Source organism: Callospermophilus lateralis, chromosome 6 (genome assembly GCF_048772815.1).
Source record: "Callospermophilus lateralis isolate mCalLat2 chromosome 6, mCalLat2.hap1, whole genome shotgun sequence".
In the NCBI taxonomy this organism is placed as follows: Eukaryota; Metazoa; Chordata; class Mammalia; order Rodentia; family Sciuridae; genus Callospermophilus; species Callospermophilus lateralis.
This window is the reverse complement of record NC_135310.1, coordinates 96,069,470-96,213,648: the sequence shown is the minus strand read 5'-3', so window position 1 is coordinate 96,213,648 and position 144,179 is coordinate 96,069,470. Positions and strand designations below refer to the sequence as shown.

Here is a 144,179-nt window from a genome sequence, read left to right as displayed (position 1 = left end):
TCCTGGATTTTGCTAATTGTGTTCACATTTAATGTGATCCTGTCTTTCATATTTTCTGTGCAATGGTAGCAACAGAGACTTATTCAGATTAAGATTGTTGTCTTTCGTTTTGTAAGATTATATCATATATAGGCCTTTTATTAGGAAACTCAAGTCTCAGTAGCTCTCTTCTTGTGACATTAACAGCAATGGATGATTATTTCCTAGATATTTTATTAGGAATTGAAAGTGGTGATATTCTGGGCTGGGGATGTGGCTCAAGCGGTAGCACGCTCGCCTACCATGTGTGCGGCCCGGGTTCCCGGGTTCGATTCTCAGCACCACATACAAAAATGTTGAGTTCCCGAAAACTGAAAAATAAATATTAAAAAAAAATTCTCTCTCTCTCTCCCTCTCTTTAAAAAAAAATAAATAAAAGAAGAAAGTGGTAATAGTCTAACTCTGTCATACCTTCTTTATTTATTAGCTCAATCAACTTTCTTTTTTTTTTTTTTTTTTTGTATCAGAGATTGAACTCAGGGGAACTCAACCACTGAGCCACATCCCCAGCCCTATTTTGTACTTTATTTAGAGACATGGTCTCATGGAGTTGTTTAGTGCCTCGCTGTTGCTGAGACTGGCTTTGAACTCATGATCCTCCTGCCTCAGCCTCCTGAACAGCTGGGATTATAGGTGTGTGCCACCATGCCTGGCTCAATTTTTTTTAAATATTTTTTTTAGATGTTGATGAACCTTTATTTTATTCATTTATTTATTTGTGGTGCTGAAAATCAAACCCAGTGCCTCACACACGCCAGGCAAGCGTTCTACCACTGAACCATAACCCCAGCCCTGAATCAAGTTTTTAAAGAGAAACTTCCTGGGCCTTATGGTGTAGCTCAGCCAATTTTTAATTAACAAATAATAACTGTATATGTTTATGTGACACAATATTCTACTTTGATATATCTATATATTATGGAATGATTAAATAGAATTAATTAACATACCCATCACCTTATATTATATATATATTATATATTATATTATTATATCATATATCTATATCCCTTTTATTCTGGTGCAGACATTTAAAATCTGTTTTCATAGCCATTTTGAAGTGTACATTAACTATAGTCATTATACTGTGCAACAGATCTCAAAAACATTTCAACTGAAACTTTATGCCTTTGGCCAACATCTTCATATCCCACCTTCATAATTAATTACACTACTTATGTAAATGGTCACATAATTAATTAAAACAAGGTAATTATTATGAGCTTCACAAGGAAACAGTTATTTCTTGAGCCTTGCACCATATAATTTGGTAGTTCATTCAGAAAGACTTAGGACAAAATGGATGGAACAGGAGACTATCAGGAATTAAGTGAAAGTTCATGAAATAAGTTAATCCAAAAACTTTTGCTCTTTCTGATATATGGATGCTAACACACAATAAGGGAGGGGAGAGAGAAGAACAGAAGTTTTTTAGATTAGATAAAGGGGAATGAAGGAAAGGGAGGGAAGATAAGAATAAAAAAGACAGTAGAATGAATTGGACATAATTTTCCTATGTTTATATATGAATACACCACCAGTGATACTCTACATCATGTACAACCACAATAGGATCCTAAGTTATACTCCATGTATGAATAATATGTCAAAATACACTCTACAGTCATATATATCTAAACAGAACAAATAAAATAAACAAAAAAAAAAAGAAAGGCTTATTCAAATAACTTGTATAGACTCCAATAGTCCTTGGAGATGCTACATGATACAAACTAGGTGGGAATTTTAGTCATTTCTATCTATTCTATTGATCATTCTTAGATGAGGTAATCTGGATGAATAAAACTTGTCTTTCTCTCAGCCATTCATCTTCTTCCTTGTACAGAACCCAGATTTTATCAGGCAATGTGTGCAATTCCTTCAGAGAATGAATCCTGTTTGATCAAATCAGTGATTCTCAATCCTGACTATACATTATAATCCCTGTGAGAGAACTGTACAAACACTAATGCAAAGGCACTTCCCCAGAACAATTAAATTAGGATTTCTTCAAGTGGGATGCAGGTAAAAATATGTTTTTAAAGCTTCCCAGGTTGTCTTGACGTGCAGACAGGAGGAAGATCCCAGGTCTAAACCAATTAATAGCAAATAACCTCATGACTCTAATCTGAATGATAAGACATAAGGGGGATTCTTTTAGAGGCTTCTGGTAAAAATTTTCCTCCCTGTAGTAAGAGAAGAATGTAAGGAGAAATGCTTTTTTTATGCCAGTGCCCTGGCTTCCTGCCAGGAGCAGTGTCAAGTGAGTAGGCAAAGTCTGGTTGTGGTATAGCTAGGAAAAAATTGCGAATGCAATAAAGAGGGTACAACACAAAGACTGAAGGTTCCCAAATATATCAGGAAAAAAACAAATTCACTGTAAATATATTGAAAATAAAGTATTTACTACAGGAATTAGGCCTTCTACAATGTAAGCAAAAGTGAATGTCTACAAGGAAGACACAATGGATTAGAAAAACAGGCATTTATCAGTCAACCTAAAGTGCTGGTGTAGATAGAATTACATCTGGCAGGGAAATCTAAGAAAATCTAAGTATGACCAGGTGCCAAAGTGGACTGCAAAGGGTGTACTCATGAAGGGGTCTCTTGAAATCTTCACCTCTGGGGAAATGGTTGTCTTCTGGTAACCATAATTCCTGTAGTCTGCTGCTGAGTCAGGGACTGCTATTGATGAGTGGACCAGCAGGTGGCAAGAGAGGCAAAACACAGAATGGAGAGGGAAAGAGCAAATGGAGACTCCTGAATGGATGCCTTTATTGGTTACTCGGTTACTGGGTCTCATAACATCGTCCTCCTGAATGTAATGGCTTCAGTCTCATTTGCTTTTCAAATCCTATGCAAATTCCTCTTTAGTCCAAGTCTAACCTGGAAACATATAGGAAAGAGGATTCTGAGAAACATAGTTTCCTTTACTGTACCTTTTCTTGTGCTGTTAAATCAAACTATATGTTCACAAAATCATGTGTGGAATATATTATTTCAATTGAAGAGATTGAACAATGAATGTTGCTTTATAAATGAAACATTCATTTAAAATATTCTGAAGCCTCTTTGTACTGTTAATGATATAAATTACAGAATACCAGAAGAATGATAACAACAAAAAGGACCTACTCATAATCTCAATAATCAAAATTTGTAGGCCAGTAAGAATGATAAGTTCCTTATGGAAGAAACATAGGGAATAATGGAAAAGTGCCTTAAGAAAAGGACAGATGAAGTAAGCAAAGTAAAGAGAAGGAAATATTTATTCTAAAATTAAAAATCAGGAATGACTTAATAAGACAAGCAATTTTTTTTTTTTTTTTTTTTGTAATGGGAGTCATTAGAAGAGACTCCTTTATCCTCTGGGACCGGCATGAGCCAATAGCTACTAACAGTTATATTTTAACCTTGATAAAAGCAATTATGTGAATGTATAGGGACCAACAAGTATAGTAGGAGGAAACAAACCAAGGATTAGTGACAGAACAATAAGAGGAATAAAAGTCTACTCTTTCTTTTTGTGGTCCTGGGGATTGAACCCAGGGCCTTGTGCATGCATGGCAGGCACTCTTCCAACTGAGCTATATCCCCAGCTCCAAGGCCTATTTTTTATTTTGTTTATTTATTTTTTTATGTGGTGCTGAGGATCAAACCCAGTGTTTCACTCATTCTAGGTGAGCACTTTACCACTGAACCACAGCCCCAGTTCCCCCAACTTCTACTCTTTATCATATGATCATAAAGATATTTGGGTCCCTGGTTCCAGACACCTCTGATGCTAACTGCATTGCTGATTTTAATAGGGTTTGTTTGCATGAATCAACATTTTCATTTTCTATTTCAACCAGATCCCTAAATTGGTTTTTAAAATTTTAATTCACAAACAAGTTATAATTAATCTTATTAGACAAAAACTCTTTTACCGAGTTACTAATTAATCTTGCTTAAACCTATGTTTTAATTTTTTATTTTATTTTTTTAAAGGAGACTCTGGGGTACTTTTTTTTTTTTTAAAACACATTTTTTTTTTTTTTTTTTGAGGTGTAGATGGACACAACACAATGCCTTTATTTGTATGTGGTGCTGAGGATCGAACCAGGGTCTCGCCCGTGCTAGGGGAGAGCTCTACCACTGAGCCACAATCCCAGCCCCAATTTTTTCATTTTTGATTTGGCAACTTTAAAGTTAATTTTTAATCTTTCCTTCGTGGAAAAATCTTGTTTCCTGGGAAGTAATTCAGGATTTGCAGAATGAGGAATAATAACATATAAAAGGATTCCTGACACCGTATGACATTCACTACCACAAAATCAAATACTTTTTTTCAACTATGCAGAGGGTTAAAAAAAAAAAAAAAGACTAGAGAACAAGCAGAGTATTTCAAAGACAGCATATTATAATTTATACCAAATTTTAAAACTCCATGATTCAAAATAAGTTAGTAAAACTTTTAAGTAAATCTCTAAAGGAATAGTTATCTGGACTGCTTTACAGTATTTCTTTGTGTAATGTAAAATATTAATTAATACTTTTATATTAGTTATACATTAAAATAAAAATATTATAGTTATGTTGATTTGAATATATATTAAAATGAATATCTTTGTGGAAGGAACAATGATTAGAACACTTTTTTTTAAATGTTTGTTCTTTCTTTTATTTATTTATTAGTTGTACATGGACACAATACCTTTATTTTATTTTCATATGGTACTGAGGATTGAACCCAGTGTCTTCCACATGCAAGGCAAGCACTCTACCACTGAGCTACAACTCCAGCCCCAATGACTAGAATACTATGCTATGTAACATTGGGTTCTTTCCCCACATCCAGCATTGTTTAAAAAAAATATTTTTTGGTTGTAGATGACCACAATATCCTTATTTATTTTTGTCATGTGGTACTGAGGATCGAACTCAGTGCCTCACACTTTACCATTGAGATATAGCCCCAGCCCCAAATCCAGCATTTTCAAGGTAGGATGAGAATGCTTAGCTATCACAGAGTATTTACCTTCAATAAACATTAATTCTTTTTTTTTTTTTATCCTGGAGATTGAACTCAGGGGTACTTAACCACTGAGCTACATACCCAGTCATTTTTTAAAAAATGTTTATTTAGTTGTTGATGGACTTTTATTTTATTTATTTACATGTGGAGCTGAGAATCAAACTCACTGCCTCATACTTGCTAGGCAAGTGCTCTATCACTGAGCTACAACCCCAGCCCCTAATTGTTCTTTCTTGATAGTCAAAACAAAATGAGGAACTAGATGACTGTGTGATGAAAAGAAGAAAGTGGAACTTTCCATTTGCTACTAATAAAATCTGAGAATCTGGCACTGGCAACTGATCCTATCTTCTTTTTAATGCCATTTATTTATTGTGGTACATATCTCAAACATGTATGTGAAACATAGTTTGGTCATAAGGTTTTACAGCTAACAAACATCATAATATTGCTGAGTATGCTCTTTTGTTGGAAACTTCATTTTCTCAGTGGCTTCTGAATATTGTTACACTTTCAGAAACATAAAAATTTCTAAATAGGGATTATGGGTGACTTGTTTCTTTTATTCTTTTTGTCTCATGTTCTTTATTTTCTTTTTTCTTTCTTTCTTTTTTTTTTTAAAGAGAGAGAATTTTTTTAATATTTATTTTTTAGTATTTGGCGGACACAACATCTTTGTTTGTATGTGGTGCTGAGGACCGAACCCGGGCCGCACGCATGCCAGGCGAGCGCACTACCACTTGAGCCACATCCCCAGCCCTCATGTTCTTTATTTTCTACAATAAAGTTTGTATTACTTTTTAACCATGGAAAAAAAGAAATAATAATACTCTAGTGAAATAATGTAAAAGACAGCCCTTGGGATATTTTTAAACTACCTTCTTCTTTATTTTCTTATTATAAAATACTGCATACGTAACAAAAAGCATTAAAATAAAAAGGCATCTATTAATGAAACAAGACTGAAAGTCAACATTAACCTATTTCAGCTTCTCTCTCTTTTTCTCACAGTAAATAGCAGATAATTTTTTTTAAACCACCCCCTCTTTCAATCTTCTCTCTCTAAGTCTGCCATAGAAGACTGTGCAGATTGTGTAAACATTGTAGTTTACATGAATGGTGCCCTGGAGGATCATGCAATTCAGAACACAGTTATGCATGGCAGCCCCAAAATTGCTATGTATTAGTGGTTTTCATTGTAACTTTCATTTTCATACTGATTATCTATAAACATTCTTCATATACTGATCTTTTAAGATTTTTACATAGATATTGTAATAGTTTTGCAATTTGATTTTTACTTACTTTATTTATATCAATAAACATGTTTAAATCACCAATAATTACTGTTATATAGAAGCCCATGTTATAAACAAAGCACAGTTTATCTATTCCTGTATAAGGGTAGTGAATTTTTCCCTCGTTCCCTCTCTATTACTATCAGTGCTATAATGAACATCCTTATACATGTCTCCCTGTTAATACAACTGTGAGTTTCTTTAGAGAATGTACCTTGGGAAGGGGGAGGGGAACAACTGCTGGCTACTAGGGTCTACAGATACTATACATTGTCAAATTCATCCCTGGGGTAAGGTGAACTACAGCAATGTAACATAATATTTAATGTTGTATAATGTTTTACATGTACATGCATGTATGTGTAAATATAATATAAAATGTGTATTTTAGGAAGAATACATGTTATAATCACATTACAATCAGTAGTGTGGTTCAGATATTTGCTTATTTGTCTTAAGAAACAAACAGAAATCTAATGCATAAACATATTTGCTGGCTCAGCTTTTTGCAAATATTGTTTAAAAGTTTGTTGTTTAAAAGTTTCTACTATTTTTAAATGTGAATTTCTAAAGCCTAAATATTAGTGTTAAGTATCTGAAGCATAAACTACTTTAGCTTAGTAAATGCTATCTTATTACTGTTCTATGGAAGCCCATTTTATAAATAAAGCATAATTTACCTATTCCTGTATGTATATCTACATGGTTCATTGTTTCCTTAAATTTAAGTTTTCTCTGTTTAAATGATAAATAAATTTAAATGCTAGAGTGATAAATGTACAGAGAGTTAAGTAAAATAATGGGAAAATTGGAAAAAGAAAAAGAACTGGAGCTGGTATTGACTGCTATGCTCTATAATAAATTTTATGAATCATCTTACATTAATTTGTAAAAATTTTTATCTTCCAAACTCCTTAAAATTCACTTGGCATCACAGGGAATGAAAACAAAATGTAATGGAACAGAAAATGAAGGCTTGTATTTAATGAAAGGATTCTTCTTATTATATTTCTTGGCATTTGGGGAACATTTTATTACTTTCTCTAGAAAGAAAAGGCCAAAAAAGAGAGAGAGAGAGAGAGAGAGAGAAAGAAAAGAAACTTACATCATTCAAAGTGACATTATTAAAAAAAAAATGAACAAAGATAAGCATCCAACCCTTTTGGAACTCATCCTTTAGTGAGAGAGATGATTAAACAGTCACAATAAAAAATGATGCATGTATTTCCCACTGCTATGGTAACCACAGATTTGAAGCTCAACCTCCAGAGGAAGTTCAAGAGAACACGCTTAACTTCTGATGTCAATATTTTGGAATCTCTGCTCTTAGTGAGCTGGGACGGGGTATTGGGCTGTGTTCTCAATTTCTAAATGTTTATGAACATTTTTAGCTTCCCTTTAATCGTTTCCAACTAAATGCACATTTTCCAAAATCTTTCCACATCCACTAAAACAAATAATAAGCTGTGCACTGTGGCACACACTTGTAATCCCAGGTACTCTGGAGGCTGAGACAGAAGGATCTCAATTTTGAAGCCCCAGCTGGCTAATCAAGATAAAGATAATCAAAACTAAAATATCTCAAAATAAAAATAATTTTAAAAAGGGATGAGAGTGTAGCTCAGTCGTATAGCATTTGCATAGCAAGTTGAAACCCTGAGTTCAATCCCAGTATGAAAAAAAAAGAGAGATAAAAAAAAATAAAGAAAGGAAAAAACAAGGATTAGGTCTGAGTGTACTCAGTGTTTCTGTATGCATTAAGACAGTTGAGTTTTTTTTTTCTCAAAATATTTGGTTACTCTTCGCTCTTTTTGTGTAACTATCACAAACCGATATTGCAAAATAATTTAAAACTTATAAAACCTCACATAGATTTATTGACCATTTAATGTGCAACTTCATTTTCCAAGTTCTCTGGTCTAAATATACAGTATATACATACTAAAAGCATAGATTTTAGAATCATGAAGATTTACATTTGAAACCTGCCTGTACCACTAACAAGCTGTGTGACCTTGAAAGGTTATCGGTCTCTTTTCTCATCTGTGAAATAGGAGTAATGATAAACACTGTGTTTGTTCCAGGAACAGAAACTTAAAGGCATTAAATAAATTATTACATTAAAAAAAATTTGTAGCTGTAGATAGACAGAATGTCTTTATTTTATTTGTTTATTTTTATGTGGTGCTGAGAATCAAACCCAGTGCCTCACGCATGCTAGGCAAGCGCTCTGCCACTGAGCTACAGCCCCAACTCAAATTATTACATTTTTGTTGACTAAATGTGCTATTTTGTTTATTCTTAGAACCCATAGGGCTACTCAACTAATCTATATCAACTCTATGAAATTAATCAATCTTAGGTCTGTGAAGCTTTTTTGCTTCAACCATTATACCGTCTCATCTTCTCCTTCCATACTCAAACTTTCTATTCCATCAGGCAACTGTGTGATTTAATCTCAGAATATTCTCTTGTCAACACCTTATTAACATGTTCTCAGAAATTTCCATTCTGCCTTCCTTTCATGTTCAAAATGTGAAGCATGTGTTCAGAGAGTTTTTGTAAGCCCAAACAGCAGGGTATAAACAGTCCATTCAGCCAATGCAGATGTGACCTTCATTGTTTAAAAGTTCACTTTTAAAATCCTTTGAAATACTAAATTACAGAGGCTGGGCATGTGGCTAAGTGGTAAGGCATTTGCCTGACATGCATGCAGCTCTGGGTTCCAATCCCAGCACCACAAAAACAAAACAAAACAAAAAACTGAAATACTAAATTACAATTGATTATACCATAAAATATGAAAATGTCAACTGTGTTCCCAGTGTTCAGATGGTAAAGAAAGTTTTGCCATTACCAGAGAGAGATGATTAAACACCAATACAGGGTTGAATGTTTACCAATCAGTCATCCCATCCGTAGCACCTGAGCAGCGGAGCTTCCTTTTCTTGGTATCCTTTTTTTGCTCTCCTTCCCTTAGGATCCCTACAAACTTCTTCATCCCCTCTTGACTCTCCCCTCTCCATCCCCACCATACTACTTCTGTTATTTCACTCTCTAATTCAAATTCTTTATTTTTCTAATAACTGAAGCTAAAGAAAGTTGAGAATGTGGGGCACTGTAGTAGCTTCTCCAACCCACCCATAGTGCAGAAGAGGAAAGATTGGCCATCTGGTTCAGTCCCAAGGTCAAAATCATCAAGACAAACAAAATTTTTTTTTTACTTGAAGATGTATGGGACTAGAAATATAGTTCAGTGGTAAAGCACTTGCAAGGCCCTAAGTTCAATCCCAAATACCACAAAATAAATGAAAGAACAGATACTTTAATATTGAATATGTGCTTTTACTGAAGAGTATTACATTTTTTTCCCCTCATGTTCTCCTTGCATCATCCTGGCTTGGGGTGGGCCAAGTCCCAGAAAACAATTGGGAAGAGGTAGGGTCTTTTATCAAAACCACATGGTTACTATCACATTTGATTGATTCACTGGCAGCATCACATAATGTTTCCTTATCGCCCAACACAATTTTGTCAACTCCAGTGATGGGTTTATATTTTTGTTTACATCCTTATTGTCATGAAGCACACAATTGCCAAATTGCTCTATCTTTATAATCTCCTTAGAGCTTGCTTGCTTTATTTATTTATTTATTTACTTGTTTGTTTGTTTATTTATATTTGCAGTACTGGGGATTGAACCCTGGGACTCATGCATACTAGGTAGGCACACTATTACTGAGCTACATCCACAGTCTTTTTAAAAAATTTTTAGTCTCATTAAACTGCCCATGCTGGCCTTGAACTTTTAATCCTCCTGCCTAAATCAAGTAGCTGAAATTACAAGTATGCACCAACACACCCAGCTAACATTTAAATAGCTGTAAGTGTGGGTAAGAAGCTTAGGGGGGGACAGTTAAAAGTTTTAAGACATATTATATATGTATTGAGTAAATTTCTATATATAATGGCTTAAGATGGAAAGCAAAATAGTTGTGGTGGGGCACACCTGTAATTCCAGTAACTTTGGACGCTAAGGCAGAAGGACCACAAGTTTGAGGCCACTCTGGGCAAATTAACGAAACCTTGTCTCAAAATAAAAAATAAGGACATACCTTGGTGGTAAAGTGACCCTGGGTTTAATGTCCAATAATGCAAAAATAAATAAATAAAGTTTAAAAAGCAAAATAGAAAATACAGTCATTCACCACAAAATGAGGCTTAAGTCAACAACAAACTGCATATATGATGATGGTCCCAAGAAGTTTATAATGGAGTAGAAAAACTTCTAATGTCTAGTGCCATCATAATCATCCTAACATTGTAGTACAATATATTTATTATATGTTTGTGGTGGTGCTGTTGGAAACAAACCTATTGCACTGCCAGTCATATGAAAGTATAGCACATACAATTATGTATAGTACATAAAATTTGGAAATGATAACAAACATTACTGGTTTATGTTTTATAAAACTTATGTTTTATAAACTTATGTTATAAAACTTCTTATACTTTCTACATTATTTTATAATGTGCTGTAAAGGTAAAATTTCTAAGCTGATTCTAAGCCACAGAGCCAGAGTTAAAAGGTAAAAGACCAGACACTGTGAAGTTTCTAAACTGCAAGGCTTGGGTTGTAAAGTAAGAGACCATTGTTCTGTTTATTAATGTTAAATTCCTCGGCTACCCGGAGCCTGAGATCTCTGTAGCTGTTAGGACAATACCCGAACTGCCCAGTAAACATTCTCCCGGGCTCCTCTGGTGGTCTGATAAATTGGGACTCTGTGTAAAATGGCACGTAGACATTACAAGTCCCAGAACCAATCAGTTTAAACGTTCACCCCACTTAAAAGTGACCAATCACCCCCGTCCAATCTGTTCCCGCCAATGAATGACTCAGAGTTGTTGTTCAATTTTCCCGCGCCTCCTGACGATTTGTTCTGATGTATGCAAAGCCCCCCGCCCTCTCCAAAAGGTGTACTTAAGCTCAGCTTAACCTCTGCTCAGGGCTCTGGGCTGCGCTATCTTCCTGAGTGAGCCTGGAGCCTCAGCATGCTGAATCAATAAAACCCCTTCTGCCAATTGCATGGAGCCGGTCTTTTGTGGTCTCTCCCTCCGTCGCTTCGCCGGACCCTTACAGTGCTCTTTCTACTTGCTAAAAAAGAATTAGTATAAGACAGTAAGTATGTGGCTGGGTGTGGTGGTGCACACCTGTAATCCCAGTGACTTGGGAAACTGAGACAGGAGCATTGCAGGTTTGATGCCAGTCTTAGCAACTTAATGAGGCCCTCAGGACTTAGGGAGACTTTGTCTCAAAATAAAAAATAAAAAGGGCTGGGGATGTAGCTCAGTGATTAAGCAATTCTGGGTTTGATACCTCACACCACCCCCCCCACCAAAAAAAAAAAAGAAAAAAGGAAAAACAGTATGCAGTGTTGTGTCATCAGCAACCCCCTACAGTTTGTGTTTACTGTGTCCCTTGAGACCATCATTGTCTCTTGTGCTTGATTTAATCTTGTGTTATTTTGTTCAAAATGGCCTCTAGATATACAGAATCCATTCTAATTTTGACAGTAAAATACTTCTTTCATTTATATGGAAACAAAATTAAAAGCGATGAAGGAGGACAAAAATGGAAAATCAGGGGTGGTTATTGTTTGCCAGTCAGGCATATTCCAATCTGCCATAGCTATAATCTTGACGAGCAAGAAGTGACAGAATATGCTAAAGGATCTGCTTCATGGAAGGCAATGAAATTAATAAAAAATACTATAAAGGTCTAAACTGGACTGGAGAAATTTCAAATGGACTGGATTGAAGATTGACTAGACCCTGTGATGTTCACGCAAGGATTCAATCCCTGACCACGCATTTCTTAGAACACATACCGGCTGTTCAGCAATGTATGACTGTGCTCTGCTGCCCTACCCCTCGTTCTTCTACTAATGGCCCTGGAACCTACATAGCTCTAAATAGCTTATTATTTCTGGATTTATCAATCTGAGGTAACATACATTATACATTGATTTCTAATACAAATTGTTTTTCATCCTTTCCAATTTTCCCATCCATGTCTCCTAATTAAGTAGTTATTTGATTTTGACTTGTCAGCCACCATTCCTAGGTAAGTTATTTAACCCTCTGTGGAGCAGTTTTACTCTCTCTCAAATGGAGAAAATCTGAGTACTTCAAAGGATTGTTGGGAGGATTATGTGAGTAATTAACATATTCCTCAACATTAATATCTCGTTCAATCAGGTGACATACTATGTACTGATTTCTTACTGTATAAGTTACTCTTGGTTTTTCTTCCTTCCTTTCTCCCAACTTTGCACCACTAAACTTTTATGAATTAAATAATGCAATCAAATGAGTTTATTTATTTCAATCATTCTGCAACCAAAATGAAGATTTCTGTGTTACACATAGAATGATTTTGAAAATTGAAACCCCAAGAGTATTTGGACAATGTTAATACTATTTACTTCAGAGTGAAGCAAAGTAAGATTATATTTTGTTCTAACATTAATACCCTGCATCAAGATAAAAATATTCTTACATTTAATTAACTATTCAAATCATTCCCTTATTTAGTTTGCTTGTTATTTAAACCATCATTCTTATAAATCTTTTATTGCTTACAGATAATTCTGATTGCTTTTCTATTGCTTTGCTGATAAAATAATCATAATTCTTTACTACATGTTGGTTTTCCAGCCTGGGGAAAAAAAAATTTTCCAGCTTGTGTAATTGCTCTCTGTTGCAGTAGTGTTCCAGGACCTCTTTTATTTTTTGCTTACTTCTGGACAAACTTTGTCCTAATTTTTCCCTGTCTTAGCTTAATTGTTTCCATGTTTTCTCCTTATTTTCAGTTTGATTACATGTTTTGCTAAACTATGTATTTAAATAACATTTTCAAAAAAGATGATTGAGAGGTCAGTTTTCTGAATTCTTGCAAGTATAAAAATTTCTTCGTCTTCACATTTGTTTGATAATTTGGTCATAAAATTATAAGTACTTTTTTTTTTTAAAGAGAGAGTGAGAGAGAGAAAGAGAAAGAATTTCAATATTTATTTTTCAGTTCTCGGCAGACACAACATCTTTGTTTGTATGTGGTGCTGAGGATCGAACCCGGGCTGCACGCATGCCAGGCGAGTGCGCTACCGCTTGAGCCACATCCCCAGCCCCTTAAGTACTTTTTTTTTGACAGTAGGAGTCAGTTTTATTTTTATTGTTATACTTTTCTTGTTACAAACATCGGACAACCCTGATTTTGTAAGTTCTCAGGCTCTTTGATCCATATCAAATGGAGAAAGTATGTAGGAACACTTTGTGAACTGTAAAATCATAGAAAAATATAAGCTCATTGTACTATTAAAAGCTTGGAAATGACATAGTCTTTAATTTATCCTTGTGATATAATAGAGATCAAAGAAATCCAGTTTTCTTTCTACCCAGACCCCTTCTACCCAAGAGAATTTCTTTGTTCATTTTATTTATTTATTTATTTATTTATTTATTTTTTATTGGTTGTTCAAAACATTACAAAGCTCTTGACATATCATATTTCATACATTTGATTCAAGTGGGTTATGAACTCCCATTGTTACTCCATATACAGATTGCAGAATCACATCGGTTACACATCTACGTTTTTACATATTGCCATACTAGTGACTGTTGTATTCTGCTATCTTTCCTATCCTCTACTATCCCACCTCCCCTCCCCTCCCATCTTCTCTCTCTACCCCATCTACTGTGATTCATTTCTCTCCCTTGGTTTTTTTTTCTCTTTCCCCTCACATCCTCTTATATGTAATTTTGTATAACAATGAGGGTCTCCTTCCATTTCCATGCAATTTCCCTTCTCTCTCCCTTTCTCTCCCACCTCTCATCCCTGTTTAATGTTAATCTTTTCCTCCTGCTCTTCCTCCCTGCTCTGTTTTTAGTTGCTCTCCCTATACCAAAGAAGACATTTGGCATTTGTTTTTTAGGAATTGGCTAGCTTTACTTAGCATAATCTGCTCTAATGCCATCCATTTCCCTGCAAATTCCATGATTTTGTCATTTTTTAGTGCTGAGTAATACTCCATTGTGTATAAATGCCACATTTTTTTTAATCCATTCATCTATTGAAGGGCATCTGGGTTGGTTCCACAGTATAGCTATTGTGAATTGTGCTGCTATGAACATTGATGTGGCAGTATCCCTGTAGTACGCTCTTTTAAGGTCTTCAGGGAATAGTCTGAGAAGGGCAATAACTGGGTCAAATGGTGGTTCCATTCGCAGCTTTCCCAGGAATCTCCATACTGCTTTCCAAATTGGCCGCACCAATTTGCAGTCCCACCAGCAATGTACAAGAGTACCCTTTTCCCCACATCCTCGCCAGCACTTGTTGTTGTTTGACTTCCTAATGGCTGCCAATCTTACTGGAGTGAGATGGTATCTTAGGATGGTTTTGATTTGCATTTCTCTGACTGCTAGAGATGGTGAGCATTTTTTCATGTACTTGTTGATTGATTGTATATCCTCCTCTGAGAAGTGTCTGTTCAGGTCCTTAGCCCATTTGTTGATTGGGTTATTTGTTTTCTTATTGCTTAATTTTTTGAGCTCTTTGTATACTCTGGATATTAGGGCTCTATCTGAAGTGTGAGGAGTAAAGATTTGTTCCCAGGATGTAGGCTCCCTTTTTGCCTCCTTATTGATTCTCTTGCTGAGAAAAAACTTTTTAGTTTGAGTAAGTCCCATTTGTTGATTCTAGTTATTAACACTTGTGCTATGGGTGTCCTATTAAGGAATTTGGAGCCCGACCCCACAATATGTAGATCGGAGCCAACTTTTTCTTCTATCAGATGCAAAGTCTCTGATTTGATATCAAGGTCCTTGATCCATTTTGAGTTAACTTTTGTGCATGGCGAGAGAAAGGGATTCAGTTTCATTTTGTTGCATATGGATTTCCAGTTTTCCCACCACCATTTGTTGAAGATGCTATCCTTCCTCCATTGCATGCTTTTAGCCCCTTTATCAAATATAAGAAAGTTGTAATTTTGTGGATTGGTTTCTGTGTCCTCTATTCTGTACCATTGGTCCACACGCCTGTTTTGCTACCAGTACCATGCTGTTTTTGTTACTATTGCTCTGTAGTACAGTTTGAAATCTGGTATCGCTATACCCCCAGATTCACACTTCTGCTTAGAATTGCTTTTGCTATTCTGGGTCTTTTATTTTTCCATATGAATTTCATGATTGCTTTATCAATTTCTACAAGAAATGCCTTTGGGATTTTGATTGGCATTGCATTGAACCTATAGAGAACTTTTGGTAATATCACCATTTTGATGATGTTAGTTCTGCCTATCCATGAACAGGGTATATTTTTCCATCTTCTAAGGTCTTCTTCTATTTCTGTCTTTAGGGTTCTGTAGTTTTCATTGTATAAATCTTTCACCTCTTTTGTTAGGTTGATTCCCAAGTATTTTATTTTATTTTTTTGAGGATATTGTGAATGGGGTAGTTGTCCTCATTTCCATTTCAGAAGATTTGTTGCTGATATACAAGAATGCCTTTGATTTATGCGTGTTGATTTTATATCCTGCCACTTTGCTGAATTCATTTATTAGCTCTAGTAGTTTCTTTGTACACCCTTTTGTATCTTCTAGGTATAGGATCATATCATCCAGAAATAGTGATAATTTAAGTTCTTCTTTTCCTATCTTAATGCCTTTAATTTCTTTTGTCTGTCTAATTGCTCTGGTCAATATTTCAAGAACTATATTGAATAGAAGTGGTGAGAGAGGGCATCCCTGTCTTGTTCCAGATTTTAGAGGGAATGCCTTCAGTTTTTCTCTATTTAGAATGATGCTAGCCTGAGGCTTAGCATATATAGCTTTTACAATGTTGAGGTAAGTTCGTGTTATCCCTAGTTTTTCTAGTGTTTTGAACATAAAGGGATGCTGTACTTTGTCAAATGCTTTTTCTGCGTCTATCGAGATGATCATATGGTTCTTATCTTCAAGTCTATTGATGTGGTGAATAATGTTTATTGATTTCCGTATATTGAACCAGCCTTGCATCCCAGGGATGAATCCTACTTGATCATGGTGCAGAATCTTTTTGATATGTTTTTGTATCCGATTTGCCAGAATTTTATTGAGGATTTTTGCATCTAAATTCATTAGGGATATTGGTCTGTAGTTTTCTTTCTTTGAGGTGTCTTTATCTGGTTTGGGAATCAGGGTAATATTGGCCTCATAGAATGAATTTGGAAGTTCTCCCTCTTTTTCTATCTCCTGAAATAGATTGTAGAGTATTGGTATTAGTTCTTCTTTAAAGTTCTTGTAAAACTCTGCTGTATATCCATCCGGTCCTGGGCTTTTCTTGGTTGGTAGTCTTTTGATGGCTTCTTCTATTCCCTCACTTGATATTGGTCTGTTTAGGTTGTTTATATCATCCTGACTCAATCTGGGTATTTCATATGTCTTAAGGAATTTATCGATGCCTTCACTATCTTCTATTTTATTAGAGTATAGGGTTTCAAAATAATTTCTAATTATCTTCTGTATTTCTGAATTGTCTGTTGTGATGTTGCCTTTTTCATCCCGTAAGCTAGTAATTTGGGTTCTCTCTCTTCTTCTCTTTGTTAGCGTGGCTAGTGGTCTATCAATCTTATTTATTTTTTCAAAGAACCAACTTTTAGTTTTGTCAATTTTTCCCATTGTTTCTTTTGTTTCAATTTCATTGATTTCAGCTCTAATTTTAATTATTTCTTACCTTCTACTGTATTTGCTGCTGATTTGTTCTTCTTTTTCTAAGGCTTCAAGGTGTAGTGTGAGGTCATTTGTTTGTTGGCTTTTCCTTCTTTTAAGGAATGAACTCCATGAAATGAATTTTCCTCTTAGTACTGCTTTCATAGTGTCCCAGAGATTTCGATATGTTGTGTCTGAGTTTTCATTTACCTCTAGGAATTTTTTAATTTCCTCTTTGATGTCTTCTGTAACCCTTTGTTCATTCAGTAGCATATTGTTTAATCTCCATGTGATGTAGTATTTTTCCTTTCTCATTTTATTATTGATTTCCAATTTCATTCCATTATGATCAGATAAAATGCATGGTAGTATCTCTACTCCTTTGTAATTGCTAAGATTTGTTCTGTGACATAATATATGGTCTATTTTTGAGAAGGATCCATGTGCTGCTGAGAAGAAAGTGTATCCACTTGATGTTGGGTGGTGTATTCTGTATATATCAATTAAGTCTAAGTTATTAATTGTATTATTGAGCTCTATGATTTCTTTATTCAACTTTTGTTTGGAAGATCTGTCCAGTGGTGAGAGAGGTATGTTAAAATCTCCCATGATTATTGTGTTGTGGTCTATTTGACTCTTGAATTTGAGAAGAGTTTGTTTGATGAACGTAGCTGCACCATTGTTTGGGGCATATATATTAATGATAGTCAAGTCTTCTTGGTGTATGGTTCCCTTGAGCAGTATGTAGTGTCCTTGTTTATTCCTTTTGATTAACTTTGGCTTGAAGTCTATAAAATTATTTTATTTTATTTTATTTTTTTATTGGTTATTCAAAACATTACAAAGATTGAAGTCTATAAAATTATAAGTTCAAAATGATTTCCCTCAGAAGTTTGTAAACATTTTTCTTCAATATCTGCTCATATCCATTATTACTACTTAGAAGACAGATGACAGCTGGGTTATCACTATTCTGTAAGTGAACCTGAATTTTCTTTTTGGAAACTTCCCTACTTTTGTCTTTATCCCTGGTAATCTGAAATATGATGAGGACATGTGTGTATGAAATATTTTATTTGTCACAAGGTAGAAGGATCAGGGATGGGAAAGAGAAAATACTGGGGAATGATATTGGCCAAATCACATTGTTGCATTGTGTGCAAGTATAGATATGTACTAGCAAATCCCACCATTATGTTCAACAATAATGCACAAGTGAAAATATGGAAAAAAACCAATCTGTTTTACTTGTTATATACCTACTTGATACCCCACATATATTTTAAGTTTAAAATTCTTTTTTTTTTTTTTTTGGAGGGGGGTACCTGGAATTAAACCTAGGGGCACTTTACCACTGAGCCATATCCCCAACCCTTTTTATTTTTTATTTTGAAACAGGGTCTTAATAAGTTGCTTAGGGCCTCACTAAGTTGCTGAGGCTGGCCTTGAACTTGAAGTTGTGATCCTCCTGCCTCAGCCTCTTGAGTCATTCGAATTACACGCATGTGCCATCCTGCCCAGCCAGTTTTAAAAACTTATATGTTTTCAGTCCTAAGAAATTTCATCTCTTTGAGGTGAAAGATCTCTTTAAAAACTACAGAACTCTAAAGAAAAAAATTGAAGAAGAACTTAGAAAATTAAAAGATCTCCCATGTTCATAGATAGGCAGAATTAATATTGTCAAAATGGCCATACTTACCAAAAACACTATAGAGATTTAATGCAATTCCCATTAAAATTCCAATGATGTTATTCACAGAAATAGAAAAGCAGTCATGAAATTCATTTGGGAAAATATTTTTATTTGGCCCAGAATAGCCAAAGCAGTCTTCAGTGAGAAAAGTGAAGCAGGAGGCATCATAATATCAAATCTTAAATTATAATTCAGAGCTATAGTAACAAAATTGGCATGGTATTGACACCAAAATAGACATGTAGATCAGTGGTAGAGAATAGAAGACACAGTGACAAACCACATAAAAACGGTTATCTCATACTAGACAAAGGCACCATAAGGATACATTGGAAAAAAACATAGCCTCTTCAACAAATGGTGGTGGGAAAACTGGAAATCCATAGCAAAATGAAATCAGACCCCTATCTCTCACCCTGCACAAACCTCAACTTACAGTGGATCAAAGACTTAGGCACTTAAACAGACAACTGCACCTACTTGGTAGGCCAAAATGTAGGCCAAATCTCCAACATGTCAACTTAGGAACCAACTTCTTCAACAAGACTCCTAAAGCCCAAGAAGTAAAATCAAAAACCAGTAAATGGAATGGTATCAAACTTAAAAGCTTCTTGTCGTGAGCCACACATGGGCTGTGTGTGTGAGCTATGCTCATTTGAGCCATATGAGGGGACTGGTCTGGCTTTGTGTGTTGATTGGGCTATGAAACCTAAGTATGCCTTTTCTCTCACTTTGCCTGTGATCCCACACAGCACTGAGATGCATGTGACTCGCCAAGATGTCAGTCAATCTACTGACAACAAGACGTCACAAAGCAAGGCTCCACCTTTTTTTTTTAGAGACAGAATTTTAATATTTATTTAGTTAGTTAGTTTTTGGCGGACACAACATCTTTGTTTGTATGTGGTGCTGAGGATCGAACCCCGGCCACACATATGCCAGGCGAGCGCACTACCACTTGAGCCACATCCCCAGCCCCAAGGATCCACCTTTTGAAACCCTATCTCTTGCCTTATTTAGATGGAATATTCTAGCAAATGTCTTTTCTTTAATGAATAGAAGGGTTGTGGGTGCTCTTGCTCTTTTTCCAGTGCTGTCCATCATGGAGCTGACCCTTAAGATTGCAGAGCCATACTACCCTCAACCTTAGAAACTCATGTTTGCTTACTGCATGGTTTCTTCGCCATTTTCTTAGTTATTGCTGCAGCCAGCTCCTTTAAACCCAGCTCATCTCCTCAGCCAGGCCAGCTGGTGGGAGCTTCTTCACAGTAAAAGAAACAATCAAGAAGGTGAACAGAGAGCCTACAGCATGAGAGAAAATCTTTGCCACCTGCACCTCAGTAGAGCATTAATCTTCAGGATATATAAAGAACTCAAGCTGGTGTGCTGGCACATGCCTGTAATCCCAGCAGCTCAGGAGGCTGAGACAGCAGGCTCACAAGTTCAAAGTCAGCCTTAGCAACAGCGAGGCACTAAGCAACTCAGTAAGACTCTGTCTCTAAATAAAATACAAAATAGGGCTGGGGATATGACTCAGTGGCAAAGTGCCCTTGAGTTCAATCCCTGATACCCCCCCCAACCTTAAAAAAAAAAAAGAACTCAAAAAACTTAATGCCAAAAAAATAGATAACCCAATCAATAAATGGGCAAAGGAACTGAACAGACACTTCTCAAAAGAAGAAAGACAATAGGCCAATAAATATATGAAACAATGTTCAACGTCTCCAGCAATTAGAGAAATGTAAATTAAAACTACATTGAGATTTCATCTACTCCAATCAGAATGGCAATTTTCAAGAATATAAGTAACAATAAATGTTGGCAAGGATTTTGGGGAAAAGGTACATTCCACATTGTTGGTGGAACTGCAAATTGATGCAACCACTCTGGAAAGCAGTATGGAGATACCTCAGGAAACTTGGAATGGAACCACCATTTGACCCAGTTATCCCACTCCTTGGTACATACCCAAAAGACTTAAAAACAGCATACCATAGTGATGTGGTCACCTCAATGTTTACAGCAACTCAATTCACAGTAGCTAAACTATGAGACCAACCTAGTTGCCTTCAAAAGATGAATGAATAAAGAAAATGTACACATATATACACAATGGAATGTTACTCAGCTATAAAGAAGAATGAAATGGGGCATTTGCCTGTAAATGGATGAAATTGGAGATTATCATGCTAAGTGAAATATGCCAATCCCAAAGAACCATAGGCCAAGTGTTCTCTCTGATATGCAAATGCTAACTCATAATAAGTGGGGGCATGGGGAGGAGAGAAGAATAGAAGTTCACTGGATTAGACAAAGGGGAATGAAGGGAAATGGGGGGGTGGGAATAGAAAAGACAGTAGAATGAATGGGACATTACTTTTGTATGTTTGCATATGAATATGAGACCAGTGTAACTCCACATCATGTACAACCATAAAAATGGTTGTACATGATATGTCAAAATACATTCTACACTCATGTATAACTAAAAAGAAAAAATAAATTTTTTAAAAAACACAAAGAAACTCCTAAACACACACACACACACACACACAAAACCCAAAAAACTATACAGTATCTGTAGGCTTAACTTACACTTACTGAATAAAATTTTAAGCCATGTGTGATAGTGTGCACCTGTAGAAAAAGAAAAGTAAAAAGAAAAAGAAATAAATTTCACCTCTTTGATAATTTCTTTTCCTCTGTTTATTCAAGTCATTCTTTCTGTAGTACATATTAATTGGGTCAAATTTTGACATTTCCAATTGAACCTCCATTGACTTTTTTTTTCACACTCTCATTCTCTATATCTTTGTTCATTCTGGGAAATATTCATTGTTTTTTTTGTTTTAATAATTGTTTTTCTTTCCAAAAATTTTTTGTGTCTTGTGATGATTCAATTTTCATAGTTCCCACCCTATTTTTTCTGACACAGTTTAATGGAATATCATTTTGAATTTTTCAGAAGATACTGATTTATCAGCATAACAGGTTCTCTTTCTCGAAATGGCTTCATTTACTCCTGTTTTTTGTTTTGTTTATTTTGGCATTTATGTTCAGATTGTGAATATTCTTCATACTTCTGGTGATGTGTTCTTGTTAATTATACTTAAAAAATAAGATAGGTTAGTAGGTGTGGATGGTGGCATGGATTTCTCCTGCAGTGTGTTGCTTCTTTTGTTAATTTCTCCTTTAACCAGCACCCATGTGTGTGTAGATGAGTGAGGGTAATTGGTTAGTCAACTTTATTCAGATTTTTTTCTGGTAGAGAGCAAGAGGACAGTTTGGAAAACCACCAAAGACTTGGTTTTAGGACATAATTCTTACAGTAGATACCTTACAGTAGAATTCTTACAGAAGTCTACCTAGAAGCTCTTTAAATTTCTTTAGGAAACAGTTGTCACTCTTAGCCCTGCTGGTAATGCCATTTTTCTTCATATGCATAAGATATGAGGGTCCTGGAGCCCAACCTCAAATCACAGTTGTATTGAAGCAAAATGAGATGGACCTGACTGACCACCAAAGCAGCCCAAAAATTCCCTCTCTCTCCTATGCCTCCCTTAGTCTCTTTCACCTTTCTCTCATCTATTTCCTTACCAATTTGGTTTACTACATACTTCAGAAGCATGTAACAAATGACAAGACATTAAGGAATTATTGTGCCACACTTGGATGTATCAGCACCACATAAAAATAAATAAATAAATAAAGGTATTGTGTCCAACTACAACTAAAAAAAATTTTAAAAAAGGACCTAGAGAGTTACTATTTTGGCCAATATTTCCCAAGGTAGCTATAGAATTTCACATGTTTATGAATAAAGGGAGATAAATCAACCTAGGTCTTAAACAAGGGCTGGGAATCCTCCCTGTAGTAAACCAGGGCTATTCTCTCAAATTAAAGTTGACTTGGAAATAGGATAGCCCATGTAGAATTATAGCTCTGTTGAGCAGGGTTTGGTGATGTATGTCTATAATCTCAGCTACTCAGGAGGCTGAGACAGGAGAATCACAAGTTTAAGTTCTGTCTGGACAATTAATTGAGACTCTGTCTCAACACAAAAATTTAAAAAAGAGCTGGGGATAAGCCGGGCATGGTGGCGCACACCTGTAATCCCAGTAGTTTAGGAGGCTGAGACAGGAGTAACACAAGTTCAAAGCCAGCCTCAGCAAAAGCGAGGAGCTAAGCAACTCAGTGAGACCCTGTCTCTAAATAAAATACAAAAAAGGCCTGGGGATATGGCTCAGTGGTCAAGTGCCCCTGAGTTCAATCCCTGATACCAAAAAAAAAAAAATAGAAAGAAAGAAAAAAGAATTGGGGACATGGCTCAGTGGTAGAAAATACCCAGTACTGCCAAAAGAATAAAGGAAAGAAAGAAATTAATTATAGCTCACTTGAATCTTATGGATTATCCACAGAAGCTCATGACTTTAAACTTGGTCATGATTCAGGAGTTTGAAAAAACTTCAACATAAATGTAAATCCTTTCTGGAGGTAAGAACAGATGATTCCCAACTTCTGATTGTTAAATTTACAATTTTGGGGGGCTTTATTATGGTACTAAAGCAACATAAATTTAGTAGAAACTATACTTTGAATTTTGATCTTTTCCTGGGTTAGTGATATGCAGCATGGTATTCATTCAGCTAGTCAACTATAGCTACCAGTCAGCCATTTGATCATGAGGTAAACAATTGATATTCTTTAGTGTATTGTACTGCTAAGTTACGATATTTGATAGGTTAGGTGTATTGAGATATTTTCAAATTACAATGCGTGGATTAGGACACAACTCCATTATAAGGTGAGGAACATCTATATCTTAAAAGCATTTTGTTTTCAAACTCTGTGCTCAGCAAACATAAATAATCAGGTACTACCCCAAATTTGTTTCTGTTATGGTTGGAGTCTAGAATGTTCCCCAAAGGCTCTCGGGTTGAAGGTGTGACCCCCAATGCAGCAGTGTTCAGAGGTGGGGTACAGATTAATCCACTGATGGATTCATAATTTAAATGGACTATTGGGAGGTGGTGGAAACTGCAGAAGGTGAGACTTATTTAAAGTGAATGTGTTTTTGGGTATTATAATTTTTCCCCTGCCCCTTTCTCTTGCTCTCTGCTTCCTGGCTCCTATGAGGTGAGCAGCTTTGCTCCACTGCACTCTTCTACCATGACATTCAGCCTTACCTCAGGCCCAAAGCAATGGGGCCAGCTGACCGTGGACTGAAAACTCTGAAACCATGAGTCAAAATAAATATTTCCTCTTTGAAGATGTTTTTCTTAGATATTTTGTCACAGCAACAAAAAAGTTAACAGGCTCCAAAAAGCTATCAGAAAAATTTGATATTTGAATTACCAAGAGCAGATTCTAAAAACACCATACTGACCATTTAAAGAAATAAAAGTCAAGACTGAAAATATCTTCAGATAATAGGAAATGATGAACTATAATGCCCAGAAGTAGTTAAGTATAGAGGATGGATCAGTCTTTTAATTCTGAGAATCTAACAGGTGGTAGCCTCTCAAGGGCTTGGAAAATGACAGATAATAACAAGAACTGACATACTTTAAATATTTACTGAATACCATATGTACTCATCTGCTAATGATGATGTAACAAAATGCCACAGATTGAATGGTTCAAAAACCCAACTACTTTTTCTATTTTTCACATACTCAACACAATATAGAAAACTTCTAATACCAGATATATGGGGAATTTCCTCACACACCAAGCAAGGAAATCAATTGGGTGTTCTACAATTCAATTCTAATATTATCTACATAGAGTCATATTTGAACCCCACAGTTTAAGAGCTCAGTTCCAAAAGACTGCTTCACTTTGCTGGGCATGATGGCTCAGGCCTGTAACACCTCTGCTTGGGAGGTTGAGACAGGAGGGTAACAAGTGCAAGGCTAGCCTCAGCAACTTAGAGAGAATTTCAGCAACTCAATAAGGACCATCTCAAAAATAACATAAAATAAGATAAAATAGAAAGAACTGGGGATGGCAGTGGTAAAATACCCTCTGGGTTAAATCTTCAGTACCAAAACGAACAAAAAAAAAACCCAATTTCTTTCACTTCAGGTACCAATCAAAAGTCTCAGTTTGTGCTTTTGGCTAACTGGCTATAAATTGGAATTCCTATGACTCTGGCCCCCACCACAGGTTTCATAATTTTCTAGGATGACACAGAGAACTAAGGGAAACACTTTTCTTTTATTTATCCAATTATTAGATTAGCTATGACGAAGGATAGAGATGAAGAGCCAAATGTAAGATGTGCATCTCTCTGGGCATGATACCCTCCAAGCACTTCCACATGTTTAGCAACCTAGAAGCTCTCTGAACTCTGCCCTCTTCAGTTTTTATGGAGGGTTCATTACACAGGCAAGATTGATTTCAACATTGGCCTTTAGTATCAATGTTGAAAGTTCAAGTCTTCTGATCCCACAGTTGGCTCCCTTAGCAACCAGTCCCTATCAAGAGGTTATTCAAGAGTCTGACAAAGTCAGCTTATTAGAGTAGGAGCTATCACCTAGGAAATTCCAAGGGTTTTAAGAGCTGTATATCAGTAATCAAGAACAGTGACCAATGTGTGTATTCCTTATTATTTCCTATGCAAACACATTTATTTTTCTCATAGTTTTGAAGGTCAGAAGTCCAAGATCAACGTGCTGACAGTGTTGGTTTTTCCTGAGACTCCTGTCCTTGATATGTGGATGCCTGCCTTCTTCTTGTATACTCACATGGCCTTTCCTCTCTGTGTGTGCATCCCTAGTGTTCCTTCTCCTCCTCCTCCTCCTCCTCCTCCTCCTCCTCCTCCTCCTCCTCCTCCTCCTCCTCCTCCTCATTCGAATACCATCCATGGATGGATGAGGGTCCCAACTTTATAACCTCACAAAATCTTAATTATCTCCTAATTAAGCTCTATCACCAAATAATATTTTTACTGAACTAGACCCATTTTTGCCTGCCACACAGTATGCCAAAAAAAGAAACAAGTTTTGCAAAAGATAAGGAGTTTATTTATGAGGTGATGAAGGGTGGGGATAAGAGAGCAAGTCTTAAATTTACCTCCCCAAGGAGAGGGTATAGGGATATATATATATATAGGAAAAAGAAGCAAAATCACTTAAGGAATGGGGAAAAGTGATTGGAAGTAAAGAAATCAGTAGTCTAGGCATGTGTAATCACTCTTCATAGTTCTTCACAATAAACATGTTCAGAAATTTATGGCATTAGCATGATCTAAGGGCAGTTTTAAACCCCCTGATGTCAAAAAAGTCAACCACTGAATACCTGCACAGGCCTAAGTGAAGTCAGTGGTTTCAACAAAAGTGGCCTTCAAGCCCCTGATAAGTAACCAAGTCAAGAGGTTTATTATCATGATCCTCAAGTCAGAGAAATAATCCACAGTAATTCTAGTAGGAGACTAGTAATATATTGTTTAGTTACATGACCCCCAAAGTTAGTGACGGTTTTTTCAGATTTTCCCTTGGTTTTACAAGTATACTGGGATGGTATTGCTCTGAACTACAAACCACCTCCCTCTCTGGAGTCAGTTTCCTACTTGCACATTTGCCTTTCCAGTGACTGAGTTTCTTGCTTGGTATCTCAATCCCTTCTGTGGCTGGATTATCTGACATTTCCCCCTGATCATACTTCCTAATACCTGCTGCTAGAACTTCAAAATTCTGCCCATGTAGCCGTTACCTAATTAGACCAAAGAATTCGTGACCATGTTCCCAAGTCCAGACACCTAGCTTTCATCCAACTGGGTGGGTCTATCTGAGCCTATTGTGTACTGAGGTCACAGATACTTTAGAATACAGCTGGGACTACTGATGCCCCTGACATTGGAATTTGGTAGGCTCTAGCCACACTAATTAAGAAAATAAGTATTTCACAGTGAAAAGAGGTTTTCTTAACTATCCTATTGTAAATTTATATCTTCTCTCAATAAGACCCCTTGAGAAAATATAAGTCCCACAAACTATACTTTCCCTCCATTGTAGTCAGCCTCTGCTTTGATTATTATTTCATACCTTCAATTCCACATTAGTTTTGGTTTCTTTGATGGCTATTCAGCAGAATGCTTTGGTCAGCATCATTGTGGGTATCCCTGAACTTGTATATGACCAGTGATTGTGTGAACACACAAGTTACTATTATAGCTTTAATCTTAAATGTCCCTTTATGGACAGAGGAAGGACAAGAGTCCAGTGAGACCATTAAAGAATATCAATAGCTAAGATATTGGGTAGACACATTAATTAATCTGAAAATGAGTGTGTTTCATATGAGCTCAGATTTCCTTACTTATACTAATTGCCTATTAAATCACTACTCTTATGTGTATGTGTATAAAGGAGAAGACACTGTGACAGTGATGATGTCTAAACTGAAGATGGTGTCTCCCAGTGCTATGAAAACTGCCAACTTTTTTTTTTATTTGTAGTTGGACACAACACCTTTATTTCACCTATTTATTTTTATGTGGTGCTGAGGATGGAACCGAGGGTCTCATACATACGAGGCGAGCGCTCTACCACTGAGCCACAAGCCCAGCCCCTAAACTGTCAACTTTTGAGGTACCAACAAAACACCACATTCCCTGAAATCTGGTAGGTGCCAAAACTATTTATCTTTTGCTCTAGAAATGAGGGAAACAGCTTCTCCTCCTTCCATACCACAATTGGTCTTCTGGAACACAAGAAGTGCTTTGTATCTTCATATTTCATGAAATCCTTTAATAAACACATCTTGGCTTCTGCCTGCAGTAACATTGGGAAAAAAATTACACTGAAACAACATAGATGATTTTCCGTCTTCATTCTTTGACCCTTGGTGCCTGGAGTACTAGGCTGGGGTGATTGGCACAAGGTTGGTGAGCACAGGGTGAAAGATGATGACACAACAAAAATCCTTTTCTAGAGGTTAAAGTCCTCAAGCAATCCATTCTTGGCAGATGTAGGTCATCAAGCCAAGGAATGTTTATTGAATTTCTACTGAGCCATGTGTCATGCTGGGTTCTAGAGCTGACAACCCTTATTTGAGCAATACATAGTTTCCACTCTTTTGAAGTTTACAATGGATAAGAAAAAAAGATAATTAAACAATTAATTTGGACATGTTTAATTAATTTCAAGTAGACAGAGTTAAAAAAAAAAAAAAAGGTCAAAGTGTGCTCAAGAGAATACACCCATTAAGGCTGAGCACTGAGACAGATCTCTTGCTTGATCCCTGTTTTAACTTCATGTGACCCTAGCCTTTCACAATTGTCAGGTGAAACTTATTACCACAAGTTTGGTGAGTTTGGATTTCATCCCAAAATAAATAAGAGGAAATTGGTTAGATATACATTTTAAAAAGCTATTTCTGGCCTCAACAAGAATAAATCTAAGAGGGAAAGTGTTTTAAAATCTGGGCTCAGTGGCACAAGCTGGGTGCAGTGGTGAACACCTGTACTCCCAGGAGCTTGGAAGGCTGAGGCAGGAGGACCTAAAGAGCTCAAAGTTGGCCTCAGCAACAGCAAGGCACTAAGCATTTCAGTGAGACCCTGTCTCTAAACTAAATACAAAATAGGGCTGGGGATGTAGCTCAGTGGTCAAGTGCCCCCTGAGTTCAATCCCCAGTACCAAAAAAAAAAAAAAAAAAAAAGTCGGGAAAGGAATGAGCCTGGATTTGGACAGTGATCATGGGAATGGGAAAAAGAGAGTTTGTTTCCAGATTTTGAAGAGGTATAAATATCAAAACTTGGTGAATGTTTACAAATGGGGCTTAAGGGAGAGAGAAAAATCTAGGTTGTCTGGTAGACAGGACAATGGAGGAAAAGTAAGTTTAGAAAGGAAAGTCATGAGGTGCCGCAGTTCGGCTGCAGCAAAATAACCAGGGGGTGACGAATAACTTGTGTAAGTTGATGCAGCAGGAATGGGAGCCGTTTATTGTAGGATCTGAGCGATATTTATACATTTTACACAGCTTATCTAATAAGCATAAAATAGATACAGCAGTCAACCAATAAGGAATCTCCACACTTAATGGCTTGCTTTTGTTACTTCACAAACCACTCCCTCTGGCAATTGGCCAGGCGCCATCCAGACTTGTTTACAGACTCTAACATTTCTCTGGCAAAATAACAGGTGCCAATCTGACTTGTTTACAGACCTTAACAATGAGGTTAGTTTGGATATATTTAATTTGAGTGTTCTATAGATACTTGTATAATAATTCCGAACAGTTCCTTAGTTTTAGGGATCTAGAAGTTTGTTGAGAGTTTTGAAGGCAAATTAGAGACAAGTTTAGGTATTTTTTTTAAAAAAATTGTTGTTGATGATGAACCTTTATTTTATTCACTTATCTATATGCAGTGCTGGATATTTTTTTATTTGTTTTAATTAGTTACACATGACAGTGCAATGATCTTGACATATCATACATTTGAATCAGATGGGATATAATTTCTCATTTTTCTGAGTGTACAGGTTGCAGAATCACATTGGTCATACAGTCATGTACATATACACACAGCAATAATAATGTCTATTTTATTCTGATGTCCTTCCTTTACCCGCTTCTCCTCCCTTCCCTTCCCATTACTTCTCTCTACCCAATCTAATGTGACCCACTTCTTTTTTTTTCCCCTCACATCGTCATACATGTATTCTGTATAACGGTGAAGGTCTCCTTCCATCTTCCATGCAATTCCCCTTCTCCCTCCCTTTCCCTCCCACCTCTCTTCCCTATCTAGAGGTAATTTTCTTCTCATGCTCTTCCTCCCTACCCCATTTTGAGTCATCCCCCTTATATCAGAGAAGACATTCGGCATTTGTTTTTTAGGGATTGGCTAACTTCACTTAGCATAATCTACTCTAATACCATCTATTTCCCTGCAAATGCCATGATCTTGTTATTTTTTAGTGCTGATGAAAAACCAGCCTCTACCTCAGAGCAAAGCCTGTCCAAGGAAGGAACATAACCTTTGTCCTTAGAAAGACCCACAGAGCACTCCTAGGCACATTCCCACCCTGCTAAGTTGTTTATCTACAAACAACAGGAGAGATCTGCTCTGCCAGGTGTCCCTGACTCAGTCAGGCTAGGGGGGGATCCATAGCAACCCCCTAGCAGCCACCAATCAGCATGAGACAGGGAAATACCTGGGATGCCATATGACCCCCCAGTAGTTTATGGTGGTTGATAACATGTTGGGAAACCATGTAATCCAGCATGAACACCCCTCTTGACTTAAACCAATCAGTTCAAATGAATACCCCCTGTACTGACCAATCACCCCTACCCAACTTGTTCCCACCAGTGAATGTGCTAATCATGTTTTAGAGTTGTTATTTGATTTTCCCGCAGTGTGTGATGATTTGCTAAGAGATGCTATGATGTATGTGGGGGTCCCTGCCTTCTCCAGAGAATGTATAAAACTGCTGCAAACCCTGGGCTCGGGGCCTCTCAGCGTCACCAGTTGCTGTGTGTGCGCGGAGGACCGAGCTAGCTCGCAAGAAACACCTCTTTGCTGTTTACATTGATCTTGGTCTCTGGTGGTCTTTTGGGGGTCCCGAATTCGAGCATAACACTGAGTAATATTCCATTGTGTATAAATGCCACATTTTTTTATCCATTCATCCATTGAAGGGCATCTAGGTTGGCTCCACAATCTAGCTATTGTTAATTGTGCTGCTATAAACATTGCTGTGGCTGTGTCTCGGTAGTATGCTGTTTTTAGGTCTTTTGGGTATAGTCCAAGAAGAGGAATAGCTAGGTCAAACGGTGGTTCCATTCCCAGTTTTCCAAGGAATCTCCATACTGCTTTCCCACCAGCAATGTATGAGTGTACCCCCCACCCCCCGCATCCTCGCCATCTGTCTGGCTAATGCTTAAAGAGAGTATAGACAGTACCAAGAGATAAAAAGAACAACTTCTTTCAAAATAAAATCATAAGACCTATGTGAATTCTATATACCTAACATCTAAGTTAATTGCAAGTTCTTAGAAAATACTCACAACTGAATAAATGAAGCCCACCTCACTGCTCATCCTTCTCTAAACTAATATCCCAGATGCTGATGAATAGACACTTATTCTTCAATCTCCCAAACTATACCATATTTCAGGAAACAGGATCAGAAAGGAAAGTGACCATGACACTTGGAGCCACCAAGAGATCCTTATTGCGGTGGTGTCTGATTAACAGGAAAGGGAGAGAGAGAGAGAAGAGAGAAGAAAGAGAGAGCAAGAGGGGAGAGGGGAGAGTTTTTATAGCCCAAATCTAATGGGGTCTTTGAGTCTGCAAGCTGTCTTTTTGGCGTACAGTAATTGGATCGTACAGTAGTTGCTAAGGGTATCATCTTCTGCCTTCAGACAGATGGGGCAGGGGTCAGATGTGGGTTTCCATTGTACCAGACAGGTGGGGGTCCATTGTTCAGCCTTGAGTAGGGTTGAGTGTTCAGCCTTGAGTGGGTTGAATATTCAGACTTGAGACAAACAAGTGATAAGGAACCAGTTGGTGAGGGTCAAGTATTCAGCCCACCCTACAGCCAACATTTGTTCAGCCTGCTCTGCAACTAACAGGATCCTCCTCTTCAGCATATAATCAGGATGCACTACCTTGCCTGGCCTCACTTGCCTTTTTTTTTTTTTTTTTAGTGAATGGGTACCAGATATTGAACTCAAGGGCACTCAGCCACTGAGCCACATCCCCAGCCCTTTTTTGTATTTTAGTTAGAGACAGGGTCCCACTGAAATTGCTTAGTGCCAGCCCATTGCTGAGCCTGGCTTTGAACTTGAGATCCTCCTGTCTTAGCCTTGCAAGCTGCTGGAATTACAGGCATGGGTTACCAAACCCATATCACTTTCCTTTTTATGTCTGGTACCTGACACCATATGAGGCAAGCCCAGAGGCAATCTGTATGCTCCATTCTTCTCTGTCCTCAAATTCTTAATGATTTAATTTAGGTCGGGTCTCACTGAATTGCTTAGTGCCTTTCTGTTGCTGAGGCTGGCTTTGAACACTTTCTGGAACCCCAGAAAGCCATCTCTACTCCCGTTTTGTTCCTCTACTTACATTTACTTTTCAGGTAATGCAATCCAGGTCCATGGCTTTAAAAATTACCTTTCATATGCTGATTGCTTGAAAAATCCATAACTCTAGCTCTATCATTACCCCTGAATTTTAAGCTTTTATAGCCAACTATTTTGAAATCCTCTTTTGAATATCTCACAGATATTTCTGTTATCAAACCCAGGTTCAGAGGCTTATTGTGTAACAGTTGTTCACTTCATGCTTTGAATATAACCCTGGCTACTCTGCCACTGTAATTTATTTTGAGAATGGACATATTTCTTTCTCTTCCTCTCTCCTTGCTCCTCCCTAAGCTCTCCCTCTCCCTCATCTCAGGGGAAACAGAATTACCTTTCTATTTTTTTAAAAAAATATTTTTATTAGTTATTGATGGACCTTTATTTATATATGTGGTGCTGAGAATCAAACCCAGTGCCTCATATATGCTAGGCAAGTGCTCTACCACTGAGCCACAACCCCAGCCCAGGATTACCTTTCTTTCCCAGCCTAGACGGAGTTCTCTGTCCTTGAGTGGCCATCACCATAGGAAAGAAGTAATCTAGACTTGGGGGATGGTACAAGAAAATGTCAGAAATGACTAAGTCCCAAATTAACAAGTGAATTACAACTTCAACAGAGAATGAGTGGAATGTAGCCTTTGAATCACCTCTTTAAAAGCTCCCTGTTCCCCTGATCACAGAATCTTAGCCTGTGGGACAGGAATCTCAATAAACTTTCTTTTTCCTTTTTCTCAAAACCATGTCCTTGTTATTGGATTAGCATCACGGACAAGAACCAAGCTTTTGGCAACAATCTCATGGAAAAACCAATGTTCAAGAGACTGTTATGCTCGAATTCGGGACCCCCAAAAGACCACCAGAGACCAAGATCGATGTAAACACCAAAGAGGTGTTTCTTGCGAGCTAGCTCAGTCCTCCGCGCACACACAGCAACTGGTGACACTGAGAGGCCCCGAGCCCAGGGTTTGCAGCAGTTTTATACATTCTCTGGAGAAGGTAGGGACCCCCACATACATCATAGCATCTCTTAGCAAATCATCACACACCGTGGGAAAATCAAATAACAACTCTAGAACATGATTAGCACATTCACTGGCGGGAACAACTTGGGTAGGGGTGATTGGTCAGTACAAAAGGGGTATTCATTTGAATTGATTGGTTTAAGCCAAGAGGGGTGTTTGTGCTGAACTACATGGTTTCTTTTTCTTCTTTTTTTTCTCTCTTTTTTTTATTATTAGTTGTTCAAAACATTACAAAGCTCTTGACATATCATATTTCAAACAGATTATGAACTCCCGTTTTTACCCCGTATACATATTGCAGATTCACATCGGTTCCACATCCACTTTTTACATACTGCCATACTAGTGTCTGTTGTATTCTGCTGCCCTTCCTATTCTCTACTATCCCCCATCACCTCCCCTCCCCTCTCCTCCCATCTTCTCTCTCTACCCCATCTACTGTAATTCATTTCTCTCTTGTTTTTTTCCCCTTTTCCCTCACTTCCTCTTATATGTAATTTTGTATAACAATGAGGGTCTCCTTCCTTTACCATGCAATTTCCCTTCTTTCTCTCTTTCCCTCCCCCGTCTCGACCCTGTTTAATGGTGATCTTCTTCTCATGCTCTTCCTCCCTATTCTGTTCTTAGTTGCTCTCCTTATATCAAAGATGACATTTGGCATTTGTTTTTTAGGGATTGGCTAGCTTCACTTTGCATAATCTGCTCTAGTGCCATCCATTTCCCTGCAAATTCCATGATTTTGTCATTTTTTAGTGCAGAGTAATACTCCATTGTGTATAAATGCCACATTTTTTTTTTCATGTTTTCAAACTTTTTTTTTTCATCTTTCATACATTTGATTCAAGTGAGTTATGCACTTCCATTTTTACCCCAAATACAAATTGGAGAATCACATCAGTTACACATTCACAATGTTTACATAATGCCATATTAGTGACTGTTGTATTCTGCTGCCTTTCCTATCCCCTACTATCCCCCCTCCCCTCCCCTCCCATCTTCCCTCTCTACCTCATCTGTTGTTGTTCAGTTCTTTCCCTCCCCCTCTTTCCCCTCACAACCTCATATATGTGATTTCATATAACGATGAGGGTTTCCTTCCGTTTTCATGCAATTTCCCTTCTCTCTCCCTTTCCCTCCCATCACTCATCTCAGTTTACTGTTAATCTTTTCCTCATGCTCTTTCCCCCTGCTCAGTTCTTAGTTGCTCTCCTTAAATCAAAGAAGACATTTGGCATTTGTTTTTCAAGGATTGGCTAGCTTCACTTAGCATAATCTGCTCTAATGCCATCCATTTCCCTGCAAATTCCATGATTTTGTCATTTTTTAGTGCTGCATAATACTCCATTGTGTATAGATGCCACATTTTTTTTTTTATCCATTCATCTATTTAAGGGCATCTAGATTGGTTCCACAGTCTAGCTATTGTGAATTGTGCTGCTATGAACATCGATGTGGCAGTATCCCTATAGTACGCTCTTTTAAGGTCTTCAGGGAATAGTCGGAGAAGGGCAATAGCTGGGTCAAATGGTGGTTCCATTCCCAGCTTTCCCAGGAATCTCCATACAGCTTTCCAAATTGGCCGCACCAATTTGTAGTCCCACCAGGAATGTACAAGTGTACCCTTTTCCCCACATCCTCACCAGCACTTGTTGTTGTTTGACTTCCTAATGGCTGCCAATCTTACTGGAGTGAGATGGTATCTTAGGGTGGTTTTGATTTGCATTTCTCTGACTGCTAGAGATGGTGAGCATTTTTTCATGTACTTGTTGATTGATTGTATATCCTCCTCTGAGAAGTGTCTGTTTAGGTCCTTTGCCCATTTGTTGATTGGGTTATTTGTTTTCTTATTGTTTAATTTTTTGAGCTCTTTGTATACTCTGGATATTAGGGCTCTATCTGAAGTGTGAGGAGTAAAGATTTGTTCCCAGGATGTAGGCTCCCTATTTACCTCTCTTATTGTTTCTTTTGCTGAGAAAAAAAACTTTTTATTTGAGTAAGTCCCATTTGTTGATTCTAGTTATTAACTCTTGTGCTATGGGTGTCCTATTGAGGAATTTGGAGCCCGACCCCACAGTATGTAGATCGTAGCCAACTTTTTCTTCTATCAGACACAGTGTCTCTGATTTGATATCAAGCTCCTTGATCCATTTTGAGTTAACTTTTGTGCATGGCGAGAGAAAGGGATTCAGTTTCATTTTGTTGCATATGGATTTCCAATTTTCCCAGCACCATTTGTTGAAGATACTATCCTTCCTCCATTGCATGCTTTTAGCCCCTTTATCAAATATAAGAAAGTTGTAATTTTGTGGCTTGGTTTCTGTGTCCTCTATTCTGTACCATTGGTCCACCTGCCTATTTTGGTACCAGTACCACGCTGTTTTTGTTACTATTGCTTTGTAGTACAGTTTGAACTCTAGTATCGCTATACCTCCAGATTCACACTTCTGCTTAGAATTGCTTTTGCTATTCTGGGTCTTTAGTTTTTCCATATGAATTTCATGATTGCTTTATCTATTTCTACAAGAAATGCCGTTGGGATTTTAATTGGCATCGCATTAAACCTGTAGAGAACTTTGGGTAACATCGCCATTTTGATGATGTTAGTTCTGCCTATCCATGAACAGGGTACATTTTCCCATCTTCTAAGATCTTCTTCTATTTCTCTCTTTAGGGTTCTGTAGTTTTCATTGTATAAATCTTTCACCTCTTTTGTTAGGTTGATTCCCAAGTACTTTATTTTCTTTGAGGATATTGTGAATGGAGTGGTTTTCCTCATTTCCATTTCAGAAGTTTTGTTGCTGATATACAGGAATGCCTTTGATTTATGCGTGTTGATTTTATATCCTGCCATTTTGCTGAATTCATTTATTAACTCTAGCAGTTTCTTTGAAGACCCTTTTGGGTCTGTTAAATATATTATCATGTCATCCACAAATAGCGATAATTTAAGATCTTCTTTTTCTATTTTTATGCCTTTAATTTCTTTTGTCTGTCTAATTGCTCTGGCTAGTATTTCAAGAACTAAATTGAGTAGAAGTTTTGATAGAGGGCATCCCTGTCTTGTTCCAGATTTTAGAGGGAATGCCTTCAGTTTTTCTCCATTTAGGATGATGCTAGCCTGAGGTTTAGCATATATAGCTTTTACAATGTTGAGGTAAATTCCTGTTATCCCTAGTTTTTCTAGTGTTTTGAACATAAAGGGATGCTGTACTTTGTCAAATGCTTTTTCTGCATCTATCGAGATGATCATATGGTTCTTGTCTTTAAGTCTATTGATGTGGTGAATAGTATTTATTGATTTCCGTATATTGAACCAGCCTTGCATCCCAGGGATGAATCCTGCTTGATCATGGTGCACAATTTTTTTGATATGCTTTTGTATTTGATTCGCCAGAATTTTATTGAGAATTTTTGCATCCAAGTTCATTAGAGATATTGGTCTATAGTTTTCTTTCTTTGAAGTGTCTTTGTCTTGTTTTGGGATCAGGGTGATGTTGACCTCATAGAATGAATTTGGAAGAGCTCCTTCTTTTTCTATTTCTTGAAATAGCTTGAAAAGTATTGGTATTAATTCTTCTTTGAAGGTTTTGTAAAACTCCGCTGTATACCCATCCGGTCCAGGGCTTTTTTTGGTTGGTAGTCTTTTGATGGCTTCTTCTATTTCCTCAATTGATATTGTTCTGTTTAAATTGTGTGTGTCTTCCTGACTCAATCTGGGCAGATCGTATGACTTAAGAAATTTATCGATATCTTCACTATCTTCTATTTTATTAGAATATAGGGTTTCAAAATACTTTCTAATTATCTTCTGTATTTCTGTAGTGTCTGTTGTGATATTGCCTTTTTCATCCTGTATGTTAGTAATTTGAGTTCTCTCTCTTCTTCTCTTCGTTAGCATGGCTAAGGGCCTGTCGATATTATTTATTTTTTCAAAGAACCAACTTTTAGTTTTTTCAATTTTTTCAATGGTTTTTTTGTTTCAATTTCGTTGATTTCTGCTCTAATTTTAATTATTTCTTGTCTTCTACTACATTTGCTATTGTTTTGCTCTTCCTTTTCTAGGTTTTTGAGGTGTAGTGTGAGTTCATTTATTTGTTGTTTTTTTCTTTTTTTGAGGAAAGAACTCCAAGAAATAAATTTTCCTCTTAAAACTGCTTTCATTGTGTCCCATAGATTCCGGTATGTTGTGTCTGTATTGTCATTTGTCTCTAAGAATTTTTTTATCTCCTCCTTTATGTCTTCTGTAACCCATTGATCATTCAGTAACATATTATTCATTTTCCATGTGATGTAGGATTTTTCCTTCCTTCTTTTATCATTGATTTCCAGTTTCATTCCATTATGATCAGATATGGTGCATGGTATTATCTCCACACCTTTATATTTACTAAGAGTTGCCCTATGGCATAATATATGGTCTATCTTTGAGTAGGATCCATGTGCTGCTGAGAAGAACGTGTATCCACTTGATGATGGTTGATATATTCTATATATGTCGGTTAAGTCTAGGTTATTGATTGTGCTATTGAGTTCTATAGTTTCTTTATTCAGCTTTTGTCTAGAGGATCTGTCTAATGGTGAGAGCGGTGTGTTGAAGTCACCCATAATTATTGTGTTGTAGTCTATTTGACTCTTGAACTTGAGGAGAGTTTGTTTTATGAACGTTGCGGCTCCATTGTTTGGTGCATACAAATTGATAATTGTTATGTCTTGTTGGTGGATGGTTCCTTTTAACAGTATAAAGTGTCCTTCTTTATCCTTTTTAATTAACTTAGGTTTGAAGTTGATTTTATTCGATATGAGTATGGCCACTCCTGCTTGCTTCCGAGGGCCATGTGAGTGGTATGATTTTTCCCAACCTTTCACCTTCAGCCTGTGTATGTCTTTTCCTATCATATGAGTCTCCTGAAGGCAGCATATTGTTGGATTTGTTTTTTTGATCCAGGTTACTAGCCTATGTCTCTTAATTGGTGAGTTTAGGCCATTAACATTTAAAGTTAAAATTGAAATATGATTTGTACTTCCAGTCATGTTTATTTATTTATTTATTTTAGTTTTGCTAGTTTTTACTTTTTGGTTATTTTCCTCCCCCTTTACTGAGATACCTCCTGCTGTTAGTTTTAGGCACTATTTTTCAATTCCTCTTCTTGTAGTATTTTGCTCAAAATGCTTTGCAGTGCTGGTTTTCTGGCTGCAAATTCTTTTAGCTTTTGTTTATTGTGAAAGATTTTAATTTCATTGTCAAATCTGAAGCTTAATTTTGCTGGATACAGTATTCTTGGTTGGAAGCCATTATTTTTCAGCGTTTGAAATACATTGTTCCAGGATCTTCTCGCTTTCAAAGTCTGTGATGAAAAATCACTCGTTAAAAATAATAAAAAATAATAAAAAATACTTAAAAAATTAAAAAATGAAATTAAAAAAACCAAATAATTTTAAAAAATTGAATAAATGCAGTCTTAGACTTTGATTAACTTCTGTTCCAGTAGGTGGAGCTGTGCCCACCGGGTCAAGCTTCTCCTCTCAATACGCGGGAACCAATCACTGTGCAGCAGCTCCTCCTCCCAGACTGGGCGGGCCTCTAATCCTGAGTGCCTAGGGCCTTTTCTTGTGTCTAGTCACTTCCCCACTTTTCCTCATGCCAGGTCCCGCTCACTGGTGACGCTCACCACATTACTGGCTACACGCCAGGTCTGCTGCTCCCGGGAGCCCTGTTTTCATGAACGCCTGGGCACACTTTCCCTGTTTGCCATTCCCTCAGACCCTAAGTTTGTGGAGCTTGGGGCTGAGAACCCTCAGCGTATTTTGCTTGCCCTCTGGTAGCCGCGCTCCCGGTAGCTGGTGCAAGAGACCTCAGTTGTTAGCACTGGTGGGAGCGATAGCCGGGTGTCCCACACCACTCCTGATTCCCTCGGTCTGACTATCGCACTCACGGGAGAGCTGGGAGGGGCCCTTAAGGTTTCCCCGCTGTGTCCGGAGGGAAGGCTAGGGGGTTACACACCTGTCACCGCCGGTTTCAATGAAGTTATCTCCTCTGCCACATTCTGGTGATGTCAGTTCTCTGCCATGGTGGTATCCCATGCAAATGGCGACAGTTCGTTCCCTTTGCTGGGTGACCAATGCAATGGCTGGGTCCTGACTGGCTCTCCCAAGCCCCGTCTCAATCCTGTGGCCACTGCCTATGAAGGCTCAGTTGGTATTAACCTCCGTAGGTTCAGAAGGGCCAACCAGTTGTTTCAGCGGGATTGTTTAGCACTGAGTCACAGCGGTTTGTCTGCGAGATGCAGGTGAATGGGAGCTTGAATTCTGAACTACATGGTTTCTCAACATGTTATCAACCACCATAAACTACTGGGAGGGTCATCTGGTGTCATGTCCCCTCGCCAGCAAGGAAGACACGACACAGGATTCTTCTTTCAGCAGTTTATTCAGGACCCTTGAAGCATGGCGAAAAAACTCTCTCTCTCCCAGTCTGCACTAGCTTAAATCCCTCGCCCAGCCAACGCACTTGTGCCACGTGGGAAAAACTGATTGGTACACGAAAGCGGAAACAAGTCAGAGCTCAGCTCTACAGCCTTACAAGGAGTTGTTTACTTCAACAACTCCAACTGCCAAGAAAGTGGAAGAAGGAGACCGACGCCATTTTTAGGGTGTGGTCGCTGGCTCCCTACAATCTGGCATCCCAGGCATTTCCCTGTCTCATGTTGATTGGTGGCTGCCAGGCATCTGCCATGGATCCCCACCTAGCCTGACTGAGTCAGGGACACCTGGCACAGCAGATCTCTCCGGTTTTAGACAAACAACTCAGCAGGGTGGCTCATGGTTTCAGAGGTTCCAGTCCATGACCAGTTGGACCCATTTCTTTGGGCTTGTGGCAGTACACCATGGAGGAAGCACTTGGCGAAGCAAAGCCACTCACCTCATGGTCCAGAAGCAAAAAATAGAGAAAAAAGAAAGGGTGGGGTTTCCACTACCCTCTTTAAAATCACACACCCAGTAACTAAAACTCCCCACTAGGCCCCACCTCTTAAAATTTCTACCACCTTACAATAGCACCAACCCGGGACTAAGCTTTTAACACATGGGTCATTGGAGGGCATTTAAGATCAAGATTACATTACTCTTTATTCCAACTGAAGAAAAAGCAAGGAACAAGAGATGGGTAAGTGAGAAATGAAAGATGGAGACCAGGCAGAGATGCACAGGAGAGTTTATTTGTCAGAGCTGACAAATAGAGGCCATCTTTATATAGGAGAAAGAGGCAAAACGGGTTTGAGTTCTGGGACTTTTATGGGGGAGGCTCAGGAATCAGAGCCAGGTGGATCCTAATGCAGGTGGTTAAGGGTTGGGTTGGTATGAGGGAGTGGTGAGTCTTTCTCAGAAAGGCTCTTGGGTGGAAAGCGAAACTTTTTCCTTAAAATTATGGCTGTCACTTAAGATGGCCATCCCAATGCTAAGCAAGACCTTATATTCCCTCCCCTGCTTTGTTTTTATTGTACCCCTTAGGGAACAGGGATGTAGGTCAATCTTCTATAACTGCTTCCTGATGGGAAGGGGCAGCATTTGAATTCCTCATTAGGGGCATGGAATGTCATTGGAATGATGACAGAGTTTGAGTGGTGGTGGAATGCTGTACCCAGTGCCCCAGTATTTGGTGAGGGAATGGTATTCCTGTAACAAAAGCTGGTTTATGGTTTGATTAGAGATTTTTTGGATCTGGTCTTGATGCAGGGGGCAAGCATTAACAGAAGGCCTATGAAAAGGACAGGGTCAGGAAAGGAAGTGCCCACTGGAAAAGGGGGTTACCTAGCTTCCATCTTCAGTAGAGAAGAGCTGTTGTTTCTGAGGTTCAAGGTTCTGTTGGAGTTGTTTTATCTTGTCCTTTACTATGCCAGATTGATTGTCATAAAAATAGCATTCCTCCTGTAGGTACAAAGTCCACCTTTTTCAGCTGTAAAAAGATCAAGGCCCCTTTGATTCTGCAGACCAATAGCAGCTAGAGAATCTAACTGGGATTGTATTATGGTTTGAGCAAGTTGCTATAAGTCTCCTAGAAATTGGAATGGTAATTCCAGGTAATGGTACCCCTGGGCGGTGAGTGCAGATTAAAGGAGGAGGATAAAAATGAAAAAAGGAAGGTTGATACTCATGGTTCTGCAGTGTCCTCATGGTCCTCAGAGACCAAAGGAGAACCGTAGCTTGAGAGGGCCTGTGGGTGTCACTGTGTAAAAGGGCAGAGAAAACTATTTTAAATGGGAGTTATGAACTCAATATGGGATGCCCTCAAGGCTGGCCACCAAGGGAGTAGTAAGAATGACCTGATAAAGTCCAGTCCATTTTGTGGAAAGTTGAGAGGAGGGAGGGGACTGTTGGGGGAGTGGTTAAAAACTACCAGGTCACCAGGAGACAGAGTGGGAGAAGGGAAAGAGAAAGAACTAGGCTTTGCCAGAACAGTATTAGTGTATTGCCAAAGAAGGTTCCTAATGTATGCAAGAAGGGGCCAGAAAAGGTGAGGAGCAAGGGTTAGTGAAGAATCAGAGAGTGGTGTACTGAGCAGGGAGATAGGCCGTCCATATGGAAGCTCAAAAGGGGAGATGTTGAGTGGCTTCTTTGGGAGGGCTCGTAACCTAAGAAGAGCCAAGGGAAGGAGTTTAGTCCAATCTAAATGTAATTCAAGTGATAGTTTAGTGAGAATGTTTTTCAAGGTCCAATTGGTACATTCCATCTTGTCAGAGGACTGGGGATGACAGGGGATATGAAAAATGCCAGGAGATGTTGAGTGCCTTAGTTACAGACTGTGAAACATGGGAAGTAAATTCAAGACCATTATCAGACTGGATCGAGGAGGGGAGACCAAATCCGGAAAGAATGTGTTTAACAAGGATGTTGGCCACTGTGGGTGGTAGGAAAATCCTCCAACAACCCATCCCAAGAAAGTGTTCAAGTGCCAAGAGAAATTTGAACCGCTTGACTGGGGGCATATGTGTGAAATCCAGCTGCCAATCAGAGCAAGGAAGATGTCCTCTTGTCTGGTGTAAAGGGAAGGGGTTGTTTTTTTGGCATATTTCACAGGAGGCAGAGAGGATAGAGAGAACTTGTAGGTCCTCTAGAGAGAGTTTAAGGTGGGAAGTGAGATATTGTTTTAAAGATGTGGTGTCAGGGTGAAAGAGGTTGTGAAGGAAGGTAAGATCTGAATGTCAGGTGGGGAAAAGTCTGTTGGGGGACTAGCAAGGCAGAAGACTGCAGGTGGAGTAGGCAGCCCTCGCCTCAGAGTCTGCCTTGTGAATGTCACCAAGGAGATATCTGTCTGACAGGATTTACAATGTGAGATTCCAACGGCAGTGGGAAGCTTTGAGGCCTGAAGGAGATTGGAAATAAAGGGGGCATAAGTAATTGAAGTTCCCTTGGTGGTAAGGAATCTGTGCTCCTTCCAAATAGTACAGTGGAAGAGAAGTATGTGGAAAGGATATTTAGAGTCAGTGTAGACATTGAGGGAGTCTCCCTTTGCCAAAGTGGAGGCTCTGATGAGGGCAACCAGTTCAGTCTGCTGATTAGATGTATTATTGGGGAGGGGAGCCGCTTTCACAACTGAGGTTAGAGAAACTATAGCATACACTACCTGATGAACTCCCTTCTGAAGGAAGGAGGAGCCATCTGTGAACCACGCGTATGTTGCCTGGAGCAAGGGACCCTCCTGTATGTGGGAGGGATGTGGAAGGAGCTCTTCCAGAGCTTCAGTGCTTGAATGGGTAAGAGAAGAAGAGGTGGAAGTGTCCTGAGGAACAGGGAGGAGAGTAGCAAGGTTTAAAGGTGAGCATGTTAGGAAAGTAAGACTGGGATCTTTCACCAAGGAAAACTATAGAGATAAAAGATGACAGGAGTGTAAGGAATGTAAGCCCTTGTAGGTGAGGAGTTCCTTTATGTGATGGGGAGCCAGGATGGTGGGTGGGGCCCCAAAGATGAGTTTCTTTGACTCATTAATGAGTAGAGAGGCTGTGGCCAACATTGGTAGGCAAGGGGACCATCCCTGAACAGTAAGGCCAAGACCCTTCAATAGATAAGCCACAGGGGCAAAAGTTGATCCCAGCATGTGTCTGAGGACCCCTAGAGCAAATCCCTGCTTTTCAGCCACTTAGCCATGTAAAGGTAAAATGGGCATGTGAGATCAGAGAGATGGAGAGTAGGGGCCAGGAGGCGGGCTCCTGGAGCCTGGTGTAGGGCTTTGTAACAGAGTGAAATAGGGGCTCAGAGAGTGGTCCCTGTGCTGCATCATAGAGCAACTTAGTAAATATAGAGTAGTTAGAAATCCAAGCTGTCCTGCCATACCTAGAAAGGAGAGAATGTCTTCCTTATTAGAGGACATTGGTATATAAGTGATATAAGTGATAAGGCCCTTTCTATCAACCATGATGGCTTTGTGTTTAGGGGTCAGGAGGAGGCCTAGGTATTTTACCATTGCCAAGGATACAGAAACGCTATGGCCATGGGCAGAGAGAAAGTTAAGAAGTTTACAGGTGTCCTGATGACTGACCTCAAAGAAGGAGGTCATCAACATACTGTAGCACCATAAACTGAGTGAGATGTATGGATGCTAGGTCCTTAGCCTGTCCGAAGATATGAGGGCTGCCTTGGAACCTTTGGGGGAGAACTGTCCACATCAGCTGAGTGGAGTTATAAGACTCAGGGTCTGTCCATGTAAAGGCAAAAATGTCTTGAGAATCAGAATGGAGGGGAATAGAGAAGAAAGAATCTTTCAGGTCTAGAACTGAGAAGTAGGAAGTCCCGGAAGGAATGGTGGTGAGAAGGGTATAAGGATTGGTTACCACAGGATGGATTGGGATCACCTCAGAGTTGATGGAACAGAGGTCTTAGAACAAGTGGTAGAAACCTTTAGGCTTTTTTACTAACAAGATGGGGGTGTTATAATGGGAATAAGTAGGTCTAGAGAATCCCTTTCACAAGAGATCTTGAATGATAGGCTGTAAGCCTAGGAATTTTGTTGGGAGAGCAGGTATTGTGATTAGGCCAGAAAATGGAGGGAGTCTTTGAGATGGATGTGAAGGGGCTTGTGGCATGAAGCAATAGAAGGACTTAAAATATCCTAGACAGTAGGATCCATCTTGGAAGTGGGTAATGGGAAGACACTGGCAGATAGAATAAGGGATGGTCCTAGGTATGGGTGAGGATCAGGGGAGTGGTAGGTGAGTCTGGATGGAAGCATATATGAGGGGAGAAGGAAAGTGTAGCCACCAATTTTGTGAGGATGTCCCTTCCTGTAAGGGGAAGGGGGCACTGTGGAATGACCAAAAAGGAGTGAGTAATAATTAGAGAGCCAGAAGCTCAAACAAGTCTGAGTGTCTGTAAGGGTTGGTGAGGTTTACTCTCTACCCTGACAATAGAGGTCATAGAACACGTAGTAGGCCCCCAGAACTCCTTGAGGACAGAATATGTAGCCCCAGCATCTAGGAGGAAAGAGACAGGCCTACCTGAAATACACAGAGTTACCCTGGGTTCCTGTGGAGTGATGGTAGTGGTCAGGTGATGGGGACCTGGGCCTTGTCAGTCCTCTGCAGCCAGCCCCTTAGGGGAACTAGAAGGGCCAGGTGGCTTGGGGCCGCTATGGGCTCGGTGACAGTCAGTGGCCCAGTGTTTCTTCTGATGGTATTTAGGACAAGGGTCTGGAGGCTTGCAAAGCTTAGGACATGTACAAGCCCAGTGACCCATCTGACCACATTTAAAACAGAGTCCAGAGGGTCCCTTGGGAAATGTCCAATGGCCAGTCAAGGGAACCAGGGACAGATGTCAAGGCTAGCTGGATGGCTTGAACGACATCTGATATTTCTGCTTTGGGCCTTCTCGTCTCTTTTGTTATACACCTTAAAGGCCACTTCCAGAACCTCAGCTTGGGCAGTTAGGGGATCCATCTCGAGGCATCTTAGTTTGGCCTCAATATCTGGGAAACTCTGACAGAAAAAGGAGGTCATTAGTAGTTGTCTCCCATGTGGAGTGTTGGGGTCCAGATGAGTATATGGTAATAAAGCCTTGGTCAGGTGGTCTAAAATGCTGAAGGGTTTTCATTCTTAATTTGGAAGATTTCCTGGAACCTTTCATAATTGATAGCCTTATGAGCTGCCTTTCAAAGTCCTGCCATGAGGCAAGTAATGAATTGGTTTCTACTAGTTACTTCTCCAGGTGAATTATAATTCCACTTGGGGTCCCAATCAGGGATTGCTTGAGTGCCAATTGGTTGTGCAGGGGAGGTCTGATATACCTCATCAGCATAATTTCTAGCTTTCTAGCTTGCTCCCAAACTTGCCTGAGCTCCAGGGGCAGAAGAGTATTGGACAAGATCATATGGACACTGTGGAAGGTCAAATCATATGATTGGGTCAGTTGATTTTTTTTTTTTTTTTTTTTTTTTGGCAGTTTTGGGGATTAAACCTAGGACCTTGTGCATGCAAGGCAAGTAGTCTACCAACTGAGCTATATCCCCAGCCCATCTCAGATATTGAAACTCTTTGATATATGTGGTGGGGCTTGAAGTGTAGGACCCAAGCTGCTTTTCTATCTGTGAAAGATCTGACAAAGAGAAAGGCACATGAACCCGGATTACACCATCTATTCTAGCCACCTCGAGTAGAGGATATAGATGCAGGTTGGGCAGCAGCAGTCCATGAGTGTGTGTCAGAAGGAGAGAAGGGTAGAGGTGCTGAGGGTCAGTTGCTGCGGAGGCTTCATTAGAAAGAGAATAGTGGTATGGCGGGGGTTCATTTGCTGGGTTGAAGGAGGAGTCCTGGGTAGGATCTCTGTCCTTTTGGAAGCAGGCGTGGAGGAGGTGAGAGCTAAGAGGACTTGTGCGGGAGAGCAAGAGTTGCTTAGAATGTAGAAAGGTGAAGGCCTGAACATATGATATCTCTTTCTATCTTCCCAAATCTATCTTCCTCACAATAGTTGAAAAGATCCCTGATAATATTGGGATCTAGAGTGCGGTTAAATTTCCTATGAGGAAGTTTGCATTTTATTCTTTGGTGGCAACATGGACATTCAGATAATCAATCTTTTATAGTTCCTGAAAAACACCAAATTGTCTGGTATTTCTTCATTCCTGAGAACATTCCCACTTTCAGAAATCCCTCAGGCCAACTCCAGGCCAGATAAACCGTGAACTGTTCATTTTTTTCCCAAACTGATTATATCTACATTGTATGCTGTCTTGCATAGCTTTCATCTAATCTAGGCTCAATTTTCCTGGGTGAGGGTTTTGCAAGATTCAAATTTTGTCAATTTTCCTTCTCATAATTTTTAAGTCAAATACAAACATAAGTCAATTTTAGCCATTTTGTTTCTCTCTTTTTTAACCAATATGATATGATTTTTCAAGTAAGTCCTTTAACTAAAAGAGGGTCCTGTGTGCTGTTATAGCCATTCTTAGTATTATTATGCTGGCTCTTACTTTTAGTAACTTTGCTACGAATTAGGTAAACAGTTTGTTCTTATCTTTGGAAGCAACAAGCAAAGATCATTGGTGGACAAATCTGAATCTGGGCTCTTGACTGACTCAAAATAATAGAATCAAAACATCATGCATCATGCTTTATAGCAAGTTGCTGATTTTCCTAGAATCAGAAATGTTTGGTAAATTAGAGTCTTATGACTCTTTTCTTTTTTACTTTCATTTTGTTTATTTTCCCTAAATTTACTAAGACTTCTCTGTTTACTAGGTTTCTCAGCTCTTCTAAGGGAATGTTCCATTTAATAATTTTCTTTATGAGGTTCTACTCTTGAATTCCTTCAGGGTTGGATTTTGTTTATAGCAACAATTTAATCTTATTCTTTCCTAACATTCTTTTCAAACTTTACATTGAAATTCAGAAGAAGAGTAAGGAAAGCATTAGGTTTGTTTTTGAAATCCATCTCCAATATCGCAAGTAAAAGAAATGTTTTTGATTATTCATTTCTTTTTTCCTCAAAAGAAAAAAAAAAAAAAGATTGGAAAGCAAAGTCTTGAGGGATTGATGAGTCAAGGAAGGGGGTGGAATGCTAGAAATCTGGCAGAATCAGGATAATACAAATCTCCTTTCTAGAAGCCCAGGGTATCAAAAGCACTTAAAATATCAGAAGAGTAGAGAGAGTAAAGAGAAGGTCATTACGTGCCTGTGACTTATTCTACCTCCTATTGATCTGGCAGCATGAGCTGTGGTTGGTGTGAGGTTTATGTCAACAAGCAAAGATTTTTGGAAGAATGCAGGCCACAGCCCCTTACAGTGGTACACGCCTGTAATCCCTGTGGTTCCCTGTGGCTACAGAGGCTGAGGCGGCAGGAAGATCTTGAGTTCAAAGCCAGCCTCAGCAACAGCATGGTGTTAAGCAACTCAGTGAGACCCTATCTCTAAATAAAATACAAAATAGGGCTGGGGATATGGCTAGGTGATTATGTGCCCCTGAGTTTAATCCCTAGTACCCACCCCCACCAAAAAAAAAAAAAAAAAAGTACAGGCCACATGAATAATAATGTGCTCTGCAGTTATTATTGAACATTGAAATAGTCTCTATCAAAGAAGACACAGTTCCTGTCCTTAAGAGGCTCATTTTGGTCAAAGGAAGAGTTACACCACAGCGCTCATTAGAGCTGGTATGGAGTAAGCCCTAGCTATTGTGGAAGTACTCAAACTTGACTGAGGATTCTCAATCTTCTTAGTCTCAGGAGCTCTGTAAACTCTCAAAAATTGAGGATTCCTTACAGCCTTTCTTTATATGATTGTATATCAATATTTACCGAGATTAAACCTAGAAAAAGTTAATCATCTTATATTTAAAAATAACCAGTGGGACACTACCATATTAAGTATGAATTTTTTTCTGATAAATTAATGAACAGTGTAGTTAAGGTTTTTTTTTGCAAACGTCCTTAATGTTTGGCTAGATAGAAAACATCTGGATTCTCCCATCTGTTGTTCCTTTAATTTCTATATGCTGTTTTGCTTGAAAGGTGGGAAGAAATTTGGCCTTGAACATATGCTATTGTCAAAGGAATGGCGGTTTTTGTTAAAGGTCTTGGAGATTCTTCCGGACCTCAGATCACATTTTAAAGACTGCTTTTTGGATACCAGGATACCAAGAATGTTTCTCGGTGCAGGCAGTTTCAGTTTTGAGGTAGATCAGCTATAAGGCGGCAGGGTGAGGGTGGCACTAGTCATTGGTGACTGCAGAACCATCAGAGAATATGTGGGCATCGTTTACCATTCTTGAATTCATATCCAATTAATGAAAAGTACCTTGGGGGTAGGGAGCAGCTTTGCCTATCAATATTACATTAACTGCCAGGTCCTAGTGCTTATTATGGTCGAGAAAAGGCGCCCAACTTGGCTTTATCCTGTCCGCCGCGGGTGAGGTGGAAGCTACAGAAGTGCGCGGGCGGTGCCGCGGCCCTGGAAGACGCAAGCCTAGTGAAGTCGGCAGCTGGGGCCCCACGGAGGCGCGGCGCGAAGGACCCAAGCGCGCAGGCGCGGCTGCTACGCAGGCCGCGGCCCCCGGAACGGTAAACAGTGGCGTCACGTGACGCGCCCGGTTCTTGCTCCCGCGCCGCCGCCGCACGCCGATGGCTGCGGGGTCTCGCGGCGCCGCAGGATCTCCACGAGGCAAGCGATCCTTGGGCCCAAGGCGGTGGCGGCTGCAACGAGGATTAGGAAGGCGACGCGGAAGCCAGGAATAGTGTCGTCAGCAGCAGCCGCTCGGTCCCGGGAGGAAAAAAGGCTGTGGCAACGACGCCGACGTCCTGCGCGTACCCCCCTCTCCGCGGCACCCACCGGGCCCCCTCCTCCTTCTCAGCGGCGGCGGCACGGCCACCATCTTCCTCTTGCTGCCAGTGGTAGCGCTCGTCTGGAGGAGCTGGGTGAGTTGCGGCTGTGGCCGCGGCCAGGGAGACGGGCAACCCTCCCCTCCCCCGTCCCCTTCCACACGCACGGCTCCTCCACGGGCCTCCCCACCCTCCCTCGGCGGACGCTGCCCGCCTTTCTCCCGCGCCGCGGGGAAATCGCCTCCCGGGCCTCTTGCGCAACGTCCACGGCCTACCCGCGCCCCGCCTCGGCCGCCGGGAACCGTTTGGACCGCGGGCTGGGGAGGGAGACGCGAAGGCGCGGTCTCCAGGCGGAAGGTCGGGGCCGCGGCCTCTCCCAGGCCCTTGTCGGCGATTTGCCCAGCCGCCGACGCGCAGGCCGGGAGGCGAGGCACGGCTCGGCAGGCGCTGCAGGGAAGGCCGGGCTCGCAGGCTGCCGGATCCGCAGCTCCCGGCAGCCGCCTTCTTCTGGAGCCCCAGCGTCGAGCTCAGGGCCCCCGGGCCGGGAGGCGGGGACTGGCCTTGGCCGCGAGGCCTATCCTTTGCCATCCCGCTTTTGAAGAGGGTTGTGGGTGCTCCATCCATCCTCCTGTTAACGCGCGCTTTGTGCTCTGGACCCAAACTGTCGGCTCCTTTCGCGTAGTTTGAAATGAGAAGCCTAGAATCATGTCTTCTGATAATACGTGTAATTTAATGAACCACTTGTCGATACGTACGTGTTAATGGTGCTAAATAACTGATCACCTGACACGGCGAGGGGGTGTTGGGAGAAGGGAGAAAGGGAAAGAATGTTGGTACCGCTCACGGTCCAGTGTGTCTTCTGAATGTGTTGCCAGGTCAGATGACCTTTTCCCATCTTTGGGTTTCCAAATGCCATTTCCAGGATTCAAATATGTGACTATTAGTGCTATGCAGTAATCATTAGTAGAACGTGATTGTGGTATAATAGAAGTGGTAACAGTGCTTTAAAATCTGCTTGTTCCTGATTTTCGTTATATGTAGAGATACTTAAAAAGAATCATCGATAATTGAGCCTCCCTAAATTCAAACTTTGCTCACTTATTTTAACCAAAATATGAAAATGATGACAGTAAAGTACTTATGGAGTACTTAAATCGTGGTTACATTTAGTTACTATTTCAGATTGAACTTTTTTGTCTTTTTTCAGCTAGTCGCTTTAAGATCTTCCAAAACTACACCGCATTTATTTATTTACTTTTTAAAAAAATTTTTTTGAATGAGTGTTTGCTATTTTGAAAATGTTTGTAGATGAATATGTGTGTTTGCGATAAGAAAAAAATATGTGAGTCAAAGAACCAGGACATTTACTGTTATGGCATACTTACATTTTTGAATTTATAGCTCCCATTACAGAGAACAGAAGGTGTTGTGTAAAGATTATGGTTATGTTAAGAAATAATTTTAAACTTTGCCATCACATTGACCTTTTCCCCACTTATTCCCATTCTTCTGTTTACTAGTCATATATTACCATAATGATTCTTTCCCCCAACATCATCATCACTGTTATTATTTTAAAATAAATACTCTATTTTCCAAATATAGAAATAGAATTTAAGGGAGGTCTTTTAGGAGTTATTACTACTCTGATCTAAGCCTCGCATTCAGTAACTTCCTTAACAGAAGAAGTACTTATACATAGCTGAAACGGGCCACTTTCATTTAAAAAAGAATTACAACCTTAGATTACAAGGTTTATTTGGTAGTTGTACTAGTGAATATCAAACTGATAACAGATGAGTCAGTGAAAGGACCAAAATTTTCCTTCTTTCTTGAATATTTTATGGGTCCATTTATTGAAGAGCATAAAAAATGCAATTTATTATAGTGCTTTAGCAGACTATTGGGAGAACAGTGAACCTCTGTCTTCCACTGAATTAGTTATGTATTTTGTGTTATTAGAGCTCAGATAACTTTATTATGGTGATCTTATAATATTCTAATGTGTTGCGTATTCCAGTCAAATCTAAGAAAAGTGGTGGAAAAGTGAGTGAAAAATAGGTTTGATCAAATAAAAGTTTCAAGATGGTAAAGTTGAAAGCATAATTGTCTTTATTATTAATCATTTAAAGCTATGTTATTAAAATTTAAATTATTGAGTATTGAAATCATCTAGGAAAGGTTGATAGTCTTTGCCTTTTATAAAGTGGTATTGATAAAAGTTGGAAGGCAGCAAGTGACAATTTTGTTTACTGCAAAATTAAGAGTTCAGATTTTTACATACTGTAGGGCCTACCTGGAAAACTGTTGAATGAAAGTTAGACAGACTATTCTGTTTTCTGGTGCTAAAACAGATAATAATTTTTCCTTGACAAGGTAATATAGTGTTTGCTTTTTTGATACTTTTTGCTTTCTTACATGTGTACTTTAAAAAAATACAAATTAAGTCTGTTACAATTTGTCGTAAAAGCCTTTTTGTGTATTAAAATTTTCTGAAAATAATACTGCTTCAATTTTTAAATGAAATAATGGAGATTTATTGATCAGCATTCAGTTTTTGTATTACCAATAACTGCTTCATACAGTGTCAGGGAGTTCAGGGTTCTTAGAGTGCTGATTTAAATATTTTCATTCATCCGCATTTCAGGAATTCTTTCTGACAAGTGGCTCTAGATTTATTTCTTTTCAGGAATAGAACATCTTAGACTGCGTTTTATTTCTTCCTGGAGCATCCTCTGAGAATCCTGGAATACTTTTTGGAAGCATAGATATTTTTTAAACTACAAAAATGACTTGTAGATTGTTACACATTTACGATACTGTTACGTCTTTGAGAATAGTGAAAAACATTTTCCTTTAATTGTTGCCCTTTGATTACACTTGGATAGATACTGAGATTATTGACTTGATTAAAAATACTTGAGACCCAAGTGCTGTTTTTACTCTTAAGGAATATAGTCTATGCTAAAAAATAAGATTCAAAGACATGAAATGTTAATCAGTGTATTTGAGTCAAAAAAGTGAGATATTTCAAGAATTATAAAGGGTGTATGAAATTTTCAGATGTATAGACTGTACAGTTATTGTTATGAATTAGGGCTTTTTTTTTCTTTTTTTGTACTAGGGATCGAACCCAGGGATGCTTAACCACTGAGCTACATCCCCAGCCCTTTTTATCTTTTATTTTGAGACAGGGTCTCATTAAGTTGCTGAGACTGACCTCTAAAAAAATTGGTGATCCTCCTGCCTTAGCCTCCCAAGTCACTGGGATTACAGGTGTGTGCCACCATGCCTGGCAAATTATGTAATTAATTAATTAGTTAATTAATTTTGGTACCAGGGATTAAATTCAGGGGCACTCGACCACTGATCCACATTCCCAGCCCTATTTTGTATTTTATTTAGGGACAGGGTCCTGCTGAGTTGTTTAATGCCTCCACATTGATGAGGCTGGGTTTCACCCTTCTGTTTCAGCCTCTCAAGCTGCTAGGACTATAGGCGTGCATGACCAAGCCCAGCTAATTTAAAACATTTTTATGGTCAGAAATTTTAAAGTTTTATGACAATTGGTACAACAAAGAGGGGAAATACAGAAAGATTTTAAAGTATTACCCATTGGTATAATCTGTTGGTGTAATCTAATTTCATTGGACAGTTTTGAGTGGCATTGATTATACAGGAAGGCTAAGTTTAATGTATTTAAATTCATAGTTTATGTGAAGTTTATTTTAGACTATAAAATAAATTGCAAAGTTTTTTGTTGATGACTTTGCTTTTCCGTCACACTATATTATTCATACACATTGAGGATACCCATTTTGTTTTTTAATCTGTATAGGGTGGCTAAATGCATATTTCCTGCTTTGTTTTGTAAGAAAAATCAGTCACCAAAAGTATACTACAAAATTTATAGTATTTTTGTAGATTTCATGAATGATATTGTTACCGCTATTGACCGGTGACGAGTCCTTGCTTCCCCAATGTTGAAGAATAACACCAGAGAAGCACGACCGAGGCAAGGTCAGAGTGGAAAATTAGGAGTTTATTAAAGGACAGCAGAAAAGACTTCTCCCAAGGAAGAAGGGGACCCAAGAGGTGGAATCTGTTTAAGGGCGGATTCCCTTTTTATAGTTTTTGGTGATGGAATGTAGGTGGGAAGGGTTGGGACACAGGTGGGCCAAAGAAGTAATCTGGGCACTTCTGAGTCAAGTTTGCTGTTCATTAACATTTCTTTGGGATGGGCTTTCTCCAGATCTGTTGGGGGCTGTTTCCTGGGCTTCATAAACATTCCAAGAGTTGCTTAACTTTTTCGGAAATTCATTCTTAACATGGCCTCCATTTTAGATTTCACTTGATATTAGACCCAATTTACCTATTAGACCCGATTTACCTAACTACACTGACTACCTAATTTTAAATCTGGCTTCAATATTAAAATTTATAAATATTAATATGTATTATGGGTGTAGAGTACAGAAAGTATAAAGGTGCAGGCTCAGGGGCTGCGGCTGTGTCTCAGTGGTGGAGCGCTGCCTAGCCTAGCATGTGCGAGGTCCTGAGTTTTGTCCCGAGCACCACATAAAAGATAAATAAATAAAATAAAGTATTGTGTCTAACTAAAAAAAGTGCAGGCTCAGGAAGTATACTACCTGGGCTAAAATTTGAGAATACTAGGTGTGTGACCTTGGGAATATTGTGTCATTGTTTGTACTTCAATTTACTGTTTTGTATAAGAGAAATAATAAGTGCACCTACTTTACAGAGTCATTGTAAAGAGCTAATGAGACAATGCATACAGTACATTTAGCATAGGACCTGGCATGTAGTAAGTGCTAAGTATCTGTTGGCCTATTACTACCTAGACTGTATAGTTATAATGATGAGCTAGTTTTAGTACTTATGTGGTTAATTCAAATTTCTAATGCTTCTTAAAATATCACTTATAATGCCAAAATAACGATAAACCTTGAAATTAACTCATCTTTCTTCTGTTGGCTAGTAATTCTGCTTTTGTGAGTTTCAACTTCTACCTGTTAGTTCTTTTTCTAAATTCATAAGTCTGCAAGCAGACACCTTGGTATCCTCTGTATTCTTTTTACTAGATACATTTAGAAAAGAAGTTATCCTTGTTTTCTTTTATGAGGTTTGCCAGTATATTGTAACTAATTAATGAAATTGGGTAGAATTTGATGTAGAGCAGATGACTAGATTGCATTGCTTTGTAGAATTGTGTTTTGAGTAGTGTCATACCACATGGGTTGACATTTAGTAATTTTCCTTGACTTTATCCAAGAAGGATAACCTTTGATTCATTTTTAGTATTTTTATGCCATAGTGGTCAAAAACTGATCTTGGTTTCATACAGAGTGGATCTGAGTCCCTGCTCTGTTATTTGTTCTATAATGTTGGGTATAACTTTGATAAACTGTAGCCCCTCTCTTGTAAATTCATAGTAATAATAATAATACCTGCCTAATTGTGCGATTGTGAAGATTAAATGCATAATACATATTTGTTGTTAAGAACAGTGCCCTGAATAATAAATATTTAGTGAATTTAACTTTACAAAAATATAACAGAGTAATGGTAAGGGCAATAACTCCCCGCCCCCATATTTTTGTTTGTGTGTTTTGAACCCAGGCACGTTCAACCATTGAGCTATATCCTCAGCCCTTTTTAATTTTTATTTATCTTTAAGACAGGGTCTTGCTAAGTTGCTTCGGGCTTCACTAAGTTTCTAAGCCTGGGTTTTTTGGAGAGGGTTACCAAGGATTGAACTCAGGGGTAGTCAAACACTGAGTCACATTCCCAGCCCTGTTTTGTATTTGATTTAGAGATGGGGTCTCTTGTTGTTCAGCTTTGAGTTCAAGATCCTCCTGCTTCAGCCCCCTGAGCCTCTGGGATTACAGGCGTGTGTCACCATGCCCAGCCTGAGGCTGGGTTTGAATTTGCAGTTCTTCTGCCTCAGCCTCCTGAGTTGCTGGGATTCAAGGCCCCCCCCCCCATATATGTATTTTTTTATTGTTGATGGTGCATTATAATTATATATAATGGTGGGATTCATTGTTACATGTTTTGTTCATAGGGCAAAATGAGATTTTTCTGGATTCGTGTTTTAGCTCCACCACTTAATTATAGCAAGTAATTTAATCTCTGACTCAAAGTTATTTATTTTTGTATAATTGGGATTATAAAATATGATTGTCAAGATAAATGAGTTAATAATAAATGTAGAGCAGGGTTTCTTGGCCTTGATACTGTTGACATTTTTGGCTGGACAGTTCTTTGTTTTGGGCTATTTGTGTGCCTTAATGTATATTTACTAGATTTCTCTAGTACCATCTTCAATGGCAAAAAATGTCTTTAAATGTGGCCAAATGTCTTCTGGATGGGCATAATTCTCTCTGATTGATAATTACTGATGCAAAGCAGATTGTCGCATTACCTGGCATGAATATAGATCATATTAAATTTTATTCTTTATTGTTATTAACAGTAGTATTTTTATCTGTGATTATCACTGCTTATTAGAAATTTTTTCTTAACTAAGAATGCCTGATGAAATTGACTGTTTAATTTAAACTATGGTGTAAGGACTGGAAGGCATTAAATGTGCTTCATTTCTAGGACCTTTGCACTTCCAGGTCTTTGTCTATGTTCCTCTTACCCAATTTATGAATTGATCATTTTTTCACTTCAGGCTTTGGTTAAAATGTTGCTACATTAGTGAGATCTTCCTTTACCATCATATATAGAATGTTTGCCACTACACTACTATTACCCTGTTCAGTTTTCTTTCAATAGAATTTATAATTGTCCTGATATAGTTTCATCTCGCTATTGTTAGGTTCATTTGTGCTTTTTTTTTTTTTAAGGAGAAATAGTATATAATAAGTTTATTTTAAAGATGTTCTTAAAAGAACAGACTTTTAAAAGTAGGTTTGTAGAAGTGTAATTTTTTTCCATTATTATTTAATTAAGCTTTTTCTATTTTAGTCATGCTTGAAACACTAGAAAATAATGTAACTTGATTTTATTAGTATTAACTAAATTGGCTGCAGTATAATTCTCTTAGCTTTATAGATGAAACAAGTATTTTAAAGCAGGAAATAACTTTGGGCTCAGATTAAACTTTATTTAGAATGTTAGTACAATTTTTTATTGGATTCTGAGTCTCTCCATTAGGACTGAACTCAACCATTCATAATTAGTGTATGCTTTTCTCTTTGCCTATAATATCCTCTGGACCTTCAGGTCCCAGCTTACACATCATCCCCTTAGCTTTTCTTGGCTTCCTGAGTTTCACCTTTCTCTATGATACTATCTGCAGCCTCTAATATGACACTTCTTATTTTGTTGAGATGTTTACATGCTGTTGTATTTGTTTATATGTCTGTATTCTGTTTTGGATTATTAATTTTTTGAATTTGAGACTGAGGTTTGTTTCATTGGAACTTAAAAGATAATGTTTGTAAAAATGTTAAATAAATATGATCTATAAATAATATTAATTAACCAGATTATTCAGTTCTCTTAGTTGCATACGTTATTGTCTATAAACATAAGGTACATCTCTAATTCCAGAAATCATTTATGATTTTAGCAAATCTGTTCCCAAATTGTTGATATTGGTTTCACTAGGTATATACTTACCAGTAGCCATTTAAAATATACTCCATATATGCTCATTGTGTTTCATTTGTTAAATTTATAATACCAAAAGTAAGGAAGTGTTTAAGTAAAATTTCAGTGTAAGAAAAGGAACTTGTTTATATCTAGCAATCTGTATAATTAACAAAGATACTAATCAGGTATTAATTTTTCTCAATTAGATCTGATTATCTTTGTCTATCCACATTAGATATCTGAAAATTAGTGTTTTTTAAAAAGATTTTTAAATTTTGGAATAATTTTAGATTTATAGGAAAATTGCAAAGAAGTTATGAAGTTCTGGTATACCCTTAATTCAGTTTCTCTGATTATTATCATCTGACATAAATACTATTGTCTTTATCAGAACTAAAAATACTAAAAGTATATTAATCTTAACTAAATGACATACTTTTTTCTAATTTTATGAGTTTATTTATTATTGTACTTTTCCTGTTCCATGATATAATCTACATGGCATTGAATATGTTAGTGTGTCCATTGTGAGTTAATATTTCTAGTTAGTTAACATTTGTTTTTCTATGTAGCCTAAGAGCTTTCATTTTTGGTACTAAGCAAGAACTTTTGTTTTTGATACCTGAGATGTTTCTTAAAATGACTTGATGTTAATTTCTGATAAATGTTGCTTTTATGATGGTCTTGTTGGATGGCTGCATTCAGTCATTTTTGGCATTTTTCCTCTGGAATTGCTTGCGGAACCAGTTGGAACTACATAAGAAAAACTAGTCTTACTAATTTGAACAGTTTTCCTCAAAATGTATTCCACAAAATACTGGTCTTATGACATATTCTATGGAAATTGTCTTTTTTGGACCCATAAGTTTGGGAGGCTTTATACTCTATTCTGTTTTAGAAGATTCCCATACTCTTTGGCCTACCAAGGTGTCTCATACAATGGTAGCTGCTTTTTTCTTTCCCCTTTTGCACTGGGGATTGAGTCCAGGGGTACTTTACCACTTTGCTACACCCCCAGTCCTTTTTAATTTTTTATTTTGAGGTAGGGTCTTGTTAAGTTGCAGAGACTTGCCTTGAACCTGATATTCTCCTGCCTCTTCCTCATGCAGGGTAGATTCTTAATAAACATTTGTTGAAAAATAAAAGGTTTTGTTAAAGAAATGTGGCTTTTTTTTACTTGCTCTGTCTCTACTTTGGACCATATAAACCATTTTCCTTGATAATGTCTGTTATTTAAGTCCTGGGAAACTTAATGTGTCATACTAGTTTTGATTAAAAAAGTATACTGGACAGTTGGATTTGTGCATTTTTTTAATAGTATGCTTTATTCTACTTTATTATTATTTTTGTATCAGGGATTGAACCTAGGGGTGCTTAATCACTGAGTCACATCTCCACCTCTTTTTATGTATTGAGACAAGGTCTTACCTCACTGAGTTGCTTTGAGGTTGACTTTTAACTTGGTGATCCTCCTGCCTCAGCCTCTGGAGTTGCTAAGATTACAGGTGTGCTCCATTGGGTCTGGCTGTTTGTTTTTTAAAATTGGTCTTTAAAGACTAAATTTTATCTGCTGTTGAAATTAAAAATATGGCATAAACTCTGTAAGCACTTTCAGTAAAGGAGTTTGAAGAGTAAAGGAGTTTGAGGATTTTTTTGCAAATAGCAGTATATTATGGGAGGGAAAGTTATAAAGATTTAGGATGGACTGGTCTTCCATATGGCTTTGTGATCTTGAACTGCGTGACTACAACTTCTGAATGTTCTGAATGTCCTACTTGAAAGTACTGTGTGTTTGGTGCCACAGAAAGATATCAGGTAAAATTTTTAGAATTTATTAGCCTTGTGTCGCTATGAGAATGAGTGTATTTTCAGTAGAGTCAGAGTACCATTTTTAGAAGAAAAATGAAGTTTGTTTCTAGAACTAAAATTGTCTTTTTTTCTTTTTGATTCATCTGAGAAAAGAAGATTATTAATTGGGATGCAGCCCTCTGAAGACGAAGTAATTTTGATTTGTAGTGTAAAGTTTAGATTCGAGCACATTCAGATAAATTCATTGGCAATTCTCTAATCTGCTTAAATTTGCAAACAGTAAACCTTTTTAATAAATTATTGTTGATTGTTTGATTTATTATACTAGAATTTCTTTGGAACTCAAAAATGTATTATCAGAATATTGGTGATGTATTATTGAGACTTTCTTACGTACTGAGATCATATAGCTGTAGGGATTTCTTTCTTAAAGAAACTTTTTATTAGTTTTTATCAGCATTGCTAACTACAATTTTCTGTTAATTTGGAGAGTAACCAGTGAATAAGTAAAATAGGTAACATTTTCTTTCAGAGCTTTATTAATATTTCTGTGTAAACAAATAGCAGAATTTTAGTAGAGAATACTAAAACTTATTTTGAAGGGGATTAACTCTTTTAAGACCAAGGGAGGGGATGGGGTCATAGCTCACTGGTAGAGCATGTGCCTAGCATGTGTGAGGCTCTGGTTTCTAACGTCAGCACCACATAAAAAATAAATAAATAAAAGGCATTGTGTCCATCTACAACTAAAAACATATTTAAAGGAAAAAAAAGATCAAGGGAATTTTCTTAGCTTTTTTCTTTTTAATTTGAGGTGCAATAAATTATGCCCATTAAAAATGAACCATTTCTGAAACCATTACTAAAAATCAAGATTCAGGCATTTCTATCATCCTTCAAAGTACCATCATTTCTCTAGAGCCTGTCTTTTCCTTTATTTGTGGCCCCAGGCAACCACTGATTTGTTGAAAATGGTGGAAAATTGTTTTAAAAGACTTAATGAGGGTTGGAGGGTGTGGCTCAGTGGTAAAGTACTTGCCTAGCATGTGTGAGGCATTGGGGTTCCATTCTCAGCACTACATGTAAGTAAACAAATAAAATAAAGGTCCATTGACAACTAAAAACATAAAAAAAAAAAAAAAAAAAAAAGACTTTAATGAATCAAATCTTTCCAGTGCCTTAGTGTGAAGGGGTAATGGTTACCACCAGGCTGGAGCTATGGAGACTGAAATCTGGGTTTGAACCTTGTCTATGTTTTTCTGACTTTGGGGAAGATTTTTAAATTTTTAAGTTCATTTTATTTGTAACACAGGGATAATAATGGATCCAATTTATTATCGGGGATTAAATTATATAATGTAGGTAAAATGTTTAATAAAGTATGTTGTATACCAGTAAATGATAATGTGAACCTCTTCCCTCATTTTATAGGGGGAAGAATTGAAGGCCAGTTTGAGAAAATTTTGGTAGATTTGGAGCTAATTTAAAAACCTTGAAATATGGAGCGCAGTGCATTCTGGTTAATCAATAGGATTTTCTGACTAAACAGTTTTTTTTATTGACTCCTCCTACCCCCCAAATATATATTGGTTTGGTTTTATCTACAACCAGTATCAAAATAATTCAACTTGTGATAATTGAGGCCCCTTTAGATATTGAGATGACTTTTGCTGAATATCTAATTCATAGGAACAGTTCAAGTAGGAGACAACTTGGTAATTTGTATAGATTACACATAAAATAAGTTTTAAATTCATGATATGATTGTTTTCCTGTTATTCTCATTTTTTACAAAAAGGGGACCTCAGGGGGAAAAATGTGTTTATGTGCACATCTTCATGTGCTTGTGTAGTTTTTAAAGTTGTGATTCGTTTGGTTTAGTTGATATTTCTATTTTCCTTTTTGCCTCCACAACAAAACTTTTTGTCTATATGTTACTTTTCTTTAGATAATTTAAATGCCTTGTAAATAAAGTGAGGATCCTTTACAGTTTTACTAGGTATGGAACAATAATTTAAATGACTTGATTTTAGTTCATATACTTGGACTTATTGTAAAAGTGTTTGATTCTTAATTTATGGAAACATTATGGTTAAAAACATATGGTTTAAGCCATGTAATTCTTTTAAATGTGTCAAATTATTGAACTGTATACATATTTTTTTCCTAAAAGTAATGAATTGAGTAAACATTTAGGATTTCTGGTAAAATAATATTTTACATGCATGATAAAGAAAGATTATTTAGTAAAGATTCATTCCACATTTCCAAATGTATATTCTAAAAACAGTGAGGATTTTTTTTTGAAACAAAAATTCAGAAGTGTGTTCTTAGATTCAAAACTATTAAAATAATTTGGTATTAGGTGATTTTCAATTGATAGCTTTATTTCTTATGGTATTTTTTTTGTCTTTCTATAGGGCTGAAAGACACACAGAAGTCTTCATGGATATAGTTGATACATTTAATCATTTAATTCCTACTGAACACTTAGATGATGCCCTATTTCTAGGATCCAACCTGGAGAATGAAGTCTGTGAGGATTTTAGTACAAGTCAAAATGTCTTAGAGGACTCGCTGAAGAACATGCTCAGCGATAAGGATCCTATGCTAGGATCTGCAAGTAACCAGTTCTGTTTGCCTGTTTTGGATAGCAATGATCCCAATTTCCAGATGCCTTGTTCAACAGGTAATTCTTACTTTTTTTTTTTTTTTTCTTTTTTTAGTCTGCAATTTAAAATAAGAATTTTCAGCAGCATTTTTTTTTTGTTGTTTTTTTTTGTTTTTTGATGGTGAGGGTAGTGAATTTAGGGTTCTTTCCTTTGAATATAGAGCTTCTTTTCCAGGCATCAGAATTAGAATTTAAACTAAATTTTCTTCCAAGGAGTGTGGAGTTATCTTTAAGGATATTGTAGATACAGTTTGAATGACCATGTAATTTATCAACCAGATTGGGATATTATGAGAATCATAGGATGTGCTGTTAATTATTATGTCATCAAAACAGCTGTGAATTGGGAGTCTTACTAGCAAATAGGGATTGCCTGGCAGATTGGGTCATGTTACCCTAGGCCTGCTGGAGTCAGGGGACGGGGAGGCTGAATTGACCCTTCCTAATGTTCCTCCCAGCCCTTCAAATTTAATGCATTCTTTGCTCCAGTTTCAGATTCTTTAGTATTGTGAATGTGTCTCAAAACCAGGAATAAACCTCTAGACCTGTGCTCTCCTGTATAGTAACAACTAGCCACATATTACTATTGATTTCCTGAAATGCATCCAGTACTAATTGAGATGTACTATAAAATGCATGAGATTTTAAAGTCTGCGTGAAAAAAAGATTATATAAAATGTTATAAAAATAAAAATGAGCATTTTTAAATGTTCATTATGTGTTAAAGTGATATTTTTAGTTAAAAAATTATTAAAATAAATGTTGTGATTTCTTTTTCCTTTTTTTTTTGAGACTGCTCTTGCTATGTTGCCTAGGATGGTTTCAAACTCCTGGTGTCAAGCCTCCTGTCTCAAAAAGCTAAGTAGAAGAACCGTCCTGCCCGGCTTATTTTATGTTTTGTTTTTGAAAGAAGTGGCTACTTGAAAATTTAAAATCACATTATGTGGCTTGCATTATGTTTATATTGGACAGCACTGCTCTAGGATCTACAATTGAACTAGCCAAGAGCGAGATTAATTAAATTTCTTTAAAACTAAACTATATTTAATAAGAAGTCACTTTGGCATTATGTTAATATGTAGAAAAATAAGTAGTTTTTCTTTTATACAGCAAAGGAAATATTACCCTAAACTTTGAGGCAGTTAGTTCTCTGTAAGCTAAAATTAGATAAAGGTTTAAAGCCTCACATGGAAAGGTAAGACTTTCCTTCATCATTCCCTGAAGTAGTGCACAGGTTTATGTGATCTTGGTTTGTGTTTCATGACTCTAGACCTCTCCTCAAGTATAGTTTTCCAGTATATTTTTCATTTTATTTTAATATTTTCTGCCAAATATTTAAAATTTTATATAGCATTACTTAACTTTGGAATGGGTGATCTGCTGTTAACCCATAAATTTGTCACATTTCTCTGCCTGAAGACCTCAACTGTGGATGCTGTGAATCTTGTCATTTGAACCATTCCTTAATACTGAGGTTTTGAATTGTTGGTAATGCTGTATCTCTGAATTATTTTCATTGTGTTGTGTTACCACATAGGTTTACATTGTTCTTGTTGTATTTTAAATGTTTTAAAGCTTTAAAAATTGTTTTATGTATGCATTGTTCAAGTTTTGGTGCCTGTGTCAGTACAGTATTTCTAATTATCTTTATTGTTAATAAGCACTTTGACAGTGTTTGGTTGTATGCACGCTGTTTCTCAATTTAGTCCAAGTTCAGGAAGAACATTTATTTAATATTTGTTTACTTGTTGTTAGAATTATAATTATCTTCAAAGGATGTTGTATTGGGTCTGAAATTGACTCATGTATTATCTTTTTAGACATTTTTACTTAGAAAATTCTACTCTTTAGTAACATCAGTAATCCTACTTGCTATCCCCTTTTAAAAAAATTGGTTCCTGTTGATATGAAGATTTTTTTTCATGTGAATTGTTTTCATTTCTTTCTTTTAGAAGTTTTCTTTAGTGAAGTATTTAAACTTTTTTGAGGTTTGATTTATTTATACTTGTTCATGATTCTTTTATCTTTTGAACTTCAACTTGAATAGAATTACTTTCTGAATCTTCCTACCTTAAAATTTGTTTGCTACAGTTGTTTATTTTAGATTCTGTAGCAGAACTGTTGCAATCATATACCTGTAGTATGTATGTTTTTAAGATGTGTCAGGGAGTATATGGGGAAAAAATAATGATAAAGCTCTTCTGTCCAGGATTGTTTAAATTTCATTGTGCCGTCTGTCAGGGGATTTATCTTACAAACTTCAAAGTTCTTTTTGCATTTTGGGATATTTGGTTCAGTAAAGGCCCAAACATTTTATAACAAGAGCAAAATGGAAAGTATTTTTTAAAATAAAACTTTTGACTTTTTGTTTTGGAATAATATTAGATTTACAAGTGCATTTCAAAGAAGAAATCTTATTGTAACTGTTAATGAAAGCACTATGTGGCCAGTAACTTTTCAGCTGTTTGTAAGTTATTTCAGCCTTTGTTATAAAAATGACATTTCTTAGCTAGATGTTTTTACCTTGACACTATAGGTTTTTACTTTGTTTTGATGAAATTATCCTATTTGTATTCTCAGGAGAGTGACAGCTATAGATTGTGGTTACTTTATAACTTTGTTTTCTTAGTGTTATAAAATTTGCAAACAAAATAGTTTCCATATCTTGTTCTGTAAGGCTGAACCAGGTTGTTTTCTGTATTTAGTAAAGACCAAATTTTCATTGACATAGTTGAGTGGTTTGCGGTATATTTCAGTTGTCTCCAGAAATCATATAGTAGTTTTGAAAAATAACAACAGTAGGAAATAGGGAATATTACATTTAGCAATTGTTTGGGATGCTAATTGCTTGATTTTTTTTTTTTTTTTTTAAGAGAGAGCAACCAATGGACTTCTGATCTTTTTTTGAATGCTTTTGACTCTGTAAAGTATTAGTTTACCTGCAATATTTGCATATGGCTTTTAGATGTGCTGCCCACTAATACATCCATCTATCCATCCATCCATCCATCCATCTATCTATCTATCTATCTATCTATCATCAATCAATCAATCCCACTGAGTGAGGAAAGCCAGGAAATACTAGATACTCAATCTTGATCATTAAATCACTTATTATACTTCTAAAAAATCTTTGTAGTTTTAAATTAAAAACAATATTTTCTTTTTTAGAGAGAGAGAAGTTTTTAATATTTATTTTTTAGTTTTTGGTGGACGCAACATCGGACGCAACATCTTTATTTTATTTTTACGTGGTGCTGAGGATTGAACCCAGCGCCCTGCGCATGCCAGGCGAGCGTTACCGCTTGAGCCACCTCCCCAGCCCTTAAAAACAATATTTTCCAAGTAATAAGTTTTAAGATACTGAATATGTTTTATATATACCACTTAAGACTGTATTCAAAATTATTGAAATGCTGTTTACTGGCATTATCAGTGTCATGAAGAAATGTTAATTTTATTTCTAATTTTATAAACGAATGCATTCCTCTTTTACATTTCCAGTGATGACCCATTCATTGGGAAAAAAAAATCTTGTTTTTATGATTTGTTTCTTTATGTAATGCATTGAAGAGAAATGTTTGATGTTTGTGTTTTATTTGTTTTTACTGTGTTGATCAACATTACCTAAAGACCAGGAAGACAGACACATTGTAGATACATGCTTGGGTATTCAGACTAGTCTTTTATTCATATAGCACTTGTAGTTACTATACTCCTTCCGTTAAACTAAGATGATGTTTCCAGGCTTCATCATGCCTTGCAAAATCATAATTCGCTAAATTAAATTATTTAAAAAATCCTTCCTATAACATGGCTTTTAGAGATGAGGCAAATTTAAAAAATTATTTGACTCCTATAGATAATACTTCATATTTGCTGTGAGTTGGTTCATATTGTGTGCTTATGTGGTTTTTCAACTGTAAAGTGTCTAACATGCACTTGTTAATTGTTTTCTTATCATGAATACCACTGATACTATATGATAATCAAGCACTGTTGTTTAAAAAAAGAATTTTGTCTTGTACTGCTTTCCTTTTGAGCAAAGTATTGTAATACATCTTAACTAAGTTTACAAATTTCTCATCCGTGTTATGATTTAGTGATGTTTTGGCACTTTTGTTTTTAATTGTACATATTTATGGGGGTACAGTGTTATAATTTGATACATTAATCAGGGCAGTTAACGTGTCCTCAGACACATCATTTTTTCCTTTGTGTTGGGAGGCTTCAAATTCCTTCTAATTTTTAAAAAATACATAATAAATTTATTGTGAACTGTAGTCATCCTACTGTGCTATAGAATATTAGAACTTATTCCTCTTTCTTAACTGTATTTTGATATCTGCTATCCTATCTCCCTCCAAACTCCCTTCCCGCTACCTTTCCTAACCTCAAGTGACCACTATCCTGCTCTGTACTTCTGTGAAATCAACTTTTGTAGCTTCTACATGAGTGAGAATCTGTAGTATTTGTGTTTTGTAACTTTTAATCATACCGCTATAATTCATCATTAGAAACAGAATTCATCTGTTCAGAATTGGAAAAAAATTATGTTTTACTTGTCCTGGAAAAATGATTTGTGATTCATTGTGTCACTGAGATTAGTTTGAAAAGTATTTACAGGTTTTATGGCTTCATGCTTTTTTTGAACAACATTTTTTTTTTTTTTTTTTTTTTTGTACCAAGGATTCAACCTAGGGGTCCTTAATCATTGAGCCACATCCACAGCCCTTTTTTATTTTAAGACAGGATCTTGCTAAGTTGCTTAGGACCTCACTAAGCTGCTAGTGAAGTTGGCTTTAAATCGTAATCCTCCTGCCTCAGTCTCCTGGACCACTAGGATTATAGGCATGTGCCATCATGCCTGGCTGCACAACAGTTTTCTATTAGAAAATACATTGAACTAAGTAAGCCTAGTGGTGCTGTAGTCCAATAAAATCCAGTTTTGAGATATTTATTATTGTAGTCTTTATTTGTACGTTTTCTAGGGGTAGGAGGGAGTTATTTGTCCAAATTATACCAATGTACATGCAAATTAATTCTCTACTTGCACTGGAATCTTCACTATTTTTGTTTATTCTGAGTACTAGTATTTTATTTGCTAATTTTGAAAAACAACTGTATTTTAGTGACCCTCTTAGACCATTTTTCATACTTTTTTTTTTTTGGTACCAAGGATTGAACCTCGGAGCACTTAACTACTGAGCCACATCCCCAACCCTTTTTTGTTTTTATTTAAAGATAGGGTAATGCTAAGTTGCTTAGGGTCTCACTGAGTTGCTGAGGCTGGCTTTGGACTCCTGATCCTTTTGCCTCAGCCTCCCAAACTGCTGGGATTACAGGCGTGACCCACCATGCTTGGTTCATGATTCATCAACTTTTGAGAATCACTTTTAAGCAGGAGAAATATAAATCTAATTCAAAGTAATCATGCAAATATGATGAAAAAAATTGATCAAAATACATTGTGTTGGGCATGGTGGGTCATGCCTATAATCCCAGTGACTCGGGAGGCTTAGGCAAGAGGATCACATGTTCAAATCGAGCCTCAGCAATATAGTGAGGCCCTAAGCAACTTAGCAAGACCCTGTCTCTTTATTTAAAGTATAAAAAGAAGGCTGAGGATGTGGCTTAGTGGTTAGGTCCCCTTGCATTTAGTCCCCCATATCAAAAAGAAAAAAAAAAAACCAAAACACTGTACTAAAGATGTATTGGGTTGTGGTTCAGTAGTAGGTTGCTTTCCTGGCAGGTGTGAGGCACTGGGTTTGAGACTCAGCGCCACTTTAAAATAAATAAATAAAATAAATAAAGATACTTAAAACACATACACACCAGAGGAATGAGAAGTTGTGCTCCATTTGGGTACAGTGTGTCAAAATGCATTTTACTGCCATGTACAACTAATTAGAAAAACAACAACAAAACCCCTTTGAGTAACTCCTCATAGAATTAGAGGTGTTACTTTAACATCTGCAAGTGGAGAGAGAGAATGTTAGAATCTGGTGGAAAGAGTAGAAAATAATAGTTGCCATAGGTGTTTGAAAGTTTGTCATATTGATAAGGAATTTGACTTCTTTTTTCATATGTTTTATTTTTTAGTTGTAATTGGACACAATTCCTATATTTTATTTATTTATTTTTGTGTGGTGCTGAGGATCGAACCCAGGGCTCTGCACATGCTAGGCGAGGGCTCTACCGCTGAGCCACAACCCCAGCCCAGGGATTTGACTTCTTTATGTACAAATGGAAAAAAACTAGATTAAGTTGGTAGTAGAGGGAAGCAGAGTTTGAGTGGTTAAAAGGAAGAACTTGAGAATTCCCCAAATGGATTACTAAAAGGGAACCTACAGATATGGGATTTATACTTTTGCTGGATATGATCCCTTAATTGGGATGTTTCACTGGTGATTTAGGCATCAGATAGTTGTTTCTATTAGATGCCCCTTTGCTTGAACCTAAAATATCAGTTTTTTATTTGTTTTTAGCAATACTAATAATTGAACCCAGAGCCTTGCACATGAGAGTCACCCACCTAAAGTGTCTCTGAAACTGTTATTAATTGAAAATTAGTCTGTGTTTATTTTAATTCTAAATGATTTTGTAGGCTTGATGTGTTTCATTGTTTATGTGAAATATAACTTAGAAACACAGTGGTAACTTTTTATTTACATAAACAGCTTTAATTGCTATTTAGTTTGTTTCTGCTGTTTTCTTATACTTTGTATTATACTGTTATTCAATTCAGACATTTCTAATAGTATATGCCTGTTCTCCTCAAATAGGTGTTTTTCATTAGTCATTTTTTAAAAATATTTTTATATGTTGTTGAACTTTTATTTTATTCATTTTATTTACATGCGGCACTGAGAATCGAACCCAGTGCCTCACGCTAGGCAAGCGCTCTACCACTGAACCACAACCCCAGCATCATTAGTCATTTCTACAAGTCATCTTTAATACCAAAAATAAAAATTGCGCTCATAGATAAAACAAACCTTTTAATACAGATATTAAAGTATCATTTTCTAAATTCAGAAAATCCCCAGAGAGGGAATTTCTGGACCAAGACCAGAGTTTTCTAATTCACGTCTTCATTTTGTATATTATTTAGTTTTTCTGTTTCACTTCTATTTGGTTCCATTTACTTTTGCTTTCCTTAGCTTAACATACTATAACACCAAGCATATTTTAATTTTACTTTGCATTGACTGAATATCAAATTTTCTGGCTTTATAATTTAAAATATGAAATAAAATTAACTTTCTATCACTGTGTCTTTCTATCGCTGTATTTTATTGTTGTCATGTACTACTAATTTCATTTTATTGTTATTCTCAAAGGCCATTGCCTTTTTCACTTAAAACAAAAAAACAAACCTCAAACCAAAAAACAAATCTTGGGTCGAAGATAAGTACAAATTTGTTCCTTGAGTCGCTGACTACACTTTTTTTTTTTTTTTTTAAACTTAACATTTCTGTGATATTATAACAGGGTTCTTTTCCCAAAGTCTTGAATGTACTATTGGTTCTGTTGAGTTGTTGTTCCTATCCTCCCAAGCTCTTTGTCATTGTTCTGTCTCTTCTCTTTTTCTTTTATATATATATATAAAAAGTTGCAGTTGGACACAATACCTTTATTTTATGTATTTATTTTTATGTAATGCCGAAGATTGAAGATTGAACCCAGCACATTGTATATATGCTAGGTGAGCACTTTACTGCTGAGCCACGACCCCATTCCTGTTCTGTCTCTTCTTTGTCATTGTATTATTGTCATTTTCTTTGCCTGTTGGACATCTTTTATCCTAGAGCTTTTCTGCTCTCCTTGATTCATGGTATTGCTTTCCAGTACTTCATCTTTTTTCTATACATTTTCTTTGCTTAATATATCCTTAATAACCTTGTAATACCATTATACTTGATTAATGATTTGCTTTTTTAAAAAAATATTTTTAGTTGTAGATGAACACAATACCTTTATTTTGCTTATTTATTTTTATGTGGTGCTGAGGATCGAACCCAGGGCCTCACACATGCTAGGCAAACTCTCTTCCACTGAGCTACACCTCCAGCCCAATGATTTTCTTTTATATAGAAGTTGAATATTTAAAAACTTAAAACATTGTTTTTTGGCCTGCTGACATCTGGTATTACTAATGGGTTGCCTTATATTTATATGAGTATTTGTTGTACTGTTAGGTAGCCTTCCTTCCACACCATCTTTAGGATTTTCTCTTTTTGATATTATGAAATGTAGATGCATCCTGGTTTAGTCTTTTTTTATTTTTCTGGGTACTTCAGGAGCCTTTTCAGTTTGGAAGAGTAATCCTTTGAACTTTGAGGAATTTTTTTGTGTTTTTTCTGCAGATTACTAGTAGACAGATGTTGTCCCATGTTTCTTACCTATTTCTTTTCTTTTTTTTTGCTTTGTGTATTTAGAGAGATTCATTGCCATAGTTTCCATGTTTTTGAATATTTAATTATGAAAATTATTTTTCTAAGAACTCTGTTCTTTTTATTCATGCCATTTTAAAATAGCAATCTACTTACATAGGGACATATAACAATCTCTTTATAGTTTGAATTAATTTTTCCATTTGTTTATTTTGTTCTTTCCCATAGTGTTGTAGGTTTTCCCCAAATGTCTGATTCTTATTGGTTGTTTGTAGATGTTTAAAATGAATCCTATTTCATATTTCTCAGTGGGAAATTCAGTCCAGTTTTACTATGAGATAAGTGCACATTATCTAGATATCCTGCAGTTTTTTGTGGAACCTCTGAATATCAGAATGAGAAGTATCTTTATTAGATAGTAATTCTCCTACTGAGTCTAGTTCATTCAGTTTCAGTTTAGGGTTAGGAAAAGATTTTCTTGCTTGGAATCAGTGCTTAGTTATGGGCCTTGCTAGATAATGAATTTGGAAGAGAGGCATTTGATCTTTTAGGATTTAGGCCTTCAGGTAATTTTTTTTTTCCAGTTAATTCTTTATTTCTGGGCCAGCTCAATATTTATGCCCTCCCTATCATTCCATTGCTAGAGACTAAAAATTTATTGGACACAGTTGTCCTTTTCATACTTTTAACTACCTTTGATTCCGAACTGATTCTTTTTCATGCTATTCCATTAGACTTTTCTATTCAGTTTCTTTTCATCTGTAGAGATGTGTTGAAATCTTATCTGATTTTGGTTGTCATTTTTTTAACCTTTTATTTATTTTCATTGAATGGAATTTAGTGGGGAAGAAGTGGTAAAAGACATAAAGTTTGCAACATAGAATGAGTGACCTAATTAATCTGTAATAAATGTAAAATTATTAATATTTGGTAATAAATAGAAAATTATTAATATCTGGTAATTCTTAAGGATTTTGGAACCCTGTACATTATTATCTTGTCTTTGTCAGTGTTGAATTTTAAGCTGTTATTTATTTTTTCCAGGGTTACGTTGCATTAGTTTCCTTGCTTTCAAGATCCTTTCCTCCTATTAGTTATATCTTATTTGTTAGTTTTGTGTTGGTAATACAGCTATTAAACTTTTCAGAGTTTGTAAGTGTATTAGGGTTCTCCAGATAGAAGAGCCAGTTTGTGGGGTGCATGTGTGTATATTTACAGTAAAAGTGATATTGATTTTTTTAATTTTTATTTTTTTAAAGGAATCAGTTATGTAATTACGGAGGCTGGCAAGCCCCAAATCTGTAGGGTAGGCCGGCAGGCTAGAGATTTATTTTTATTTTATTTATTTTTATGTGCTGCTGAAGATTGAACCTAGTGCCTCACACATCCTAGGCAAGCGCTCTACCATTGAGTCACAATTGCAGTGCCTGGCATGCTGGAGATTTAGGGAAGAGTTGCATGCAACTTGATTCAGAAACAGTCTGGTGGTAAAATTCTAACTCAGGGTGTCTCTTAAACCCTTCAGCTGATTGTATGAGAGTGTAATTTGTTTTACTCAAAGTCTAATTGTTTAAATGTAAACCAATTAAAAAAAACAAATACCTTTACAGCCACCTTTAGTGTTTGAACAAATATCTGTATACTGTAGCATTGCTAAGCTTATATAAGATTAACTATCACAAAAAACACCAAAATCTTTGAATATGTTATGTTGTTATTTGAATGCTAGTTGTAAACTAGCTATATTCTCAGAATTTTTGGGAAAATTATTTCAAGATGAATCTGTAGGCAGGCAGCTTATAAAGAAAGCCTCCAGGTCTTTTCTCACAAAGGATTATATTTAAAGTAAATTTCTAAATTAATAGTTAATATGTGTGGGCATTAATATATGTACTAAGTACAATTCAAAAGTTCTTTGCCTCCATTTTCTCATTAAATATTCAGAGAACTTCAGATCTGTAGATAAATCCCATTTTATAGCCTTGAGGATTTCCAGAATGATTAATTTTCTAAGTTCACTAATAAGTCACAATAGTCAGATTTGAACAGTAAAATTTTCTGCCACTAAGTACATGAGTACTATTAAATCAGGGCTCTAAACTGGCTCCCAAATTTATTTAGCTTTGAAGTTTTAACAAAATAAGGATTAGTGTTTTTTTTTTTTTTTATTATTAAACTCTGTTTTTAAAAGAACAAAAAAGACTAGCTCTCTGTTTTCCTTTCGAAAGAATGTTTGTTTCTGTAGAAGAGATTTATTAGTATGCTTATAATTACTAAAACCCAAGAGGTTTAGAGAAGTAATCATTGGCCAGAGATTGAGTCAATCATGAATACTAAAACGGTGGTCTAAGGGTATACTTTTAATAAAAGTGCCAGCAGGTTGAAGTATACAGTGTATCTGAAACCTTTTTTCAGGTAAAGTCATTGTTTCAGGATGGAATTCAGTTTAGGTACAAGAAAAAAATCTGCCCTCTCCCCTCATTTTGTAATTGAAAAAATTAACTTTGAAGTATTTTTGTTAAAAATGAGTTGTTTTGTATTTATTCATTTTGTGTCAAGTAGAGTGCCAGGCAGCAGTTACATAATGTTGAGTAAAACCTTGTCTCCTTTATCATGTATCTTTAAAGTTTATATAGAAATAATTTTTTTTCTCATTTTTTTAAAAGGGTGTTTAATGAGATTAGTTATGCATAACATACACTTGTGGGGAGAGGTAGTTTGCCATGGGCTGTGAGTTCTTGAACTTACTTTCTGGGTATGTTAATAATGCAGTGTCCTGACCACTTTTTTCCTGAGTTGTGACTGCAATAAGCAACCTTGGGGGATGAGGTAATAAGGTTTGCTCTCTCACCCTGACCTCTTATGTCAAAGAGTCAGCTTGCTTACTCTTTACTGCAAAAGCAATAAATTTCTTGTCCTGTTCCTTTCTTATATTTCAGTCCACTGTGTATGTAGATATTTATTAAGGTACATCTGTGTGTTGTCTCTAGGAAACTGTAGGAGGCAAGGGAAACTGACACAACATAATCTTGCTGTTTTCTGTGCTATGAATGACAGAGTTCTTTATCTCTGTACCAGTAGTCTTGTGTATTTTGTCAGCATCTATGAATAAGGAACAGGCTGGTTTGTCAGTTTGTGAGTAAAATCCAAGACCTTTTACGGTTCTTGACATTATTGTGTTTAATCTCACAACTAATTCATGGGGATTTACTAAATAGTTTAATTAAGATCAAACATTAATTTAAATTAAATGATTTACTGCTATAAAGGCAGGGATTACTTCTAAATAGGTTATTCATTTGGGCACTAGAATAGTAAACATTTAGAACATTTTGACTGAAAAAAGTATAAAAGGAATAAGTGAAAACCAGTAGTGGGATGCCGCAGTCTGGCTGGGCACAAATCACGAGCCACTCACAGCTTTGTAGATTCAAACAGCAATTCTTTATTCCCGATCTCACACCGGCCTTCTACAAACACGTTCTGGGGAAATCCACGTTCTCTGCCCAAATCCACACCTCATGGGCTTCTGTCTCCCAAATATATTCTGAATCCCGTGAGAACTCAAGGGGAACTCAGGCAGCAGGATATGCCCTATTCTAAACGGGAACGCCCTAATCTCGGGATTATGCTAAACCGGGAACACCCTAAACACGGATCCGCCCTGGTCCTTGAGCAAGGTCACCTTACATGCAGTGTCGCTGCAGAATGTCCTATTTCCATGAGTCCTTCCACTAAAGAAACATGGGGGTACGCTGGCAAGGAAATTGTCATACCTACTTGGCTGATGGCTTCCAGCAGTGGGACCAGACGTTCTGATAATGAATAGAACACATGTTGCAGGTGGGCCTCAACTTTGGCTGTCAAATTTCTAGCAATCATTTCTGGAGGAGAAAAACATTTCGAGGAGAAAAATATCATATCCTAAATGTGAAAACAAACCTAGTGATCAGGGGAAGGAAAATTATTTTTATATTACAACTAGAATGAAAATTCATACATAGTTTTATCATGATGTGTGATATATTAAAAGAAAATCCTTAGTGACTTTTCAGTGCACAAGGGCTTTAAAAAATGTCCCTCAATAGGTATCCCCTTATAAGCAGTATTATACATCATACAGACTAATATAGTGGTCTGACCCAGTTGAAACAAACAACCTGCCTTCGATATAATTTGCCACCAGATTTTTAAAATGTATTGATACGAAGATAAATTACATCATACTGAGAACTGTAGTATAATTATTTCTTTTTCTTTTTCCAACAAAGTTCATGGGTATAAGTGTTTTTAATCAATGGGGCCAGTGTGAGATTCTATAAACTTTAAAAGCTCTGTTAGAAGCGTGTGTTTGTCCTTTGTTCCTGGTAAAGTTAATGTTCTGTAACCAAAATTTGAGATTAGGGTGTAACCATTTTATTGGCTGGATTGCACAACTCCAGTAGGTACCTGTCTCAGACTATTGTGTGTGAATGGTGTTCTCTTGTGTTGAGAGAGCAGCCTGAGATAGTTTAAGGGAATGAACCAAGATAGTTTTATTTAAATTTTTTAAAAATAATTATTTGGTTGTAGTTTGATAGTTTTAATAGCTTTAAATTTTCTTTGGGAGAATGACACACCTGAAGAAATAATATTCTAAGATTATTAGTTCGAACAATTAAAACTAGATTTCTATCTGCTTGTTAGGACTACTACCACCTGGTAATTATTTGTTCCAGTTGCCAGGTAAGAGGAAAAAGACAAAATTTCTGTGTTTTGAGTCAGAAAGGTAAAGTATTTTTTTTTTTCCCCAGATCTGTCTGATCTATTTGATCATTAGGTAACTGCTATTGCAGTTTAGGAAGTATTCTTTTTATGCTTGCAAATATAAAATTTATAAAATATGGCACTATATTTTAAGGGAATATAAGTCATATACTAAAGACATCTTAAATTGTATTAAAAGTAATTATAAAGAATGTGATGAAGTGAGTCAATTCTGAAAAGTATGAATTTGAATTTACTTTTCTTCTTAGAGAAGGTTGGAAATGGTTAAATTTCTCTACTTTCAAATGTATTTTTAACCCATGACTCTTTTAATTTATAATAATAGAATGAGTTTGGTTTCTGGGTTCTGGTTTTAGGCAGAAATAAGAAAGAATTTTTTTGACACCTTGTCATGGGACGTTTTGAAAATATATGATGTGCTTCTCAGGTGGCCATATTCTATTTTATTTTCTATATTAGTTCATTTTCACTTTCTCCCTTTTCCTTCCTTTTTAGCTGAATTCCTTTTGGGCCCTTCTTTGATCTTCAAAAAAAAAATAGTCCTTCCCCTCAAATTAATTTACCATATCTATAATCAGAATTTGTTTTTATAACTTCTCTGTGATCTCAGCTTGGAATCTGAATAAGTTCATCACATTAGTACATACTAAACACCATTTATAAGTCTTTACCATTTCTAGGACTATTTGTACTCTTAAAAGAGGATGTGTTCTAATTAAATAATTTTGCAATTAATTATTTGATGTTTATACATTTAACATAGCTTAAAAAGTTTAATGGTACTGTTTGGATAAGCTAGTCTTTTGTGCAGAACAGCCAGTATTTAGTGATTTTTGAAACTTTGAAGACTAGGATTCTTAATTTGGTAATTGGTTAATGTAGTACCAATATGATCAAATATGTCTCTTTTTTATAGTCTTAGCACACTCTTGCATATTAGATTTACAGAACTTACTTACTAAACACAAGATGGCTTACAAACAACTCTGCAGTCCTTAAAGTAGTGGATTAGTCTATTTTGTAATTTAAAAATAATTTTGGAGTTGCTGGGTACCATGGCACCTACCTATAGTCCTAGCCAATTTTGGAGGCTGAGGTAGGATGATCGCTTGAGCCCAGGATTTAGAGGCTATCCTGAGCAACACGGAAAGACCCTGTTTCAAAGAAAAATCTGTTTAAAAGAATATTAAGGACCTGTAGGCACTTTTTTTTTTTTTTTTTGGTACTGGGTATTGAACCGAAGGGTGCTAAACTACCTGGCTACATCTCCAGCCCCTTTTCATTTTTTATTCTAAGACAGGGTCTCACTAAGTCATTTAGGGCCTCACTAAATTGCTGAGGCTGGCTTTGAATTTGTGATCCTCCTGGCTTAGCTTCCCGAGCTGCTGGGATTACACTATGCCGTGCTCCAACTCATGTATTCTTGACCTTGTATTTTTTCTGCTTTTCCTTTGTGTAATTAATACCATAGTTATTCTTACCTTTTTAAAATTTTCTGTCAAGAAGAAAAGTCAGCAATAAAATCTCTACCCCACCTCCTTTTTTTTTTTTTTTTTTTTTTTCTGTCTTTGGGGATGTTGACCAGAAAGGAATTCTGAGAACAGAATTCTTTTTATGAGTTATCCAAGACTATTTGACTGACTTGTAGTGACCCTGGAGAGAGATGATTTGTTTTAGGTACTTGTTCCTGGTTTACCTTCTCTGTCCTAGAGATGAATATACCTGCCAGCCAGAGGACTGACTTTTATTATAATTTCTTGGTGTAGTGTAAGATCCCTGTTTTTAGAGAAGAAGAGAAACCTGGTTGGTTACCTGGATTTCCCTAAATCATAAACCTCAGCTTCCTTCCATTTCTCTTTTCTTCAGCCTCTCAGATAACTCCAGAAACACTTTATGGATTCCAGAACTGTGTTCTTTCCCTAGGTTTTCTGTGATCTTGACTTAGAATTTATTATTCGGGTTTAGTTAGAATTAGTCTCAGCTGAGAGTGATAGGAAACTCCAGATAACAGTAGTATAAAGAAAGCAATTTTGTCATGTAATGGTTCAGGGTGAGAGCTGGTCTGGAGTCCCACAGTGCCAGGGACCTAATTTCCTTCTACTTTGCATTGCTGTATGTGATCACTCTTTCTAGGTATACCTCATTTTCAGATGTCTTCTCTAGCTACCCACTGTGGATCCCAGTCAGTAAAAAAGAAGAAAGGGAAGGTAATATCCTTTCATTTAAGATCATATCCTGAAATGCATGCATAATTTTTACTTAATATCCCTTGGATCAACTTAGATAGTAGTCACATCTAGCAGTAAAGTACATTGCAAAGGGTAGTCTTTATTATGGGTGATCATGTACCCAGTTTAAAAAAAAAAAGAATTCTGGTAAATGAGAAGGAATGACTAAATAGATACTGAGCAACAATTTGTAGTTTCAAGAACATCTTCTGTGATTAACTTGTATGGGGAGGCTAAATCAGTACCTCTTGGGAGCTTAGAGGTCATCCTAGGATTTTTGGAAACTTTTTTCAGAGCTGATCCTGTCTCATTTGTCAAAGATTTTTCTAGGCTGCTTATTCATCCCCACCCTCCCCACCCCCAAGGCTTAGTTCATAAAATCCAGATCTCCGTTCATAGAGGATGATCATTTGTTCATATCAAAAATTTTATAGGGAGATTTAATTCTTGTGGTATTTCATCCTGAAGGATATAGGTATAAAGGTTGCTCTTTGTGTATCTGAAGCTTTATTTCATTAAAATAGCATTATTTAAACTTGACTGTATGTTTATAAGTAAGACATTTTGAAGTACACACCAATATTTTTATGTGTATTTTATGTACGTGTCCTGCTATACCATTAATGTGTTTTTTATGTAATACATATAATAGATATTTTGAAATGATGAGTTATAGATAATATTTATACTTACAGAGTTATTAATTAAAATTAGTGATCGTATAAGAACATTTTTGGAAAGCCAATAAATACATGTTTAATCTTGAAAATTTTACCTGAAATAATAATTTTTATTTTCATTTTTACTTTCTGGCACCAGTATTAAACCCAGGGGCTCTTTACTACTGAGTCACATCTCTGTCTTTTTTATTTTTTAATTTTGAAACAGGGGTCTTAGTCTTAGTAAGTTGCTTAGGTCCTCACTAAGTTGCTGAGACTGACTTTTAACTTGTGATCCTCCCAAACTGCTGAAATAATCTTTTATGTGTACAGTCCTAAATTGAGTTTACTTTGATATCGGATTTGAATCACTATCATAGCTAAAAAAGGTAACTCAATAATGATAACATTTATTCAAATGGAAGAAATTCACTGTAGTCTGCAGTTAATAAGTTCTAATCCTAGGAGTTATTTTTTTGTATATCAAGTTCATGAAGGCTTTTATTTGGGTTAATTGGAATATTTCTGTCATCTTTCAGTGTGTTTCTTGTTTTTTTTCAACTAATAGAAAATTTTTACATATTTTTTTTTTTTTTTTACCATTTGAGCTCAAAACTCTCCCTCTCTCTACACACACACACACACACACACACACACATATTTGTAGTTTGACACATTACCTATTATTTTATTTATTTTTATGTGCTGAGGATCAGACACAGGGCCTCATGAGCTCTACTGCTGAGCTACAACCCCAGCCCTCAAACTCAACCTTTTTATTTGAAAAATTTTTAATGTTCAGTAAGAATTTTTTTATAAGTACTACATTTCATTTCTAGCTAAACTCACATAATGATGGAAACGTACCTCAACATTGATTTTCTTAGCCCATGTTCTTAATTAATTAACTAATTAATTAATTTTATTTTAAGAGAAGCAAATACTTTTTTACTCCTTACTAAAATGTTATCTTGGGCTGCGGTGGTAGCTTAGTGGTAGAGTGCTTGCCTAGTGCATGGAAGGCACTGGCTTCAATCTTCAGCACCACATTAAAAAAATAAAATGTCATCTCATCGAAGGGACAGACTAAGGTTATTTATTTCTAATATGACATTTCACAGCTGTTTATGACAGAAGAGGCCAGAATGTTTATAATACTTGTTTTAATTTTAAACATTTGTAAAATAAAAATGTGTAACTCATCGTTAAATACAACACCTTTTTTAAGACCCTTGCTGTGAATTAATGGAGAAACTTGATATTATATAAATATTTTAATAGTCATTTCCCATTTCACTGAAGTTATTATGAACAGTCTACTACTTATAACTTTTTTTTTTTTTAACATAAAAGAAATGGTATTGCTGGCCATGGTGGTGCATGCCTATAATCCCAGTGGCTCAGGAGGCTGAGGCAGGAGGATTGTGAGTTCAAAGTCAGCCTCAGCAAAAGCAAGGCACTAAGCAACTCAGTGAAACTGTGTCTTTAAATAAAATGGAAAATAGGGCTGGGAATGTGGCTCTGTGGTTGAGTAACCCTGGGTTCAATCCTCAGTTCAAAAAAAAAAGAGATGGTATTAATGACATTCTGTAACAGTGCAAAATATAGACAAATTCATTAATGTTGTCAGTTCCTCCAACTTATGGAATTCTTATTGTCTCAAAATCTCTCTTCAGCTAAATTGTGTCATGAATCTACCAAAGATACTAGTATGAGTCTGATTAAATATTGGTAAGGTTTAATTTTTTTTTATATTTTTTAAAGTTGTTGATAGACCTTTATTTGTTTATTTATTTATATGTGGTGCTGAGAACCGAACTCAGTACGTCACACATGCCAGGCAAGTGCGCTACTGCTGAGCCACAGCCCTAGCCTTTTATTTATTTATTTTTTTAATATTTATTTTTCAGTTCTTGGTGGATACAACATCTTTTGTTTGTATGTGGTGCTGAGGATTGAACCCGGGCCTCACGCATGCCAGGCGAGCGTGCTACCGCTTGAGCCACATCCCAGCCCTTAGTTTATTTTTTGATACCAGGCATGGAACTCAGGGACACTCAACCAATGAGCCACATCCCCAACCCTATTTTTGTATTTTATTTAGAGACAGAGATTCACTGAGTTGCCTAGCGCCTCACTTTTTGCTGAGGCTGGCTTTGTACTATCCATCCTCTTGCCTCAGCCTCCTGAGTTGCTAGGATGGGTTTTAAGTAATAGTTTATATACATAATATTTTATGCCAGGCCACAGATTATTTATGTATCCCCTCTAGTTTATACTTGCCCCCTTTGGAAACTATCTGCTTAGTGTAAACTTAAAAGTCTGATGAAAGCTGGTGTATATAGGTGTCCATTGAAATGGTATTTTATTTTGAGACAGAATCAGTGTGTCTGTCTGTCTGTGTCTCTCTTTCTCTTTCTCTCTCTCTTATGGTACCAGGTATTGAAGCCAGTGGCATTCCACCACTGAGCCACATCCTCAAGCCCTGCTTTCTATTTTATTTAGAGACAAGGTCTCACTGAGTTGCTTAGCGCCTCATTTTTGCTGAGGCTGGCTTTGAACTCACGATCCTCCTGTCTCAGCCGCCTGAGCCTCTGGGGTTACAGGTGTGTCTGGCGAGACACAATCTTTTTAATGTACACTATTTTTCATATTTTTTTTCCCTAAAGTGTTTTGCTGAATACCTGACAAACTTTGAAAATCAGGAAACTTCTGAGAAAATACAAATGTTTGTATCTCTTTCTGGGTATTAACATTATCCTTGACTTCATTCTCGTTTTTTCCTAATTTTTTTTTTTTTTTTTGCTTTGTTTAACTTTTCTCAAACTTTCTTTTTCCATTTTAAAATATTACTTTGTATTGTATATCCTTTTTAAAAAAAATTTTTTTTGTGGTACTGGGGATAGAATGCAGGGCCTTACACATAATAGGCAAGTGTTCTGCTACTGAGCTATATATACCCATCACTTTTTGAAATTTTTATTTTGAGACACAGTCTTGGTTTTTTGCCCAGGTTGGTCTTGACCTTGTGATTCTTCTGCCTCAGCCTCCTGAGTAGTTGGGATTGCAGGCGTGTACCATCTTGCCCAACTTTATATCCCCTTTTGAAAAATTTTTATTTTTTAGTTGTTGATGAACATAATATCTTTATTTATTAATTTTTTTGTGGCGCTGAGGATTGAACCCAGTGCCTCACATATGCTAGACAAGCGCTATTCCACTGAGCCACAATCCCAGCCAGCCCCTATATTCTTTTTTTTTTAACATTTATTTTTTAGTTATAGTTGGACACAATAACTTTATTTTATTTATTTATTTTTATGTGGTGCTGAGGATCGAACCCAGGGCCTTGCACATGCTAGGTAGGCGCTCTACTGCTGAGCCACAACCCCAGCCCCCCCTATATTCTTTTTTAAAAGCCATTTTAAATTTGTTTTGGAATAAAGTGGATTATAAATCATTTGCTATTTAGATATCCTGGTTAAGGATACTTCTATTTTAGTTTTTAATTTTTTTTTTTTTAAATACCAGAGATTGAACACATCCTCAGGTACCCCCCCCCCCACACACACACACCTTTTTTTTTGGCACCAGGGATTGAATTTGAGAGCACTCCACTGAACCACATTCCCAGCCCTATTTAGAGACAGGGTCTCACAGTTGTTTTAAGTGTCTTGCCATTGTTGAGGCTGGCTTTGAACTTGGGATCCTACTGCCTCAGCCTCCCCAGCTGCTGGGATTACAGGCATGTGCCACCCCGCCCAGCTCCCAGCCCTTTTTATTTTATATTTTGAGACAGTCTTGCTAAGTTGCTTAGGGCTTCGACAAGTTGCTGAGGCTAGCTTTGAACTTGTGATTCACCTGCCTTAGCCTCCTGATTCGGTGTTATTACAGGCTTGTGCCATTGTGCTAGCCTTTTTATTTTTAAATTTAACTTTGTATTTTGAAAATTTTAAATATACTGTTAAAAATAGTACAGTATATGCACATATACCCTTTACCAAGATTCAACAACTGTTAATGTTTTGCTGTATTTACTGTTTTAATTTATTACTTTACCAGTTCACCTGTCCAGTTTATCCATTTAGTTGAACTTCACTATGTATCTCAGAGGACATTTACACCATATCATAATTATTAATGAAAAAATAATTTCTGAATATCATCTGATATTCTGTCCAGTATTCAAATTTACTCCTTGTTCCCAAGATATAATTTCATTTAGTTTGTGCAAATCAAGATGCAGAAAATTAGTGTGGCATTTGTTTTTTTCTCTAAAGTCTCATTATATCCTTTTCCCTTAATACTTTTTGGAGGAATGTCCCAAATTCTATATTTTAAAAAATGTGATATCTATTCCTTCCACTTCCTGAAGGTGGAGAGTTAGGTTTAAAAGTTTAGATTAGATCAGATTCAACATACTTGGCAAAAGTCCTTAATAGGTAAAGCTGTACCATTAATATTGTTCATAACAAGTTTTATGTTTGAGTGTTCAACTCCTTTTGATGTGAAATTTAATTACTAGGTTAAGGTGGTGAGAGCTAAATCTCTTCTTCCTTAAATACTTAAGATAACAAGGAATCTATAGGAATAGTTTCTCATCAACTTTTCTCATACTTTTATGTATCCAGTGACAGTACTTGCTAGAATCAGTAGTAACCAATTGATTATTTTCTAATTTCATCTTTTGCATTTACTTGCTGGTGTTCTGGCAAAATTAAGGTTTTTTTAAAAAACATTTTTTTTAATTACCTCCTTGGTGAAGAAGCAGATGAAAGGGGGAAAAAATCCAACACTTAATTACTATTTTCCAGGGTATGAGGTTGGTGAAATGGTCACGTCTAGTTTAGTCAAAGGTGGCAAATGACTTTTGGTTCTTTCCCTTTGTCATAGGAGTTGTACTTGTACATTTTTAGGATCATATTATGTTACACTTCTTTTTTGTTTCTGATGCTGTAATTGTCCTTTTTCATACTTCAGTCATTCCACACACATGTTGTCATTGATCTGTATGTCTAATACTGCTTTTAAATGAATTGTATAAAGTTTGTTGTTGTATTATAAGCACAGTGCTGCTGCTTTTTTTTTTTTTTTTTTAAGGTACCAGGGATTGAACTCAGGGCTACTCAATCACTGATCACATCCCTAGCCCAATTTTGTATTTTTGTTAAGAGATAGATCTCATTGAGTTGCATAGCGCCTCACTTTTGCTGAGGCTGGCTTTGAACTCATGATCCTCCTGTCTCCTGAGCCACTAGGATTACAGGCATGTGCCACTGCTCCCTAATTGGGCCTGAGTCAGTATACTTAAAAAGAAATCATCTTGAATGATATATTTATCTTCTTTTTTATAATTATGACTTAGGATCTCAAATATCTATTCTATTATTCATATGATTGAAAGGCCAGGAAACAGATCATTAGAAAATGAAGTAAAAGTAAGAGAGTGCAGTCTGAATAATGGTGTGTATGTGGTATGTATATAAAACAAATGAGTAGAAATAAATCTTTATTAAAGTAGGGTTTTCTCTGAGGGCTTCTATTTACTTTCTATTGTTCTTAAGGAAAGACTCTAGATTTAGAATCTTACCTGAAATGAACTAGATTAGGAATTACCAAAATATTCATGAGGCCAGAAAGACTTTTTATTAAGGACAAGAGGAAGTATTTACTGACTTTTGAACATTTATTATGGAACAGAACAAGATACATTTTATTATATAGTGCATCAAGGCTGAACCACATGTAATATTTATTTTCTCCTCATAAAGCTATGTTCTTTTCTCAAGTATATTTACGAATATATTTTGGTTATTAGAACTCTTTTATGTTTTCCAAGTTCTAATAATTCTGTTAAGTATTCCAAATTTATTACAGAGTTGATACTTTTTTTCAGTCAAGGTTCATATCTTAAATCTCTTTAATATGCTCATTCAGAATTCCTTTTAGATAGAGATTTTTAGGCCTGTGTTCTGGAAAATGGAAATTATCTTTACAAGTAAGCATTTTTTGTGCTTTTGATTGGTTGTTCAAGGTATTCATGCCTCTTCCAAATCTGTGTTCTTAAACTATTATCATTCTAACTTTTGAGTTTTGCAGGGGTCAGCTGTTATTACTGTGATGGAATAGAGGTGTTTTGTTTTGGTGTTTTGATTACTGAATTTATTGATTTGTGTTGGGTTGAACACAGGTTTTAATCTTTTGAGATAGAAAATTGGATTCTGTTATATTTATATTCATTCATGCATTAGTTAATTCAAGCTATGCTTAAGACAGAACATTGTATGTTCTGACTATTTTTCTGCACACTAAGGATATATCAGATATAACCTCTTCCTCCTGCTCTTCATACTAGAGATTGAAACCAGGGCTGCTTTACTGCTGAGCTATATTCCCAGTTCTTTTATTTTTTGAGACAGGGTTGCACAGTTGCCAAGGCTAGACTTGAACTTGAAATCCTCCTGTCTCAGCCTCCCAAGTTGCTGAGATTATAGGAATGTGCCATTGTGCCCAGCTAGGCCCCATTTCTTAAATGTTTCTACTACCTCCATATAGTGCCTCCCTTTGGATCAGGCCTCTAATACATGGGCCTTAAGAACATCTCAGATATAGACTTATAGCAGAGCTAATGAAATGTCACAGAACCACGTGCTGGTTGAGAGCTGTTTTACTGGAAACTGAAATTCAGTGAATAATGGTATGATCCATATTTTAATAAGAGGGTTGAATTGCCCCCCTCCCCCTTTAAAGAAAACAACTACTCATATTTTATGGTAACATGATTCCTTTTAACCAGCATTGCAGGCATCAGCAATTTATAGCCTGGGTTCCACACTTATATGTAAGATAATATAATTTGCTTTGGCCTAAAAGTAGTTAAGTAGGTACTGTACTGTTTGCTTATTTAACAAAAAATTTACTGCATACCTATCATGTGAAGCACTGTTTTAGTGCTGGAGGATAATAATAATTTTGCAAATACTAATAAGCTTGCAAGTAAACAGTAAAATGATAGAGAATATCTAGTTGTTTCTTTGGTGGTTTATTTGAATTGGGCTTGTCAGGGCAGGTCTCTCTATGGTGGTAACGTTAAGAGTACGGCATCCTTGGGCTGGGGTTGTGGCTCAGTGGTAGAGTGCTCGTCTAGCATTTGTGAGGTCCTGGGTTCAATCCTCAGCACCACATAAAGATAAATAAATAAAGGTATTATGTCCATCTATAACTAAAAAATATTTTTAAAAAACCAGTACAGTATCCTGAGGGGCATGTAATAGTCAGGTTTTTGAAGATCCTGGACACATGAAGTATATTCAAAGCAAAAGCAAATTAAAAATATACTTTAAAGGTGACCAGTTAGTGCTTTTGTTAAAGTAATTTGCTGTTAATAAATAGTTCTGTTATCCCCAAGAATTGTGTTTACATTTGTTTTCATATTTGATAGTTTTTAATTTATAACTAGTAGACTGTTTAAATGAACTATGAAACAGCGATTTTCTCATGTTTTATCTCATCAAAAAGAAAAACTAAGTATTAAAAATTAAGTTTAAATAATCAAGGGATAATCATGCAACTAAGTACTCCTTGCTCCCAACACAGAACTGTATTGACAGTTTATTCCTCATATGTAGGCTTTTCAGAGTTGGCCTGTGGTTAGCCAAGTTTCTGTTGTCTGCCTGTTGTTAGAATCATGGGGCAGATGGAGCAAGTCCAAATAAAAACTTGGAATGTACATTTTGGCATTTTTCTTAATTTTATAATTAATGTCTCCTGGTAGGCTGAAATCTTTTAGTATCTTCTTAGCCTTTGTTATGATGTCCTGTATTTATTTACATAGTCATTTCATGAAATTTCTAAGAAGATAGGGTTTGAAGTTAGGTTTCTACCTATTCTAGTGTGGTTTGTAGTTACATGGTGGGGTACCTGCTTATTTTTTGTTTTGTCTATCCTTGGGGGGATTGAAAAGAAGCATGAAAGTGCATTCTGTTGTCAAACTATTATAATTGAATTAATTGTTATACAGCATCTTTTATATTTATTCATTAATATACTTTATACTTGTATTGCTCTATTCTTTTGCTTTGTTTTCAGCCAAAATCCTGAAAAGAATTTTCTATTCCCTCTAGCCCTGTATCTCTCCTCCATCTCCGGATTTCGCCTTTATCACTCCATAAGAATGTTACCAGTCATGTTATGTAATCCTAAAGGCCATTTTTCTTTTCTTTTGCCTATCAGGGATTTTTAACTCAATTGATATCTGCTTTTTTTTTTTTTTTTTTTGGTACTGGGGTTGAACTCAGGGACTCAGGGGCACTCAACTACTAAGCCACATCCCCAGCCTATTTTGTATTTTATTTAGAGATAGGGTCTCACTGAGTTGCTTAGCACTCACTGTTACTGAGGCTGCCTTTGAACTTGCAATCCTCCTGTCTCAGCCTTCTGAGCTGAGATTACAGGCATGCACCACCGTGCCTGGCTTGATCTCTGCTTTTTGAAATTATTTATTTTCTTGATGTCTAGTTTATGGCTCTCTCAATTATTTTCTTAACCTTTCTGGCTTCTTCCTCTCAATTTTTTTTCTTTTTAAAAATTTAAAAAAAATTGTTCTAATTAGTTATACATGGTAGTAGAATGCATTTTAACATATCATACACAAATGGAGTATAACTTCTCATTCTGGTTGTACATGATGTAGAGTTATACCGGTGGTGTAATCGTATATGCACATAGGCTAATAATGTCTGATTCATTGTACTGTCCTTCCTATTCCCATATCTCCTCTTCTGCTCCCCTTCTGTCTAATCTGAAAGTTTCTCTATTTTTCCCTACCCCCACCCTATTGTGAATTAGCATACACATACCAGAGAAAACATTTGGCCTTTGGTTTTTTGGGATTGTTTTATTTTGTTTAGCATAATATTCTCCTTCTCCATCCATTTACTGGCAAATGCCATAATTTCATTGTTCTTTAAGTCTTGAGTAATATTCCATTGTGTATAATACCACAATTTCTTTATTCATTCATCTATTGAAGGACTCTTAGGTTGGTTCCATAGTTTAGCTGTTGTGAGTTGAGTTGCTATAAACACTAATGTGGCTGCCTCACTGTGTATGTATGTAGTATGTAGTATGGTGATTTAAAATCCTTTGGGTATAAACTGAGGAATGAGATAACTGGGTCAAAACATTCCAAGTTTTCCGAGGAATTTGTATACTACTCTCCAGAGTGGTTGCACCAATTTGCAGTTCCACCAGCAATGTATGAATGTACCTTTTCTTCCACATCCCTGCCAACATTCCACGTCCCTGTTAACTTGTGTTCTTTTTTTTAAAAATATTTTGTTTATTTAATTGTAGTTGGACCCAGTACCTTTATTTTATTTTTATGTGGTGCTGAGGATCAAACCCAGGACCTCGCGTGGGCTAGGCAAGCGCTCTACCACTGAGCCACACCCCCAGCCCACTTGTATTCTTGATAATTGCCATTCTGACTTGAGTGAATGGGATCTCAGTGTAGTTTTGATTTGTATTTCTGTAATTGCTAGAGATGTTGAACTTTTTTTCATATATTTGTTGATCAGTTGTATTTCTTCTGTGAAGTGTCTATTCAGTTCCATAGCCCATTTATTGATTATTTGTTTTTTTCATGTTAAGTTTTTTGAGTTCTTTATATATCCTGGAGATTAAAGCTGTATCTGAGGTGTGTGTGGTAAAGATTTTTTCCCATTCTCTAGGATCTCTTCATGTTATTGTTTCCTTAGTCTTTTTTTAAAAAACTTCACTTTCTGATCTCTAAACATTATAGTGTTGAAGGGTTCAGATTATTAAATGTTCTTTTTCTCTTCCCTGTTGTGTTAATATCATTCCATTTTCTAATTTAAAAAAATTTTAAAAAATGTCTGTAATTCAACTCCCAGTATATCATTATTAACTTCAACTTCTTGCCTAATTACGAGATTCTTATGTTTACTTGGTTTGGATGTCTACTGGGAATCTTAGAGTTTAAAATTGAACTCTTGATAACTCCCCCACCTCCAGGATTGAACCCAGGACTTCATGCATGCAAGACAAGCACTCTACCATTGCGCTATATATTCCCTACCTTTTAAATTTTGATACAGTGTCTCCTAAGTTGCCCACAGTAGCACTGAGCCATGTGATCCTCCTGCCTTAGCCATTACAATAGTTGGGATTACACATGTGTACCACTACACATGATTTACCCTCTCTGTATTCTGCTATCACTAATTCTACAGTCTTTCCTACCCCTAAATGGCGATTTCTTCCTTGTAGTTGTTCAGCAAAAAAACTTCCAGGGCACCTCTTATTTTTCTCCCTTTTCTTCATACTTCATATTCAGTTCATTAGTAAATTCTGTTGGCTTTATATTCAGAATGTGTCTAGAATCTAATTACTTGTACTTTTCGCTTTCTTCACTGTAACTGTGGTCTTAGTGGCATCTTACACTTGATCATTGCAGAGTTCTTTAAGGCTTTCCTGCTTCTGCTCTTTGGGATTCTTTATAACCTGTTTTTAAAAGAACACAAATGATAGAGTGATTGAGTGATCTTTTGAAGAGTTAGATTATGTCACTTTTGGATTTATCATGCTCTGTTAAGACAGTATTTTATACAAACAGACCAAAATTCTTACAGCTTACTAGACTCTACTCACGATACTTTTCTGATCTATTCTGCTGTTCTCCCTCTCTGCTAATCTGGCAACACAGACCTATCCCCATAGTATTCCTTTAACATATGAGGCATATTTCTACGTCAGTGTCTATATAGTATGTACCTTCTAACTAGAAATCTGTTCCTTTGTCTGGTTCAGGATTTTTTTTTTTTTTTTTTCTTTCTGAAGAGTTACCTCAGCAATGTCATCTCTAGGCTCCCTCTGGACCTATTCAGTGCCATTTTAGGAGTTATTAAAGGGCATCTCTTTTTCTTGTGCACAGTTTGGAGCACAGAAGGTGGCCTGGATTTTAGTCTCCACTTTCCCCCTGGCTAGAAGAAGCTCTTATACAATAAATAACCAGAACAATTATCCCTAACTTTCTCTGACCACTCTATTTATAATTACAAACTAACCCTTTTCCCTTTCTGCATTCCCTCCACACTCCCTATTCCTTTTATTCATCTATTTTTATCCTACTATATATTTTGTCTCACCATCATTAAAATGAAGATTCATGGGAACAGTTTTGAAAATTTTCTTTTATGGAAAAAACATCAAACATTTATAGAAGCAGTGAGAATAGCATAATAAATCCCTGTGTAGTTGTTACCAGCTTAAACAATTCATAATTTGTTTTGTTTCGTTGGTGCCCTACTCTTCTTAACACCTCCTTTAGTTCAGGATTATTTTGAAGCACAGATCAGAAATCCTATGATTTTATCTCTAAATAATTTCAGCATGTATCTCTGAAATATAAAATTTTTTTATATTTAGAAAACGATAAACAACATAATATACTGCCAAAATATTTGAAAATTGTTCTTGATATTTTCAAATATTAAGTATGATTTCAGTTTACCCAGTTTCCTTTATATAATTTTTGCAATTTGAGTTAACTGAAATAAGTTCAGTGTATTCAATCAGTTGACATGTCACTTAAGTATATTTCAAGTCTATGTAAGATTCCCTCTACCCCCACCTGTGTTTGCATAAGAAAACAGGTCATTTGCCTTGAGTCTGCCTCCCCTAGGTATCTACAAGAGTCTAAGACAGTATATGACACAGTAGGGGTAGATGCTTAGTGAAAATTTTTAAAGGAATTAATTTAAAGGTAAACAATTTATCATATTTTAGGGCTGAATTAAAATGTTAAATTTTTGGAGAGCAATTACTGTCTTACTTTACATTAGCTTGATAGAATAATTTGGCTACAGGAATAGTGGTTTAGATAGTTGGGTAGTAGTAAAATGACAGTGTACTTCAGGCTATAGAAAAATGTTTTAAAATAATTCCCATGTTATACTAATAGTGTTTATCATTCATTTAAGATCTTATTACTTGCCTTTTAGACACTGTGTTTGAAGCTACATTGGTTTATTTTCACAGCAACCGTTCAATGAAGAGTGATTGTATCAGTATTTTCCCAGTGAAAAAACAAGTTCAGAGAGGGAAGTGGGTACTGGATATTAGTGTTTTTTTTTTTTTTTTTTAAACAAACTTTATGGAACTAGAGATACCTTTAAAACTGTGTTTTTGTATAACTTTGGGAATTAAAAAAAATGTGGCACAAATAGCATTTTCCTTTGCATAGAAAACCTTGCTGGGTATGTTATCTTCCTTCTTTCTCTGGGCATGCACAAATTAATTTAAACTATGTTGGAAAAATGTTTTTTGAAAAAGTTTTTAACAAAATACTTTTAATGCAAAATGAACTAGAAAATGTGAACAAGAAAAAGGGAAAAATCTCTCAAATAACTATTATTAGCATTTTGGTGTATTTTTGTGGGGAGGTATAGGAGGATAAAAAGCTTGGGAAATCATCATACTATGTATCACATATGCTTATTTTCTCATAAATTGCTTACACATTGAGGACTCTGGAATTTTTCAGTGTTGTGCCTTTTTTTTGTACAGGGATTGAACTCCAGGAGTGCTTAACTACTGAACCACTCCCCTGCTCTTTTTATTTTTTATTTTGAGACAGGGTCTTGCAAGGTTGCTGAAGCTGTCCTTGAACTTAGGATCCTCCTGCTTTAGCTTCCCAAGCTTCTGGGTAGTTTCTCTTTTAATTGAATATTTTTTAGACTTGTTTGATAAAAAAGCCTTCTTTCCTTGAAAATACCTGTACATTCCTCCTAAACCATGAAATTGAGATTGGCAAAACTTGAAATATTTGTGAACATGAAATCATAAAGCTTTGTAATATGTTAAAGTAACTATAAATTATAGCAGAAAGGATAGATAATAGTGTTGAAGTGATTGAAGATATAGCATTCTGAAGAAAAATTAACTTTATGCCAAATACTAAAGATAAATAAGAAAACACTTCAAATAAGTAACACAGATATTACCTTAAGAATTTACATAAATTGTTGAGAGCAAAACATTAAGACCTGAATAGAACAGTAGGCAAAATTAAAGACATTCAAAAAGGCAAGCTCAAGTTCTTTGAACTGTAAATTGGAAAAGCAATTTGATCTCTATTTACCTATCACATTAAAATAAATATATTTGCCTTCTTAGACTCAGTAAACCTATGATTTACATTTTATCATAAAGAAGAAATTGAACTGGGTACTGTGGTGCATGCCTGTAATCCCAGCAACTGAGGAGACTAAGGCAGGAAGTTCATAAATTGGGAGATCAGCCTGGGCAATTTAGTGAGAACCAATCTTGAAATTAAAAAGGACTAGGGAGGGCTGGGGATGTGGCTCAAGTAGTAGCGCGCTTGCCTGGCATGCGTGTGGCCCGGGTTCAATCCTCAGCACCACATACAAAGAAAGATGTTGTGTCTGCCAAATACTAAAAAATAAATATTGAAATTCTCCCCCTCTTTCCCCCTCTCTCTCCCCTCTTTTAAAAAAAATAAAAATAAAATAAAAATAAAAAGGACTAGGGAATGTTAGCTCAGTTGAAGTGTCCCTGGGTTCAACCCCCACTACCACCATCCAAAAAAAAAAAAAAAAAAAAAAAAATATATATATATATATATATATATATATATATATGTATATATATTAAATTGAAAGGGGGGAAACTGTGTTCACATATAGTAGCCTTGATTATGTTTCAAATTAGGAACATGATAGCATATAAAAAGTTACATCCATTCCAAAATAGTAAATTGTATTGTACATAACATTTAATTTGATAGAGCATATATCATGCCCACCTGTTTTTTTTTTTTTGGAATGAATATGTGAGTTAGTCATGAAGGAAAGAACTCATTAAAGGGAGGACCTATTGAGGTTGGTTGGTCTTCTGGAATGTTAGAAGAGAAAATGAGATTAAGGTGTCCATATTTTTTCTTACTCTACTTAAAAAAAATGACAAGCCCTGTAAAGTAGATATCTAACTTATTGTGATAACTGTAAAGATATTATCTTTTTTTTCTCATATTTGTTCCTTAATGCCAACTTTTATAATACAGAAATTATTCTTTTAGAAGTGGTTGAACTGAGTTTGGCCTTTCTACTACCATCGAATTAATATCAGATGTGAAGAGTTCCTTAATGTTCCTGACTTATAATTTTATGATCTCCCCTGTGTATGGTGTTAAAGTGATTTAAACAAATCCCAGTTGTTGAGAAATGCAATAAATTTAACTCCAAATGGTTTGATTATATTATTAACGATCATTATTATTTTACAACCTCATTTACCTCAACTTCTTAAAAAGATAGATTGAAATTAATAGTCTGGAGTAAAGTAGTATTAGTGTCAGGAGGACTTAGATTTAGCATATGAGAGCAGCAAGTTTAATTAAGGAAATTTTGGGTTATGGTGGGAAGAATTTTTATTTTTTGGTACCAGGGATTGAACTCAGGACACTTGCCCATGATCCACATCCCTATCCCTATTTTGTATTTTATTTCGAGACAGGGTCTCACTGAGTTGCTTAGCACCTCAGTTTTGATGGGGCTGGCTTTAAACTGGTGATCCTCCTGCCTCAGCCTTCAGAGCTGCTGGGATTATAGGCATGTGCCACCGTGCCTGGCGAGAAGAATTTTTATATGATATTAATTCAGCTTACGAAAATTTCTAAGTGTGGTCAGATTTTTGGCCAACATTTCAAATGAGAATGATAACCTAGATCTGGGAGGAAAAAACAGTGTTTTTGTTTTTTTTTTTCCTGCGTGACATGTTTTGTACTCTTGTTTCCTAAAGAATCAAGACATTATTGTAGTTTTTGTTTTTTCTTCTTTTTTAAAATTTTTTTTTAACTTGTAGTTGGACACAATATCTTTATTTATTTTTATGTGGTGCTGAGGATCGGACCCAGTGCCTCACACATGCAAGGCAGGCACTCTACCACTGAGCTATAGCCCCAGCCCAGTTTTTGTTTTTTCTATTTAATTTTTTTTTTCTGTTTTCAGAATCCAAATTCTTATTTTAGTAGATATATTGCATGGTACTTGCCAATTTTTAAGAAATCAGATATTAAATACTGAATTTTAGTTTGCCTTGTGTTGGTGGAAGGGGGAGATAAGTACCCAAGAATAGGACAGTGTTTCTTTAAAAAAAAAAAAAAAAGAAAAAGAAAAACAACTGATTATTATTATTATTTATTTATTCAATTTCTCAGCAGAAGTAATCAGAACATCAATATCTTTTAAATACATTAGTACCTGATGGGGAGAGTTTTAACCAGTGATTATTAATTTTGTATTTTGAATTACTTTTATCAAATGAACAGATTTAGAAGAAAGAACCTCTCATGTACTTTTTTTTTTTTTTTAATTGGTTGATTTGTTTCAGAAGGAGTTGAAAAAGAAGTCAGGAGGAGTATAATTTTTGAAGGGGTACCCGAGGGAGAAACTGTGAAACAAAATAGTTAATAACAGGACTTTCTAAGTACCATTTAGGATTTTGAGGACTTTGTATGTTAATCTTCACAGCAGCCTTTCTAGAGCAGTAGTTTTATCTCCATTTTTTTTTTTTTTTTTTTTTTTTTTTAATAATTTGAAACACTGAGAGATTAAGTAGGAGCTTCAGTTGTAGAGGGCCTTGTTCAGCATGAGAGTCCTGGAATCTTTGGAGGCATATAGAGCTTAATTTATTGTGGAGGTAGACTGTGGGAGATGAAGGGATTGTGTGCCAGGAGGACAAGGAATAAAAAAAAGAATGGATTCTTTTTATATATATATATATATATATATATATATTTAGTTTTTTAAATGGACACAATCTTTATTTTGTTTTTATGTGGTGCTGAGAATCAAACCCAGTGCCTCACGCATGCCAGGCGAGCACACTACCACTTGAGCCACATCTCCAGCCCCCCAAAAAGAATGGATTCTTGTAACTCTTTGGTAGTCTTAGTTGTTCTAATTGTAGATTTTTGACCAAAAGATTTTCAAAAGATTAGTCCTGGTTTAGTTTGTTTTCCATTGTTATAACTGAATTCCATAGGCTGATAATTTACAAAGAATCAGGTTTATTTAGCTCACAATTTTGAAGGCTGGGATGTCCCAATAGCATGGTGCAGCCATCTAGTAAGAGTTTTCTTGCTGTATCATAATATCACAGGGATAATTACATGGAATACAGAATAAGCATGTTATCTTGGGTCTCTCTTCCCCTTCTTATAAAACCATTGATGCCAGCATGGGGAGCCCCATTTTCTTGGCCTTATCTAGTCCTTATTAGCTTACAAAGACCCCCACCTCCAAATACTATTACCATGTGAATTTGGGGTTAAATTTTTACCGCATGTACTTTAAAAAAACCATAACAGAAGGCATTATTTACCTTCTAAGTTATTTCTTAGTACATACAAACATGGGCAGTTCTTTGTTGATTTTTTTTCCCCCTTCTCTCCTTCCTCCCCTTACCTCTCTCCACTTCCCTCTTCTGCCGCACTCAAATTTCTTTTCTCTTTCATTCATCATTTTTGTAGAGGGTAATGTCCCTATCACACTTCTTTCCCTTCTGCTTTCTTCAACTGTTACTTACATAGAAAACCCATCTTTGCCACTTTAACCTCCTTCAGCTGGTTGTCATTTACTTCTAATTTTGTTCTTACAATGTCTTTCTTTGGACTGATAAAAATGTTTTTCTGTCACTCACCAAAGGAAACTTTTCCCACTAGTCCTTTTGTATGATTCTTTAATTCAGCAAATATTTCTGGAGTACCTACTAGGCACTAAGTTGTTCTAGGTTTTGGTCTTTGAGCCACAAATAAGGAGTGTCTCTGATGTGTGGAACTTACAGTGTAATGGAGAAGACAGTCAAAATAAATAGATATTACATATCAGATGGTGAAACACGTTTTAAAGGTAAAGTGTATTAATGATCAGTAGGCAGTGATGGGAGTATGTATTGTTTTGCATAATGTGATTAGAGAAGATTTCTCAGATTTGAGTTAAACCTAAATACAGTGAGAGAGTGAGCTATGTGGATATTCAGAAGAAGAGCTCTCCATGCAGAAGGCGGGTACTATGCTAACTTGTGTTCTGGAAAGGCCAATGTGAGAATGAAATCAGCTTGGTAGGAGTTGAAGTCAAGGAAGTTGGCAAAGGAAGATCTTGTTAACCTGTGGGCTTGGATCAAAATTTAAATGTGTCAGGAAGGCTTTGGAGGATCTTGAACAGAAGAATCTAATGTTGTCTGATAATATTTTAGAAGGATCACAGGAATAACTGAATAAACTATATGTGGAGGGAGGGGTTTCAGTAGAAGAACCTAGTTGCTAGGAGACTAATTTATTATAGTGTTCTCTTGATGAGAAATGATGGTGATTTGGAGTAGCGTATTAGCTGTGGAGATGGTAAATGGTCAGATATGTGATGTTTGGTTGGATGTAGGGAGCAATATGGGGAGAGGAGCTAAGGATGTTTCTCAAGTTTTAGGCTTGAACAACTGGGTGAGTGGAGGTTCTATTAACTGGAAGTACCCATCGAGGAACAGTTTAGGGGGACTAGGAGAATGTGAGGAATTTGTATTTATTTTCAATATGTTAACTTTTAGATACCTGTTGGACAGTCTAATTGAGGTCAAACACTCTCCTGGAGATTAGATCTCATGTGGGATTGGGAATATACATATTGAAGTCACCCAGGAATTGATGGAACTGGGTAGGATCACTAGGGATGAGTGAGTGTGAATGATGATAAAGAAGAAAAATGGGAGGACTTAACTGTTAAGTTCTTGAGCATGTAGACATCTGCAGAAGAGAAGGTTCTTTGAAAGGATATTGAAAAGAAGTTTCTAGTAAGATAGGAGGACATGATATCCCAGAAACTGAGAAGGAAGAGATTCAAGAAGGGGGAATTATGCCAGATACTACAAGGACATGGAATACTTTAAAACTTGATAATTGACCTTTGGTTTTGACTTGCTAAATTCTGTTGATTCTACTTTGATCAATAGGGCTATAAACTTTATAGCAGTCAAAATAAATAGATATGTAATAGATATCTATTTATAGCAGTGAAAATAAATAGACATGTAATATGCACTCCCTGCCAGCAAGAGTATTAGTCTTTTCACCTCGACTATTTTCCTCTTTTGGATTGTTGTTCTTATTACAATATAAAACATATGGGCATTTTAGAAAATTTGGAGAAAACAAAGTATAAGAAAGATGAAACAACAATATTCCTTATCCACCTTACCTTTAGAGATAATCACTGATAATAACCTCTTCCATTTTTTTCTATGCATTTTTATACATCTTTGAAATGCATATAATGTTTACGCTTTTACATAGAATTGAGGTGAAAAAGTTTGCTTTTGAAAATGAACATAGTGGATCAACTTAGCAAATGTCAAGACATTTTTGAGAATGTGTAGCAGCATAGATGAAAAAGCCTAACTGGAGTTCCTCTTCTGTGTCTACCCCAATTATATCTTAAATGAGTCCTGATTAATTTTCTTAGAGCATGTTCTCCTAAGCTCTTAGTGCATAGAGTGATGGTTAAATTAAAAGCATGAGCTCTATTTTTTTTTTAAGTAATACATGCTTATAGCAGGACATTTGGAAAATAGAAGATGTATTCTTATCTTTTGGAGATAAGAATTGCTGCTTATAATTAATGTTTATGATTTTCATCTATTTCCTGCTCTTTTCCACTTGTCTAAATGTACATACACATGCATTTTATTTATTTATTTATCTCTAATGAGGATCAGACTTATGTTTTCTGGTTAGCATCTTCTTCACAATCCATTCTTCCCTCTGTTCTTTATAAATTATCATGGTCAGAGTGTATAAGCAGTTTTATAATTCTGTTTGTTGTCAAATTGCTCTTCAAAAAGATTGTACCATTTGAAAGCATATTTATAAAGAATTTTGTTTTCTTTAAATTTTAGGGTAGACCACTATCTTGTTGAGCTATTTTAAATGAAGTTCTACTTGGATACAAAGATAAGGACTAGATAACTTCTTGAGGTTCCTTCTAACCCCTAGGATGAAGATAATAACTAACATTTGTGTAGTGCTCTAAAGTTTAAAGAGTGAGTTCCCATACATCATCTCACTTGACCCTCACAACAACCCTGTGAGGTAGGTAGGACAGGTATTATTATCCTCATTTTAGAGATAAAGAAAACTGATAGAGAGGTTAAGTGATTTAATCAAGTTTGAATGTTCTGACAGGGGCTTGAATCCAGGTCTTTTGATTTAATCATATTCTTTGTATAAGATTTCATACAAATGCACATTCAGGATTATTTACACATATTGGCTAGTTAAATGATATTTATTCTCTACAGAGAAAAATTCTAATGACAATAGTGTTAATATATCCAGTGTCCCTTTTCCATTCCTTCCTCCCTCTTATCAATTGAATGGCTTTGTTTCTTTAATTAAGTAATTTAATTATGTCACCATATTAAGCACCTACTGTTTTCCTCACCATTTGAGGGAAGGGGAAGTTAAGTTTTTCATTTTTTCTCTCTTTATCTTTTACTCTTTATCTTCTCTGCCTTCCCCCTTTGCATCACTCAAAAGTATAACTGTATTGCTTACTGTCACATATGTAGCATAAAGTCTGTTAAGTAATAGGGTCTCAGTTAGAATATCTGGTCCTGACATGAATCAAATGTAGAATACTAAGGCTTTTGAAGGTGTTGAGCTCTTTTGTATCTTAAATAAAATTGAGATTATTGAGCCTTCCAGGTGCCTTTGACACTCTTAAAGGGACAGCAAATGATAAATGAAAGTGATAGTTGAGTTGAGAACAAATCTGGAGTGATTGTTCTTCTCTTTTGACTAGTTTACCTTAGGAGGTAGAAGTTTCTCAAAATGAATTTATGTGAGAACTTAGCAAAGATAGTGTCACATATGTTAGGAATAGACCTAAACTTTCATGATTGTAGTTTTTTATGTTAAAACCATCTCACAGGTTTTTGTACTACCTTTAAGTACTTATAACTTCCAATATTTTTTAAAATTAATTTTTTATTATTGTTTTTGTTTTTCTCTAGTTGTTGGTCTTGACGATATTATGGATGAAGGAGTTGTTAAAGAAAGTGGCAATGATACCATTGATGAAGAAGAATTGATTTTACCTAACAGGAATTTGAGGGACAAAGTAGAAGAAAATTCAGTGAGATCACCAAGAAAATCACCTCGTTTAATGGCACAAGGTAATTCTTTCAAAGAGGTCCAGCCAGAAGGTCAGAGCTATAGGAATAGATGTATTGGGTTGTAAACTTGCCAAGCAGAGATCATTTTTTTATATTTGCTTATATTAAATGTTTTAATATTCAAATTATGAGATCATGTCAATTTGTTGTATAAAGTCTCCAGCACCTACTACCCCAATACTCATTTCTATCCATGGTAGAAATCACTATTAACTCGGCTAGCTAGCTATTTTTTTTTTCTTTTTCTTTTTCTTTCTTGGTATTTACCTTCATATCTTTAAGAAGCATGCAGATATTCCTACTTTTTGATTATTCTTATTTAGGTATTTATCACTTGACTTCCCACTCTGGATGATAAAATTTTTCTTTTCTTTTCCCTGTCACATAAAAGCACATTTTGTCATCCTTCCAATATATAATTTTGTTAGAATTAATTATTTGTTACTATGGCTACATGTTGTTGACAATGATACTTTTAGTAAATGATAGCTACGTTTCCTGTACAACTTTTTGTCTTCTGGATTTGATTGTTTTCCCTTTGCATTTGCTTTATTTATTGTGGATGTTCCAGTGATTACTCCCCAACTAGTTTTGTTATTTGTCTGAATTTTTCTTAATGAAATTTTGTATATCAGGTATTCTGTCATTTTCATTTTATTGAAATAGTAACCCTTGGTGCCTTCTGATCATTGCCTTGGGTAGACTATTGTTAACCTTATAAATCTGATAGAAAGCCATTATTCAGGAGTCTTTTTTTTTTTTTTTTTTTTTAACTGTTCTTCTGAGGAGTCTGTACTTGGTACTTTGTTATAGTTCCTGTTTCTTTTTGGTCGTTGAGTGCCTTTATTTTGTGACACACCTTTTCCAGAAGTTTTGTGAGAAAAGGAATTGTGGAGATATACTTCTTAAATTATGTGTGTCTGCAAGTCTATTGAATCTGTTCTCACTTGGAATCATGGTTTGGTTGGAAATGAAATTTGAGATTGGAAATCAGTTTCTTTGGAAATTTAAAGGCGTTTTCCCATTTTCTTCTAATTTAAACGTGTTATTGAGAAGTTTATTTTGATTATTTTTGGAGATATATTACCTGCTTTCTTATGGAAGGTTGTGGAATCTTCCTCTTTAGTGCTAGTGTTTTGATGTTTTGTGATACTCTTGGTGTGAATGATCATGATAATGTACCTTGATATGAGTATATTTTATGTATTGAGCTAGGATTAATTAGAGCTTCAGTCTAAAAACTATTGGTTTTCAGTTCTAGGAAAATGTCTTGAGTTATTTCATTGTTAATTCTCTTGTTTTCTCAGTTCTTGCTTTCTGAAATTCCTATTAATGCAAGTGTTAGAAGGCACGGATTAGCCCTTTCATTTATATTTTGCATACTCCAACCTTTTGCTTTTTTCCTTTACTTGCTGAAATTTTCTATTTCCTCAGACTTTACTGTTTTGTACTTTTAAATTTCCAAATATCCTTTTGTTTAATTTTGAAATTGGCCCTTTTGTTAACATTCTATTCTGGATTTGCGTATATAATATCTTTCTTATTAAGCTACTCATGGTATTTGAAAAATATTTTTTTATCTCCTTTCATAATTTTCTTTCCCTTTTGTATTTTAAAAGTATTGTGGACTTCATGTTTCATGTTAGAGGCTTTCCTAGAATCTTAGACCGTTGACTGTTGCTCATGTTTAAGGATAGAGAACAAAGACAGCGTGGAACCTATAAGCACGAGGACAATTGTGTGGTCATCTGGCTTTGCTGTTTTTTGACGGAATCCCTCATATCAAAGTTTAGGTTATTCCTGTAATAGCATATTCTGGGAGTCTTTGAGGGATAATGTTTGGGGTGTCTCTGTTTTCAGTGTATACAAATTGATTTAAGTCTCACAAATTTCACTGTATTGCCCTCCACTCTCATATATATATGTGATACTCATTAGTATAACACACTTTACTCTCTCAAGAGGATAAACCACCAGTTTTGGGTTAGGTGTTGGATTTTGACAAACCTGCCAGCTTAGTGTCTGTCACATTAGGTCTTCTATATCAGTTTTTTTTCTCTTGTGGTACTGGGGATTGAACCCAGGGACACTTTATTCCTGAAATATATCCTCAACTCTTTTTTATTTTTTATTTTGAGGCAAGGTCCTGCTAAGTTGCCGAGGCTGGCTTCAAATGTGCAATCCTCCTGCTTCAGCTTCCTGAGTAGCTAGGATTATGGGTGTGTACCACTGCACTCAGCATTACATCAGTTACTTTTTAATCACGTCTTGTTTTGCTTCAAGAATTTGTCATTGTTTTCTCCTCTTCGGTTCTTCCTTTTCTTTTGGATTCATGCCTTTTCAAAAAAGATCCCTTTCTGTAGTATAGTGTTGAAGTGAATAAACTTTGTTGCAAGTATTCACCTGAGTTTTTCCTTGATTTGCATTTTTGATCAGATTTAGTTATTTGGCCTGTGCATATTTGAGACTTCGAAAAATGAATAAAATAAATAATGTAGAAAAATAATAGTTTTTATCAATAGAGTCAGGCTCCAAACTAAAACAGTTTCTATTTAGAGACAAATGACTTTTGTCTTTTGCGTAACAAATTACTTTCTATTAGAAACTAATATTTTATCAGTATATCTTCACAGTTACTGTGTTATTTGTTCTTTTATGATTTTTAGCAATCACTTGAGTGTTAAGTCTTCATTTATTTCAAGGGTGGATAAAGTGGGTTTCAAAGCTTTAAAAGTCGTCTAAATTGTGGAATAAAACCTCATTAACATTTATTATTTAAAAAATATATAGGTGAGCTTTGGATAAACTCATAATCCACTTGATAATTTTTAAAAGTTATTAACTGCTTCCTTAATGTTCACATGCATTATCAAGTCCTGGAGGAATTAAGAAAGGGTCCCTGAGGAATGTACAGGAAGAATTAATGAGATCCTCAAACTGCTGACAGGAGGATGCCCAGACTGTGTGTACCATTGTAAAGATCAGAATAAATAAAGAATAAGTAAAGAGAGAATTAAAAAAAAAAAAAAAGAAGAAGAAGAAGAAGAACAAGTGTTCTAAAGAGAAGGAGCAGAGTAGAAAAGATAAAGTCTCATGTGAGATAATCTTACTATTGTAATATGAAGATTGCTTACTAACATTCAAATTACTATACTTGGGCAAGGGTGGCCAAGCAATTGGATGGGATCCACTCAATGATAGCACGCTAAACAAACTGCAGCTGTGATTCATTCTTCATCAAAACCAGCTCTTTAAGCTGGGTGTGGTGTAATCCTGGTGGCCCCGGGAGGCTGAGGCAGGAGGATCTCAATTTTGAGGCCCTAAGCCAACTTAGTAAGTGGCTTAAAATAAAAAATAAAAAGGGCTGGGGAGGGTTGGGGTTGTGGCTCAGTGGTAGAGCACTTGCCTCGAACGTGTGAACTACTGGGTTCGATCTTCAGCACCACATAAAAATAAAGATTAAAAAAAAAAAAAAAGGCTGGGGATGTGGCTCAGTGGTGAAATGCCTCTGGGTTCAATCTCCACTACAAAAAAAAAAACAAAAAAACAACAACAACAAAAACAAGCAAACAAAAAGAAAGATAAGCTTTCCCTCATAGAATCTGGGGGTAGGGGTTAGGATGGGGGGAGATAACAAGAAAGTAGCAGGGAATCTATTAGAGAAGAGGAAGGTGACTGAGTGGAGAGGGGGAGAGAAGAGAATAAGAGAAGGTCATGGGGTAAATAGAATCAAAGTATGTTATTTGCATGTATATGAATAAGCAACAGTGAAACTCATTCCATGTAATAATTTTTTTCTTTTTAAGAAAGGGTCCCTAAGATTAGGATGACTATATAATTTAGTTTTCAAACTGGGTGAAAGTTTTAAGAGTGTACTGTTAAGCTGGGTGTGGTTGTGCACACGCCAGTAATTTGGGAGGCTGGGATCATGAGTTTAAAGCCAGCCTCAGCAATGGGGAGGCACTAAGCAACTCAGTGAGACCCTGCCTCTAAATAAAATACAAAATAGAGCATTGGTAGAGAGCCCCTGAGTTCAATACCCAGTACCTGTACCCCCTACCCCTGCCCACCCCCCCCCCCAAAAAAAATTGTGCTGTTAATTTTATCAGGACTATAAGCATCACCTGGAATAGTTCCAGTAAAAAATAGTTCCAGATAGTTCCTTCTCACAGTTTAATTATAAATGACAAATTAGGGAACTTTAGAAATATTGGGGTATAGTAGAATTTTGTTTTGAAAGAGAGCTTTTAAAAATGGTATTGTTCATCTGGCATTGGTTTAGAAGTATAGGATATGCAGTCTTGGAAATAGCTTTGTATTTTGAATTTTAATTTATGAGTCTTTCTACTTACTGAGTTTATCAGTTCTTTTCACTTTGTTTCTCCTGGAGGATTTATCAGGATAAGAAAAGAGGAAAAACTCAGACTTTTACATTTTCATCTTGATACATTTACTTGGTTTAGGTATTTTAAATTTTAATTTTCTTTTCTGATAATCTATGTATTGTACTCTGGCATATACTCTTACTTAGGAATAGCTTGAATGTTAAATTGTGAGGTAAGGTAAATACATTGAAAAAAGGAATTAGACTTTTTGAGGTTTTATCTCAACTCATGTAGATCCTATTTGTGATAGATAGTTTTAGTTTGGATTTTATTAGTGTTTGAATTTATTCAGTTTTATATGTTTGGAAATGTTTAGTATTTAAAATGTATGATGGTCTTTCTTTGGGCATTAATGTAAAGGAAGGTCATTTATTTTTACTTAATACTTCTTATGGAAGAGAAACCTGATGAAAATGTGTTTTGTATTAGGTTATAGTATTAGTCTGAGTTGTATAGTTGCTTTTTTGTTTTTTTTTTAACCCCAGCAGAATTCAAAGAACTTTGATTGAGTTGATGTATATATTAATGTATATATGAGCATTTTTATTAAAATGTTCATATAAGTTTTAGAGCTCAGAATAAAGAAGTGATATATTATTATATAAATTGTACTGAGATAAAAACACATGGCAAAATAGCTAAGTTATTTTTATTTATTTTTTTCCTTGTGATAGAACAAGTAAGAAGTTTGCGACAAAGCACTATTGCCAAGCGTTCAAATGCAGCACCTTTGAGTAGCACAAAAAAAGCATCTGGGAAGACTGTATCTACCCCTAAAGCAGGGGTGAAACAACCAGATAAATGTCAGATTAAAGAAGAAGTTTCTACATCACTAAAACCTGAGTATCATAAGGAGAATAGAAGGAGCAACAGACACATTGGACAGATTGAAGTGGTACCAGAAATATCATTGTCTTCAGGTCATTCTTCAGTGTCATCTTGTCTTGAAATGAAGGAAGAAGATGGATTAGATTCCAAGCATAAATATAATAATCAGGGAGAAGCAAATGTGCCATCTCATGAATTAAATAGTCCACTTCTTTCAGAGACTTGTGTTAGTATTGAAGAAAAGAAAAATGAAACTCTGATGGAAGGTAAAATTAAGACTGTTAGTAGCCCATTGTTTCAGTTTTCAGGTAAAGAAGATGATGAACAGAATGATTCCATTTCAGGTAAAATGGATGAGACTGTTGAAGAAAGGAGGGCAAAGGGAAAACTTGAACAAGAATCAAAGGTGGTAGCAAAATTATCTCATGAGGATGACCAAATTATTGAGGAACCTGAATCTTCTTCTGGTATGTCTGGTGATACTGCTTGTATAGATCCAAATAAGACAGAGAAGAACCTTGTAGATTTGCCTAGTTCAGCGGATAAAGTGACTGAATGTAATTTGGAATTGAAGAATACCGTGGATATTGTTGATGAAGCTGAGAATTCCCTTCAAAGAACTAAAGTGGAACCGTTAGGTTCTTGTGAAGACACAGAGTCTAATGATATTCAGCTAAAGACCACTGAGTTTAATAAATCAAATTCAGAGGTGGTTGATACTAGTCCTTTTGAACCAGAAACTAATATTTTAGAAAATGCTATTTGTGATGTGCCTGACCAAAATTCAAAGCAGTTGGATATTACTGAAAACATTAAAATGGAGCCTCATGATACAGCAAACCTTCAGAATGATAGGAGCAGCCAGTCAAGTAGTGTATCTTGCTTAGAGACAAAAAACACAAAATCCAAACACACAAAACCTGTAACTCATTCTAAGCAAAACATGAACACAGATACTCCAAGGAAAATTGTTGCAGCAAAGCATGAAGTAGTGCATAACAAGACTAAAGTTAATGTTAAAAGTGTGAAACGAAATGCTGATGAACCAGAATCTCAGCAAAATTTTCATAGACCAGTCAAAGTGAGAAAAAAACAAATTGATAAGGATGCAAAGACTCAGAGTTATAATTCTGGGGCTAAATCTATGAAAAGCCAAGCTCATTCTGTATTGAGAAAGACATCACAGGATCAAAATGTAGTGCAAACTTGCAAATCTTTAACTCATTCTTTGAGTGATAAGCCTCTTCCTGGTCACCCTAGTTGCTCTAAAGAACCTCATCATCCTGCACAAACTGGACACTTACTACATTCCAGCCAGAAACAGTGCCATAAACCTCAGCAGCAGGTATCAGGAGTGAAAATCACTAGTCATGTGAAAGAAGAGCTTGAACACCCAGGCCTTGAGCATTCTAAGGAGGATGATAAACTGAGACTAAAAAAACCTGAGAAAAACCTACAACCTCGCCAGAGAAGAAGCAGCAGAAGTTTTTCTTTGGATGAACCACCATTATTCATTCCAGACAACATAGCTACTGTAAAAAAAGAAGGTTCAGATCATAATTCTTCATTTGAAAGCAAATATGTATGGACTCCCAGCAAGCAGTGTGGGTTTTGCAAAAAACCACATGGCAACAGGTGTGTGTGTGTGTGTATGAGTGATGTATACATTGAAGAGAAATTGGTTTTGTGGCGGGTGGGATTAGTGTGAGAATTTTTTTATATATACAGAAATTATTTAATATACAAAGACTTTTGCAAAAACCAAAAAACCCCTCATCAATCCTGGATAAATGATAGAAAGATGGAGCCACTGAAATTACAAATATATCATCCCAGAACATTTTTAAAAGCATAGTCTGACCAATAGCTGATATATACAGAAATGTTATATTGTAACCAGTGAGAGAGAGTGTAATTTAGTAATTACATCTGAAAAAGATACTAAAAACTTTGGCTTATCGGAAAATTGTTACACTGCCTTGGGACTGTAAGTTATATATCATTCTATTTGGCTTGAGAAGAACTAGTAATAAAGTATGAAGGTCATAATGGAAATTTAATTTTCTTTTGAAGTTTTTTTTTTTTTAAATGCACATTAAAGACTTAATACTATCACCTCAAAACTGTCAAACTTGACTTTGGAATGAAATTTGATAGCTGAAACAACTGTTAAATTACACAGTGAATTTTGTATGTAACATGAAATAGTGAGAACATGTATTTCCTTTTGGAATGTTGTAGTGATTACAGTAATTTTTTGTGAGTTCTAGTCTTTCAAAATTATAGTTTATTTAGCATTACTTTTCATTATTCTTTTTTTGAATTCCATTAATAGTTTTATGACACTGCCTTCCCACTCCAATACATTTTTTTTATTTACTGGATTTTTTAAGAAAAGGGAAACAAGATGAAGTGGAATTTGCAGCTACAAGATTGTCATGATCAAGTGTTCACATTGCTGTTGGAACTTCTGTCAACGCTGATACGATAAAAGGAAATGATAACTTGTACATTATTATGTTATCTTTATTCATGAAAGTTAATATTAGGGTGACTTTTCCTAGCACTGTCAGACTAAATAAAAATGAAACTAAATTTGGAGAGGGACAATTTTAGTGAAGTATGTTGTAATACATTATTTTGATGGGGAGGAGTTGTTAGGAGAGAAGAAGAGGGGAAGAGTTGGGTTTCTCTAGAAAATAAGTTTTATGTCAAAGAGTTTCTTCTTTTATGATTTATGGTCAGTACAAGGCTTATTTTCAGCATCTGGGGTTATTTCATAACAATATATTCCAGTTTTTTCACATTGTGATTTTTTGAATACAGTGCTACATTTGTCCCTACTTTTATGGTCTTTATAGTTTTTTATATAAAACACCTTATTCTGATATTTCAAAATGAGCCTACTATTTTTAGACTTAAGAATTAAGAGTTAGATGGTGCTTTTAAGTAGCCTTTTAATAAAAGCCAGCCCTTTTGTGTCTGCTAAAATCGTCTAAAAATCATCACCTTGACATATGGTCAGAGAAATGGAATAGAAGCATTAAGTGAAACATGGGCATAGAGTTGGAAGCTGTGTTTAAGTACATTATAATGTAGCTTTATTTTTTTTTTAAGCATATCTTTATTTTATTTATTTATTTTTTTATATGCTGCTTTGGATCAAACCTAGTGCCTCACGCATGCCAGGCAAGCGCTCAACCATTGAACTATAACCCCAGGCCTTCTATTGTAGCTTTTTAATAGATAAACTTTTGTTCTAATGACCCAGTCTTCATGAGTTTGTCCAGGCTTTTTAATACTTCATCAACATCAACAATTATTTTCATAAAATGAAGATATGTGTTAGTTCTATTAAAGAAGTTTTTTTTTAAACCTAATGCCACCTTTGAGATCTACTCTATATTGTCTAGAGTATCTTTCCTCCAGTTGGAAAATGACTTTTAGATGTATAGGAATTTTGGGTTCACCCTGTGTAATTGACCTAGATAATATATATATAAACATTGGAAACAATCAGTTTTGGAAGGAGCTTTGCAGAATTCTTCAGTCTTGTGAATAAAGAAGACTAAGTGATTGCTTTTTTCTTTACATATCAACTAGCCTTCTCTGCTTTATTATATTGCATTTACTCAAAATGTACATTTCACATAGTAATTTTCCTATTTTAATCCACATGTAATAATATGAACTTATTTAAGGGAAAATTTTAGAAATAATTTTAGTCCTCTTTGATGTCATGTATTAGCCACACTGAAAGTTATTTGTTAATACACAGATCTGACATTGTTAGCCCTTGTGACAACTTTGCTTCTGTAAAGACTATTTTAACTTCAGCATTTTACACACACTGCATTTGGTATTAATCTCCTGATATGTGCATCCAGCTGGAAATTATATTTTGTAGTAGAGAGATTCATGGCATAGCCAAATGTGATAAGCAACTTCTACATTTATCCTAAAGACAGTAGGTATTAACTCTTTAAGATGCTGTATAAGGTTTTTTTGCTGCTGCTTCCTAATTCAGCTTAAAACCAAAAGAATGTTGTTTTAAAAACTATTTAACGCTTCGTTTTTCAATAAATGCAACTTTTGAATTTTTTAACATCAGCTAGTTAGCATTTTGAAAGAACAAAGTCTTAGATACCTTGTGGTTTCTACTTCCTTAATTCTTCAAAAGATGCTTGTATCTTTAATTTGCATTGTACTTTCATGGCCCTCTTTAATTTGCATTGTACTTTCATGGCCCTCGTTATAGATTAGTATTTTGGATAATGTTTTTAAAATTGAAAAAAAAATCTTCTTAGTAAAATGTATTCATAGATTTACGTTCAAATAAGAAAACTTATTTCTGAGAACTAATGATTCTGATTTTTCTCAGAATTTTGTAGACAAAATATTTATAGATATATTTTCCCCTCCATATTAGATTGTTGTAATAACAAATGATTTAATGTTTATGTGAAATAGAATTCTTTAATCTTAGAATAATGAGTACAAATATACTCTACAGTAACATGGTCTAGGCTGACACTAAAAATTATTCAGAGCTGAAGGCCCATCTTATAACACATAAAAGTGTTAGTGATTTGTGACATAAATTTGTTGAGTAGAAGTTCTCATTATTGCTTCTGTAGTTTACTTTGAAGAAACTTGAAAATTTTCTAAGAATGTGTTTTGGCTAATGCCAAAATGATTCTTAACTAACTTATACTAATTTGGTTCAGTTAAATGATCCAGAGCTAAATCCTACACAGTGATTTTAGATCAGTATTGATTACCATAGCATCTATGGTACAATATTTTCCTTAATTTCTCTTCTGAGTAACCAGAAATGCAAGGACAGGGCAAAAAAAATGGGAGAGTAATTATTAGCTACTTCACCTCTTGCTGTACTGTGCACCCCTACTGTGTCATCCCCCTTCCTCATGTTTTTAAAGTACAGTAACCCGGAAAGGGAAGAAAATAAACTCCTTATGTGTGTATGTATATGAAAAATCATCCATTTTTAAAAGTATAGCTTAAAAAGTTCATGGTACTTCTAAGTTTTAGATTTTAAAATAATCACCATTTACATTTTTGGAGAATTAGTTCCATTTAAAGTGCATTTCATTTTCCCCTGTGGAAATTATTTTTACCAACATCATGTTTTCCCTTGATTAACTGCATGTTTTTAACATAAAACCTAAACTATTAAGATATCATCTGTAGATGGCACTAGATGTTAACTTTTTGGAGCCTCTTAAGTTTGAGACATGTCCAAAATAAATTTGAAGTAAGGCACAGTGAAATAATTACTTGAAAATTTTATGATCATAACTTATTCTTCTCTGGTTAAGTTAAATAAAAATTTGAAAATACTATGTGTTTTATAATTTGACATTTAGAATAGGATTTGGCACAAAAGCATAGTCCAGGTTTTCAAGTTGTGTCTTATTGAAATCATTTCAGACTTCGTTTGAAGAAATCATAAACCAGCTTTGTGGAAGTAAAGAGACATCACCATTAGCTTTCCTTAAGTATTTCAAGTCTGTTCATATTAGTTGCTTTCAGAAATAATGCTTTTAACTTTGCAACTTGAAATGAAGACATTGAAGCACCTGTATTATTAAAACCTTTTTTTCCCCTTTGGCTGGAATATCTTTATCACTGAAACATTATGAAGCCATCAAGGATTTCAAATCTAGACATCACCTCTGTTATCTAGAGATCTTCTATTTCTGTCTCAGAAACAAATATTCCATTGTTGAATTTTTTTCATGCCTTGTAAATCCAAAATGTGTTTTTTAAATTTTTCAAACCAAATGCATCATTGGAAAGACGAGGACTTAACCTGATAAAAGTAGCACAGCCATAACCAATGAAGGTTAAGAATGATAAACATTGAAGAAGTCAAGGCACAGAAGTAGTTGGCAAAGGCACATGAGTCAGGAGAAAAGCAAGTGCTGCTATGGAGGAATGAGGTATTTGGTGTGATTTTAAAACACCTTGTGAGGATGTATAGTTAAGATTTTAATTTTTGTATTTTCAGTGTTAAACAGGATCTCCAACCTGCTCTATTTAGAGTAGATTGACTCTACAATCCAGTGTATTTCCTTTACAATTTCTCCTTCCTGTTGGACTGCAAGTCTGCCCCTATCTGCCTCCCACTACAGGGAATTGAGCACAGAGGCACTCTACCACTGAGCTACATCTCCTTTCAAAAAACTTTAAAAAGACACGTTCTTACAAAGTTGCCTAGGCTGGTACCAAACTTGTGATCGTCCTGTGTCAACTTCTCAAGTTGCTGGGATCACAGGTGTGCCCTAATGTGCCCTACAGACTAAAAGTTTTAAAAGAATTTTGGCACTTGGTGATTGCAGTGGTGTCAAAATCAGTAGACTAGACAAGTCCTTAAATGATTAAAGAAGATAGAAGTCTTTAAAACATACCGTGAATTGCTAGCCTGAAGAAGGACGGAGGAAAATGTTAAAACATGAATATTTGAAGTGAGCTTTGTAGTTTTCCTAACAACAGATTAAAAAGTATGTAAAGGAGATAATGTCTCCCTTACATTGCTGTTTACATATCTGATTTGCCAATTTATTCTAAAGTAATTAAAATTATAATTGAGGGCAAAACATTTTTGGAATGATGAATCTCATGTCTTTAGACTTACTGGTAGTGTGATTAGTGATTTATTGTTTAGTGCATTTGCTACTAAAGTGCAGTACAGGGAAAGACTGACCAGAAGAATGGAATTAAGATTGAATCTGAATGTTATTACCATCATGTCAAGGTTGCATACTAATCCTTTGGAAAACAAGTTTTTTATCTAAAGCACTTGGGCATTAGTAGGAATATCTTTCTCACCCAAAAGTTTATAAAAACATTTTTCAGCTGAATCTTACACAATGAAAGCATATTTTGAGCTTAAGTGATACTGGTTAATAAACAGTTTTAGAGACCCCTTATGTTAGTTTTTACTTAGTTTTTGTTGCTGTTTTTTTCCTTTTCACTTAAAATAATTTGGATAAACAATTCTTCCCCAATTTTATGCATGATTTCTAAGACTGTAGCTGTAACTTGAATGGATTATGATGAAATTATCACAGAAATCACTTTCCTCTGGAGAAATTAATTGATTCTGTAATTTATTCTATGTGGCATTCTTTATGGACAGATCTGTTGTCCTTTGTTTTTATTTGTGATGGTGTGTTGTTTGTGTCCTCCCCACTCTAATACTTTCTCATGCCAGAGGAAATAATTTGAAGTTTTAGAAATTCCATTTTCATCATGTTCTTTGAAATTTGCTCCATGTTGAACTAATGGAATGGGTAAAGATGAAAACATGCAGAATATCAGAAAATCAAATATTGAACATTTAATTTAGTCTCACTTTTGACATTGATTTTTTTAAAAAAATCACAATTTTTGTTGTTTTTTGCTTTTTTTTTTTTTTTCCAGGTTTATGGTTGGCTGTGGGAGATGTGATGACTGGTTTCATGGTGATTGTGTTGGGTTAAGTCTTTCCCAAGCACAACAAATGGGAGAGGAAGACAAAGAATATGTGTGTGTAAAATGTTGTGCTGAAGAAGATAAAAAGACTGAGATATTAGACACAGATATTTTGGAAAACCAAGCTACAGTTGAAGTCCATAGTGAAGATAAATCAATGGAATGTGAAAAGCTTGGGTTATCAAAGCACATGACAACAAATGACAAAACCAAATACATAGATGATACAGTGAAGCACAAGGTCAAAATTTTAAAACGGGTGAGCTTTTTATTGGTACATTTTGTTATTTTAAGAATTTTGTGTGAACCAACCGTGAGAATTTTGAAATTTCAAGGTTTGAGTTTTTCTGATGTACAGTTATTTTTTATGTTTTCTTAAAAATGAAATTTATTTAAGAATATTTGGATAATCATGGTGAAACCAAATGGTGGCATCTTCAGAATATGCAAGTCTTATTTCTCATGGTTCTTTGTGCTATTTCTGTAGAGGCTGTATTTTTTTTTAAAGGCATTTCAGAGCCTTTCAATTTGAATAAAACAGTGAAATATTTACTTGATAAATTTTGAGATGATAAAAACTCTTTGATTAAGTCAAAATTTGAAGACTTTAATATGTACTTTATAATTTGACATTTAGAATTGAATAGAATCGTCTGTTAGGATGCTTGTGTGATCTTGTGGTTTGTAAGTATAAATTGTGCTTGCCAAGTTTTTAAAAAAGCTTTTTAGAACATAAATGTCAATTTTTTAAGTATTTGGCATTATTATTTTCAAGTTGGAAGATTTTTTTTCTATTGTTTTTCCTGTAAGGAAAAAATTACTTTTAAAATAACTTTTAGTTTTCATCCCCGTCCCAGCCCCATATTTGCTTGGAACTCTCACCTCATTATTTTTCTCCTAAAAGGTTGGTCAGTTTTCCCTGATCTTACATTTTTAACTATTTTCTGAAGTGTTTTTTTTCTTCTGTTTTTTTGTTTTTGGTACTGGGGATTAAACCAGGCTGAGGCTCACCTTGAACCATGCCATCCTCTGTCTCAGCCTCCTGAGTGGCTAGACCTTCTGAAATAGTTTTCTAATAGAAATTTCAAGATCTTTGGGGCTGGGGTTGTGGCTCAGCAGTAGAGTGCTGCCTAGCAAATGGAGGCCCTGGGTTCGATCCTCAGCACCACATAAAAATAAATAAGTAAAATAAAGGTATTGTGTACAACTACAATTAAAAAATGAATATTAAAAAAAAGAAATTTCAAGATGCTTAACAGGAGCAATATAAAGGACACAGCATTTTATCTCATTGAATTTTCTTGTCTTTTCATTACCTTTGATTTTTTAAATCCTTAATTTGTTATAGAATACTGCAGAGAAGGAAATAGTAGCAACAAATACCTAAGAATCGACAAGTACGATAATCTAAAAGATAGCATGAATTTTAGAGTTGGAAGGAACCTAGGGACCTTTTAGCCCAACTATTCTGCTTTGTTAATATTTTTTACAATTCTAAGTGAAAGTCCAGTTTCTATATTGAAAAGCATTGCAAGGGACTACATCTTCATTTTAAACAGCTCCACTTGTTAGAAAATACTTCAGTTTGAGCTGAAATTTGCATCCCTGATGACTAATCTTTCTACAGTATAATAGGGAAGATAATAGATTCAAGTACATGATTGTTTCTCCAGAATCTTCCCCTTATTTTCCCCTGATTTATAAACTAAAGTTCTTTCCGACACTACTTATGAAACAAATCTGGATTAAGTACCAGTTTTCAAAACCTTGCAGAATCCAACATTATCTGTTCTACTTTTTGAGAATCAGATTCTGTCCTTCTGATATTTTCTATTTATTAGTTTGGTCAGCATCAAAATAATTTATAATATAGACCTGGGAGCTCCATTAAACAGTTTATAGCATGTCTTTGGAAAGTTTCTTAATTATCACCTCTTGTATATAGCCTCTATTCTAGTATCTGTATCCAAAAAGGAACTGAGGTTAGTCTGATTTTGTAAAAATGTATGTACCATCCAAGTGATTGTTGCTTTCTTCCTTTTTTTTTTTTTAATGTTGATGGTGACTTATTGAATCTTTGAACATGTCTGATGTTAGTTTATGGAATCTGAATTTCAGAGAGAATTTTTTTTTTAATATTTATTTTTTAGTTCTCGGCGGACACAACATCTTTGTATGTGGTGTTGAGGATCGAACCTGGGCCTCACGCATGCCAGGCGAGCATGCTACCGCTTGAGCCACATCCCCAGCCCTGGAATTTGCATTTTAAACATCACTTCCTATCCCTAAATTTTTATGTTGAGCCATTTATTGAGTTTCTGTTGTATGGCATGGTACTATCAGATTTAGGCATATAACATATCAAAATGTATTGTTATTGTCAAGGAAGTGTAGTTGGAGGGGTAAAAAACAAAAACAAAACAAATAAAAAAACCCAAGTAAATAAAAAATTAGAAGATTCCCATTCTAGAGAAAATAATCTTTTTATATGTATACTCTTAGAAACTTACGATCATATGTTTGTCAATGCACAGCATTTTTCTGTCTTTCAAGCACATAGGTTTGGTGTGATTAATTTCTACCAAGGATCTCAGAATTTAGTTTCATTAGTAATTCTTTGTGGGTTATAATTAGAACCAGAGAAGCAAGGATGGTTTATTTTGCCCCTGGGATTTAAAATTGTCAGTAGGCATACTGAGAACTCAGTTTATACACTTACGTAGGCAAGTGTGACTTCATTTGCTTTAGAAATATAGTGAAAAATGAAATGCTTGTTTCTCCACAATTTCTTTTTGCATATCTAAGCTAGCTAAGACCTCTTTTTTACCTTATGCCTAATTTTCTTTCTGTTAACATTATTGGGAACATAATCTCTTGCCCTTTTCTCCCTTCTTTTATAGGCTATTGTGTTTTGCAAAAAATAGGTGTATAACAAATGGATTTTGAATGAAAGCAAATCTTTTTTTACTAATAAGGCTTATTTTTTGTACATCTTTAAATATCTATCTCTATATATGTATCTATACTTATTTATTTATTTTTTTGGATGCTGGAGATTGAACTTAGGGACACTTTACCCTTGAGTTACACACCCTGCCCTCTTTTTGTTTATTTATTTTGAGACCAGACCTCTCTAAGTTGTTGAGGCTGGCCTTATCGTCCTCCTCCTTTTTTTTTTTTTTTTTTTAGAGAGAGAGAATTTTTTAATATTTATTTATTTTTTAGTTTTTCGACAGACACAACATCTTTGTTTTTGTATGTGGTGCTGAGGATCCAACCTGGGCCGCACGCGTGCCAGGCAAGCGCGCTACCGCTTGAGCCATATCCCCAGCCCTCATCCTCCTTCTTTAGCCTTCCATGTTGCTAGGATTACAGGCATGCTTCATTGTACCTATCATAAAATATGTGTTCTTTTTGGTGGGGGGCAGGTACTAGGGGTTTAACTCAGGGGCACTCGACTACTGAGCCACATCCTCGCCCTGTTTTGTATTTTATTTAGAGACAGGATCTCAGTGACTTGTTTAGTGCCTTGCTTTTGCTGAGGCTGGCTTTGATCTCTCAGTACTCTTACCTCAGCCTCTTGAGCCACTGGGATTACAGGCATGCACCACCACACCTTGCCAAAATGTTTGTTCTTAAGAGATAGTAATACTAATTAGGTTGATTTTTTTTTTTTTTTTTTTTTTTTATCCATATACTATTGAGGCTTGTTTCCTGTTTAAAGATTATTTAGTGGTATGCATTTTAATGAATTAAGTGCTATTTTTCCAGGAGTCTGGTGAAAGCAAAAATTCATCAGACTGTAGAGATACTGAAGTTAAAAAATGGCAGCTAGCTCCTCTTCGAAAGATGGGACAACCAGTTTTACCGCGGAGATCTTCAGAAGAAAAAAATGAGAAAATACCAAAAGAGTCTACAACTGTTATTTGCACAGGTGAAAAAGCTTCAAAATCAGGTAGTGTTATTAAAATAAATTATTATATGCTAATTTATTTGTTTTATTTTGTACACAATTAATAAATAGGGGATTTTTAAAAATTTGATATTTTAATAGCAGTAGTGATAGTTTATATGATTGGCCTTATTTGTAATTCAAAAGTATTACTCTGAGATCTGGGAACTTAAGTGCCCCTGCCTTCATGGCACTTGGATACTAGTTGGAGAAGCAGAAAATAAGTTGACAAGTAAGAAGAGAGTGTTATCTTAAAGCCTGTGAAGAAAAAGTATAGTAGTGGGATAGAGAGCCACAATCAGGGAGAGTGCAGGGAACTTCTGTTTTAGATAGAATGAAGGAGGTAACTTGTAGATTTGAGGAAATGTATAGAGTTTTTGGAGAGATAAGTAAGTGAAATCTTTGAGGCAGTAACAAGCTTGGTATTTGAGGAGTAAGAAAGTCAACATGCAGTCATTTGAAGGTAATGCATGCAGTATAGAATATTAATCAAAGATGAGGTTATAGAAAATTATGTATTGTGGGACCATGAGAAGGGTTTATATTTTGTTCTGAATGTTATGGGAAGCCTTTAGAGGGTTTTGTATAAGGGAATGATAAGTCAATCTCATTGATCTGTGAATATTGGATTGTAGGAGGGTACAAGAAAAATCATATATTGGGCTGGGGATTGGCTCAAGCGGTAGCGTGCTTGCCTGGCATGCGTGCGGCCCGGGTTCGAGCCTCAGCACCACGTACAAAGATGTTGTGTCCGCCAAGTACTAAGAAAAAAAAATAAATGTTAAAAAATTCTCTCTCTCTCTCTCACTCTCTCTCTCACTCTTTGTAAAAAAAAAAGAAAAAAAAAAAAAGAAAAATCATATACCTGTTAGGAATCTGTAGCAGTATCTTGTGAAATAAATGATGGTAGCTTGTAGCAGATGTATAATGGAAATAGGGAAAAGTGGTCAAGTTAAGATATATTTTACAATAGAGTAGACAGAACTTGCTGATGAAGAAAAGAAAGTCTTGATTGAATAAAGTGTTGCATTGTTTACTTAGATGAGGACAATGCTAACATGGGGAAGAAAGTTGAAAAGTTATATTTTGGCCATTAAAACTTTGAAAAGTCTGGAGCTGACAGAAGCCTTTGGGGATCAGTATATAAATTTGGGATTGATCAGTACATAGTTGTTATGGAAGTTAGGAAGAGGCTAGGAGGAGAGAATCCAGCAAAAGAGACTGAGAGATGGCCTTTTAGGAAATAGGACAATTGAGAGACCGTGGTGGCTTGAGGACAGATGAAGTTTCAGGAGGCAGGAAATATTTAATTGTCATATGCTGTTTGGACATCTAATAAGATGAACACATACTGTTAAACCTATGATTTAGTACAATAGAGATCATTGATGAGAATGGTTTCAGTGGAGCAGTAAGGGGAAAACCCAGTAGTTTGTGAAAGAATGCAAAGGTGAGGATCTGCAGATATTTATTACATATAACTTTTTCACGGTGTTTTTCTACTTAAGGAAATATAAATGATATATGATAGTTTCTTAAATATCATATATTTATATTTATTATATATTATATATATGTTTATCATTATATTATATATATTGTATCATGTATTTACCCTTATATATAGCTAGAGGTGGATATGGGATCAAGGAATTTTTTTCTAGAGGATACTTTTTTTTTTTTTTTTTTTAAGAGAGAGTGAGAGAGGAGAGAGAGAGAGAGAGAGAGAGAGAGAGAGAGAATTTTTTTAATATTTATTTTTTAGTTATCGGCGGACACAACATCTTTGTTTGTACATGGTGCTGAGAATCGAACCCGGGCCGCACGCATGCCAGGCGAGCGCGCTACCACTTGAGCCACATCCCCAGCCCCTAGAGGATACTTTATGACATGTTTGTTTTCTAGTTTTCCTAACACTCATTTATTGAAGAAACTTTTCTTGCTGCCTTTGTTCAAAATCAATTGGTTGTAAATAGGTAAATTTGAGGGGGGGGTTCACAGAACATTATATGTTTTGTTGGACTGGACTATGTATCTGTTTCTGTGCAAGAACCATGCTGTTATTGTTTACTATTACTCATGTTGTATATTTTAAAGTCAGTATCATATAAGGCCTTCTGTTTTGAACTTTCTGCTCAGAATTGCTTTGGCTAATTAGGATGATTTGTGGTTCCATACAAATTTTAGGAGTGGTTTTTCCTACTTTTGTGGAAAATGTTGTTGATAATTTCAATAAGCGTTGCATTGAATTGGTAGATTGTTTGGAAGAATATGGACATGTTAGCAATACTTCATTTCTTCTGGTCCATGAACATGGAAGGTCTTTCCTTTTGTGTGTCTGTATGTGTATGTGTGTCTTCAGTTTCTTTCACCCAGCATTTTATAAATTTCATTGTATTGATTAAATGTATTCCTAGATGCTATTTATTTATTTATTTATGGTTCTTGGGAATGGTATTGCTGTCTTAATAATTTCTCAGTAATTTCATTATTAGCACATAAAAATGCTAATGACTTTTGTGTATTGATTTTTGTATCCTGCAAGTTTAGTAAATTTATTTATTGTTTTAGTTTTTTAGTGGAGTCTTTATGTTTTTCTATGTATAAAATCTTGTCTTTTGCAAACAGGGATAATTTGACTACCTCCTTTCTTATTTGGATTCTCTTTCTTTCTCTTTGTCTTACTGCACTTACCAAAATCTGAAAAATTTTTAGTGTAAAACTCAAAATTTTCAGGTTTTGGATGTTTTGATTAGAGATGCTCAGTTTATAGTAGGGAACATGGTTTGTGTTATGAGAGAAGATGGATAGGTCGATTTGATGATGGGAAGACTTGTAAGATGACATTTTTCTCTTTTGTTAGTGAAATATGAAGTGGTCAAATCTTGTTGGTTAGAGAAGATTCAGAAAAAGAGTGTGAAATAGATGTCTCGGAAAATGGGAAAAAAATTTGCTGGGAAAATATGATAAGATTAGGGTGGAAGCTCAAATTACTCAATATTTATGATTATGGATTTAAAATGATATCTGGAAATAATAGTGCATATTTTTCTCCAGTTACTTTTAGATGTTTGTAACCTGCTTGGGTAAAAGATGAAAGTTGGCTTTCAGCAGAGTTGTGGTTTCCTGATAGAGATATTTATTTATTTAAAATTTTTATTTTGTTCCTTTTAGATACACATGACAGTAGAGTGTATTTTGGCATATTATACATACATGGAGTATAACTTATCCTATTTAGGATCCCATTCTTGTGGTTGTACATGATGTGGAATTTCATTGGTTGTGTACTTTGAGTATAGGAAAGTTATGTCCTAATCCCATCCCCTGATAGAGATAGGTAAAGGAGTGGTAATAGTGTTGTACTATCTAATAAAATTTGACTGTGGGAAATTGAGGCCATGCTTTTACTGGATTGGAAAAATGGTTAGCATCACTAATCAGGGAAATAGAAATCAAAACCACAATGAGATCCCACCCAGTATGCAAGACTGAAGATAACAAGTGTTGATGAGGATGTAGAGAAACCAATTGCAGACCTTAACATTCAAATTAATAATATCAAACACAAGTAGAACAAGAGATTGACTAGTTTTGTGATATTAGGTAGGGTCACTTAATTATACGCTAACCTAATAAGTTCAGGTCAAAATTTCAAAATAGCTTTTTAAAAGCTAATTGATACATACACATGAAAAGTAACTAGCTTTGAAAAATCATTATTTAAATTGGGAAAAGAGTATATTTAGTTTGTAACTTTAGGGCCACCTTTTTAATCACTATTAATTAGAATTTCAGTGTCAGGAATATTTCAATATGGACTTTGAGTTCTTGTTTCTAAAATAGTGACTTAACTAGTCAATTTTGATTATAAATTTACATTATCCATTATAAAGGAAAATGTGTTTTTTACAAATAATTTAAAGTTTTGATATTTGTTTAAATTAGGTTCTCATGAGAAGCAAGAGATAAAGAAGAAGAAAGTTGAAAAAGGAATGCCTAATGTACATCCTCCTGCTGCTTCAACTTCCAAGCCTTCTGCAGATCAGATCAGACAAAGTGTCAGACATTCTCTTAAAGATATTCTTATGAAAAGGTAACACACGTTGTTATTACAGAATATTTCATAATATATGCTTCATATATTTGAAAAATAATTAAATTGTTCTAATTTTTAAGACTTACAGACTCAAATTTGAAGGTACCAGAGGAAAAAGCAGCAAAAGTTGCCACAAAAATTGAAAAAGAGCTTTTTTCTTTTTTTCGGGACACAGATGCTAAATATAAAAACAAATATAGAAGTTTGATGTTCAATCTGAAAGATCCTAAAAACAATGTAAGTGTGTTTTGCTCATACCTATGAATATTTATGCTTCCAACTTTTCTGAATACATAGTATCTAAGATTGTACTATAGTAGATCTATAATTTATTAATTGAAGTGAGATTATAGAATTATCTCTTAGTTTAGAACATGTGGATTTTTTTTTGTTTTGTTTTCATTTTTGTTGTTGTGGGGATGGAACCCGGGACTTTATGCATGTTAAGCAGACACTCTGCCACTTAGCAGTATCCGCAGCTTACAACATACAGCTATAATAGTGTTCATGTTACTGCTTTATGAATTTTTCATAGTACTGAGTACTTAGTGTTATATAATCAGTATGTTAAAATACTACGTGTCTTACTTTGGTTTATGTGAATTTTCCTTGCATAATTGAAACTATTAAAAATTTTTAATATGTATTCTTCAGAAAACTCTGTTAAGCTAAATTTCATAACACTATATTATTACTTTTGATTTAAATCTGAAAATAGAGCCGCACACCTTAAAAACATAAATAGTATTTAGATTTAAAAAAAAATAAAACAACAAGAAAATAGAGCTGGTTATAGTGGTGCATGCTGGTAGACACAACTTCTCAGGAGCCAAGGCAAGAGGATTGCTTGAGCCCAGGATTTCAGAGTTGTACTGGGCAACATAGAATTGATCTCAGAAAAGAAAAAAAAAAAACAAAAACAAAAAAACCCTATTGCATTTGGATAAATGGATGGAGTTAGAGAAGATAATGCTAAGTGAAGTTAGCCAATCCCCAAAAAAACAAATGCCAATGTCTTCTTTGATATAAAGAAGCTGATTCATACTGGGATAAGGAGAGGAAGCACGAACTCTAGATAGGGCAGAGGGGTTGGAGGGGAAGAGAAGGAGCATGGGGTTATTAATGATGGTGGAATGTGATGATCATTATCATCCAAAGTATAGGTATGAAGACAAGAATTGGTGTGAATATACTGTGTATACAACCAGAAATATGGAAAATTGTGCTCTATAGCTCTATATGTGTAATAAGAATTGTAATGAATTCCGCTGTCATATATAAATTTAAAAAAATAAAAAACAAACAAACAAAAACCCTATTGCAGGGTGAGCAACACCCTGCCTGGGTAGATTTCTGCTCAGAAGGTGTGAGCTGTCTGGGAAATAAATTCTGAAATAATTGGTAAGAAATAAAGATAGAGCCAGAGATTAGATATAAAAAGTAGAGCATCTGATAGATCTTACAGTCCTGATAGGAACTGGAATTGAACAACTGAACAAAGACTCTGATTCTTTATTTAAGGGGGAGTACATCAAAGGCAGGGATAAGGTTTCATGAGTCTTGGTAGTCTTGGTTGGGTACTTCTCAGTGTGGCAGGGGTCTTATAGTAAACAGGTTGATTGGCATTTTGGTAAGCCACATTAATCTTTGAGAGGCTATATGTGGCTCCAGTGGGTCACTCCATCTCTGGTGCTGTGCTGAACTTGTGATGGAGCTAGGTAGGAAGCCACATAAACCAGGTGTTCTCAAACCAGCCGGATTGCTGCTGGGAGTTCCCAACACCAGGCTTTCCTGTCTAATGGGTTCAACATCGTTTTAGTTCAAGTACGGTTCATATATAGATGGCTTCCAGCAAAAACCCAAAATAATTCCAATGAAACACAATAAGAATGTAACAACAATAACAACAACAACAAAAAAAACTAGGGCTGGGGATGTGGCTCAAGCGGTAGCGCGCTCGCCTGGCAATCGTGTGGCCCGGGTTCGATCCTCAAAACCACATACAAAGAAAGATGTTGTGTCTGCCAAAAAATAAATATTAAAGAATTCTCTCTCTCTCTCTTAAAAAAAAAAAAAAAACTAAACAATTTTTACCAAATTCAACATAACTTTAGTTCTAAATATCTTTATCAGTGGAGTAACATTTGTTGAATCTGTGTTTTCTTGAGATTTCTTATTTGAGACTTAGGGAAAGCTCAAACCTGTGTGTGTTAGTGTCAAAGGTATACCTATGGTGAGTATACTAAGCAGAAGTGATGGCAGTGAACATTTTCAAAGTTCTAAACATGATTGATCTCTTTTGTGTTACATTTACCTAAGTTTAGCAGTAATTGTGTTACAGATGACTCTAGATAATAGAATATTAATTAAATGTGACCTTCTTATGTAAAAGTTTGAACATATGTGATATAAATTTCTATAAGGATATTTACTGCAATACAGTCAACCTTCAATATCCTTGCATTCTGATCCACTGATTGAACCATTAGCAGGTCAAAAAATACTAAAAAAAATTTTTAAAAAAGGAAAAAATTGACTCTGTACTAAACATGTACAGACTTATTTTTCTAATTTATGTCTTCTAAATAAGAGTTTAGTAATGATGTACATGGTACTTACATTGTATTAGATATTATAAGTAATCCTAGAGATGGTGTAAATTATAGTTATGCATCCCTTAACAACAGGGCTGCTTTTTGAAAAATTTAACATTGTGAATTGAACCATTGTGTAAACTTCAAAGAGCATATTTACACAAATGAAGACAGTTAATGACATCTTGTTTGTCATTAAATGATATAATCTTGTGTCCATCATCACACATGCAGCCCATTGTTGACTGAGATGTTGTGACATGTCACATGACATGTGTGCAAGCAAGTACATAGGTGACATGCAAATAGTATATCATTCTTTATAAGGAACTAAAACATCTGAGGATTTTGGTGTCCATGGGAAGTCCTGGAACCATTCCCCCTGCAGATACTGAGGGATAACTATATGTGATTTAAGTATTTTCTTGAACTATACTTAAAGTCTACATTATGCAATATGCTATTATTGCCCAAGAGAAATCAGATATTTCTCTTTTTTAAAAAATTTTTAAATTTTTAGTTGTAGACAGACACAATAACTTTATTTTGTTTATTTTTTTTTTTTTCGTGGTGCTGAGGATTGAACCCAGTGCCTCACACATGCGAGGCAAGTGTTCTACCACTGAGCCATAACCCCAGCCCCAGATATTTCTTGAATAATCTAGCTTTTCCTTAGTAATTAAATAAAGACTGACTTCCTTTAGATTTTTCTCTTAAATTTGATTATTTACACTGTGTCGCATCCGAGACTATCAGAATTTAAACATGTAAAATATTAAAATATGGACGATATTGAGTAAATCTCTTTTAGGTAGTTCCCTTCTAAACTATGGATTGGTTATTATGACAGAATATGTCCCTGGATAGACTTAATACAATTTTTGAATAGGTCTATAATGGTCCCTCTATATATGCTTCTCCACTGTGTTGATTTTTATATTAAATGTATATTTTGCTGCCTTACAATATAAACTTTTGGTTTAACTTTGTGTATTATGTAACATAGAAATCATTAAGTATTTGTAAATGAATTTTCAACATTATATCTTTATTTATTACAAGCTTATATACAGCAGCTTCTCTTTTAAAAATGTTTCTCTCTCTTTTTCTTTACATTTTCAAATCCATTCAGATACTGTTTAAAAAAGTATTGAAAGGAGAAGTAACTCCTGACCATCTTATAAGAATGAGTCCAGAAGAACTAGCTTCTAAAGAGTTAGCTGCTTGGAGACGAAGAGAAAACAGACATGTAAGAATATCTATAAATATGTGTTTGATTATCAAAACCTATATTTTTCCATCATTAGGGAAAAATATAAAGAGATAAATTCAATATAGAATACGCAGTAAGGAAGATTTTTTGTTCTGTGTTCTTCTAATTGTTTCTGCTATATTCTTCTAGTTTCGTTTTTTTTTTTTTTTTAAGAGATGGGGATCTTGATATGTTGCCCAGACTGGCCTGAACTCCTGGGCTTACCTCCTGTCTCTCAATTATCTGGGACTGCTGATGCATGCTTCCTCTGTTTCTCAAATTTCTTCTGTTTTTCTTGATCCCTGCAGGGTTTTTTCATTTCCTCTGATTTTAGGCTATAGAATTGCTTTGTGATTTATTGTTGTATTTTCGCAATCAGAAGAATGGGAAAATAGGTAATTTTTTCCTTAATCACATATGTATTTTTCATAAACATAGTTTGAAGGTATTATGAATATTGGTAGTCTATAGAGCCAAATGAAATAAGTCCAAATAAAAATTTTGTGCTAATTTACAGTTCTTTATTATTTGAAGTTTAAATTTCAAAAACTCTGAAAAAATAAGTTTTTTTTTTTTTTAAAATATGGATCTAATTTATTGATAAAACCTGACCTGAGTTGCCGTGTGTAAGTGTTCACATTCACAGAAATACTGTGTGTTTAATTTTATGGTAATATCTCAGATTTAACTGGAGTATTATTAAAACATATAGTGTGTACTCCATACTGCATTTTTAGAACTGAAAAGTTCTGAAAGTTAATGGGTGCCAATAGTTTTCAGTTGAGGATTGTGAACTTGAAATACCTTTAAAGAGTAAGTGAGTATATGACTTAGAGCTATTGTTACAACGAGATATTGGACTGTATTACCTAACATCTTACCTCTTCTTCTTTGCCTCCATATCACAAATATGCATATGCCTATCCTGTAGAATTTTCTTTTTTTAAGTTTTCTCTTTGTTTTTCCCCTGGTACTGGGGATTAAACCAGGGTGTTTTACCACTGAGCTGTGACCCCAGCCCCTTTCTATTTTATTTTTTAAAATTTTGAGACAGTAAGTTGCAGAAACTGATCTAAGTTTTGCTATCCTTCTTTCTTAGCCTCCTGATTACCTGGCATTTTAAGTACGTGCCACTTTGCCTGGCCTTTCTCATGCTTTGAAACTGGCTGCAAGTATCATCTGCATTGAAAATGAACTTATTTTTTTCCTTAGGCCCCATATCTGATTTCTTCCTATAACGGATGATTTGCCCTTAACAAAGGCAATAAAAATGAGCAGACCCATCTTTACTTCCTTTACTCCATTCTTTTCCCAGCTACCTTTTACTAATTTTTGCAGTATATGCTATGTTTTTAGGTTTTGTTGCTAAGCTTGTTCAACTGTGAATTATCATTGTTATTAAGTAGGCTCTGTCAGAAGACAACTAATAGTGGACTGCTGAGTTATTTTTGATCTTTGCATAAACTGCCATTGTTGGGAAAGTTAGAACATCAAATTAGGAATCTAGGGGTAAGATAGTTCTTATTTCCCTGTGGTAGCTGCCAGAAAGTACAAAATCAGGAAACAGATTTCAAATATAAATAATGTTTCACTGATGTGCAAATTATATTGCCCAAGTGACAGCCTTTTATAAGATACATGTGAAATTCTCATGGCTGGGTTATAGTCTAATTCTTATAGCTTCAACACTTAAAACAATCTCTGGCATATATAAGCCCTCAGTATATGTATTTTGTATGAGAGGATTACTTAAAGATTAAAAAAATAAAAATCATGTATAATGAATTGTTGATTTTTAGGTAAGCTTTTATTATTATTTAAAGCATACATTTGGAAATACATATTTTTAAATTAAATCTTTCCTGTAATATATTTCCTGTTAGACCATAGAAATGATTGAGAAAGAGCAGAGAGAAGTTGAAAGACGACCAATCACAAAAATAACTCATAAAGGTGAAATAGAAATTGAGAGTGATGCCCCAATGAAAGAACAAGAAGCAGTCATGGAGATTCAGGTAAAGATAATAGATGTATGTTTTAAAGCTTATAAAAAAAAGAGAGATTCAGAAAAGATGTATTTGCTTAATGTTCATAAAGTAGAAAGAAAAATTTTGAAACTGTCTACTTTAAAATACTTATTGATTTAATGATTGTTGAGATTGTTTGGAGTATTATTTCTGTTAGCATACAGGTTATTTGCATTATTGGCACCTTTTAAAAAACTTGTTATGATGTAGATTATTGGTACTTTGTAGTAATTTTTTTATAGGCTTAGAAATCAGGAGATTCTTAAGACTATGTGAGAGATGGTACACCTTTTTTATTTTCAGATTTCAAGTGAGGAAATAATTTCAAATCTTAATAAAAGCTTTGAAGAGTGAGGAATTTTCAGCTTTGGCTTTATTTTACCTAATAGCTATTGTTTTCAAAAGAAATGGTAAAAAAAAACTATAATAATTTTATTCTGGAAAAATATCAACGGAAATATAAATAGTGTTTTGTAATTGAGGTCATATTTTACTGGATAAAACTAATTTTTATTCTCACTTATACTAGGAAACTACAGCCACTAAGTCATTGGAGAAGCCAGAGGCATCTGAAAAACAAAAAGAAGAGCTTGATTCCATGTCTAAAGATACCACTAGTCAACACAGACAGCATCTTTTTGATCTTAACTGCAAAATTTGCATAGGTAATTGAAATTTTTCTTCCTAAAATGTTGTATTCATTGTTAAAAGGAAATACTAATATTTGTAATGTAAGTAGGTTTTAGTTTGTCAGTTCTTGGTATAGCACCCACCCATTCTGAACAGTAGCATATTTTCATATGACTGGTTTTTAGGGCTTGAGGTATAGATTGATACTTGATTGTATTATATGGGCTCTGAACTTAACCCTTGCCCAGGTTAAATGACAAGGATTTAACAATTAGAATGAACATCAGAAATTGTGGGCACTTGTGATGATACTCTAATTTGCTAAGGTGAAGGAGTAAGATACCATTCAGGTTTTATTATCTATAACAAAATAAATCAGAAATTACTTTTTATTAAAATGACTTTTAGAGCAATTTTAGGATATCAGCAAAATTAAGACTACCTTATTCTGCATATGCATGTTGTCTCCCATTTTCTGTACTATCCATCAAAGAGGTGCAGTTGTTATAATTGATGAACCTATGTTGTCACATTGTAATTAACTAAAGTCCATCTTTACATTAGGGTTCATTCTTGGTGGTACATTCTATGGGTTTGGACAAATGTAGAATGACATGAATCTAATCATAGTATCATATAATAGTATTTTTACTTTCCTAAAAATTCTCTGTACTCTTTACCCTTCCTGCCACCACCCTCATCAAATCCTGGTAACCACTTTCCTTTTTACTTCTTTCATAGTTTTGTCTCTTTGAAAATATCATATAGTTGAAATCATATAGTATGTAGCATTTTCAGATTGGCTTTTTTTTTTTTTTTAACTTATTTCATGTATTTAAGGTTCTTCCATGTCTTTTCATTGCTTGATAGCTCATTTCTTTTTAGTACTGAATAATACTTCATCATCTGGATGTACCACAGTTTATCCTTTCCCTTAGTGAAGGTCATCTTGGTTGGCCCTTACAAGTAAAAATGCTGTAAACATTTATGTGAAAGTTTTGTGTAGATGAAAGTTTTTGTCTCCTTGGGTAAGTATGAAGGATCATAATTGTTTGAATGTATAGTATGTATGTTTTTGTAAAAAACTTTATATTATCTTCCAAAATGACTGTTAATGTTAAACTAGCAGTAAGAGATTTTCTACTGCTTCACAAACCTCACCAGCTTTTGGTGTTGACGTTGTTTTGAATTTGATCATTCTAATAGTTGTTTTGTGGTATGTTATTGTCTTAATTTACAATTCCCTAATGACATATGAGGTTGAGCATTTTTTTTATATTTTCTCTGGTGAGGTCTCTGTTTAAATCTTTTGTACTTGTTAATATGATTGTTTTCTTATTTTTGGGTTTTAATATTTGTATATTTTGGATGTCAGTCTTCATGAGATGTGGATTTTGCAAATATTTTTTCCCAGTCTGTGCTTGTATTCTCATTCTCTTGACGTTGTCTTTTGCAAAGCAGAAGTTAACTTTAATGGAGTTCAGTTCATCAATTCTTTTTTTCATTGTACTTACCATTGTTATTTTCTCTAAAAAGCTATTGCCATACCCAAGGCCATCTGGCTTCTCTTCTGTGTTATCTTCCATGAGTTTTATAGACTGGTGTTTACATTTAGGTCTCTGGTCAGTTTGAGTTAATTTTTGTGAAGGGTGAAAGTTTTGTATCTAAATTTCCTTTTTTTATGCATGTGCATGTCTAGTTGTTCCAGCACCTTTTATTGAAAAGACTCTTCATTATATTGTCTGTTCACATAAGTATCACCATTTGTGTAAGTCTATTTCTGGGCTCTGTGTTGTTACATTTATCTCTTTGCTTATTCTTTTGCCAATACCACACTGTCTTGATTATTTTAAATTTGTAGTAAGTCCTGAAAGCAGATATTCTCAGTATTTGTTCTGCTTCATTAGTTATTCTGTATCTTTTGTTCAGGAATTACTTTTTCTCTTGTATTCTTATCTTGATTTTTCATTCAGTAAGCATTTATCTAGCACTTTTTGTCAGGTACTTTGCTGAGAAACAGAAAGTGTAGTGATGAAAAAGTCTGATGTCGAGTAGTAAAGGCAGATGATTATTTAGGTTACAGAAATAACAAATGTTGAAAATTTATTTGGCAAGAAAACATACCCTGCACTGGGTTGTCTAGAATGATTGGCTGAAGAATTGATGTTGAAGCCAAGATATGAAGGTTGAGGTGTTCCTACAGAGAGGAGGGCAAGAACATTAGTGGGAATGACATGAACCTGCATTGAATTCAAAAAGAGGAGAGAAGCATATGATTTGATTGAAGATCAAGAGATCACATTTTCAAGTGTCTTATAACTGTTTTTTCAAGCTTCACATTTAATAGTAGCAGTGAAATTGGTTTAATAAGTAGTGACCAGCATTTCAAAACAAACAAAAATAGATTAGAGAATATCACTAAGGATGATGTTTATAATGGTATGATTTTATGAAACTTTAGTTCCAAAAACAGAATACATATACACACAGGAATGCACAGAGATATATAAATTTAACAATAGCACAGAAGAATATTTGTCAAATATTGCTAGACTTGACCTATTTTTCAGAAAGCTTTACAGTGATTTCTTTTTCCTTCTTGATACTATAATCTAAAATTAATGTCATCTTCTAAACTTTACTGATGGTTTTCATGTTTTAGTAACTTAAGTAGTGCTGAATTGTGCATGTATAATCTGAAACAATGCTATATATGGCACCAAGTAGGATAGATATGTACAGGTCTGTATGTTACTTCCCAGTATTGTTGGATTTTGATATACTTAGGTAAAAAATTATCAGGGGACCAAGAAAACTATTCAGGGTTCTTGTTATAGTATTTTCATTTTAGCATGTCTAAGTTGCTTAACGTTCTTTTCCTAATTTTTCATAAGAGTAAGAGAAGAATTATATTCTCTGTTCCATTTTACTCATGATATATTTTACATTTAGGAAGTAATGGTAAAATGATTCAAAAGTGAAATTAAATATAGTACTGGTAGGTCCTCCACAGTATGCTGTGAATTGCATTTCATATCAGCTAGTTTCCTTAGGGTTGGCAAGTGGGGATAACACTGGTAAAATTTCTTGTTGATTCTTAAATACAGGTGTAACATAATCTATTATATTATATAATGAAATGATAATAATTTAGATATTACTCCAGGAAATGTATGATTATTTAATAATGGAATCAGAGAAACTAAATAAATTATAGAAAGTAAATGCAAATCAATTGCAGTTAATAACAATGGTTTGTTTTGTTATCTTTTGGTACCTTCTGGCATTAGGTCGAATGGCACCACCTGTAGATGATCTCTCTCCAAAAAAAGTGAAAGTTGTTGTTGGAGTTGCTCGGAAACATTCAGACAATGAAGCAGAAAGTATAGCAGATGCATTGTCTTCAACTTCCAATATTTTAGCTTCTGAATTCTTTGAAGAGGAGAAACAAGAGTCTCCAAAATCAACATTCTCTCCTGCTCCACGGTAGTTTTCTGTTATAATTTCTTTAATAATCAATAGATTTTTTGCTAAATTATGCTTGAAAATCTTCAGAAACAGAAAAGTGACATATTTCTTGAGAACCTTTCTTTTGAGAAAGTAATTATACCTTATTGTACTGTAAACTGAGATAAAAGAATAAAACTTTGAAAGTTAAATTTATTTTGAGTGGTTAGAATGAGATAGTTGAGTATGCAGGGAAATGCTTAACAACTCTAATGATGCTGTTCCCCAGAGGCAGGAGATAAATTATTAAAGGAAAATTGTTCTGACTTCACTGGGCCTGGCCTGTCTGCCTAAACCAGCCAAATGGATGACTGTGTGAAACATGACAGTAAATATGAATGTAATTTCGCAGAGTGAAAATGTAAAATTTTTGATAGCCTTTATATATTTTGGCCTTCTTGACCTACTAAAATAGCAGTAACTGATGACAAAGTAAAAGTGGATTTGTTCATGGATCTTTAGGCTGCTGACTTCTTAATATCATTTTTAGTCCAGAGATGCCTGGAACTGTTGAAGTTGAGTCTACCTTCCTGGCTCGATTGAACTTTATCTGGAAAGGTTTTATCAACATGCCTTCTGTGGCAAAATTTGTTACCAAAGCCTACCCAGTATCTGGCTCCCCTGAATACTTGACAGAGGTACTGTGAACTTTTCTGTCGTTCTGTGCTTGAGTGGCATGCGTGTTTCCAACATCTAATAATAAAAAAAAATTTTAATAATAATTATTCAACAGTTCAAGTAATGGAATTATGAATTCACAAATGGATTTATAGCATTGTAGAATAGTGTACTATGAAAGTTTTGGACCCACATGTCCTTTATTCTTTTTGAGATGTATGTACTTCAATATATCAGAGAATTAAAAATCAAAGAATGTGTCTGTATGGATATCCAAGTTTGTCTTTAAATATAGACTTACATAAGTTATTGGCATAGCTTATGGCCTTCAGTGTTAGTTCATCAGGAAGATTTCTTATTGTTAAGTATGTCTTCTAATTCTCCCACTACTTATATTTTTCCAGCTTCATGATTATAGATCTTACCTACTTATTTCTGTGAGCATGATGTAGACTGGAAATTGATGCTTTACAGTTAATTGACAGTCCCATGAGACTAGTGACCATACTTGCAACAATGATAACCTTTGTTGATTTTATACCTGGGGGAATAGGAAGAAACTATTACATAGTGTTTATAGAAAATAAACAACAGTAGCATCATAAGATCATTATTAATGACAAAGTATGACATTTTAAAACTATTTTGAAGGTAATATATTTGGGTGCAAAAGGAAAACAAATCAGTACACATGTACTATATTTAAGTTGAGATTATATTTTACTGTTATGTTCGTATCTGACATTATTCTTTTCATTCTTTCTCAATCCGGTAAGCATAAACAGATTCTTACAGTATTTCAAAAAGCCTAAATCACATGTCTTTTCTTTCTAAGGCTAACATAAACTTTAATTATCTTTTGGTTAGGCTGAAATTAGTTTAATTTAATGTAATATTGTCTAACTAATGTTGATCAGTTTGTTTGACAGTTTTGTGTTTAGGTTGTAAAGAAACATTTATATAAAATTTGCATGATACAAGATATTTTAGAAATATGAAATTATTTAAGGCGAAAAATTAAATGGGCCAGTGATAATGTTTTTTTTTTGGGGGGGGGGGAGTTTTGATTAGGTCATGGTGAAGATTAATCTTTTGAATGGAGAATTAGGCCCTAAATCAAAACTCCTTTGATTTTACACAAAATTATGTTCCTCACTAAGTGATTGCTGTCCAGAACTCTACTGCTGCTTTCCAATTATTTTTAGTTTGATTGGAACTAAACTAAAATCCTCCCCAAAATATTTAAAACAATATAAACTTAAGTGAATTTAATATCAATTAATTATACATTTGTGATTTTCATTAAACTTCATGGAAGAGATAGGAATAGAATGAAGAAAGTTATAAATATTTCTTTATTATTATTAATATTTTTATTGATTTTATGTATAATTGTTTATTTGTAGAATATTATGTTTTCTTTAAAAATGCTCTGCTTTATTACAATATTATTCTTCTTTGAAAAAATATATTTTATAATTAAATTTGATAACCTGAAATTCAACTGGTAATGATTAAGGAATATCTTGGCCTACTACCACCAAAAAGAAAAAAGGGGGGGGCAATTGGGAACCATCTCTCATCTCTCTGAATATTTTGAAATGTCTTGTACTCTTCCTGGATTGTAATGTGGTGTGTTTGCCTTTTTGGCGGGCAGGGAGCATTGGGGATTGAACCCAGGGACACTTTACAGTGGATCTGCATCTCCAGCCCTTCTTAATTTTTGCCAGCATCTATTTATTTGTTTATTTTTGAATTCTCGTTTTTAACTTTATTTATTTATTTTTATGTGGTGCTGAGAATCAAACCCAGTGCCTCACATTTGCTAGGCAAGCACTCTACCACTGAGCCACAACCCCTGTCCTAATTTTTTCATTTTTGTGACCAGGATCTGTCTCTGAGTTACTTAGGATCTCACTAAGTTACCAAGGTTGACCTCAAACTTGTGATCTTTCTGCCTCAGCCTCCTGAGTTGCTAGGATTATAGGTGTGTACTACCTTGCCTGGTACTAAGACTCCTAATAGTTGTTATTTTAGGTGTCATTTCTTTGGAGTTGACATTTGAAATAAAACCTAATTGTTTTCTATATTGTATTGTGTTTTCTGACACATTTGTATTTACTTTGTGGGGAAGTTGAACTTTGTAGTATGTGTGTGCATCACTGAGCTATTTTAGTCCCAGCCCTATTTATTTATTATTGTTAGCATTTCAGATTGGTCTTAAAGCTAAGTTTGTGTGAATTATGAATAGTATAATGAAAATTGATCATTTACATTTTTTTACTATAGGATCTCCCAGATAGTATTCAAGTAGGTGGCAGGATATCACCTCAGACAGTTTGGGATTATGTGGAAAAAATAAAAGCATCAGGAACCAAGGTGAGAATACTTTTTTCACAATATCAGTGTGGGAAAATATTTGCAAAATAAACTACTCAGAATTCTTATGCAAGTATGTATGGTCTCCTGGGAAAGAAAGCCAGTACAAATTCCAAATGTTCATAATATACCTCATCAAAACTAACTAAGGCTGTTTGATAAGGCTCAAAACAGCCCAGCCATTCCCTTTTATTTTCTGCTTTTTGGTATGCTTTCTCTGTGGCTTCTGTCAGTGTTTCCAAAGAAATGTTTTACAATAAGTATTGAAATTCATCTGGAATTCTGCCTTGCTTCAATTATAGATGTTTGTTTTAGTTAGGGGATAGCTAAGCTTTTGCAATAAAGAAACTCTAAAATATGTTGGTTTAAACAAGACAAACAGGTTCCCCCCGCCCCCCTTCTGTTAGGCCAGTCATTCAAAGTGGTTAGGTGGCTCTGACTTTATAGGACCATTTAGAAACCAGTTTTCTTCCTTCTTGTCTTTTTTTTTTATTTCCAAAAGTGTTTCCTTCATTAGTCGGACATAGTAAAAGCTGACTCATCAGTATCAAATGAGAACTGTTTATTGAGTTGTATAAAAGAAAGACCCAGAAATTGTGTTTGTCACTTTATTTCCCTTAATTTCCACTGGTTAGAACTTAGTCACATACATAGTTGCAGGGGAAGCTGGGAAAGGAATTTCTTTTGGATAGTCATGTGCCCAGCTGAAAGTTAAGGCCTTATTAGTGATAGGGAAAAAGAAGGAGAATACATACTAGCAGATAATTAGTAGCGTTTATTGTGATAATACTTTTCTTTTTCCTTTATATATTTTATATCTTTTTTTTTTTTTTTTGGTAACTCAGAATAAGTACTACACAGGAATAATTTAATCATAGAAGTTGTTTTTTCCTGTAAGTGAACTCATAATATCTAGCATATTAGAGGCATTTAATGAATAAATCTTGAGTAAGTGAACATTAATTTTTTGCCTTTTCTGGAAATTTTCAGTTTTTATTTGAAGTGATCCAAAATGCGTAGTCTTAAACTGAAAAGAGTAATTTTTTCCAATATAGATATTAGACGTTAACTTGATACAGTGTTAGAATGTAATTAAGCTTGGAGACAGTATAAAAAATATTACTGCATTTATTTGCTGCCACTTTCTCATGATAATAAAAACAGGGAGTATCACTCTTGAACATTTTGAGAATTACTCTTGAATCTACCCATGTATTACTGCCCTATACTTTATTACTGCCCTTCATTGTTGCTTCATTGTTGAGGCAACAACATTATGATGGTTGTTATTAATACAGCTTAAGTATTCTTAATCTGAAATGCTTGAGACCAGAAGTGTCTGAGATTTTAGGTTTTTTGGATTTGAGAATATTTGCATGTACATAATAGACTTGGGAATGGGACCCAAGTCTAAATATAAAATGTATTTATGTTCTTATACCACCTTATACACCTAGCCTGAAAGTAATTATATATAGTATGTTTAGGGTACCTTTGGTTTGTATCCTGTCATGTGAGATCAGGTTTACATGTTGGCACTCAAAAATTTCAGGTTTTGGGGTGTTTCAGATTTTGCATTATCAGATTAGGGATGTACAACCATATATCTATGGTGATTTCTAATCTAAAGTCAGGCAGTTTAGATGATAGACATTGTATAAAAAGTAGAACCAGAGTTCATCTCATTCACTTGTTTCCCCTAGGGCTTGGAATCAGTTTTAGGCTTTGCAGCAGATCTTGCTCTCTCCATTTTGACTATATGCCTTTATGGAGAAACATCTATTTAATACCAAATTATGAGTGTCTTTTCTATTTAAAACAAAGCCAAGGACCAGAGGCAAACAGCAAAGTTTACGACTTACCCAAATGACTTTACAAAATTTAAGGTCTGTGTGCATTTGAAGTTTTTTCACATAGTCCCTTTGTGTTCCTTAATTCATTTCCTGTAAACTGGAGTATCAGTAGGTTTGTGTATTTGGGATATATGTTAGTCCTCTTTTATGTGGCAGCTTATTTTTTTTGAGTTTTTAGTTACCCGCAACCAACTATGGTTCAAAAATATTAAATGGAAAATTCCAGAAATAGTTTATAAATTTTAAATTGTACATCCTTCTGAGTAGCATGATGAAATTTTGCTCCATCCTATTCTTTCTAACCTAAGATATTAGACATTCCTTTGTCCAGTGTATCCAGGATCCATGCCGTGTACATTATCCACTGGCTAGTTCTTGTGGTCACAAAGCAGAAGAGCATTGATACTGATATATTGTAATAAGATCGTTCTATTTTATTATTATTGTTAATCTCTTACTGTAAGTAATTTATCAACTTTACCATACATATGTACCTACAGGAAAATATTAGAGCAAAATATTACAGCATTTGTGGGATTGAATAATATCTGCAGTTCCAGGAATCCACTGGGAATAGTGGAATATAAACCAACAGATAAGGGGAAACTACTGTGTAAATACATGGTGGGGTGGTGGTGTTGTATACTATTAATTCACAGTGTACCAAAAATATAGGCAGCTCTCCGGAGGTTATAGCATTGTAAGTCAGGGTGTTGTATAGGTATCAAAGACTTGAATTTCAGTGTCATCTGTGCTACTAACAAATGTGTCACATTGAACAAATTGATTAATCACCTTGGCACTCAATTTCTAGTGGAATGCCAGCAGATAAAGCATGCTCGTCAGTGGATCAGCAGAGATCTTAAGAGTTGCTTCCTTTTAGTCTTCTCATTTGTATTTAAGTTGGCAAGATAATCATTATAAAATTCACTGTATTACTACTAATTGAGAAATAGTATTTAAAAACCAAGCTAGTTTTAGGTTATTCAAAACAACTATTTATTACTTTCTTGAATAGGAAATTTGTGTGGTTCGCTTTACACCAGTAACTGAAGAAGATCAAATTTCTTATACTTTGCTGTTTGCGTACTTCAGTAGCAGAAAGCGCTATGGAGTAGCTGCTAACAACATGAAGCAGGTTAAAGATATGTACCTTATTCCTTTGGGTGCTGCAGATAAAATTCCACATCCTCTTGTGCCTTTCGATGGACCTGGTAAGTACATGTATTAATAATAGAGTAAGATTAGTGTAAAGTGAGAATTAGGACCAGAGTGAAAGAATGACTGTTTGCCTTCTTGGGATCTAGCCCTCTAGAGATGACTTGACAGGGCTAAGCATCCTTTAAATATCTTGTAATAAATTTTATGATGCAGAATTTACCCTTTTTTATAATGATTAAAAATAACTGTTGGTGTTTTTTATTTTATATAGGGCTTGAACTGCATAGACCTAATCTATTGTTGGGCTTAATTATTCGTCAGAAGCTGAAGAGGCAGCATAGTGTTAGTGCCGGAACGAGTCATATAGCTGAAGCTCCTGAAAATGTACCTATAGCCTTGCCACCTGACAAAAAAAGTAAAATAGAAACTTCTACAGAAGAAGCACCAGAGGAGGAAAATGACTTTTTTAATTCCTTTACAACTGTATTACACAAGCAAAGAAATAAGCCTCAGCAGATTCTTCAGGAAGACCTTCCAACAGCAATTGAACCTTTAATGGAAGTCAGCAAACAAGAGCCACCCAAACCATTAAGATTCCTTCCTGGGGTGTTAATTGGCTGGGAAAATCAACCTTCTACTCTTGAATTAGCAAATAAACCTCTTCCTGTGGATGATATTCTTCAGAGCCTTTTGGGCACCACTGGTCAAGTTTATGAGCAGGCTCAGTCAGTGATAGAACAAAACACTCTTAAAGAAATTCCCTTTATAAATGAGCAAACCAACCCAAAAGCAGAGAAAGCAGATAAAATGGAAGTAACTGATGGAGAAGTCAAGGAAGTAAAAGTTAAAGTAGATAATCTTTCAGAATCTACAAGTAATTCACTAGTCGGGGGAGAAGAAACGTCATTAGTGGGATCCTCTTCTGTTTCTCCAGGGTCTTTGACAAGTCTTAGTCTCAGAGGTAAACCACCAGATGTTTCTACAGAAGCTTTCTTAACAAATTTATCAATTCAGTCAAAACCAGAGGAAACTGTGGAGAATAAAGAAAGAACATTAAAAAGACAGTTGCTCCAAGATCAGGAGAATAATTTGCAAGATAATCAGACTTCTAATAGTTCTCCGTGCAGGTCTAATGTAGGGAAAGGAAATGTAGAAGGTAATGTGAGTTGCAGTGAAACACTTGTTGCTAATACAACAAGATCCCCCCAGTTTATCAATCTGAAAAGGGATCCTAGGCAAGCAGCAGGACGGAGTCAGCAGATAACTGCTTCAGAAAGCAAAGACGGAGATAGTTGCCGGAATGGAGAAAAAAACACCTTACCTGGTGTGTCACACAACAAGGAACACTTAGCAGAACAAATCAATGTGGAGGAAAAATTGTCTTCTGTAGAGAAAATCTCATGTGTTCAGCAGAATGATAATTCAAAGGTTGCACAGGACCCATCATCAGTAGAAAATGTACCTTCTTCCCAAGCAGAACAAGCAAAACCCGTACAGGAGGATATTTTAACACAAAATATTGAAACTGTACACCCATTTAGAAGAGGATCTTCTGCAACGACATCTCATTTTGAAGTTGGAAATACATGCCAATCTGAATTTCCTTCTAAAAGCATCAGCTTTACCTCTAGAAGCACCAGCCCCAGAACAAGTGCAAACTTTTCACCCATGAGGCCACAGCAGCCAAACCTTCAGCATCTGAAGTCTAGCCCTCCTGGATTTCCATTTCCAGGGCCTCCTAATTTTCCTCCACAAAGCATGTTTGGATTTCCGCCACATTTACCACCTCCATTACTTCCTCCTCCAGGCTTTGGCTTCACTCAAAATCCCATGGTTCCCTGGCCACCAGTTGTTCATCTCCCAGGACAGCCACAACGTATGATGGGTCCCCTTTCACAAGCATCAAGATATATAGGCCCGCAAAATTTTTACCAGGTTAAAGACATTCGGAGACCAGAAAGGCGTCATAGTGACCCTTGGGGCAGGCAAGACCAGCAACTGGATAGGCCATTTAATAGGGGTAAAGGGGACCGCCAGAGATTTTATAGTGATTCACATCACTTGAAAAAAGAGAGACATGAAAAGGAATGGGAACAAGAATCTGAAAGGTACAGACGCAGAGACAGAAGCCAGGACAAGGACAGAGACAGGAAAAGCAGGGAGGAAGGGCACAAAGATAAAGAGAGGGCACGGTTATCACATGGTGATCGAGGAGCAGATGGAAAAGCAAGCAGAGATAATAGGAATGTAGATAAGAAACCAGACAAACCTAAAAGTGAAGACCATGAAAAGGACAAAGAACGAGAGAAAAGTAAACATAGAGAAGGGGAAAAGGACAGGGATAGGTATCACAAAGATAGGGACCACAATGACAGAGCTAAAAGCAAAAGGTAAAATTTGCAGGCTGCTTCAAGATTACATTTAAAAAACTATTAAATGTTGTATCTTTATAAGATTGCCTGCTAGGATTGTGCCATCTTTAAAATTTTTACTATTGGTGGTTTGCAGAATAATAAATTCTGTGTGTTGGTACAGAGTGCTCTGTGCCAGTACTCATCATCCCTTTCTTCATACAAACTGACCCTAGTTATAGGAATTTAATATTTTTAAAGTTTTACATTGCTGTATATTCAAAGATTTGTTTTATTAATATGCAATAAAGGCTTAGAAATTTTAGTTTTTATTCCTTAATTGGTAAATATGGTTAACTATGGAATATATTTACTGCCTCTAGTGAATGTCCTTTATATAATGACTAATTTGAGAGTAATGTGTGCTCTGTAACTTTGTTTTAAATTGCACTGTTTTTAAAGAAACTGTAGAGGAGCAACAAAAAGCCAAGCAAGTTCATAATCAGATTGTACTAATCATTTAATGGAGCAGTTTTTGACTGAGAATCAGAAGTCCAAGGAGTACTTTCATTGCTTTAATCTCATTGAAGGCATTTATTATTACATACTACAGCTTTGTTGTAGGCTATTATTTTCCTTTTCGGCTCTTCAGAAACTTGAATACTTAAGCTTGTACATGATCTTGTGTTTTGCTATCCTTTTTACTGTAAAATGTAAATATTTTAAGGGATATTTTGATTCTAAATATGATAAAAGAATTTCTCACCTATTTTGTGTGTGTGATTTAAAATTCAGCAGTAAAAGAATTTCTTTAAAGCTTTAAATCTTTAGACATTATTCTTCTCTTAATCAGCCAATAATGTCTAGACATAACTACCTGTGTCAGGCATTAGATGGCCGGGGGGGGGGGGGTAATTATTTTTACGTCCTAGATTATAAGCTGAGGTAAATTGTGTAGTTTTGAAGAGATTATATGTAGAACTGCCAAAGAAAAAGTGCAGTTATAACCCACTTACTTGATATGTTACTGAAAACTTATATACCATCAAATTTTATTACATTGACTTACTAGTCATTGTATGACTACAAATTTTTTTTAAGAAAGAATTTTTTTTAATATTTATTTTGTAGTTTTCAGTGGACACAACATCGTTATTTTTATGTGGTGCTGAGGATCAAACCCAGCGACATGTGCATGCCAGGTGAGCACGCTACCTCTTGAGCCACATGCCTAGCCCACTACAAAATTTTAAGTGAGAAATGTTTTGGATCTTTTTGTAACATGCATAATTATCCCTGATTTGTTTGTAGGGCACCTGTATTATTTAATATGCCAGTTATACTTGAAATATAAAGCACATGGAAGCTAATGCTCATCCAAATCTAATTGCACCCTAAAATATATACTCTATTGACATCTATAATTTAAAGCAATAGCTATAATTCTATAATTTAATGCTGACATTTCAGACCCCCCCCCCCAAAAAAAAAGCATTGGGTTGGGGGCAGGGAAACCATATTTTTAGTAATCTACTTACACCTCTGAAGAAAAATATAAATAACTTCAAAGACTCTAAGATTCTAAAGAGTACAGTTAAAATTTGGTTTTAAAATTTTAGCCTTGCAGTTTTTATTGAAGAGGAAATTCAGAACCAAGAACCAAACATTTAATCTTAAATTGCAACACTTTTTAAAAAAAAATCTTTTTATCTTCTCAAATTTATTATCATGAAAGTTCTAAAATAAGGGACTTTTCTTTATATAATGTCTGTTTAACTTTGGTCACCATTTCTTTTGGAAATTAACTTTTTTGGGGTGGGGGGATAATCCCCAAACAAAGCCAAAAGTTAGTCATCTTTTGCATCTTTATGAAGAAATTGCTGTTAAGGATTTACAAATGTGTATGTTGTCAGTAAATCGACTTAACCCATCTACATGGTTCAGGGGTTAATCTGATACCAGATTGGTAAGGTACAAGTTATAATCAATAAGTTATTGAATGGGAAGATCAAGCCTTGAAGTCAGTGTTTGGACACCATTTAGCTAAGTTTTTTGAACATAATTTGATGCCTACTCTGAGATTCTTTGCTCATATTTCATTGATTAAAAAACAATTTTTTTTTTTTTTTTGTACCCATGATTGAACCCAGGGCGCTTAACCAATGAACCACATCCCAGCCCTTTTTATTTTTTGAAACAAGGTTTTGGTAAGTTGCATAAGGCCTTGCTTAGTTGCTAAGGCTTGCTTTGCACTTATGATTCTCCTGCCTCACGCTCCCAAGTCGCTGGGATTACAGGTGTGCACCACCATACCTGCCTTATATCTCATTGAATCTTGATACAAGTTTTTTTGTTTTTGTTTTTGCTTTTGTTTTGAATAGGCAAAGCCTAAATAGCCTCCAGCTAGTGTTGGCCATGCCATCTCTTAGAATTACAGGACTAACAAATGTTAGAACCAGATTTTTTTTTTCCCCCCCAATGGTGCTGGTGATTGAACCCAGGGTCTCAGGCCTAGAGTACATGCTAGGTAGGCAAGCACTCCTAACAACTGAGCTACTGCTCTGTTCCAGAACTGGGCCTTTTAACAAACCCTGGTATACTGGAATATCATGGAGAGGTGGGAAAGCCATATTAAGCATGAAGTTTTCCTTCTGAAGAAAGAATGGGAAAACGAAACTCTGTGTTGAGTAGTAGATCCAAGGCCATTCTTAGTCTCTTGAGTCTCACCTACAACTAGCCTTAAACTAGTGAAGTCTATAAATTTCATCTTTCAATTTTTCCTGTTTTAAGAAAAACTTGCTCTTTACAAAATGTGTGACATTTTTTAAAGATTTAGAATGATCTTGCCACGGCTTGTATTATATATCTTTGGTAAGTAAAATGTATGAGGATATCTCATTGCATATAAAAAGTAAAATGTATGAGGATATCTCATTGCATATAAAGTTCACCCCTTGTAACCTTGTAGTGATACAAAAACTTGTGAGCCTCTGTGTGCCAAGCCTTGTGTTGAATACTTACATGAGTCTAGTTTGTCCCTGATAGGTAAACACTTATTTTAGAGCTGAGGAAAGTAGAATTTAGAAAAGTTGCCCAAGGTTAGACTGCTGTTTTCAGAGTTGGAATCCTAGCTAAGGTCTGCTTTTTCTCCAGAGTCCATGTGCTTAGCAGTTGTGCTTTGAGAATTGAAAATGAAAGAGTGAGGAGCAAAAAGCCTGAATATTTTATACAGCTTTCATACCCCTCTTCCACCAACCTTTCTGAAATCCTTCACTGATCAGCCCAACTCCAAGTGAATAAAAAAACAATCAAAAAACCTTTGTTTTTTGGGGGGATGGGGGTGTAGAATTGCAAGGTATTTATAAATCACAAATCTTAATTCTCTAGTCCTCTAAGTTTTCTATTGCTGCTGTGACAAATTACCATAAAGCCAACAAATTTATTATCTCATGGTTCTATAGATGAGTCTGATCTGAGTCAAGTCAGGAAGTCAGCAGGGTGCATTTCTTTTCTTTTGTGGACCATTGTTCTATCCAGACTTGCTAATTATAGCTTAGTTGTTGATGAACTAATGTTAGATTTTTGGAGTTATGGAATATCTAAGGCCATAATAAATAGTAGCAACAATAGAGAAGAAAATGGAGTGATGTTAAGCTGCTTGAGTATTGCAAATGTTTTTATACTCGGGTAACATGTAAATAACTATCCTGTGTTATAAGACTGCTTTTAATAGGTAAGTATACATTTGTCTCCTAAGTTTTTAATAGTAGCTGTGTAAAGTATATCAGGTAAGTTGAATTCATTATGACAGCTTGATAACGAACTCAGTAAAAACAATTTTACTTAATTTTAACATTTGAATGTGCCACTTATACTATTCCCATCTCAGATTCCTCTAAAACATTGGTCAGGTTACCAGTTACTAGGGATTTACAAAGTACAATAAACAATATTTAAAGATAAAAAATAATAAGCCATATTTAGTTTGTATCTCCCAAAATAAATCACAAGTAAAATTGGTGCTGCTTTTTAAAATTTTTTTATTATTGCATTACACTTATACATAATATTGGGGTTCAATTTTGGTTCTGTTTTTTAAAAAGTTCCAAGCACTCTGATTCTTTAATTACTATTTCATAAAGTATTTTAGTAATTCTTGTATAGAGCAAGAAGGTATTAGGGTGAGTTGAGAACAAGTATAACAAGTCAACAGCTAGAAAAAAGTTGTCTTAAACACTCAAATCTACTCTTAAGTTGAATCTTAATAGTTAACAGCCATTGAGAGAAATGCTAGCATATGTACTTAAAAGGCAATAAGTTCAATATAACTCCAAATATCTCTAAAATACCTCTACCTCTATGAAATAATTCACTGTGTATACATATATATGTGTATCATTCCAAGTTGTCTTTTAAGAAAATTTTTTCCAAATAGGGGTATTTTTCTTTTCCAGGAATTTGTTGTTTGACTTTGCTTTATAAGTTTGTGTTCAGCATTTTGTTTCAGAAACATCAGAACGTTTAAAGTGAAATTATCTTAAAGATCTTTTTGTATCAGTCACTTTTATTTTCTGCTGAAAAAGCACCTATCAGAGGAAATCATCAATACCATCACCAGTAAAATAGCAAAAACAGGAATGTTGATTATTGACCATATGAAGAGTTTAAGATGGAAAAAAAAGTTTTCACCAAGTTATTCTGACTTACCAGAGAATCTCTAGGAAATATTTTCCAATTCTTAAATATTTACTGTGTATCTATTTGGTATGCATTTGCTTAGTTATTGGAATTCAATGAGCAACATGGAAAGGGTCCAACTTTATTGAGCTTGCTGTATAGTATAGAAGATAAGTGATAACATCTGAATGCAAAATTGAAGCTCAAGAAGAAATTCCAAATTTTTGATTTGAAAAACTTATAGTTTATTGAGAATACTGAAGCTTTTGTTTATATGGGTTATATTGTTATTTAATTTATTAGAAATTAAACTGATAACTTCAGTATTTTAAACTGAATAATCCCATTGTGTTATATATTTGTATGAAAAATAACTTCCAAACTAACTCAGTTTAGTGAGAAGAGTGTCATTGTTTTCATTTTTTCATATTTTCCTTAAGACAACTGGATTATGTTATCTGCTTCTACATTCAGTGTTTGCAATATGGCATTTTGTTTGAGTATATGAAGAAAATATGGCTTCACATAGAGGACACTGGACCACACTTGGAAGGGTTGCTTTAAAGAAAGAACACATGGCTTGATATGATGGGAATGAGATTTGAACAAATTTTCCAAGAAGCTATTGTAACTGTCCATAGAACAGCTTTCTTGCTTCACACATAGGATGTGTATTTTGAAAGGTTTGACTATGAGCTTCCAAAAAGTTTTTTTCAGAACATTTATCCTCATGATCTCAGTATCTCCAAAGTTCATTGCAGTGGTGTGCACCAAAGCAAGTTTAGGTCAGAGATTTCCTTCAAATATTGGAGGAGTTATCATGAGTGGCCTCTGTTTAAAAATAAAACTTTGAATCATTGTGCAGACATTCTGCAAGTCTGCATTACAATATATTCTACTTTTCACACATCTAAGTGTTAATAGGAACAATATGTGTAGCAACACTTTGTACCCTATTCAATGATACTGAAGCTCTTAATTTTGCTCCTTGGTCCTTCCAGGAATTCCTATAGATTAGAGGGACCCAAGTAACAAAACAAAAAGCAAATCTGTAAAAATTCTTTAAATGATAAATTACTTATAGTCCCCTTGAATAGGCTGAAGTATGCATAGATATTAACTACACACTCATCATTCTTTATCTGTGTAACTATCTATGTAACGTTTTCTCCACTTGATTGATAATTCCAGTTTTCCTTTAAAATTTAAACTTTACATACTCTTCCCCATCCTTGTACCTTCCCTATAACCTCTTCCACATGTTGATGCTCCAAGGCAGGTCTGAATGCAGTCATTTGTTTTCTTCTTGCCACAATTGTCATCAGATATTAATTGCTGAAAATGCTAAGTAACAACAGTAATAACTACTTTCTGGTATGCACTGATGGCACGGGAGTGGAAAGTTGTGGAAATGCTGTTCCCAATTAAATCAGTGTCTTATGTTTGAGCAAAATATTTCTCAAGCTTTCGATGGTATGTATTATTAGGATAATAGGATAAAGTAATTTTCAGTGACATTCAGAACGTTTTATGGCCAGTTTTGAGGTTTTAGACTATAAAAACGTAGTTTGATCAGTTAAATAGGCATATGGTTACAAACTCAAGTAGTTGTTCAAGAGTTATAAACAACAATCCTCAGCACTACTCTAGAGGCAACCACTTTAAATTCTTAAGATTGCCTTCATGCTTGTATGTGACATGAATATACCATTTTAAAAATTACAAATACTGTTATGTCTCAGTGTCTTAGCATAAAGACTTAAGCTCTTACCGATCCACTCTTCCTTACCCTCCCCATTCCTTCCCCATTCCTATGTGTTTTAAATTCATATTCAAGTTCATTGTTGCAATTATATAAAGATTTTTGACTGTGAGCCAAGTAGTAGAATGTGGTTATATTTTGTATAATTTTTGTTAACAACTTTTTCTTAATTCATTTCTAAATTTTATTTAAGAAAAATTCTGAATGAACTAATGAAGTTTAAACTTAAAGAATCAACATATTTGTAGATACTTAGATGTAGGAAAAGTAACAATGTATAATTTACAAATTTACCAAGAAGATGTATTAGGACTTACTTAGACTGCTTATTTTTTATTTGTTCTAATTATACATGACAGCAGAATGCATTTGACACATTGTACACAAATGGAACACGAATTCTCATTTCTCTGGTTGTGCATAGTGCAGAGTCACATCAGTAGTGTAATCTTACATATATATAAGGTGATAATGTGTAATTCTACTGTCTTTCCCATGCTCACAAACCCACCCCTCCTCCCCTCACTCTCATCTATAGACTGCTTATTAGTGGTAACATTTTCATTTACTCATTAACAATGTGACAGGACTATCAAAATAACTGCTTTTACACATATTTTGTATATTAAAATGCCCAATATTATGTACCTAATTTTGTTCATCTCCATTATAAACATTGTATCCCTCAGATTTAATTAAGTCAATTTTTTGTGGATCCTGAAAAAATACAACATCTTTAATTTTGCCAATGAAGTCTCTCTTAAAAATCTCCTGAGTAACAACATTTACCTTTCGACCATATTCAAAGCCTCCTAAATAGGAGATACCATCGTAGTTTAGGGCAACAAACTTTTTGTGTGGATCAATGTCCTCAGAAATGATTAGACTGTTATCTAGGTAAGCTTTAATAAGAGTTTGATTTTGAATTATAAGTATATGGTGCCATTTGTTGCAACAGAATGTGGCTTTGCTATAGCTCATGGATACAGAGACTCTTTCTCCTAGGTTAACTGCTATTTTCAAGGTTTTATTATAAAGACCAATAGCTAGAAAGTCGTTTTCTTCATTTTGAGCTTTTCCCATCCATATAATTAAGCCTTCTGTTTCAGTAGTACTGAAATTTAAGGATACAGTTGTGAACTGCAGATCTCTTGTTCTGTAATTTGGGTCAATGAATTTAATGTAAGAATTACCTATGAACATTGCAGTTGAAAATGAAATTTTGTTTTCACAGTACCTTCCCACCCAACCTGAAGTACACAGACAACTGTAAGAAAATGATTGGCTAGGTATACATAGAGATTGGTGGCGACAAAGATTATTCAAACAGTACACAGACTGGTTACATGTATTTCCAGCCCAATGTGGTGAACATCTGCAAGAAAAGGTTGTACCGTTAACTATGCATTCGCCCCCATTTCTGCAAATGTTATACCCACAAGCTGTCCCATCACAGTCACCCACATTAGAGCCATCTTTTG

The 144,179-nt window shown here is 35.4% G+C and overlaps 2 protein-coding genes across 5 annotated transcripts in view; one reads left to right on the top strand and one right to left on the bottom strand.

The window, feature by feature from the left end:
- The first annotated feature begins 48,486 nt into the window (after positions 1-48,486).
- On the top strand, positions 48,487-137,028 carry Phf3 (PHD finger protein 3). 4 transcript variants are annotated; one of them, XM_076858523.1, is made up of 16 exons: positions 48,487-48,801; positions 60,653-60,829; positions 96,965-97,126; positions 102,186-103,974; positions 109,786-110,095; positions 113,608-113,791; positions 117,737-117,884; positions 117,968-118,124; positions 121,614-121,730; positions 123,617-123,748; positions 124,290-124,425; positions 127,681-127,876; positions 128,388-128,535; positions 130,805-130,894; positions 133,766-133,961; positions 134,180-137,028. In XM_076858523.1, the coding sequence occupies exons 2-16, from the start codon at positions 60,727-60,729 to the stop codon at positions 136,300-136,302; spliced, it is 5,991 nt and encodes a 1,996-aa protein (XP_076714638.1). In that variant the 5' UTR covers positions 48,487-48,801; positions 60,653-60,726; the 3' UTR covers positions 136,303-137,028. The 4 variants fall into 4 exon arrangements, with proteins under 4 accessions (XP_076714638.1, XP_076714637.1, XP_076714639.1 ...); XM_076858522.1 differs by having other exon boundaries at positions 60,561-60,829; XM_076858524.1 differs by lacking the exon at positions 60,653-60,829.
- A 6,318-nt stretch (positions 137,029-143,346) lies between these two features.
- Eys (EGF-like photoreceptor maintenance factor) overlaps positions 143,347-144,179 on the bottom strand; it is a 1,514,165-nt gene continuing 1,513,332 nt past the window's right edge. The window contains 1 exon segment of the mRNA XM_077109730.1: positions 143,347-144,179. This exon segment is cut by the window's right edge and continues 360 nt beyond it. Coding sequence (XP_076965845.1) covers positions 143,347-144,179 — 833 coding nt within the window.

What these genes read in the sequence shown, in the direction of transcription:
- Phf3 (XM_076858522.1), top strand. Translation starts at nt 60,586, where the DNA reads ATGGATATAGTTGATACATTTAATCATTTAATTCCTACTGAACACTTA. An exon ending in AAAAAACCACATGGCAACAG is followed by an intron (nt 103,975 to 109,785) that starts GTGTGTGTGTGT and finishes TTTTTTTTCCAG; the next exon opens with GTTTATGGTTGGCTGTGGGA. An exon ending in AAGCAGTCATGGAGATTCAG is followed by an intron (nt 123,749 to 124,289) that starts GTAAAGATAATA and finishes CACTTATACTAG; the next exon opens with GAAACTACAGCCACTAAGTC.